The sequence below is a fragment of the Telopea speciosissima genome, chromosome 3, assembly GCF_018873765.1.
Source record: "Telopea speciosissima isolate NSW1024214 ecotype Mountain lineage chromosome 3, Tspe_v1, whole genome shotgun sequence".
NCBI lineage: Eukaryota > Viridiplantae > Streptophyta > Magnoliopsida > Proteales > Proteaceae > Telopea > Telopea speciosissima.
In genome coordinates this window covers 64,660,754-64,804,932 of record NC_057918.1, presented here as the reverse complement: position 1 = coordinate 64,804,932, position 144,179 = coordinate 64,660,754, and the positions used below count along the sequence as shown (strand labels likewise).

The window sequence follows — 144,179 nt, the reverse complement described above, 5'->3', positions numbered from 1 at the left end:
AAAAACTTTCCATCTAATTTCCGTAAGTGTCTCTGAAATTTTACAGATTATATCTGTGCTTGTAGTTCCCACAAAGCTAGTACATGAATCTGTTGGTTCTGTAAATCCGTTATATTTTAAGAAAACAAACAGTAAGAAACCATTGTTTGCAAAGATAAAATACGTGATAAACTTGTTGGTTAGTTCACAACTTTGCAGGCACTTGGCTATTTCAAGTGGAGCTGTTATTTCATTAAGGGGTGCTGTTCTCTGTGCCGAAGCGCCCAGGCACAGGGGGTGGGCGCAATGATCACCCTGCCCCCTGCATAGGCTGCGCCACGACATAGAGAACTTTCTCCCTTTCATGAATGCGCAATCAACCTCTCTTCCACTTTAACAACCACAACTTGATCTATAGCTAACATTTAATCTCTTGTATAGTGTATTTAGTAATTCAAAATTCCTACGATATTCCCTTGGATATGGCAGGAATTTGAATGTCCTGGACAAAACCTTGCATCTACACACCGACATAGAATGGAGCAATTTACGATTAAGCATTTTTTTTTGTGGAAAGCGTGCAACTGATATTAAAAATTAAGGAGAAGATTTTTCTTCACCATTGGTAAAGAAAACATGCACGAATCCAGGGTCATTATTACCCCCTATTTGTTGGAGCTCTAAAATGCATTCCATTATCATTGGACACCCCCATCCAAGGCCAATGATGACCATGGTTAAGTAAGAATTCCTTCACCATGGGTGAAAGAAAACTTCGTCCAAAAATTAATCCCAGCACTTCCTAGTATCAAGTTCTCTCTATCTATTATTCTTATTCTCTTATTACTTGAAGGGTAAAAGAATGCTCCCTGGTCGCTTGGTTTTTGCGTCAAAACGCACAAAATTACTATCCCACCCACATAAAATGAAAAAATTCTATTCGTGTTAATTCCTCTACATTTGCTCATTTACCCCCACACTTGTGCAGGGGCAACACAACCAAACAATGATCTTTTGTCCTTTCTCAAAATAGGAAACCAACAAATCTATTGAGATAGTTTCATGAGATTTTTTTTAGGTGGTAAAAATACAGTGAGGAGACAACCTGCTATAAACTTAAGAAAACATGGATCACCCTATCCATGACGTAATGATATATACAAAATAACCTAAGAGGTGATGTTCTCTACCTAAGAGCGCACAAGGGCACAAACTGCGACTAGTCACATGGGGCGGGACATGATAGCTATTTCGGTCATTCAGGGGGCAGGCCGGTCATTTCAACCACCCCCATGTGTCTGATGCACTCCCACCGCAGAGAACATTCTCCCATAACCTAAATAGAATTTGTTCATATCATTTTATGGGAAAAGGTTTTCTCTGCTAGCAGGGTAGGATGGAATCTCTCACGCCCCCATGCCTTTATCTTACTGATTGTCAGATCCACCACTCAGCATCTCAAACGGTCAATCATCACTGTCGATGCACCCTCTCTCTCTCTCTCGCTTACTGCTACAACCCATTGCCGGTGTGCATCTCTCTCTCTGTAATAAGGCCATGAACAACTTCATCAATGACGTCTTCACAATGTTAAAAAGGAAGAACGCGCCCCGATAGATGTTTTAGTTGGCATTTGGATTTTGCCGGCCCCTACTCAAGGTGGGTTCGATTTTCAACTGGGATTAACTATCTCTCGCCTCGATATGCAACCGTTTGATCCGCTTTTGTAGTTATCAGAGATGCTTTGCTGAAATCCCAAGCTCTCAGGTATCTCTGCATTGGAGGTTTGTTCTTCCAATCTGTTCAATCCATCTTTGTTGCTGCTGGGTCATGATCACAGTGTTTTGACTGGTCTGGCTTCTCTAAACTTTTTCCCTCTTAACTTGAAATCTACGGTTTGAAGGGCTGACGAGGCAATTCTGCAGTTACCCAGTTCCCTTTCATCAAAGCTTGAATTTCTTAACTTGAAATCTTCGGTTTGAAGGTCTTACGAGGCAATTCTGCAGTTACCCGGTTGCCTTTCAGTAGAGCTTTAATTTCTGGCAAGGGAGAAGTTCAGTAAAACCCTAGAACACACTTTCCATTTGCCAATGTTAATGGCCGTCCATTCCATTTTTCGTTTTATATCGATGTCATACGGTTTTAGAAACCCAGCATATATTATTACTCAGAAGCGCATGCTTGGGAGTACTTCTGCTGCTGATAACTACTGGAATCTCTTGCAGAAAAATGATTCTGGATCAAGTTTAGAGCGAAATCTAGGAAAAACTAATGGAAAATTGGATGCTTTGTGTGTCGAAGATGTTCTGCGGAGGTGCTCCTCTGATCGAGCAATACTGGGTCTGAGGTTTTTCATCTGGGCGGGCCTTCAATCATATTATAGACATAGCAGTTTGATGTATAACAAAGCTTGTCTATTATTTGAGATTGATCGTAAGCCACAATTGCTGAATGATGTTTTAGAAGTGTATAGAATTTGTGGTTCTTTGGTTACTGTGAAAGTGTTTAAAGTGATTTTAAATCTCTCTAGAGAGGCAAAGCTCGCAGAAGAGGCTTTAGGAGTATTGAGGAAAATGGGAGAGTTCAATTGCCGACCTGATACTTCTTCCTACAATGTTGTTATACGGCTCTTCAGTGAGAAGGGTGATATGGATGTAGCATTGGGACTAATGAAAGAGATGGCTTTGATTGATCTTTACCCTGACATGCTAACTTATATCGAGATGATCAAGGGCTTCTGTAATGTGGGTAGGTTCGAGGAAGCTTGTGGGCTTTTCAAGGTTATGCACAGTCATGGTTGCGTTCCAAGTGTTGTGGCTTGGTCTGCGTTGCTTGATGGATTTTGTAGGGCTGGTAATCTGGAGAGAGCACTGGAGTTATTGGGGGAGATGGAGAAAGTGGGTAGTGATTGTTCACCAAATACAGTTACATACACATCTGTGATACAGAGTTTTTGTGAGAAGAGGAGGCCGACAGAGGCACTAGGGTTTTTGGATCGAATGGTAGCTCATGGATGTCGTCCAAATCGAGTTACAATTAGTACTTTGATTAAGGGTCTTTGTGTGGAAGGTTGTATAGAGGAAGCTTATAACCTTGTTGATAAAGTAGTTGTATATGGGAGTGTTTCAAGTGCCACATGCTATAGTTCTCTTGTAGTTTGCTTGCTGCGGATCAAAAACATAGAGGAGGCTGAGAAAGTCTTTAGAAGGATGTTAAATAATGGAGTGCAGCCTGATGGGTTGGCTTGTAACTGTGTGATGAAAGAGATTTGTTTGGAGGGACGGGCCTTGGATGGATTTGGTTTGTACTGTGAAATGGAGAAGAAGTTCAATTCTCTAGATTCTGTTGACTCTGATTTTTACTCAGTTCTTTTAGCTGGACTTTTTCAAGAAAGTCATCTGGTGCAAGTTGCAGAGGTTGTTAATGCAATGATCAAGAAGGGGTTTCGACTGAAAACTCCTCATCTTGATGTTATGGTTGAATGCCTGGAGAAATCTGGTCAAAAGGAACTTGCTGTGCATCTTGCAACTGTTGGAACATAGGGGTGGGGGGAAGAACAAGATTTTTAAGGTTCGCTCTCTCATTGTCCTTATACCTGTCTTCCAAACTTGTTCTGTTATTTTATATAACTGTTTCTTTTCTTTTGTATGTATATTAGGTGTTTGTTACCTCTTTGTCCTTTTTTGGATTGTACTGTTATTTCTTTTCTGTTAATATTTACTTCAATATGAATTATACTATTATATTGTTCCGGGGGGGGGGGTCATGGTGGACAGCCTTTTCTGCCAGGCTTAGTGGTAGCCATTCCTTCATAGGAAGGCCACAATGTCTGTTTGTGCACTATAGTGTCACCCTGAGCATACTCCTATATATGGCAATGTAAAACATTAAAAATAGCCCAAAAGGTGGCAGAATGGACATTTTGCCTGGTTTGTCAGAAATTCTCTACTGCTTTGGGCCATGTGGATGATGATATGGCAACTTTCAATCTTACAGGTAGGTATGGGCCATGCTAGATTAGCCAAATGTTGAAATTTGTGGTTTAACTCAATAATATGGCCAGCTTGTATTAAAATATTCCTGTGTATTTTGGACGGCAGTCACGGCACATGATTTTGGCTTTTATTTTTGACTTTTGAACCATATTTTAGCCTGTTTTTCTCCATGTATAAAAACTCAGAATTGAGCTGAAATTTTATAGGCAGATAGGGGTTTCTGGGCATACTTGTGCACCAAATTTTGAGATATACAGCCAAACAGAAGATATAAGTGGGTCATTTTGCTGCCAGGCTCCCTTTCCTGTTTGAAAAGTCAATGTTTCGAGGAACAGTCCAATTCCCGAAGATTCAAGGGGAAAGCTCTGTGCTATACGGCTGTGATGGCTGATCAAATTTGACATGCGATTAATAAAGAGGGAACTATAGTTATTAACAGTTTGAATTGGCCATATTAGCCTACACATGGCTGAAAACAGGCTTCCCTTGCTGCCAAGGTTTGTGATGCGGATCAATGGTATTCTAGGAAATACCAAAGGAGAAAAAAATCAACTCAGAAAGTCAACTCACCGGGTCAACTCAGTGACTCAGCTCAGTTGACTCAGTTCTGTACTCAGTGGCTCAGCAGTGGACCAGCTCAACCCACCCCCAATTGTGGGATATTTGTTTGGTATCAATTTGTTGTTTTACGTTGGTTAATTCATAGTCATAGTTGAGTTAGAGTTCCACCTAATTAGAACACTATCTACTTAAGTGTTTTAATTAGTTGAGACACCTTTGTTTTAAGTTATTGGAACCATGGTTCAAGATTTCGTGAAATATCGCCGATATATCGGGATATGTTGGAAATCTCGATAGTACCGAGACGAAATGGCAAGGCGAAATGGAAAAAGTTCATATTTCGGTGATATTTCGTGATATTTCGGGATATTTCGTGATATTTCGGGATATTTCGTGATATTTCTTGTGAGTTGTGAACTTGTGACTTTGTGTATTGACTATTGACTATTATAGAGTTTGAGTTATTTTTGTTTCATTACTTTGTTTAAATTTCTAATATTTCTTTTAGTACCTAATCAATGTATATTTAACTATTTATACATCAGGGTCGGTGACCGTATACTGTCAATCAAGTGTGCAAACCCAAAACACCACTTTGAGTTCATTTTTTTTGTAATATGAAGGTTTAAATGTGTTTATTTAACTTAAATAAGGATGTACATGAAGTATTAAGCCTTAATATGGCCAAAAATCCACCGAGATGGAGTGCCGAAATATGGCAGAAAAAATACCACATTTCGGCGATATTTCGGTATATTTCGCCCGATATACCGAGATATCGCGAGATTTTAAACTATGATTGGAACTCTATTTTTAAGAGTTTTCAGTAATTAGAATCATTGCATAGGACTGCCGACCAAGTGGAGCTGTCCCCATTTTATAAATAAAGAAGCTGCTGAGCATAGCCCACGATTTACTGTTATTGAAGCTATATGCTCTTAAGTCTGTGGCGATGCAGTGCTGTGCTATTGTGGTGATCCTAACCTAGGCTATTGGGTGGTGAAGCCCTTAGTTATATCCCTCCTCTTCTATTATTCTGTTAATTCCTGCTATCTGTTTGAGTCAATACTGTGATTATAATCTGAATTTGTTGGGGGGGGGGGGTATATTTAGGTCTCAGTTTCTGGTTGTCATTGCCTATTAAACTGATCAATTGTTTCTGCTGAATGCTAAATCAAATCTTAGCTTCTGAAACTTATACTCTTATTTGCTAACTCTTTCTTTGGTATGTACTTAGGAAATTCCTGCAGCACTTGGTGTAAGCTCCGCCAAACAATATCATGTTAATTCTCTTGCTGTTCCCCGCAAAGCAAAAGAAGCTATCCCGGGACCAGGCTTACTCATGGTGATGGTACTTTTTGTCTGATAATGTTCTGTTTATGGTCATCTTTATCACTTTCTGATTTTCAGTAACCTTGGTAACAATTTGGCAAATAATTGTCAAGTGAATCTGGTGTGAGTCTTTGTCTCTTACTTTATACATCTCTTGCTCTTTATAAATCCTTTTGTGATCCAGACTTGTGCTTATTTTCCTGATGAATGGGAAATGTACACACTTCTAGGGACTGAACAGTGAATGGATTTCAATGAAGAAAATTTTGAACTTGATCTTGTCGGCTGCACTATGTAATCTGTCAAAGACTTGATTTCTCTTGGTGTTTTGCTATAGGATTGCAACAGCTTTTGCTGCTTGTTCAGGGATATATCATCTGATGATATGCATATTCTGCAATTTGTGAGAGCAGATCAATCGTCCATTTTCCTAATTGCTGTATTCTCAATGTTTCTTATGTGTCTATAGAATGTGAAAACTTCCTTTCTTAACTAGTAGTTTTTGTTGAATGCTGTAGATGTCAGGTTATTCCCTTTTAAGTTCTTTAAAAACAGAATGTTCTTGCCTTGATTGCATAGACTAATGACAAATAGTTATTATGTCTATGAGAGCGTGACTTTAGAAGAAAGTAAACTCAGGACAGCCACAGGTTCTCTCTCTGAGAACATGCCTGTACGTCATCTTCATCAGTTTGATAATATTTTATCTCCATGAGATCATGGTTGTATGGTCCCTGGATCAGTTAAAACTATATGGTTCCTTTTAAAAATTTCCTCTTGACTCTGTTTACATGTGAAATCAGCTATAATTAAATACATATATTGTTCATGTCATATGCCATGTGGACCACAAATTCATACTTCCGGTCATAGGTACTTATTTGCACGTAAACTGATTTCAGGGAGGACGATGGTGATCAATGTGGAGTACAATCAGCTTGATCCTCTACTTAGGGCAACTGGCTATGCTGATGAAGATGTGAATTGTGAACGGGTTATTCTCCTTTCCCTGGAAATATTAACCAGGTACAGTTTCTGATGCAAATAAAACAGCACATTGTTTCAAGTACTTGTGCTCTCTTAGTTTTCTATCCATAATTGTTTGGGAGGGACATGCTTTACCTTCCAATTTTTGGTTATTCATCCTTAAGCTAGTGAAGCATAACTAGTTTCATAATAATTTTCAAAGTCAAAGTTGATATTGGATAAGATGTGTCAATGCACATGAGATTCCTTGGTCATAAATGTCTACTAGCTCTAAAAGGACAGTTTGGTCCTTTCTACTTAAGAGGTTTTTCTCTATGAAGGTTGTCATATTAAGGTCTCATCAAAATAAGGATTTAAGTAACGGTATCAGGTATCGTATGGTCAATAAATCACAAATCAATCCTCAGATTCATGCAAATAAACAAGTTTGATCTATGAATAATGCAGTTTTCCCTCGATCTATTATTCATAGCAAAAAAACACAGTTAAATGCAAGATTTGAGCAACAAACGGTAAGGTTTTGAACTACCTCACTTGCGCAAGTTAAATACTTCAGTCCGAGATTTGTGGAGGTTTAATAGTTGAAACACTATGCAAATTTTTTTTTTTTTAATATGTAAGAATGAATTCCCAACTCAATCAAAGCAAAAAGTTGGACTGGATGGTTTTCAAAGAGTCTTGTTTTTCTTCTCTACTGGGCATAGTTGTCAAGGCATCGCCTAAGCGTCTAGGCAACCAAGTGCCTTGGCCACCTTGGTCGGGTGCCTGGACTTCTTGTTGGTGTCACCTTGCGTCTAAGCCCTTCCAACACCTTGGATCACCTAGACGCCGTGACTGCTATGCTACCGTGGATCGCTTTTTCTTCAGGTTTTAAGGTAAGCATCGATAAGTATCGAGCCGTATCGATTAGTGTCGAGCTGTATCAATCTCTATCAGGTTGTTTTGACCAATACAATGCATTTTGTTTATTAAATAAGTATCGTATTCGGATAAGTATCGTATCGGTATCTAAAGATACGATACATATTGATTACTGTCGGATGATACTTAAAACCTTGCATTGAAAGCTGCAATCAACTTGTTTGATGGCTCTGACATTCCATTTGGCAACAACACATAAACTCGTAATTTATGGGGTTCTTGTTTCCCTCTACATAATTGAACCTACTAATTTCTTGGTTGATGCTTAACTTTTATTGTCTTAAGGAGCGAGAGTTACCACAAAGTGAATGCTTTAGATACCTGGGATCAACCATTAACAAAGAGGGTGATATAGAGGATGATGTCTCCCACAGAATTAAAGTAGGATGACTGAAATGGATAGGTGCTTCAGGAGTGCTATGTGACAAACATATGCCTGTTAAACTTAAGGGAAAATTCTACAGGACAGTAATAAGACCGGCCATGACTTATGGGGCGGAATGTTGGGCAGTTAAGAAGGGTAATATATATAAGATGAGTGTAGCGGAGATGAGGATGTTGAGAAGGATGTGTGGCAAGACCAGGAGAGATAGAGTAAGGAATGATTGTATTAGAACCGAACTGGGAGTTACACCAATCCAAGAGAAGCTCCGTGAGAGCCACTTGAAGTGGTATGGTCATGTACAATGGAGACCTATGGATGCACCAGTAAGGAAGAGTGACCAAATTCAAGTTGACGGAACTAAAAGAGGTAGAGGCAGGCCTACAATGACTATTGGAGAAGTGGTCAGAAAGGTTATGCATGTGGTAGGGCTCGATCCTAGTATGACAGCCAATAGATTTGTGTGGAGGACAAAGACCTGTGTAGCCGACCCCTTGTAGGTTAATGTTCTTGGGATGCTGCTTTGACTACTGCTTCAACTTCTCCCTTTACTTACTGTCTTTTTTACTTCATTTTACTCCTCTTACTCCCTTTTACTTCTCTTATTTCTATTACTGTCATAGCCTCTTTCGGATCTATGTAGCCGACCCCATTTAGTTGGGATAAGGTTATGGTTGTTGTTGTTGTATCTCATGCAGCTAATTTGGAACTAGATCCTTACATCAGAGAGCTCACAAAAACAAGAGGTGCTATTGAGGAATTTGTTAATCCCAAGTAATTCCTCTCTCTCTCAATAAATGTTGTAGTATAAGGGTAAACGAGAAGAATATAATGTTTGACTTGCACACAATACCAGTGTGACTCTACTTTGGCATGATGTAACGTGTATAGATGTTATTGACTGCAGTAGTGTGCATGTTGTAAAATCTGCAATGGAAAGCTCCTTCTTCCCCCCTCCCCGAGAATTGTCAATATTTTGACCATCATTACTAATATCTAAGCCTCATTTTCTCCTTGTTTTCTTGAGCAAGTTGGGCAATTTTATTAACATTTTGAGAATCAAACTAATCTATCTCCTTTGAATTGTGTGTTTTGGTTTTTGAGAGGTAAGTGGGTAAGTGTCCAGTTCCCTTTAATTGTTTTGCTTTGTGAATGTGTTTTCATATATATAGAGAAAGTCTAATAGCCTTGGGAAGTTTATCTACTTGTCATTTACAATTTTTTTGGATAAATGAAAAATATATTCAACGAAGCAAAAGAATCTTTCCCCCCCAAAAAAATAAAAGGAGAAAGAACAAGAAAACATGGAGAGAGCTCTAAAACAAAACCACGGACTACCCTACAGCCAAATCAAGCTAAAGGGAGGCCATCCAAAGAGCGACAAAAGGACATCAGCCCCAAACTATCAATAACCTGAATGTAAAATTGACCTTCTTCCCATTAGGGTTGTAGGGAGGAATGGGAGGAACCACCCATCTCCCACTTTGATTCTTCGAAACAGAGGAAGGACCATAAGGCGAGCCACTGTCTATTGCTTTCCAAACAGCATCAACGGGATTAACTTCAAGCACTACATGGATCTCCCCTCCTTGAGCTACAGAAACTTCATTGAAGTCTGGGGCATTGTGCTTCTCAGATTGTAAAAGACTTAAGCTTGATTTGTTGGAGACCTGCGCTTGGCTTCCAGCGAGGGTAAGAGTCCTATGTGTCCTCAGTTGAGCCTCTCCAATTGTAAAGAACTGACCTCCAGCCTGGCAGTGGGGTTCACCATGCCCGTTCATATTTGTAAATTGAAGCACCTGTGAGACTGAGGTGTTCACATTGGAAGGAGTAGGTGGGTCTGAAAAAGGGTCTTCCCTCTCTTACACAAACTGTCGGACTTGTGGATATCTGATTGGGGAGGCAAATCGATTTGCAAAGGATCTGATCCATGCGGCACTTCAGCAGTTTCAACAGCAGGGTGTTGACTGACATCCATCCACTTCTGTAGCATTAATTCTGTATCAGTCACACCCTCTTCACATGCAAGAGCTGTGAACCTATTGTGGCTATATTCGGGCATGACAGCTAGCTCTTGGTTCAAATGAGAAGGTTGTTGATCCGAAAACATGCAAGCTTGGTCCTGCAAAGATCTGCATTCTTCCCATTGGTGCAGCTCATCCACTATTCCCACCCTCTCATTCAGCATCAAATCAGACGCAAGAGCCACATCAGCATCTCCTTCAACACCTCCTGCACATTGAAACATCCCTGATTTCTCCCGCATCTAAGTTATACCTTCATCCCGCACATGTTTCTCCAAACTATCGACTTCCAATCTCTTGAAATCAGTAACCTTCCAAGTCTGCTGCCTATGGCTCACACCAGGCTTTGAGAACCCCATGTCATCAGAGGGCCGATTAGAAGATATCCCCCCTTCTCATGGCCGCTTGAGAAGCAGCAAGAGTAGATGGACCATTGCGAGAGCACTGGTTGTTCCCGTGCCCAAACACAAGACAGTGGGAGCAGCGAGACGGCCGCCAATCATAGAGCACCGATTGTGTAAAACTCCGGTCATCTTTATCGACAATGGTTATGGAGGATGGAAGATCACTAGCCGCTGAAATTTCAATACAAATCCGAGCAAATGGCAGTCTTGCTTGTGATTTGGTCCATTTATCTGAGTACAGTGGTGTTCCCAGTGTACTTCCAATGATGCTTAAGCCTTTCTCCGTCCACAAGTGGAAGAGGAGGTTAGGTAAATTTACCCAGATGGGAACAGAAGAGCAAGAAATCTGGGATAAGCAAGAATGAGGAGACTATGGTCTAAGAAATATTTGTTTCTTTTGAACAAACCAGGGACCCTCTTCCAAAGCACAAATGTGATCATCTTCCGTAGCGCATTTGAAGATATAGACACCACTCTCCAGTAAGTAGACTTCAATGGAGCCTACAGCCTTCCATTGCCTAAGAAGGACATTTCGAGTAAGCATAAACGGTGGTTCTTGGCCCAAGAAATAACCAAGGAGAGTGTTGTTCCATTGGAAAGCTCCTTCCCGTAGGATATCCTTTGGGCATATTGCTACAAGCTTCCCTTCCACCGATGTAGGAGAGACACAGTGGAGTTTAAACCCTCCTTCCACACCAGAGCTTCGAGAGAAAAAGGAGGACCAGTTGTTTCCTCCACCACCATCAATACCAGACTGAGGGGAAGAAGAGGAAGAAGAAGCCAGCCCAGCCCTGTGCGGCAACCCCTCAGCACATCCAGAAGCTTCCACCCCGGAAGCCACCTGCTGGTTTTGAAACGCATCACTAGTATCCCTCACCTCACTGTTAATTGCAAGCTCAGCTGTTAATGTCACTTACATTATATTGCAGACGCAAAGATTCTAGCAAGACTTCATTCAAATCCTCCACCCTGTTTGAGTGTATGATGCAAGATTATCCCAAAACGTTGCCTCCATCGGCAAGGGTTGGATTCACAGTATGTAAAAGCTATTGAAATGAAGTTTTTTTTCCCCCGACTTGAGATATTTAGTTATTTACATCAAGATCTCTTTGGTTCTAAATGTATTTGCAAATTACTTTTCCTTTAGTATTTATTATTTGACCCTTTAGGTGATGGATACATGGTTTGCTTATGCACCTGTGAAGAACCACCCTGAAGTTGCAGCAAAGGTAAAAATTCTCAATTAATTTTTTTCCGTGACTTACCATCTGGAATCTGCCTTTTGCTGTTTTAACTAGCTCTGGGATTGCTTTTAACAACCTTTACTTGCATAATTGGTGTAAGGAGTTTAAACATGTCATTGCCAATTTTATCTCTATATTAGATTGTTACAGTTAGTAGATGCAATGATGCTTGCATTTTGTCTTCTTAGAACCAAAATTTCATTAATACATTTTTTTTTATGTTTATCTTGTTGCTCAATGGTACTTTGTTTATTTACTTCATTAGTTTTCAAGGGTTTAGGATGGTCAATCTAACTGAATTAATAAAAATAACTCCATACTACGATTTAGAGTTGTTAGTTGTTCATTGAATAATGTGCCAAATCTTACTTCTTATCGAAACAACTTGTCCTCCAGCATGACATTTTCTCATCGAATTTTTTAATGAGTTTATTGATCTTAAGGAATTGTAGCTTTGGGATTCATCACCATGCGTGGTTAAATTTGACTTCTATCAGATATATGGATTTGCGTTACTGTTTGATTAAGAAGCTTCGTCAATAATCTTCTTGTGCATTGTTGAGGGTACCACACCTATTTGGACTGCCTATTGCTTATTATTTTCTATACTATTGCTCCATTCAGTTGCCAAAAGAATGGAGCAAATCCAGTGTGATTTTCCCTGTGCTGCGCGGCAGGACCCAGACAAATACCATTTGATAAAAGGGATCCCTTTTTTACAGTTTAAGATCGAAACGATGGGCTGTTTGGGGTAAAGAAGGACCATCCAAATGAACCAAACTCCCCTTTACAAATGGCTTTTGAGATTTGGTCAGAAACTACCGAGTCTTGAGAAGAATTTGGTGGCAGCTACATATTGTTTAGAATGTAAGTGAGTGGATCAGAATGTAGATAATAATTTTTTAGCTTGGAAATCAAGCTAAGATCAAGAATTTAGGAGTCACAGCAGAATCTGATGATAAGAACTGATAAAGTGATCAATAATAATGTTACCAGATTTATTGGTGACCAGATTTGAGAACCAAAATTATGATTTGAGTGATGAAAGTTTCATATCTATCAAATCGATATTAGGATTAGAGAGGAGAGAGAGGAGAGAGAGAAGATATAGAAGAAACAATAGTAAAAAAAAAAGACCGTACCCAGTGCACAAGGCTCCCGTGTTTAGCAGGGTCTGGGGAGGGTCAAATGTACTCAGCCTTACCCCTGTTTCCAGAGAGGCTGTTTCCAGGAAGAAACAATAGTAGAAGATAAGAAATATGATGATCAAGATAGGGAGATCAAGGAGAGATGGAACCTGGTAGTAAAAGATTGTCAGAACAAAGTAGAGGAGAAACTGTCGGCCAGATTTGGGAATCACCAGTCCACGCTGTTACTGACCCAGAGAAAGACCCAGGAGCAGAGGAAGACCAGTAGCAATTGCATTTGCACCTTGACCTAGGGATGATTTAGTTGACCCAGAAGCCATCCTGTTGTTCTTTTGATGAAGTGGAAAGCCGGTAACACAATTACCGGCTTATCACTAAACTCCCTGGGTGGTATCCCCAAACTGGCTTTTGCTTGTAAAAGCTCATAGACTCTTACAACTACACTCGATAATAAAATATTCAAAAACTAAACTAGACTCAACTACTATGCCACCAGCTATAAAAGTATCCCAATGTCGTTCAAACTCTTGTAAGTTGCTACCTAAGACACTTATCTACTGATCTCGTATATAAAGCCCACCTCACTTTATTGGCTTATACCTTAGGCCTGTTACAAAAACTAACCTCATAATCAAGTATATGAACCAAAAGCATATGAAGATTTCAATGGAAGTTTCTTCACCATATAATGAGACTTACACATTTTAGGGACATGGCAGAAGTAGATGAAAATTTGCTATGGCCAAATGTATACTCTGCCAAGGTTCTTGTGGGATCCCTTTAATTAATTCCCTTGATTAGTAAAAGAAAATCCCTTAAACCATATAGCAGTAAATAAAAGAAGGTATTCAATTGGTGACTTTGGTTGTAGAAAAACCAGATTGACAAATCAGGATTTGTGGTCCTAACCCAAACATGAATGACAGTGATTGTGATTGTTATGGCTGCACTTCTTATTGTATTCATAATCCGTGATATTTTTCTGTTTCCACTTTTAGCTTCTACCGTCTAGAACTCTTCTTTGGTGAATTTTGTTGTGCTGGTCTGAGGTTGTGAACTCAATTTCCAAAAGTTTGTAGTGTCATTTTTCACTCAACAATTTGTTCTATTTCACTTGTAGGTACCCAAGGGAAACCCATATCACAGTGCTACTTCTGGGGAAATGGCCATCTATCGGGCAAACAGCCTCATTCTTAGGAAGGTAGTCACTTTTCTGTTATTAAATCTTATGTGAAGTTTAAGATATGGTAGTTTTTCTGTTTATATCTGTTGGTATTAGAACAATAAGCCAAATTGCCCAAACTTTCTTTTGGAAGTCCATGCCCTTGAAAGATTAAAGGACTAGTTTAACTTCTATTTTTAATTCTAAAACTCTCTCTCTCTGGGCTTTTGTATAGTTGTTTTAACATATTCAGGTGACCGATCATAACCTATGTGAAAATCTTTAATATGAAACCATAGATTCCTCTGTCCTTTATAGTTCATATTTTGTGTGTTTGCTCACTCAACCCTGATTGCATTGTGTCAAATATAAAACAAAACTGCAGATTTTGACTAGTTCTGTATTTGTTTCTTTTGAAACATCTACTTTTGTGATGCTGTCAAAAGAGACCTGAAGCATAGATATTGTGTTTTTTGTTTGTCAGGCTGGTGTCCAGATAGATGATCCTGTACTTCAGGTATTCAATGGACAAGAGATAGACGTATGGCGTCGAATCATATGGAAACCAAAATGGGTGCTGAATTTTGCTGATGTGAAAAGCAAAGTCGGAGGTAGCTGTGCCATCTCTCCGAGATCCACCATGGTCCTAAAGGGGCGTAATGTGTTTATTGAGGGTCTCTCTTTTGATGGAGCTCTCATTGTCAACTCAGTTTGATCGGAACCCTGGTCATGTGTTGACCTGAGTTACCATGCTGGACAATGTGCAGGTCGGGGGTGCGCTGCAGAGAAGCGGGATCCCTTTAAAACCGGACCAAACCATACCTAAGAAGATCGAATTAGTTAGATTTTGGTTTTAAAAGAATAAATATTTTCTCAGTTCAGTTCAGTTTTGGTTTCAAGGGTGAAACCATTTGATTAGAACCAAACTGAAATTACGCTAAATTCTATTAATAGTTTAGAGTTAGGGTTTGCTGGTTGTCGCCAAAAGCACTCTGTAAACCATGATGCAGAAATGAAACATTTATGTGAAACAATCCCATTCACAGCTTGTTCGGATACGATGAAGTAAATAACCAATTGAGTTTTCAAAGACATAGGCATAAAGTATCATTAATTCACAAGCAAATTTGTTACCATTAATTGATGATTTTATTCCTTATGAATCCAAATGATTAAATATGCATCGTTAACTTCGAATTCTTTAATTCTTCCCGAAACAAGAATCATATTTAAGTCCATCTGTAATAACAGTTGGAGGCTCAATTCTATATTATTTATTGGTGAAATATCTTTGTGGGTGATAAGACTTGAACTGAATATGAAACTGAATAATGAACCAAATAAAAACCGAATCGATTCTGTTTCAGTTTTGAAAATTTGTTCTTATTTTTTGTTTGATTCGATATCTGCATTTTGTATCATGAATCGAACCAAACATCCCTAGTACTAATTAACTATGTGATTCGTGGGTGAACAGAATGGTAGGTTTGATCATTCTTTTCATTGACTATTTGTTAGTTCAGAAGGTCAAAATTGATGGCAAATTAACTAAGAGTTATTTGAGTTAATTGAATGCTTAAGGGTTTTTTCATTGGTTTGAAGCGTTGAGATACAAGACTTTGTTGAGCGAAAACGAAGCTTGGAAGCGACATGGCGACACCTGAGAAGTCACAAGTTTTAGGTCTTTCAATGAGGATCGACAAATAGCCCAAGACCAAAGAAGGTGCGATAGTGACAAAGGAAGAAAAAGACAGGAACGAAGAAGAGGTAAGAAGAGAACGGAAAATAGCATTGAAGTTGTTCATCGATTGAGAAGAGAAGACAGAGCCCGAGGGTTTGTTGTTGACTCTTTGCTTCACCATCTCACTGGAAGATCTGGAGATGAAGCACATGACAGAGTTTCTTTGTAGTAGAACGCTCTTCTCCTATGTTCTAATCGCTCTCATGAAGTAAGTATATGCGCTATGTGTTGAAGTTCCGTGCGACTGTTGAAGATAAGGTGTTCGATACTTTGTCAAGCTGAGTATATGCGCTCCTGACCTCCTGCTGCTGTTTTGCTTGTTTTGCTCTACCTTTGAATTAAAGTTTTACACAGTTTGCATCATCTGGTTTCTTGACAGAAACCCTTCTCCGCCATTTGTGCGTGTTTTTCTCCGCCGTTCGTGCGTGCCATTTCTCCGCCGTTTGTGTGTGTACTACTTCTCTTCTCCTTTTTGTTCCGTTCACCATGATCCTTGGAATCGTTGGTGACGATACCGACGATGCCGATGACGATGAAGATGAACTCACCCCTTTTTTCACGGTTCATCACCGCCCTGTTTTTTTCGTTTTCTTTGTTTGTTTGTTTGCAGGTGTTGCTGACGCAGGTGTTGGTGGCACTGAGTTTATCGTTGACTCAGAAATTCCAGTCGCTGTTCAACCTTCACCATACCTCTCTTGTCGCCGAATGAATCTCCACTCGCTGATCCAACAGATCATTGCAGATCTGTTCGAAAGTAGGCTATGGCAACGTTTTAGATGGTTTTTTAACTATCTATCGAAGCTCCACTCGTCGATCCAGTAGAACTTTGTCTCTCTAGCAAGTCTGTTTGAAAGTAGACTGTGGCAGCATAGCGGCATGCATGGGACATTTGGTGTTTTTGGTCTGTTCGGCACGTATGGGCCCCCTGCTATTGGCACGTATGTGCATGCGCTTATCTTTGGCTGTGTCTATAGCTTTTTCTCTAGGGATATGGTTGTATTCCATCCCCTACTCTGGATGATCCATTCAATGGCATGTGAGACCGGGTCAATTTCCACTCCTTGGTTTTGGATGCCGTATATCCATACTTTGTGTTTATCATGCTCTCTATCTCTCTTATGTATTTTGTTTTTCTTTGTTTGGTGTTGGGCGCGCGTGAATAAATAGCCTTCTTTTCTACCATAAAAAAAACGTTAAGATACGCTCAATAAACAATTTAGGGTATGTATGGAAATCTTTCAAAAGTAAATGGACTCTTTCCTCTTATTTTCATTTTTCTTTTTCGCACTTCTAATCTCTTATGCTTTCATTTCTTGCTTTTTCTTACTTTGATTTTTTAGGATCCATGTAGCTGATCCCATTTAAATGGGATAAGGCTTAGTTTGTTGCTGTATGGTAACCTTCCAAAAAATATTGATGTTTTTTGTTTTTGGGGCAGAAATGGAAAAGATCATGTTATTGTGTGTTTTTTGGGTAGTTATTTTTTGTTTTGATTTCCCATGATCATATTTTTTGATTATGTTTTTACTTCTAATCTCTTTGTTCTTTTGTTTTGGTTTTTTTTTTTTAATGAATAGTACAATAGAAATGGTTCTTGCACGGTTTTGAGAAACACCAAAAAGAAGTTTTGAAAAAATAAAAACACAAACTGAAATAAAAATTATGCACGATACAGACTCGATAGTCATGAATCACCACCACCGCCACCACTGCCACACCTCTACCATCACCACCAACCCCACCACCTCCATTGCTACCACCCCCACCACAAAATAGAAGAAATTCTTCTCTTAATATGCAATTCATACATGTTTCTATTTTTTTTAGTGGCAGAAACAATTTTTTTTTTTTCTTCCAATTTTATCAAACAACATTTGTTGATACAGAATTACTCCAAAATCACAAAAACACAAAAAACTATTTCTGACTTAGAAACAATATTTTGGAAAGAGCCTTAATTTCATAAATTATGGGCCATCAAACTTGTAGTTACTCAGATCTTGTGATGTGATCTGCGTGGATCAGGATCGTCTCCAGGGAGCAGGGAATGCCCAGGGCGCTGCCAGCCATTGGGCTGTATTACACACATCCCTAGGCATGTGCCGAGATGTGTGCGGCACAACTCAACCGCTGGATGCCCCCTGGCAAAACCCTGGGCGTACGCCTCCCTAGAGACGAGCTCAATTCGATCCGAGTGCATGAACTTGGAAGCTTAGCAAGCTGCCTGGTTTGTGAAATCATCATTTTCGTCATCACTTAACTACTAAACAATCCTTCAGCCTCGTAAGCAAAGATAGCATTGGGTGGTGGTTTAGGTAAGTGGGTCACCCTCATGAGGGATGACTCTTTTGTCGTTTATGTACGAAAGTAGTGATAGTGTTGTGTCATACCAATCTGGGGTAAAGCAGTAATTTTGCCTACTTTTATGTCTAGACGTAGGGGTCACATGACCAAGTAATGTTCTTATTCCCTTAGTTTATTTAATGAGATTGAGTTTCCTATCCAGCTATGTAGCTTATGCTACCACCTTCTTGTGTCTATCTCTCTTCCCACAATAAGAGACAAATATGTCATTTTATAAGAAGGAAAATAGAGATAGAAACAATAGGCGTAAGTGTATGCTACATAGCATTCTTTCTCCCTTATTTAATATATGGGAAAAAAAACGCTGCCCATCAATGCCCCCTACGCCCTCTCACACGAGATAGTAAAATAGCCACCCCGTCCTTCCCCTAGGATGCCTGTGTGCATTCCCATTGACCTTTGCATCGACACAGGGGCCGTGCAACCTGGCAATAAACCCCTTCCCTTAATATATTTTGGGTTTGGTTTTTAAACATGATCGTGTATGTTAATGGCCTATCTTTCATATTGTAAAGGGGAAATGTGGGCTGCGTTTGGTGCGCATTCTAAGTTGATTTCGCATTCCCGAATGATAAAAGTAGTTGTTTTTGTCGTTCGAGAATACGAAATCGACTTGAAATTAATGCATTCCAAGAATGCATAACTCAGCCGTGATAATTACAAGTTGTTACTTTAGTTTTATTTGACAACTGAAATTTTTTTTTTTTTTAATAGAAAACTTGACACCTGAATTAACAACTATGCATATACGGCCGCGCATATAATTTTTTATCCTATACTTTTGTAGATCATTTCATTAAATTTGGAAGTACAAGACAAATCTAAGTCTCAATTTTTACCAATGCAAGTGAAGATATTTGATTGAATTTGACTTTAAAATTTGACATATGACTAATTTAGATCATCTTCCTCTCCGTACAACGGTCCAAATAGACATATCACTTGTCCACGTGATAATAGAATAAGTGTTTTATCAGGTCTGTCTGACAATAGAAGTTAATATCTTTGGGTGGTGGGTGAGGGAGGGGGAGAGGAGAGTGTTAGGTGCCCATGGATAAATCGATACGATTATGATATAGATCAGCCTGTATCAGATGGTTTCTCTTGATTTTTTATTAAAAAAAATTTGATTTTTTTGACTGTTTTACCCTTAGTCTATATCATTCCACTGATACAAAATCAACCATGTATCAAGAACAATTTCGGCTGATACCGATACGGTTCCAATTCGGCTGATCCGATCCCAATTCTTAAAACCATATTATAATTAAGATGCCCCTCTTGGCCATAAATGGCTGACTTGCTTATATAGTGAATTAAACGTAAGCAAATGTGTGGGCCCCACCAGTGTGTGGTATCACTTGTCGTGGCCATGATATCTCCCTACCACAAAACATTTCACATCCCCATCACCATCACCATCACCAACAACCAAAGAGTGGAGAAAAAACATGCATTTTGTGTGTTTTTTCTTTTAATTTCAAGGTAGATTGCTTACGTTACAGCCGAGGGCTGCTGGATTTTTGCACCACTGAGAGACATTATTACAAACATCATTATCTATTGACAACACCGATGAAACTCACATCGGGGTGTGTGCGTGTGATGTATATCTGTTATTTTAAAATCCTATAAATCGGTTAATCTTTTGAGATTGATGTGTAATTTGTGTGATTATATTTTCATAAAATTAAAAGAATAAAAAAATCGATTAAACTAACGATCGCCATGCCTCCACGGAAAGGCAAAAATTCCTAAGATGCGACGATCATTTTGCATTGCCTTATGTATGAGCGTAAGACCATGCATTGCACATGACCAGATAGCGTCCTCCTTCCGTCTCTTGGAATCCATTTTCTATGTAAGAAGCGTCATTGTCAAGGGTCTTTTTATTAGCGGGTCACGGAAGAACAATTAACCCATGGACAGACCCGTGTATTCTACGGATCTCTCCATCCAGTGCTTCATTCCCACTTCCAAGAGCTCCAAATTTAGTTTCAGCTTTTACTGACTTCAAGACCTTTTCATGGAAATATAATATGTTAATTTTTTTTGGTGGGACTCGGACACTGTCAAAGCAATCTTATCAATTCTGATTTTTGGATCTTTATCCGTTGTTGTAATTGGAGCATTGTTGTATATGTCGTGTGGTGCAGCAACGGTCATGTATGTATAGTGGGGCTCATTGTACATACATGATCGCTGCTGTGCCGCTCGATACGTACAGCAGCGCTCCAATTACGACAGCAGATAAAAATTCATGATCTTTTTATTAAACTCTGAAAAGTCAAATCATTTGGAGTCCCACAGCAAATGGTTAATTCTCAGTGGCTTCAACTTATCGGTTATCACTACACAGGTCAAATTCATCAATCAAGCCATTATGGCAACATGTATGTGATGTCTCTACTGTCCCTAAAGCGAGAATAGTCTTGTGGAAGCTCTTGTTGGATAGAATCTCTCATCTTTTATCTTTTGATGTATATTAGGAATCGTATTGTCGTAGTGTATATTTTCGTGAGTCGGGATCTTCTCCAATAAGTTGGAGAACCCAATGAGCCATCCGACGGCTCGACTGGTTGTGTGCACACATTGGGATGTCTGCAGGCAAACATCCTAACACATGCCCAATCAACCCAATTGTTGGATGCTCATTGGGCACGTGCCTCATTGGAGAGGATCTTGACTCATCTTCTCGTTCTATTAATTAAGGTTCAAAGTTTATCAAATTAGAGAAAATAAGTAAAGAGATCAGCTATTAATGGCATTAAATAAACACATTTCAATTAAAAATAAATACTTCTCAAGGTGCAGACTTACTAAAGCCGCACCCTGCTACCAATGTTGTATCTTAAAAAACTTAGCTTCTTTTTTCGATGAAGGTCTCAACAAACTAAGTTGATCTCCTTACCCTGAAAACAATCTCAAAAGTTAAAACTGAACGCGTGCTTATTCACAACTATTTGGTCCATCAAAATTTTTTTTTTTAACGTAAGTACCCACTATGTGTCTAGCAACAGCTTTTAAGGCTTATTCGGCTGCTAAAAAATGTTATAGAGTTTACATGTAGTAAGATTAAACAACAGAAAAATAGGCAACCAAGACACCACTCCAGTTCTGCCACTACAACACCATTCAGGATTGCGTCTAGTTTCTAAGAATCAACCGGGTCAAAAGGTCAAATTAGTTCATTTGAAGAAATAGCATTATCAGGCTGGGTACAATGAGCAATATTACTATCAGGTAATAATGAGGGTGAGGTAATAATAAGGTTTGCAATCTATAGATTAATGAGTGACATTGTTCTCAGAAGGTCAGTCTTAGCTTTTTCAAGCACTATTTTGTTTCTTGAATCCTAGATAAAATAACAAGTAATAATAAAATCATAAAAAAATTATTTTAGTGGTTGTAAGTCAAGTTGATTTTGAGTGAGAAAACTGATGTAAAAATTTTCCAAAGATGGATAGGAGAGAAGTTCTATTCTCAATCCGAGAGGACCAACAACCCAGATATGTTTAGCCCACGTACATGATAAGAGGATGTGCCAGATTGATTTCAGAGAATATCCACAGAGTAAACAATCAGGGTCGATTGGGATCCATTTTGAAATGTTCTTCTAATTGGAATCCCTACAAAAAAAAAAAATTAAATTTGAGATGTATGGAGAGTTTCCAAAAGAAGTTCCACTAGGTGGCACATTTAGAATTTAAGTGATTAAGATTCCTATTAAAGGTCAGAAAAATAACAACTCGACAAGTTGAAAATCTGCCATCTTTGACAAGAGTACACCACCAAAAATCATCATTAGCCGATAAAGGAATATTATTGATTTTATAAACAAAACAACTAGGCAGGTAAGACGAAAGTAAAGAAATATTCCAACTACTAGAAGAGCAATAATGACTTACCATTTCCTATCTCTGATTTAAATTAAGAGAATGGGGGATTGAGAAATCCTTAATCGTTGGGATCCATGGATCATTCCAAAAAAAGGTGTTCAAACCATTACCTATATTCCAAAAAGTTATACCTTTTAGGACGTGAATAATATTAGCAATGCTGTTCCAAGTCCAAGATCCTCGTTTGGTCAAAATTTTGGGATGAAAGATGGAATGATTAGGGAAATATTTAGCTTTGAGGGTCTTTGCCCATAAAGCGAAGGATTGAGAAATCAATCGCCAAGCTAGTTTGAGGATTAGGGCTGGGGGTCTTTGCCCATAGAGGGATCTCTATTGAGCTCTTGTTATTCCCTATTAGCATAGCATTTTTCCTTCCTTTCTCGTAAAATCCTATCTAAAATGGTGAGACTTTGGAGAGGGGGTGGAGTGGGAGAAATAAATTACCACATAGAATTGAAAGGGATAGAAGTAGATAGAAGTTGGTCCAGCTCTTCCCATCCAATGGCACAGAGAAATAGATAGGAGTTGGTTCAGAATTCGACTATACTAGTAGAAACTTGCTTCTTGCTAGCCGTAATAGAGGCATTCAAAGAGTAGGGAATCGGTATGTGGTTGATTCGATTCATCCCCCTTGATTTAAGCATAAATAACCAAACAAGTGCCATTTTTGGTATTTTATGGAAAAATATACCATTCTTCCCCCCCCCCCCCCCCTTCCCCTTCCCCTTCCCCTTCCCCTTATTCCCACCCATTTTTTGGACAAACAAATAGGGTCATGGAAGAAAATTTAGGGGTTTCAAAACCTAGTCCGAACCGACAAAACCAAATAGAATTGAATCAAAACCGATATGAAATTATCAGATCATGTTTCAGACTGGTTTTGTGACACTAAAACCAAATTGGATTGCACTGAAACTAATAAGTCACCAAACCAAACTTAAAAAACTGGACCGAAACTGATATAATATGATAAGAAATTGATAACAACCCAAAATTTATAATAAAAAAAACAAAATTTTTTTTCTTTTATGCTTCCGAATATATATGTATATGGTAAATTGGAAACCAAACCAATAGGAAACCAATAAGAGATCGAAATCGAACCAAAACAGATGCACCTTTATTGTATAATGTTTTGGACTAACTTATTTTCATACCGAAACTAAAAACGAAACCGAAACCAATGAAACTGAACCTGAACCGAAATCGATCCAAATCGACCAATTCAAACTCTAGAAGAAATACAATAAAAGGAAGAGAGGTCCGAGAGGAGGATATTCTAGTCCTTTCAGATCCCAATTAGCGCATTTGGAGAGTACAAATAGAGGGATATAATCTGGAATCATTGGAGATGCTTTGCTATAGTGGGTCCCACGCCACCTCTACAGTCGACGCTGGAGTGACATAAGAGTTTTCGCCTGTGCGGTGTAAAGCAGAAGAAGAGAAACCATAAGACATAGAAGCTGCTCTCATGTTCTTCACTTTCTCTCGAGGTCCTTTAATAGAGGCGCAGGCTTAATCGGTGCGTAAGCAGCAAACTCAGAGATAGCTTTGATCGTCTCTTCGGTGATGCTTGGGGTATTGTGCGCACGCCCCAAGTCTTGGATCTTCACGGCACTTTCTTTAGTTCACCCGATTGTTCATCCCCGGATTTTCGCAAGCCCCATTTCCTTTGTAAGTGGTGGAGATCTTAGTCGGCGGCACAACCACTCCACGGAGTGCCGCCTCAGCAGCATAGGTGATGGAGCCGGAGCTGCATCCATATGGCACGCAATTCTCCCCTCCGGTGGTGGAGATCGTAGGAGCTTCGATCATCTTAGGTTGGGGATTCACCATGAGCAGAAAGGTGAGGGCTCTTGGAATGTAGCGTTAGATGTACGTCCTGCCAGATGGTTGCATCGCTCGGACTCTGCTTGGCTGCTCTTTGGAGTCTGCTCTTGTCTTTCGTCGTCTTCGGATTGTTGCGGAGGGAATTTCGGGGTGGGCGTTGAGGAGAGTGTCTGTGTTGGTGATACAGATGAAATAAGGTTGGAATCGAATGAGAAGTGCTCTGTTGATTCTGATGGTTACAAGGTCACAGGTGCATTTCTTCGACTTCTTATTCGTTGTTTGCTCTTTTCAAGTTTCTTATTGGATTTGTGGAGATTAATTTGAATTCTATAAATAGGTCGTTGGTGATTGCAGGTTTTTTCATTGTTTGGGAGATTGAATTTCTGTTATCCTGCCTTGTTTATCGATGGAGAATTCTTATCATTTAGTTTTGTGTTTTCCGAGTTAATTTTTTGATTTGGATATAGCGAAGCCCTTTACTCAGTCTTCTTCTATGATAATTTAACAATCACAATTACTAATTGGTTACCCTACCCCGAGAAAAATAAATTATTTTTGAGTTTTATTGAATATAGTGGAGATATGATCTCTTAATTACTTACTATTTAGTCTCTTTCCCTTTATTAATGCAAAAAATGTGGGCTTTTTCTTGATTAGAGTTCCAATCTACTATGAAGAATCTATTTATATTGGTTAGTCTCTTTTCCCTTTTTTTAATGCAAAAAATGTGGGGCTTTTGATTAGAGTCCGAAGCTACTATGAAGAATCTATTTAAATTGGTTAGTCTCTTTTTTCCTTTATTAAGGAAAAAAATTCAAAAAATTTATGTGGGGGGTTTGTTTGATTAGAGTTCTAAGCAACTATGAAGAAGCTATTTAAATTGGTGTCAAATTTCTGCAACTCCACAAGTTCTCTTACAGGAAATCTTGATATCTCACCAACTTTATTATGTTTGTTTTACTTGCTTGATTTTGTGTTGGAAATTAATGCTGTTAATAATAGCACAATCATGAGATGTTCAGTTTTTCCATCACTGGGTCATAAATTGTTGAGAACAAAACAACCTTCTTTAATTTCATCTGTGAAGTCTAAAATAGAAAATTCTGATATTTAGTTGGTAATTTCTTCTTCTCATGCGTGTGCCCAATAGTGATTTACTGCACTTCATGATTTAAGAGGCTTGCTGAATATTATGGATGAAACAATTGTGTAGAACTAAAATAAATAATATTTGGGACATTCAGGGGTGCACGCTGATGGTCGATGCCTGTTTAGAGCTATATCTCATGGAGCTTGCTTGAGAAGTGGGGAAGAAGCTCCTGATGAAACACGTCAGAAAGAACTCGCTGATGACTTAAGAGCTCGAGTGAGTACCACACCTAACCTACTATGTTTTCTTTCCATTTAAAGGCTTTAATCCTCCTGCAGAGGCAAGAAGTATGTTTCTTTTATCTGAGATTACAATATAATTGTATTGTAGGTTGCAGATGAGCTGTTGAAGAGGCGAGAAGAAACTGAATGGTGAGCTTTTAGTTTAGTGGATTGCTGATATCTTTCCAATTGGTGATGCAAGACAGATTTAATTTACACTCCCTTTGGTCGTTCAGGTTCATTGAAGAAGATTTTGATTTGTATGTAAAAGGTATCCAGCAGCCAAATGCATGGGGGGGTGAACCTGAGTTGTTGATGGCTTCACATGTACTTAGGTGGGTTCCAAATGAATTTTTTTTCTTCCTAAAAACAATTTTATTTGAAACAAATTATAGCTCTTTGCCATGGTTACAACATGAACTGACTATTTACCTTTACTCCCCTGCTTATTTGCTACTTCTATATTCAAAATTGAGAATAATTAACTTCTGTTTTCTTAAACAATCTATTGGTGCAGGATACCAATATCTGTCTTTATGAGGGATAAGAGCTCAGGTCGTTTGATTAGCATTGCCAACTATGGTCAGGAATATGGGAAAGATTACCAGAGCCCTGTGAAGGTGTTGTTTCATCGCTATGGTCATTATGATCTGTTGGAGACTTTCTAAGATGGTAAATATCAGAAAATAGAAATGTAGAGGATCGTTATGGGAAAGTAAAGAAGGTTTTGTTAGATTAGATAACTCAGTTTTAGTAGAATGATTTTGACTGATGAGAGGTTCAATTCGGCCAATCAAGAATTTTAAATAAACTCAATTTGTTGTACTGTCTTATATACAAGCAAAGGCTGGTGCTCTGTTTCTAAGAGACTGGATTTCTGGTTTACTCTTGTCAATTTCAATCAATACAATAGGAATTTTTTCCTCTTTTGAGCTTGATGAGTGGTAATGGAGCATAATGATAATTCAACACTTCAAAAACTGTTTTTTGCGAATTCACATCTGTTAGTCAATTTGTTGGGAGGTAAGGTTTCTGATCTTCCCTTCCCTTCCCTGGGGTCCTCTTTCATTTTCCTTTTTTGGATTTTCGTTTTCTTTGCTCCCCTGCTTGATATGGATCTGGATCAGTATTGCAAATGTGAGTTTTAGAGCAAGGACACAGATAGTGGATAGATTGCAAATCCAGATCCCTTTCTGATGAGGAGTTAAGCATGCTGTACTAATTAATTTTTATTGTGTTTTGAAATTTTAATGGAACACTATTGGATAGAACTTCTGAATAAATGTCCAGATCCCTTTCTGATGAAGGACAGCATTTAATCAAGTCATCTGCCCTAATTGTTGTAGATTAACAAATCTTAAATACCTCAAAAGAGGATGGTGGGTTCCAGACAAATAGTTTAGGGGGTTGTAATTGTGTAATTGTGTAATTGTATTGAGGGAAAATGTTCTCTGCACTGGAGGAGCATCACATGAGGGTGGGCAAAATGACCGCCCCGCCCCCTTGAATGGCTGAAATGATTGTCCCCTCCTGCCTCACCTGTCTGGGCACAGCCTGTGCCCCCGTGTGCTCCCTGTCAGAGAACATCGCCCCTTGTTTTGACATTAAATTCCATTAGCAAAGCAAGGGGTTATAAGACCAGAATCTGCTCTGCTTTGGGGACTTTTTTTCTTTGTGAGTAGGTAGAGTCCATAGTTGCTTTGGGTTGGGGTTGAGGGGTTGGTTCTTCTAAGGAGGGCTGGTTATTTTGTTGTTTTAATTATTTGTAGTTTCTATTAGGGATGTAAATGAATACTCGAAATCCGTTTTCGTATCCGTTTAGCATTATCCGAATCCGACCGAAAGTTAAACGGATACGGATATGGATAGGCTATAGCTATCTGAGAAGTTATATTTACATGTAAACAAATAAAATATTCGATTCGTATTTGTGTCCAGATCCATTTAGCACTATCTGAATCCGTCCAAAAGCTAATCAGATGCAGATGCGGATATAGCACTATCCGAGCCGAATCTGATCTATTTACATCCCTAGTTTCTATCCTTATGCAATAGGAGAGCAACTTCCAACATCCAATGGGTATCGGGCAATTGGATCGTTCTCCTGTATGCGACATATATCATACAAGATTTAACGGGGGAAGAAAATAGGTTACCTTTAAACCGTAAATGTAGTTTCTTCACACGATCTTATTTCTTCCACGGACGTAGATTTTATTCCATCAAAATTCATAAATCACAAACTCAAATATTTAATTGTGTGCATGTGAATTACATATATTTTATGGGAGAGGTTTCCAAGAGGGGGAGGGGTGATTTGCATGCCAAATTGATTAAGAACCCCATGTGAGGGTGAAACGATTTTTCAGCCTCGTGACAATATTTTATGGGAAAATGTGGGAGCCTGGATCCTGCCCTCATGAAAGGTAAAAATTTCGTTCTTTATTGATATTTTTTTGTGTGTTTCCATTGGACCCATGTTGACGTAGGGGCCACGCTCTCGAATTGAAAACTGTTCTTCATATTTTATTTACAAAAATGTTATGTGCGAGATCTGTGCCGTTTGTTTATGTTTCTCAAATAACTTTTTTGTTATGATAATATCTTAGAAAGAAGCGTAAAAGATTCTCTTTTCCAAAGAAGAAATATGATCCAAGGCGTCAAGCTCAGAGAGTATCGATATATTTCGCAGTCTACAAGCTTCCAATCATCTTCGAAGGCCTCTCTACTTGGCGGAGTCATCAGGAATGGAAGCCAAAAACAACCCAAGGTTTCACAAAGTTACAATCTTCAAGCTTCTTGAAAATGCATCTTTCGGAAGATAAACTTTCGTGTTGATTTACGTTTGCAGGTATGCAGTGGTCACCGGTGCAAACAAGGGCATAGGCTTTGAGATCTCTCGACAGTTAGCCCGTGAAGGTGTTACTGTCATTTTAACCGCTAGGGATGAGAAGAGGGGAATGGAGGCCACAGCATCACTAATCAACTCTGGATTGCCAAATGTGGTTTTCCACCAGCTAGATGTTCGAGATAATGCCAGTGTGAATTCTTTAGCCGAATTTGTGCGAACCCAATTTGGGAGGCTTGATATCTTGGTAAGATTATAGAGTAAATATGAAATCAGATTCATTGTCGTCTTCCCCCCTTCTCCATTAATTAAATTCTTAGGCCATTTCTTAGTTCAATGATATCTTCTTCCGCAGGTAAATAATGCTGCTGCAAATGGAGTCATTGCTGATGTGGAAGGTCTGAAAGCTTTAAAAATTGATACTGAAACCTGGGTAAGTAATCTTGGAAAATGAGGGATTCGATTTATTTCTGATATTAATTACATTCTTGCTCTTGATATCATGTATTAATTTAGGGAAAATTACATTGCCATCTCTTGAGGTTTGTATTAAATACAGAGTGACCCCCTATATTTTTAAATTATACAGCCACACCTCCTGAGTGGACGGTGTTAAATAATACATTTTAAATACTAATTTTGCCCTCTTCTAAGATTATAAACCAAAAACCCTTTTTACCGTTGTCCTCATCCCCAAATTTGAAGTTCTCTCCATGGCTGACCTGCAACTCCACCACATAGAAATTCAATTATACATCTCTTTCTTCTCTCCCTCAACTCTTCTCCCTCTATTCTCCCTCGGATTCTTTTCCCTTGCTCTCATTGAAATGCCACTAGATAGGAAATATAAGCGTGAAACACTTTCCATGGAAGATTGTTGAAATGGGTGATTTATTGGGGTTTGTGTCTTCTACTCCCACAAAAGACACAAATCTTCTTGAATCACCAACAACACTTCCTCTCTAAATGCCTAAATGGTGCAAGTCCTTGAATTATGGCCATGTTCCGACAATGTGAGCATTTCCTGCACATTTTCATCCAGACACAACTTCAAAAACCAACCACCGCATCCACACATATACTGCAACTGAGAATCTTATAGAATTTAGCAAAAAGAAGTATTAAATTTAGGTATCTTCGAGGATAACGTCAGATTTTTATTCGTAATTATTACAAACCATATCTATGGTTTCCAGGGGATCGTTCTACACTATAGTTGTCCTATTATTCATGATGTACTCGTATACTTTATCAATGTAACCTCCACAGCAAGCCCAAATGACTATCTGGCGACCAGCCTTATGTTGCTATGAAAGGTTCAATAGCTCTTCAGTCATGACTTTGTTGATACCATCAACGGCTGCAAGAAACCCAGAGAGAAATGAAGAGGAAAATCGCACCACCACATAAAACCCCCAAATAGATTTAACAGAAATGGGAGACTAACCAGATCCGGCCCAAATCCATGTCGTTAACAGAAATTGGAGACAAATCCGGTGAGGAAGCAATTCGACAACAGTAATCAGAGATTCAGTGAGAGAGAGAGAGAGAGAACAGGGAAGAGACGTACCTACAGGAAGTTCTACGATGTAGTTCAGATCCACCCGTCCAGCGACGCAGAGGATTAAGCATGAAACTTGCAATATAGGAAAAATCAGAACCGGCGTCACTGTGAGAAAAAGAGAGAGAGAGAGAGAGAGGGAGGGTGGGGGAAGTGCAAAAAGAAAACCAAGAAGAAGAAGGAGAAGGTCGTCGCAGGTCGTCGCCGTTCGTCGCAGATCTCGGTGATGGTCTCAGTAGATGTCGCCGGTACGGTCATCGCACTTCTCGGTTGGTGTAGTAGGCAGGGGGTGGCGTTGAACACTGCCTCAGAAGATCGCCATCTTCAGAACCATAAACCCTTGAAGTTGCAGAGGAAGAAGATCGCCATCTTCAGATTCGAGTAACATGGCAGGGGAAGGGGTGGTAAGTTCAAACCCCAAATAGGGGTATATTAGTCATTTTAAGTCATGCATTACCAACACCGTGCCATTGCACGGGAATGATATAAAGGAGTGGGGCTCTGGAACAACTAACCAAACCTCAAGGAGTGTGATTGTATAATTTAAAAATATAAGGAATCGATCTGTATTTAATACAAACCTCAGGAGATGGCAGTTTAATTTTCCCATTAATTTAAGAAGAAAAGCTAAACAAGTTAAAGAAAGAACATTACTGAATACCATTGTGATGATCACTGCAGCTCTCTGGCATGGCAGCCTACTTGGTGGGAGGAGTAATTCAACAAACTTACGAAAAGGCAGAAGAATGCTTAGACACTAATTATTACGGCTGCAAAAGAGTCACAGAATCACTTGTCCCGCTTCTTAATCTTTCAATATCAGGAGCAAGGATTGTTAATGTGTCTTCCCTTAGGGGAGAGCTAAAGGTATTCACTGCTTTAAGCACATCTCTTTGGTTATGTTTTAGGACTCAAATGTTTCTCTACACCTTGATCTCCACACCCCAGATCAACATTGCATGGGAAGAGTGTCAAAATTAGGAAAGGCATTTCGACCTTCAACTAGTATGGGGAGTAATAATGGGATTGGGCTCTTCTCCTGCATGGCACAGTGTTCAATGCACATCGTGCGGCTGGGGAGGCCTCGAACCACATGCCAGCACATCAGGATATGTGTTAGTGTGTGGATCAGAGCTCCCCAGCCACATAGGCACAAGTGCGCTGGAGGAGCCGAATCCGTAATAATGACCCTAGGATCATAGTTCGAAAACTGGGTTTTGACTGGGACGAGGCGCCCAAGTCGAGTCAAAATTTTAGAAAACCTGGTCAAGTCAGTGTAGACTAAGTCAAGGTAAAAAATGACGAGACTGGGTCATAAATCGTCGGAGTCAAATAAGACTCGGTATTTTTACCTGAGTCATGACAAACTCGACGAGTTTAGTCACTTTTAAAAAAAACATAAAGCCAATTCACTTAACTGAGAAAATAGTAAGAAACCCTCAACTCTTCGACTCCCTTCTCTTGTTCAACGGTATAAACTAAAAATGCATTGATCTGATTTCTTATTTTATCTGATCTTTCCCATATTTTTTCTGATTTTTTTTTACTAATTTATACATATTTATTGTATTAAAAAATTAAAAAAGCGTGACTCTTCTTGACCGGGTTTGACAAGGCCAAATCACCAGGTTTTCCTGAAAGACGAGTCGAGTCAGAAAACCTGGTTTTCCAACAATGCCATAGTTGGAAAACCAGGTTTTGACTCGGACGAATCACCCGGGTCGAGTCAAAAAATAACAAAACCTGGTCAAACATCATGTCATTCAACCTGGTTAAAAAATGACTAGACTAGGTCCGAGTTTGTCCGAGTAAAAAATGACTTTGTGTTTATGCTCGAGTCAAATAAAACTAGTCGAGTTGGGTCAAAATTTTGAAAACCTCACTCTAAGAGAAAATTGATATTCAAAATTCAAATTATAAATAACTTTAATGTTCAATTTGTCAAAACTGAATTCGTAGTTCCAGATGTATAAAATAATGATAGGTTATTAAAGCATGACTTGTACCTATTGAGAGTGTTGATAGTTGAGACGTGAGTCTTTTTCTTCCTACACATCTCTCAACACATGATATCATAACCATGGTTCAAAATTTTGCGATATATCGTCGATATTTTGGTATATTTTGGACATCTTGACACTGTCGAGACGAGATAACCATACGAAATGAAAAAAAATCCAAATTTTGGTATATTTCATAAAATTTTGATATATTTCGTGAAATTTCGACATATTTCGTGAAATTTTGTTGAAATTTCAGTATATTACTTAAACAATGTGTATTTAACTATTTATATATTAGGGTCCGACTGTATACTGTCAATCAAGGGCGCAAACCCAAAACACCACTTTGAGTTTATTTTTTTGCAATATGAAGGTTTAAATATGTTTATTTAGCTTAAATAAGGGTGTACATGAAGTATCAGGCCTTATATATGGTCAAAAACCCACCGAGATGGACTGTCGAAATATGGCAGAAAAAATACCATATTTTGGCAAAATTTCGATAGATTTCGGATATTTCGAAAATCTCGACTTGCCCAAAATGACGAGACGAGACGAGATCTTGAACTATGATCATAACGCACCCAACTTCAAGTTGTTAGTTTCCTTGAGAAAGGACACACTTTTAATTCTTTTATGGGTATTATAGTCATATTAATAATTTTGTTTTTAATTCATGTCATTGTATTATATTTCAAGTGTTATTATTTATATATTTAAAATTTTAAAAAATACACGACTCACTCTGACCAGGTTTGACTCGCTTGACTCACCATGTTTTGAAAGAACAAAAAAAAAGAGTCTGAGTAAAAAAATCTGGTTTTCCAACTATGGTCCATGTTTTAAAGTGTTCAAATTCAATTTTCATATTATTACAAAAAGGAACTTATTTTTAATATGGAAATGCTGCTACATTTTGTGTAGAGAATTTCGAGTGAATGGATAAGAAATGAGCTAGGGAACATTGACACACTAACAGAAGAGAAATTGGATGAATTACTACAAAGATTCTTACAGGATTTTAAGCAATGTGCAATTGAGGCTAATGGATGGTCCATTATGTTGCCTGCTTATAGCATCTCAAAAGCTACAATTAATGCATACACAAGGATTCTTGCTCAGAAGTACCAAAAAATGTGCATAAATTGTGTCCATCCAGGCTATGTCAACACCGATTTGAATTGGAATACAGGACCAATGACTCTGGAAGAGGGAGCTAAAGGTCCAGTCATGTTAGCTTTGCTACCAAATGGAGGCCCTTCAGGTTTCTATTTTGATCAGACAGAAATGTCAGAGTTCTGATGATTATGATAAGAGTTGGAACTTCTTCATTCTATCTTGTTTGATGCACATTTAGGGGAAATATGTTCCTGGAAGTTTTTCCATTATATTTGTATTTTAATTTCTACTATTTGGATTGATGATTTGGTTGAGTGATTGTTTGATTGAATTCCAACTCTCTTTGATTTGCCACCTGTCAATTTAATATTATATCTTCTTGAAAGGCGTGTTGGGCTGTGCCTATTTCATATTTGTATCTTTCATCTTCTATTTTTTATTTATTTATTATTTTTTTAAGAACTATGTTTTCCCTATTTTGTTCTGTTTGGATCCCCAGATAGCCGACCTCATTAAGGTGGGGATAAGACTGAGTTTACTGTTATTGTTGTTGATGTTGTAGTATATTTTTTAAAGGGTAGAGTGAAGAAGTTATTTACTTCACTATTTTTTTTATTTAACCTCTTAAATCATTTTGGTGGATTGAAGTAGATAGGTAGAATTTGAAAATTCACCTGTGAGTCTCTGACAGCATCTTTACAGGGAGAACACTATCTCTCTCCCCTCTAGCCTCTCTTTCTCACTATCTCTAAAAAATTATTTCTGGTGTTTTTGTATTTTTTTTTAGTTGTTTTAGAATAGAACATATACTTGATGTCCGGTCTGTTTTTTTTTTTGTTTTTTTAAATGAACCGGATTAAAAGAAAAACACTTTTCTTGATCATTTGAGAAACATATTTGAAGACTCTTTACAAAGAAAAACAGAAACAAAAGTTAGTAACAAAAAAGGCTCGGTAAAACAAAGGGACTCTCGACTATCAACTCGAAAATCTGAACGAAATTTTGCTGCTACACTTGTTTTCCTGCTACAATGCTGGCAGCCAAGGAAATGGGATCTTAAAAGGGTTTTTATTTTAGAAAATACTAAAACCTAGGAGGGTATTTATGAACCCAAAGGGGAAGTGAATTATTCCATTTCCTTGGCTGCTAGCAAAAATTTTTCCTGAAAATCCTACTACTGACCCAACCATTCTTCCCAATTCCATCTCCCCCAGCCACGATCCTAGCCTTCCCGAACAATCCGACCTCACTGGCTGCCCTCTCGATGTTCCCAACGAGCTCATCCACGCTTGCGGTGCTTCTAAGGTCAATGACAAAAATGCCAGTAGGGCTGGTCCGGGCTCGGAAAAACCCTGCCAGGGCCAGGCTGCGTTGAGGGTATGCTTGGCCTAACAAGGTTGGGCTGGGCTTGAGTTTAGGTTAAGGCTACCAAGGTTGGACTAGGGTAAAGGCCAATCCTGGCCCATCCCGGCCCATTGACACCCCCTACCTCTATAAATAAGAGTGCCTAGTTTGCATCCAATTTCGTATTTTCTCTCTCTCTATGCTCCATCTCTCTCATTGATTTTTGTGCCTACTGTATTGCATTGCCTTAAAAGCTATTTTTTATTTTTGGAATTTGAGCACAATTTAAGGGCTTTCTGACGGGGCCTAGTCAGTAAGTACACATGGACTAGAGGGCCAACATGGTTTGTTTTTATCTTGTGAGACTAGTTCACACCAACCTGGTTGCACCAATAAGGGATAACTAGGGTCTTAGGGAGAGTGACCGGTGGCACAACTCAATCCCAATATTTTTCTCCTAACTTATTTGGTTCAGTGCTTACAGTGGTGGATGCAATACATACAACATTGAAGGTGCTTCATCAACTTTGTATTACAATGTAGTGAATGTAATATTTACAATAGTGAAGGACAAGGACAAGATAGTGCTTCATTAACTTTGTGTTACGTTTCTACCAACAAAACAAAAAAAACTGCGTTACGTTGATAGTCATCATCAACAAATAAGAGAAATCCAAACCATAGTCGTTTTCAGAAAATGGCAGACTCGTGGTCGGAAATATGAGATTGAAGCTTCACGGTTGTTAGCCATCGGGAGTTTCATTGTTCTCAGCAAACTAACAAAATAAAATATCAAATAGGGGGACTTCAGGGTTTTTACTTTTTTACTCATCTTGGATTAAGCGAATCTCATTTGACTTGGATGAGTTATGGTAGATTCTTGTCATATTTTAACCCCAGCCAAGTGTATATGACTGTCGACTAGGTTTTAAAAAATTTTAAATCGACTCATGCAACTCACCCTACTCATCAAAACTTGGTTTTCAACTATAGAATAAAGAGGATAAAATGGTCTCAGCCACTATAGACATTAGGATGTAAAAACAAAACCAAAATCGTTTATCAAAACTAGTAAATCCTTTATTAAACTGTTCAATTTTTTGTTTACAAATTGAAACCATTTATTTAAACGGTGAGAATAAATAAACCATTTAAAACCGGCTAATATAAGACTCTCGAGTCTTAGGGAATTGTCATCTGGTAATATCATAATACAAAACTATATAATAAAATAAAAAAGCATTAATAATATAAAGATAATGACATAGAATTGAAATTCCTCATCATATAATATATTGCAACCAAAAGAGATAAGACAAGATGGACGGAAGGTAGGGAGGAGGATAATCCTAGAGACTGGACTCGGAAAATAAATATTATGGTCTACCTCATCTTGGACCGTAGTAACCTACTGATGAGGCATAAAACACCCCACCTATCAGAGGCTGCCACATTGTCGACCTGACCTCAGTCCGAGAACCAAATTGGGCCGAGCAGGGAACCGGGCCGACCCCATCTCCGATAAGTCACCTGACAGAGCCAGACTTGCACAAGCTAGCCGGTGGCTGAGGCCGAGCTCTGAGCCAAGCTCATACAGGTCAGGCATACACTCCCGGCCGAGCTTACTGCCGAGACCAACCTCTTGGGCCGACCTCCCAGGCCGAGGTGACGGCCAAGGCCGACCTACCATGCCGCCCTCCTAAGCCGACCTCCGAGGCCGAGCCCTCCTTCACTGAAGCTGCCATAGCACCCCACCGGGGATCTCCGGGCCACGTCGGCGCATCCCGAGAATCACGGGATAGGGATCGAGCCACGATCCCAGCGCAACATGGAATCACACTCTATATGGACTCTTACCTTAATAAGAGCCCGACCCCGAAAATAGCTCCCCACTCTGCTCTACGCGAGAGAACCTTCCGAAAGAAGGACTCCTACCATACTAGGACTCTCCCAACCGCCTCATCTCATCCTCACTCTATAAATACCCGGTATGGAGCACCATTCCGATCCGGCTTTTGACTACGCGATTCTGTTGTTACCTGGTGATCTAACTTTAGCATCGGAGAGTCCTAGGCGAGCCACACCGGCTCTCTTGTGCTCATCACTTGTTCTTTGCGAGGCTCATCCGTGGGCGAACCAAGCATCGGAGATTTCCACACGCAATGATTTGGCGCCGTCTGTGGGAACGACATTAGCGAGCCATCGTCATTTCTACCAACTTCAAGAGCAACAATAATGGTGCACACGAGATCAGGGCAGCATGGCTCGACTTCCCGCATGGACGAGCCACAACCCGTTGGGCAGACGAGGCGATCACAGCCCCCCGAAGCCTCTCGGTAGGGGATAAACAGAAGACCCCCTCGGGCAGGGGGTGCACAGCCCATCACGGGCACCATGATCAGTCCCATTCCCCCACCGAAGGGTGGGAATGGGGGAGGTGTGCTAGCCACGGCCGCGGCTGACCGGGTACAGGCCGAGCCAAGCTTGGATGGGCTGGGCCTACCAGCGCCGCCGCCCTTGCCGGAGAGTTTGGACCCCGAAGCCCCGACAAATAATCGACAAGTTATGGACTTGCAGTTGCAGATGCCCCACACCAACGAGATGCTGCGCACCTTCATAAACCAGATGGCCCGAGGCGGGCTGAAGGGCCAACCACTAGTCGCGCCCCCTCCAGCCCCGGTCCGCGCAGAGAGAAACTTATAGCAAAATGGTGGCCAGCGTAGGGCCGAGCCTAGCCGAGTCGCGTCCTCACACCCGTCTCGTCAGAAGACTCCACCTTCGTGCCCTAGTAGAGGTGCTCGGCGGGATGAGCAAGAGCATCGCCGAAGCCCGGGAACAGGGCAGGAAATCAAACCAGTCGGCTCGGTAACGAGGAGGTCGGTATTTTCTGGACGGCTCGGAGATGACAGACAGCCGAGGAGAGTCTGAGAACAAGGGAAAGAGCCGAATGAAAGGCGCGCTGTGAGACAAGGAGAAGGATCTCGTCGTACCCCCCGACGTCAAAGCTCGCCTCCACGAGAAGAACAACAGGGGAGCCCCCGTGGGTCCAACTTCCAGGAGGAAAGAAGAACAAGGAAGGATGGTGTAGACCGGGCTGACCAGAATGGCCGACCACAACGGGACGACCGAGCCTACTGACCTCGGGCTGAGGAGCCAAATGGTTGACCTAGGCCGAGCGAGCAAAACAATTTGTACCGGGTGGATGAGCCGGTTGGCCGAGCACCTGAAATCGAGCTGGAGAGGCAGCTACGTGACTTGGCGGAGCAAGTGGAGCGGTTGAAAAAACAAGCTCCCCGGACGCCTATTCGTTGGTCGGGCGTCACCCATATCCTCCTGAGATCATGACCGCGCCGCTACCGACCGGGTTCAAACCTACCCTGTTCGACCGATATGACGGGACGACCGACCCGACGGATCACATCAACTACTTTAATGCGATGAAGACCATGTACGGGGGAACCGAGATCGTTTCTTGTCGAGCCTTCCCTGCATCCCTCAAGGGCGCGGCGACCTCATGGTTCTCCTGGTTGCCGTCGAACTCCATAACAAGCTTCGCTCAACTCTGTCGAGCCTTTGTCACGCACTTCCAGAGTAGTATGAAACACAAGAAGACAACGGTCAACCTCCTCAGCGTGAAGCAAAGGCCCGACGAGTCGATCCGAGCTTTCGTCTCCCGCTTCAACAAGGAATCATTAGACATCAAGGATTTGGATGAGGCCACGGCCCATATGGCTATGAGCAATGGGCTTGCCGACATGGACCTCATCAAGGACTTGGCCCGGAAGCCGACCAGAAACCTGGCCGAGCTCTTGGAGAGATGCAGTGAATTTACAAATATGGTCGAGGTCCTCCAGGCCCGGAAGGGAAACGAAGGCCGCCCGACAAGAAAAGGCCGACAACAGACGACCGTAGGGAAGACAAACGGCCCAGGACGGATCGCCGAGCCGACAAGTCGAATCGAGCTCGGAGCCCCGATTACACCCCTCTGAATACCTCACGTAAGGAGATTTTGATGCAAATACAGGACGGTGGGTACATCCGCCGACCCCCAACCGATGCAAGCGGGGTCATCTCGGAATCCCAACAAATATTGTCAGTTCCACCAGGACACCGGTCACGACACCGAGGATTGTTATCAGCTGAAAAGAGAGATCGAAGAGCTGATAAAAGCGGGCCATTTGAAGCGATATGTCAAAGGAGGTCGTGAAGAGCGTGGGGGTCGGCGGCCTGAAGAGCGGGATCAAAGAAGAGCCGAGCCGAGCCCAGGCCTGAAAATAGGCGAGTCGAATGAGATGAAGATAAAGTCCGAGCTGAGAAGAAAGAGGACGGGTCCGGGCCGAGCAGTGACAAGGGAGCTCCCATATACACTATCCTCGGAGGGCCCGGGCAAGAGACTACTCGAAAGGCTAAGGCAAACGCACGGTTCATCGGAGTTGCCGAGATGCCCACCAAGAACCTCAAGCCAGCGGCGACGATCTCCTTCACCGAGGCCGACCTTGAAGGTATAAGTTTACCTCATGATGATGCTTTAGTGGGGCAGGTAGAAATCGCGAAGAGACCCGTCCACCGTGTATTGGTCGATACCGGCGCATCCGTGGACCTTATGTCGCTAGACGCGTACCGATAATTTGGCTTCGGCGACGAAGCGCTCAAGCCGGAAGGCACCTCATTTCACGGGTTCTCAGGAGCTACCGCGACCATCAAGGGCTCAATCGACCTGCTGGTCATGATTGGACAAGCTCCATGCCAGGCGACGATCCAAGTTAAATTCATGGTAGTACGGTCGGTAGTGGCTTTCAACGCCATACTCGTCCGTCCTTCATTGACCGCTCTCCAAGCCATCATCTCCCTGACGCACTTGAAGATGAAGTTCCCCACCGAGAACGATGTCGGCGAGCTCCGAGGCGATCAGAATAAGGCGCAGGAGTGCTATACTACTTTTGTCAAGCAAAACAAAGGCAATGTTCGAGGAATGGCAATGTGCGTCGAACACCTCCCCGAGGATCAGCGGGATGAGCTTATCTAGAGGAGAGGACGACCAATGGAAGACCTGACCCCATTTCATCTCTGAAGATGACCCAAGAAAGGTGGTCGGCTCGAGATCATTATTGAATGAAGATCAAAGGAATCAGCTCGGAGCTTTCTTAAGGGCGAACGCCGATGTCTTTGCCTGGTCGGCTGTCGACATGATGGGCATACCCAGGCATATAGCTGAACACCGGCTCCACGTAGATCCAGGTCGAAAACCAATTCGGCAGAAGAGAAGGAACTACGCACTTGATCAACAAATCATGATCAAAGAAGAGGTGGAGAAGCTTCGTCAATCAGGGTTCATCCGAGAAGAAAAATTCCCGACCTGGTTGGCTAACGTCGTCATGGTCCCCAAACCAAACGGGAAGTGGAGAATGTGTGTCGACTACATCGACCTCAACAAGGCTTGTCCAAAAGATGAGTACCCACTACCTCGAATCAACCTCTTGATCTACGCCACAGCAGGTCACGAGATGTTGAGTTTCATGGACGCGTATTCCGGCTACAACCAAATCATGATGCATGAGGAGGACGAGTCATACACGGCATTCCAAATTGACCAAGAAAATTTTTGCTACAAGGTCATGCCGTTCGGATTGAAAAACACCGGAGCGACATACCAGCGGCTCGTGAACTATATATTCCGCGAGCAGATTGGAAGAAACATGGAAGTCTACGTGGACGACATGTTAGTGAAGAGTTTGAAGGCCGAACACCACTTGGCCGACCTGGAAGAAGCCTTTGGCGTATTGAGGAAGAATCAAATGAAGCTGAACCCCGCCAAGTGTGCATTCGGCGTGACCTCGGGAAAGTTCCTCGGCTTCATGGTCTCTGTCAGAGGCATCGAAGCCAATCCAAAAAAAATCAGGGCCATCCAAGAGATGAGCCCTCCAAGGACGATCCGAGAAGTACAGAGGCTAAACGGATGAGTGGCGGCGTTGGCACGATTCATGTCGAGATCGGGCGATAAGAGCCTACCGTTCTTTAAGGCCCTCAAGAATATCCGGAACCCGAAGGACTTTATCTGGTCGGACGAATGCCAGGAAGCTTTTGAAGAGCTGAAGAAATATTTGGAGAACCCGCCTCTTCTCAGCCGACCAGAGCCAAAAGAGGAGATTCAAGTTTACTTAGCCGCTACCCCCGTAGCGGTTAGCGCGGTGTTGATTAGGGAAGAAAGTCAAACTCAAAGACCCATATACTACATCAGCCACGTTCTTGTCGACGCCGAGACAAGATACTCCAGGTTCGAGAAAGTAGCATTCGCTCTTGTTACGGTCGTAAGGAAACTAAGGCCATACTTCCAAGCTCATCCAATCGCGGTACTGACCGACCAGCCACTCAAGAAGATACTGCACAAACCCGACGTTTTGGGACGACTGATCACCTGGGCGGTTGAGCTGAGTGAATACGATATAAGCTATCGTCCGAGGACGGCGATAAAAGGACAAGCCCTTGCCGACTTCATCGTCGATTGCACAGGGCCCGACCTTGAAGTCGGGGAAGAAAAGACAGTAGAAGAGGTCGGGGCTACAGCCGACCCGACTTGGACCATGAATGTCGACGGCTCAAGCAACTCCGGAGGACGCGGGGCCGGCCTGATCCTAGTGAGCCCCAAAGGGTTTTTTATCCAATATGCCCTGAGATTCAAGTTTCCCGCCTCGAACAACGAGGCCAAGTATGAAGCCCTCCTAGCCGGATTTTGAGTCAGCAAAGCAATGGGCGTAAAGCGATTGAAGGTGCGAGGAGACTCCCAACTCGTGGTCAACCAGGTCAATGGAGACTATGAGGTGAAAGACGAAAGGATGATATCTTACCTGAGCCAAGCACGAGATCTGATTTCTGAACTCGAGCACTTTCAGATGACTTGAATACCGAGAAAAGAGAATGTCGTGGCTGACTCCTTGTCAAGGTTGGCCGAGGCCGACCTCCAATATCTGAGCCGATCAGTATACATAGAAATCTTGGAGAAGCCCTCCTTACAAGAAAGCGTAAAGCACATTGAAGAGGACGGGCCGACCTGGTTGGACCCCATTGTCAACTACTTGGAGAATGACCTGCTCCCGGAGAACCGAGACGAAGCAAGAAAGGTCAAGATCCGAGCTGCCAAGTACACCATGATCGACGAAGTGCTCTACAAAAGAGCAATCTCGGCCCCTCTTCTCCGATGCCTCAGACCGAAGGGAGCCGAGTATGCCTTGGCCGAGGTGCATGAGGGAATATGCGGGAGTCACATGGATGGCCGAGCTCTTGTATACAAGATACTTCGGCAAGGATTCTATTAGCCAAGGATGCAAGAAGAGGCCATGAGGTATGTGAAGACATGCGAGAAGTGTCAACTGTTTGCACCAATCCCGGGTCGACCAGCAACAAAGCTGACCCCAATGCTGAGCCCAATCCCTTTCGTTATGTGGGGAATGGATATTCTCGGAGATTTCACCCCGGCATCGGGAAACAACAAGTACGTGGTAGTGGCGATCGATTACTTCACCAAGTGGGTCGAGGCCGAGCCCCTTGCAACCATCACCGAGAAGAACATGGAGAAATTCTTCCAAGATAAGGTCATCTACCGGTTTGGGCTACCAAAAGTGCTCATCACAGATAATGGCACGTAATTCAATAACCCGGCCTTCTAAGAGTTCTGCGAACACTTCTACAGTGACTTTCGACCCGTCTCAGTAGCTCATCCGCAAGCAAATGGACAAGTAGAAGTGTCCAACCGAATATTACTCGCCAGCATTAAGAGAAGGTTAGATGAGGCCAAAGGAAGATGGGTGGAAGAGCTCCCAAGTGTCCTATGGGCATATAGGACGACAGTAAGAACTCCAACCGGGGAGAGTCCTTTTTGCCTCGCTTATGGGACCGAAGCCCTCGCCCCAGTCAAAATTATGGCATCGCCGTACCGAGTGCTCAACTTCGATGAGAAGACCTATGAAGATGGACTGAGAGCCAACCTTGACTTCCTCGATGAAGTTCGAAAAAATACCCTACTCCGGAACACGGCATACCAACAGAGGACGGCAAAGTACTATGACTCAAGAGTAAAAGAGCGGCACTTCCGTCAAGGGGACCTTGTCCTCAGAAAGCTTAACGCATCCCAGCCAAGGCAGCAAGGAAAGTTAACACCAAACTGGGAAGGCCCGTACATAGTCTCCAAGCAAATTTGCCCCGGGACATATCGCTTGCAAACTCCCGGGGGCAAGAAGGTACCAAGACCTTGGAACTCTGGAAATTTGAAGAAAATCTTCCAATAACTGAGCATGCTTGTATTCGGCTTCAGCCCCATCGTGTGATTCAATTAAATAAAGTCTTTCTCCACCACTTAACGTATTTGCAAGCTCCTAAATCAAAGTCGTAAGATCGGTCCTCATAGACCTGGCCGACCCCGAAGATCGACCCCCATAGGTCGGCAACAAAGTCGTAAGATCGGTCCTCATAGACCTGGCCGACCTCAAAGACCAGCCCTCATAGGTCGAGAATCAAAGTCGTAAGATCGGTCCTCATAGACCTGGCCGACCCCGAAGACCGACCCCCATAGGTCGGTAGCAAAGTCGTAAGATCGATCCTCATAGACCTGGCCGACCTCAAAGATCGGCCCTCATAGGTCGGCAACCAAGTCGTAAGACCGGTCCTCATAGACCTGGCCGACCTCAAAGACCGGCCCTCATAGGTCGACAACCAAGTCGTAAGACCGGTCCTCATACCGACCTCGAAGACCGACCCTCATAGGTCGACAACCAAGTCGTAAGACCGGTCCTCATACCGACCTCGAAGACCGACCCTCATAGGTCGACAACCAAGTCGTAAGACCGGTCCTCATAGACCTGGCCGACCTCAAAGACCGACCCTCATAGGTCGGCAATCAAGTCGTAAGACTGGTCCTCATAGACCTGGCCGACCTCTCAAGAGCAAACTCCCCCCTTGGCCGAGCCTAACAAAGTTTGAAACTAAGCTAAGGCATTACGCTCGGCCAGGAAGGATGCTCGGCCATGCGTCCGCTTATATGATAGCCTGTCCAATCGGACCGATGGGAATGACGAATTAACTAACCAAAATGAAAATCACATTGACCTCGGGCATGGCATGGCATGGCCGAGCCGCCGACCACGTGAAGCATGGGTAAAAAATAGACAAGTCCCTAAGCTCGGCTAGCGGAACGACTCGGCAGTTTGGCCACAACCTCAAATGGAACAACGTACACAAGAAAGAGAAGGTTAAGAGTGCTGAGCTAAAACACTTGGACAAATTCTGACAAAAATAGATTTTTTTCATTCATTATAAGCCGACTGCTTGGCATGGTTACAAGGTGGGCAGTTCGGCCCAAAAAAATAAATAAATAAAATTTACATCTCAATCTCCTCGGCGTTGGACTTGGAGGCAGAGCCTGTGTAGGTTCCTCAAGGGGCAGAGCCTGGGCGACCTTGGCTCCCTCCTCATCTCCCAACTCCCCGGCAAAGGTAGTCGCATAGTCATCAAAACGTGAGAGATTGAGCTTGGGATAAACCGCCTTAATCTCGGCCAAGAGATCAGCCCAGCCTGCCTCGAAGCCTTCGGCGAAGGGAGGCTTCCTGATCTCGTGGCACACATCAGCGTACTCCTTCGATTGGAGATAGTCGCTGATCGCCTCGTCCCGAGCCATGGCCAGGTCCTCCTTGGCCTTCTCCCTCGCCTCGACAAGCTGAGCCTGCAGAGCCCGGACCTTCTCTTTCTGCCTGATCACCTCGGCCTGAGAGCTCTCCACTTCAGCCTCGGTGGCAGTAAGCCTCTCTTGGGTCTCCCGACGCCACTGAACGGTATCCTGGTAGGCCTTCTTGCACTGGACGCCCAAGGAATGGTTCTCGGTCAGGAGCCACTCAAAGCGAAGCATGGTCTCCACTGCCTTGGCGAAGCCCTGCAAAAAGGCATGAGAACAAAAGTCAGGACAGACTACACAGGTCAGACCTAATCATAAGAGTCGACCAGGAAACTCACCATGTTGAAATCTTGAAACAGCGTGGAGAGGAGCTCAGGGTCAGACAATGCCTCAAGCTTCTCCCTGTCAACCGGCAGCCGACCTGCGTCCAACCATTCCTTGGCATATGCAGTCGATGTCAACGCCGAGTCCCTTGGGAAGAGGCGCCAGGTCGGCCTCACAGGAACGTTGCTAGCCGAGGCCCTCCCCAAGACATATCGGGAGATGTTGGGGGGTGAAGCCACGGGCGAAAGGCCACCACTCGTCAGATTGACCGAGAGCTTCTGACGCTTGGTATCTTTCGTCGGGCTCCTCTCGCCTTTTCGGCCTTTCCCTTTCCTCGGAGACCCCGCTGGGCCAGTACTCTTCTTGGCCTCAAGGCCGACCACAGCGCCTGACGGGCCCGGCATCACGGCCTTGCCCTTGGGGGCCTTGGAGGACTCGCCCCGGGACTTCTTCTTTGCATTTTTCTTCCTTCGGTCCGCAAGGGTCTCGGCCCTTAGCCGAGCTGTATCCGTAGGGGGAATATGGTCGACCACTGCAAGAGAAACCAAACATCAAAAATAAATTAAAAAAGAAATGAAGACTAACTAAAGAGGTCAGCTCGGGAACGAAAATGGGCTCTGCTCGGGCTCCTACCAGGGGTCATGTGCCACCTTTGAAGAAACCCCTCGTCCTGAAGCCGAAGGACGTCAAAGGGCGGACGCTGGGGAATTAGATCAAGCGAGGTCAGCTCATTCTCGGTTAGGGGTAGTACCCTATTGACGTAGTTCAAGTTCATCTCCTTCCACTCGGTTCGGAGAGGGCTATTTAGAATGGAAGCAAAGAAAAAATGAGGCTTCCAATACTTATTGAAGGTCGGCGTGCCGACCAGAAATTTGTGGCTGCCCAGGGCCGCACTCTTCCCAGATCGGCGACTGAAGTAGTACCACCCCTTCTCGGGGGACATCTTCAAAAAGAAGAGCCGAGAGAAAAGCGTCACGCTTGCACCTCGGCCCATCTCACAAAATAGGGCGTAGAAACCGTACATGGCCAGCCAAGAGTTCGGCACCAGCTGACCAGGGGACAGGTGGAAGTGGTCCAAGATCTGGTCCACCAGGCCGAGGACGGGGAGCCTGAACGCGTACTTGAAAGGCGTCTCGTACAAAGTCACCTCGCCGGGCCTAATGAAGCAGGCCATCTCCCCGGGGTTAGGAGCTCGGAGCTGAATGTCCTCGGGGATGGCATAGGTCGTCCTCATCCGATGAGGGGTCAAGTGAGGGAGATTCGTCCAAAGTGGGGTTGGCTCGGTCAGCTCGTCCGCTGACGCCCCTGAGCTCGAAGAAGGGAGTGTCGGCACCGTTCTGAGCCCTCGGCTCGGACTCGCGCCCTCTGCCACCCCGGCGAATAGCTCTCCCATGGGACTACTACTAATTGACATACTGGGCGGAGAAGACTTACTAGTTGAAGAAGAGCTAAGGATGAGCTGAGCGCGAACGAAGTAAAGGCCGAGCTGATCACGAACCAGAAAGCACCGAGCGCTACAGAGCTGAAGAGTCTGAGCTTGCCGAGAAGTCAATAACTTAAAGCGATGAAGAATGAATAGTTAGGGGTCGCCTATTTATAATTCTTGGGTTGAACTAATCCAACAGCCGAGCAGAGCTCAGCATAATTCAACGACCTAGATCAAAGGACGTTTCGAATTCCTGAGCCTGCCATAATGACTCTGCTGACGTGGCACTGACACCCAACCGTCAGACCGTGCAACGTCAAATCCACGATAAAAAATAAGCTCGACTCGACCGTAAAAATCTTCCAGACAAGCAGACCTGGAAACTTCACTCATCAGTGCCGAGCCGACCCCTGATGAGTGGGGGGGCCTGTGGTGAGGCATAAAACACCTCACCTATCAGAGGCTGCCACATTGCCGACCTGACCTCAGTCCGAGAACCAAATTGGGCCGAGCAGGGAACCTGGCCGACCCCATCTCCGATAAGTCACCTGACAGAGCCAGACTCACACAAGCTAACCGGTGGCTGAGGCCGAGCTCATATAGGTCAGGCATACACTCCCGGCCGAGCTTACTGCCGAGACCAACCTCTCGGGCCGACCTCCCAGGCCGAGGTGACGGCCAAGGCTGACCTACCATGCCGCCCTCCTAAGCAGACCTCCGAGGCCGAGCCCTCCTCCACTGAAGCTGCCATAGCGCCCCACCGGGGATCTCCGAGCCACGTCGGCGCATCCCGAGAATCACGAGATAGGGATCGAGCCACGATCCCAGCGCAACACGGAATCACACTCTACATGGACTCTTACCTTAATAAGAGTCCGACCCCGAAAATAGCTCTCCACTCCGCTCTACGCGAGAGAACCTTCCGAAAGAATGACTCCTACCATACTAGGACTCTCCCAACCGCCTCATCTCATCCTCACTCTATAAATACCCAGGTATGGAGCACCATTCCTGATCTGGCTTTTGACTACGCAGTTACGCTGTTGCACTGGTGATCTAACTTTAGCATCGGAGAGTCCTAGGCCGGAGCCACAGCGGCTCTCTTGTGCTCATCACTTGGTCTTTGCAGGCTCATCTGTGGGCTAACCAAGCATCGGAGATTTCCACACGCAACACCTACCATGACTGAATGTTGGGAATACTCTAAGGCTTTCTTAGAGTCTCCCACTTCTTAAAGTCTATTTTTTTCTTTAATTTTTCTCTCAAATCTTGCATTCTCAATGGGACGAAACAAGTGTTTAAATAGAAAGAGGGACTTAAGAGTTTACTGATGAGCACATTTATGTGTGAAATCTTAGGGCATAAAGCATACATTTTACCACATTGGACAGAGTTACTCGGTGCTTTCTTGTGCTTTTCAGGTTTTAGGTGAATTCTTGTGAAAATGGAGGAGATGATGCTAAGGAAATGTTTTTAAGCTGTTTAAAGGTGTTAATGGCTTGGATACGTAGCCCATCGAGTCAGCTTCGTAACAGCTCAAACGGCACTTGATTCCGAGTTGAAACGAAGAAGTTACGGCCGTTTCCATAACGAAGTGCGAAAATGGTCTATAGGAGTTTATTTATAATTATTGACAGTCGGACAAGGACAAAATGAAGCAAAAGTTCAGATGCCAGGGGTCTTAACACAATAACCAGAAGTTATATTTCTTGTACCCAAAAGATTCCATTTGGAGGGCTCTGGACAGTCCAACTTCAACTTGAGATATCTTGGGCTCCCGAACTCCAAATTGGACGAAATTTGGGTCTATTTTGGGTGATTTTTCGCAAGGAACACAATGGTGAGGCCTATATAAGCACCCCATGCTCCACGTTTTCTGAAGGACAGAATGGGTATTTTATTTATTCTTGAAGGAATCCTAGTCATCACCCTTACTCTCTCTCTCCTCCAACTTCTCAAGGGCACTTTTGGAATTCTACTTGGGATAGATTTATTTTGAAAGATATTCTCTCACCTATGGAAAGTTGAAAAATCAAAGATGCTTTGATTTTATTGCTTGGAGAAGATATCTACAACGAAAAGAAGCACTTGTTAGAATTGAAAGTTTACTTTTCTGAAATAGAAGGTCTATGTAAATAATCTTCTTCTTCTTCTTCTTTCTATTTTTTTTTTTTCTTAGGATTCAAGGCATTGTAAAAGAGGAAGGAGAAGATAATATTCTCTTTTCTTAGGGAATATTTCTCCTACACTTCCCTCTTCTCTCTTCTCCTCTCTTCCCCTTATAAATACCCCTTGCCCTCTGGGTTGTAAGGAGTGAGTTTTAGTTCAGTTTTTAGTTAGTTTCTAGTTCAATTTTAATTCAGTTTTTTAGTGTAATTTTTATTTCATTCACTTAGTGAGATTTTCTCTTCTTTTTCTATTTTTGGCTTAAGTTCTTAGTTTTGATTTCAAGTTCTTAGTTTTGATTTCATAAGTCTAGTTTAATGATTGTAATAGTTTTAGTTTAAAGCTTCCTAGTCTAAGTTCCTATGTTGATGACAAGACATGGAGATTTAGAAGAGGAAGCCATGGTGAGTTTATTCAAGTATTCAAGCACATCAAGGTATCTCATTCTCTAAACCCTTAATCTCATTCTCTATGTGGATGCACTTTTATTCCCTTATTTCTTTTTATGTAATTATGAAGTGTGGCTGCGCTTTTGTTATTCCTTTCAATTCGCTTTAGTTTGATAGGTTAGATGCTCATGTGTTAGAACGCCAATTTAATCCCTTAATTTTGTTAGATGCTTATGAGTTAGGATGCATTAATTTTTATTAGTTTAATTAGTTTAATTTAACACTTTAATTTGGTTCACTTTGCATTACTTTTAAGTTAATTAAATAGAGTGGCGTATATCTCCTCGTGTTCGACCCGTAGCTACGATTGACCCGTACGCTTGCGGTATTATTTTAACTCAAACATTTACCTCATATGTAACACCTCCAACTCCTCCCATTAAGGATGATGAAGTTGTTACATGACTTCATTACTAGTCTAATTAAAACATTAAGTAGAAGTTTACATGACTTCATTGTTTGCTTAATAAAAACATTAAGTAAGTGAAAGTTTAAATGACTTCATTGCTTGCTTAATGAAAACATTAAGATGATGATTAATTATGCCAATATGACAATCATATGCCACATCAACCAACACAGAAGACATACCTAAACTGCACAATTTCGCCGGTGGGTGAAGCCGACCTACGAAGAATAACAGAGAAATTGTTTAGGTACGTACCGTTTAATAAACAGTTCGATTTTAGTTTTATAATGGATGTGTTTAATAAATGATTCAATTTTGGTTTCTACTTGTGACACCGTGAATCATACATGAATCCATCCAAAAAAATAAAAATAGCATAAGTTGTTCTTGCCCACGTCGAAGACATCTTTATCTGAGGAGGAGGCTTCGTTGTCTAACTCAAATTATATTAGGACCGGCCGGTTTATCCTCCAAATCTGAAAATAAAACAAAGACCGAACCGCTTAGCCAAAACCACGGTTTAACACCCTTATCTAGACATCTGCTATATAATGATTAAAACGTGGGATTGTATGAATATATGTTAACATTTTTTTCAAAAATTAGAATTGTATGTTCATTTTTTTTAAGAATTAATTAACAATAGTTATAATTTTTTTAATTATTAGAGGTTATTATTTTTAAGTCTAATGGAATGAATTTGAGGTTCCTTCGGGAGTTATTTATTATTGTAGATTAATATTTTGTTACTAGGGGTGTCAATCGGTCTGGTTTCAGTTGGGTTGAATTGATTTCGATATTGTATTAAGTCAACTCAAACTGACAAAGTTCGACTCTCTTAATAATGATTTTCAGATTTTATCGATTGTTTATCAGGTTTTTCAATTTTTGGTTCGTTTTTTATTTTGGTCAATTTGGTCTAGTTCAGTTTTCTAAAGATTTCATGAAAGTCAATTTTGAAATAAAATGATGAGAGCTGGTTCAGTTTGGTCTAGTTTGTCAATCGAATTTATTCGGAGCTAGAAATTGACACCTCTGCATTTCTAGTTGAGGGTGAATCGGTACAACCAGAGTCAAACGAGTACAGATGAAGAAAACGGGTTATGTATGGTTTTAAAAATCAAGAATCGGATCATGGAATTGACCGATCTCAATTTCAATCGATCCGACACAGCTGATTCACATTTAAAATTTTAGAAATTTTCCTGTTTTTGGATATGAGGACCGATTATAAGGTTCTTGAGATCCAATTCCATATCCGATTCCGCATTTTAAAACCTCGGCTCAGTGGAAGTCAAAAACGCAGGAGGGTGTCAGACTTCCTGATCATGGACTGGAATGTTCTAGATATTTGTTATTAAAATAGTTCAAAAACATTCATTTATCATGTCGGCATTATTATAATTCATTAACCTTATCTTTCTCTCTTTTATTCTCCACTAAAATCATTAAGATAGGGAGAGAAGCACCAACCATTCCTCCTCCCATGGTTGGCATTACTATAACATATTAACACAAACTTATGTATACCTTTGCCTCATGATTTCATCATCAATCAATGCCGCCTTTATTTAAAGAAAATAAAGAATTGCGACATGAGCGTTACAGTTATTTATAATTGTATTAGTAGGTGGGTGTTGTGTAGACGTGTAGTATTATCTTAATAGAAGTGGTAGCTGTTAAACAAATTGGTCGATGATCCAAATAGATACAGTTCGGATCTTACCTGAACGAATATGGAAAGGCAGCGGAAGAGATCAAGAACTAATTTTTATTACAAGCACCACTGATACGAATAATTTTTGTACGGCTTCTCTATGGAGAATTTCACACAATTAATCTTTAGAAAAAGATGGAATCCCACAGAAAACATAAAGATTTGGAGAGCAAGAGTGAGAGAAGAGAAAATAGATTTCAGTAGTGTGTGATCTTAGGGTTTTAATTAGGAGGGTATATCTATATAACCTCACCCTAGACCCCCCCCCCCCACCTTAACAGAGTCATACTTAGAGTGGGAAGGAAAGGGTAGGGGCGGGCGGTGGCTGCCTCGGGTGGGCGCCGGCATGAACCAGGTCTGTGAACCGTTCTAATTAACAGTAGCGAATTAAATCCCTAATTTATCTCTTGAGAGATGAGATACGCTAGCTACCTCCCAACAAGACTGACGTCCGGCTTCATCTGTAAAACCAAAACCCTATCATATTTTCTCTCCCTATTATTTTTCAATTCTTCATATTTTATTTTTAGATTATTCTTACACATAATAGACATGAGCAATGAGCTTAATTACAATTTGGATCCTCTGCTGTCGAGCTGCCTGATAGGACCGTGCTGCCAAGACACGGTGAGACGTGCAATGTTCGCCTTACCCCCACTCAGGCAAGGCGCTCGGACAGGGGTAAAGCGAACATTACACGCCTCACCATGTCTTGGCAGCACTGTCCTGCCAGGCAGCTTGGCAGTAGAGGATCTGAATCCGCTTAATTATTCTTTGGAAATGTCATAATTAACTGAGTGATTAAATTCATCCAAAAAAAAACTGAGTGATTAGGGATCCAAATGATCACATAAAGGGATCAATCTCACAAGGGAACCCTTGGATTTGAAGTCTTTGGATTATGTAGATCAAGCTTACAATACAAAACGTAGGAAAAGATTAAAATCGAAAAAAAATAAAGAGTGCCCTGTTGTATATATGGTTCTAGTTCTTCTGTCTCTGTCAGTTGAACATAATCTTTCCCACCCCCGAGAAAACCAAAACATAGAAGATATAAAAAAATACCCAGTGTCATCATCTAGCCACTGAATAAGACAAAACCCATTAACTAAAACTATTCTGAATGATAAATGAAAAATCCACAAGACAAGTCTCAAAGTTGAAAAAATCGTGATGGACATAGGCATGCTCTTCGAGGTGGTCGTGTGGGTTTTAATTTGACAACTCCAATTATTGATAGAACTGACGTATAAGGATTGCAAATCTTGGTGTTAAGGGGGTGGACGTGGCACTAGAAAAACATTTGATTGAAAAGGAGTTAGGAGTTGGGTTGCAAAAAATTTCATCTCCTTTTTTGCCAGAAGATGTTCTTTTGGCCCGTGTGGCTCTTGATCAGCCTGGTGTATATGTTCAGATCTCCCGACGATCGAATAGGATAAGGACCCCTTCGGTGCACCTCACAGATCCCCCGTAACCTTATTTTATTATTTCTCTTGGGTGAGCGAGTGGCTTGTTGCTCTCGCCAATATATTTTAGGACTCAGTCCCCCCTTTTTAAGCTTTAACTTTCTTTGCTTTTAGTTTCTCTTTAGGTTTGTTTGCCTCATTTTAATTTTTAATAAATTATTTATTTAAAAAAAAAAAAGTCTCAAAATCGAAGTATTTACACATCAAACCTAAGAGACTTAGAATCCACTGTTATGTACCTAATGGTGTTTGATTTAATGTATAGACGTTAGATTGGGCCAGCTTAATATATGAGATAGGTTAAAATGTTTAATTTAACATGTTCCATAAGCTTTAGAGCTTTTGGCGTATTGGTTAAATACCTAACATTGGGTATAATACGTCAGACTTGAGAGACTTAGAACCTACTGCTTCCACAACCTCCATTCGACTTAAACTGTTGTCACGGTGATAGCCCGTAGCAGGTTGAATGGACCCGGATCAACGACTGAGATTTAGGGTAGTGAATATAATTTCTCAGCACTTTTGCTACCGCTCACCAAATATCATGTGACAAAAATTAGAATCAAGAAGCTTTCCCTAAACTGACAATACAATAGAAAAGCAACACCGAAAAACAGAATTTTTTTGGTTCTTGGGTCTATCATATTTAATTGCACAACGGGATTTTAACTAAAGCTACAAAATATTTTATTTGAACTTATCTCACCATCCATGGGGTATGGATCTGCATGCTAGAGTTGGGTCTTACACCCAATAGACGATAAAATCTAAGGACAATTTCTTAGATCTACTATATAAGATTGAAAATTAAAAGATAAGTAGTTTTGTTTTTTTTTTACATCCACAAATTTTTATTTTGAGAAGATTTACTCAATCCCCAAAGTTGGTTAATACTCATGGTACGCAAGAATAAAATAAAAACAAACTTTCAAACTTACCACCAAAAAAAAATAAGAGGAAAGGGGTGCGTAACTTACCTTTTTTTTTTTTTTTTTGACCGAGTTTCCTTCCACCCAAGAGGACAGGAATCGGTATTGGGAAGATATTGTGCAACATACTAAAAGCCTAGGAATGATTTGTGAACCTAGGATGGTGAGTGAACCATCTTTTTGTGTGTTTTTTTTTTAATACGTTTCTATTATTTTCTATTCCAACAATTGTAGTGCACTTCCCTTTAGACTCGATGCTATAGGTTTGTTTTCAATTTTTTATTTCTACTCCTACAATTACAATTAAAGTGTACTTTTATTAGATTTCACTGTTTTTAAAGCAATTAAATGAGATTGGGGTTATTTTGAAAGATTGCTTTTATTTTATTCCTGCATTGCATAAGTACTAACATACTTTGAGGATTAAGTAAATCTTTTTAAAATAGAAAGTAATAGATAAAAATCAAATTTGAAACCTATCTAAGGTTGGAGGAAGGGGTGTCTCGTAAGATAAATGTGAAACAAGAAAATCGACGTTATCCCCTCCAATTCGTTGCCCTTTTCAATTTCTCCAATTCCTTACATGGAGTGAAAATGACCACCCTACCTCTGGTCGAAAACATTGCCCAAGGTGAAGGGACCAGGATCCTCTGTAGTACCGACGGAGCGACAGTGCACATCTGACGGCACAGCAGGGATCAGGTGGCACACATGGCCTCTGTTGTGCCATTGAATATGCACTGTCGCCTCACCGATACTGCCGAGGATTTTTATCTCAAGGTGAAGTCCCGTTCTCCTATTAGTGAAATTGGAGGTGATAATTATTCCCTCGGACACTGCAAAATAAAATTTGGGTCGAAATGCAGAAGTTGATGCCCTCGGTAATTTATCTAACGAACCAACTTTGGGACGAGAGCCTTAGCCGGTGTCAGTAACTGTATTCAAATAATTATTGATGTCAGCTCTCTACAGGTCTTGGCTTTGTCACTTTGTCTTCTCTGGCCTAACACCACACCAACCTCCATAAAATCCATCTCCCCCAGCATAAGCCTCCACCACCACCACCAGCAATAAATGCTGCAGAAGAAGCTCATCTATAGAGAGAAACTTCTCTCTTCGCTCTTTCTTAAACCTGCAACCCTCACCTTATTCCCTTTGTCTCTACATCTCTATAATTCTGGTTATGATCTCTGTGAACAACGAGAAATCTGAGAGCCTAAGCTCCTCCCCAGCTCTCGGCTTCCCCCGCGCTAGGTTCTACCGTTACCGCCGTTTGAGGTGATCGATTCCTTAGTTTGATATCCAATACATAGACACAGAATAGAAGAGAAAAAAAAAAAAATGCCGAGCCCTTCCAAGAGTGGTCACCGAAGAGGGAATGAAGAGAATGGGAGAGGAAAGAAATTGGGGAACAGGGCAGCATCGTTTCACGGGCGAGCCCATCTGACTGAGGTTGAGATTCGCCGGCCAAAGACTGTCCCGAATCTTCTTTCTGCTGGAAAATTGCAGGAAATTTCAAGAGAGATGCCGAGCAGGCTGACGAAGTTGCTGCTGAATGTAACGATACAGAGGAGCTTCGGAGCTGTACAGGTGGTGATGTCACCAGAATTGATGGTTGGAGATCTGATTGTAGCGGCGGTGAGGTTGTATGCCAAAGAAGGGAGAAGGCCTTTGCTACCCACGACGGACCCATCAGATTTCGACCTCCATTATTCTCAGTTTAGCTTAGAAAGTAAGAAATTTGAAATTAGATAACACTCTCTTTCTTTCTTTTTCTTTAGTTTTCATGGATTGAGATTTGGGGGAAAAAAAATGAATTAGGAATGCTGACTGATACACTTATATTGATTGAAACAGGTCTGAATCGGGAGGAAAAGCTGAAAGAACTGGGGTCAAGGAATTTTTTCCTGTGCCCCAAGAAGCCAAACGAAGCTGCGGCGGTACTGGATGCGTCTTGTTCGAATCAAGCTCAGAAGGTTTCGAAAATCTCTATTCCCTGGCTTAGGTTCATGGATTTCCTGCTGTAGTGTCTTGATTAGAGATAGAGAGAGAGAGAGAGAACTTATTATATATTTCAATCGAAGCCTATTAATTATTATGGCTCGATTATCTGTAAATTAGTAGGAAATCAAACTACAATAAGGGGATTTTGTAAATTTCCATCTACAATATCATTATTTTCGGAGTTGTTTTATATGTTTTTCCTGTTCTTCGAAGAAATCCTCAGTTGTCCGTTGGTCCTGTTATAAATTTGTTTGTTTGGCTTGTAGAGAGAGAGAGAGAGGCTCTCTTTGTTGTTTTCTTCTTGATACAATAAACTCTGCAAGAGTTTTGAATTCAGACTTCTTCATCGGCTGCAATTCTTATGGATCACATTGAAGTTTGAACCGTAAACTTTGTTGCCAACTTTAGGAAGCTTCCTCGCTCTTTCCTGCATGGGAGAGTATGAGCGACACCTCTAAAAGTGCCTTTAAAAGTTGACACCACCTTTTAAGTCTCTTTCTTATCCTCTAAATTTGAAAATAATTTGAAAATAACAGATATTATTATTTGTTATGGGTCAGTGTGTGTGGGGATAGTCCTTGCATGTGTGGGGCCAATGAGAGCACGTGCATTAGCATTATAGAGAAGGGATTTTCATCTTTCATGACGATAGGTAGGTGGTCATTTTATCTCCTTTTTGTTTGAGTATGACGGTACATACATTCTCATGCAGAGAATTTTTTTTTTCTATTATAATACACTTTTTTCGTGTACAAATATAAAATGATAATATTACCTTCACAAATAGAAAAAGTAAAATTACATATTATCCGACAACTAATTGAGGGGTGTTAGTAAGAAAATCTCTTCTTGTATCTTGCATTAAAAACATTATGGAAGAGGTTCTCTAAGCAAGCGGAGTAGAGGAGCGATGAGGGATGTTGCGCAAAATGTTAGCATAAATTGGAGAGTAGCAAGGTTATTATTTCATGTGAGCATAAAAGAAATAGACACAAAGGTGCAAGTATACACTTTTCTCAACAAGAATCTTCTAAACATTATATATTATGGGAAATGGGAAAATTATAAAAAAAAACCTATAATTTGAATAAATTACACTGATGTAGGCATAATTTTGAGGGGGATCAGTGTAATTTTTTAAAACTACATAGGTGATAAACGTAATTTTCCCAAAAGAATTTTTAAGCCTTAAGATACATGTCATCTCACATATCTTATAATAGTAATTCTTTAAAGGTGAGAGAAACAATGATTAAAAATAAATAAATGTGAGAGGGTGTAGAATACTTTGCTTGCAAAGCCCATGTATTATATGAGGGAAGGATCTAGGTGTTGCGGCATATATGGGCATCTCCCACGCCAAGCCAATGGGTATAGCAAAGAGAGTGCATCACTAGTCTGTGTATGGGGGACCACATGGTCAAGGAGGAGAAAGTGTGTCAAAGAGTATTAGAGAGGAGAGAATGTGAGATGGCGTGTATTGAATGTTTGAAGTTGAGCCATGTAGGGTCCAACCCCATGTGGAGTCAAGTGTCTCATGTAATGGCCAACCATCTTTTCTTTGGTGGGTTGTAGAAAAAGAAGATACACTTTGGAAGAGTATATGGTAGAGTTACTGAAAAAGAGAAAAGATAAGAGATTTTAGGATAGGAAGAAACAAGCTTGTTGGAAAAGAAAAAATATGAGTTTTGAAGGTCTTATAGAAAAAGGAGATCAGATTTTTTGCAAGAGTTTCTTACATTTGGGCCACCCTTGAAGCCATTTTGTGCTCTCACACTCTTGATCAAGTCTAGTAATTGAAATTAATGCTTGTGTTTTTGGTTGGTTCTTCAAGTTATTTGAGAAATATATTTGGGGCTTTTAGAGGTGGAATATTGTCATCTTATTGATGTTTATGAGGTAATCTTGTATGTTTTTCAACTATTATTGTTCTTCTCTAATTCTTGTTACATATCTCAAGTTTTGCGCATAAACTTGAGAAGAGAAATATAATAATCCTCATTTGATTTTTAGTGGATTCCTCTCGGAATTGCCTTGTGATTTTTCACTTCATATTATGGTGTTTTCTATATTAAATTTGATGTTGTGTTGGTGTATGGTTGCGTGTTTTATTTTCTATGCTCTCAGTAGTTGCATATACGTACATTTTTGTATATCGTATGCACTTTTGTGTATTATACATTTTATGCAAACTGTTGTATCTTTGATTCACACATTTGGGAAGCCCTATTCGCTTCCCAACATTGAAGGGGTCCTTCAAGCGACCAATCTCAAAAAGATCTTAACTATATGTATTTTTTTGTTAAAGATCTTAAATATATGTCATGTGGCAATTCAGATGGGGCCTAAATTTTGTATAAAAATTTACCTCAAGGTCCCCTTACTCATAAGTTTCACTCTAGTCAAAATTTACCAAGTAGCAATATATAGCTTTAAAAATCAAAGACTGAGAAAATACACATTAGAGGTCATAACAATCATAGACATATATACATGGATATTCATAGTGATACATGACGTCGATCAATACACGGAAGGGTATTCATATTTCATTGAATTATACTTTAAAATTTGACATAGACTAATTCACAATTCCATATCATTCTCTAAATATCAACTGTTAGAATTGCCAAATCATTCTTCCATATAGGAAAAATGAAAATGAAGCATCAGCCAAGAGATAACTTGTCAATAAGGCTCTTTTTTGTTAAGTTTTCCTTATATATAATACAATAGTTACAAAACCAGGTTTTTTTACTCAACTCTTCATTTTCAAAACCTAATGACTCGGGTGAGTCAAACATGGTCAGTGCGAGTCATTCCTTCTTCTCCTTCTCTGAGTGAGGAGGGACTGAGGCTATTGTTGTTTCAAAGTGAAAAGAAAAATGGGGCAAATTAAATGAAGACAACAAGCAAATATCTATAGTATTTGGCCCAATTAAAAAAACCATTAGACTCAAAGAATTTCACACGACTCAAGTAAAAACACTGAATCAATGAAAACTTAGACTAACTCAGAAATTGTCTAATCATTTCTTATATGTAGGGGAGTCTTCATGACTCTTGATCAAATTTCATATTTTTTCTATTCAGCTCAAGAGGTTCGTTCGAGTCAAAACCTGATTTTTCAACTTTGTACAACACATCTTGTAGACAATATCGGATATAGTCTGTGAGTAACGGTGTCAATTTGGGTCCAAAACCGAGAAACATCCCGCTAAAATTAGGAACTGTCCCGTCCCATTACTAAATGGGATGGTTTTGGGAACTTGTTTTGGGACTGATTATTAAATGAGACAGGATGGTTATGGGAAGGGTTTTCCAATGGGTCCAGAACCGAAAAGCCCAATAAGGAATCGGCTAGAACCTAAACCACCAGGGCATATTTAATGTGCCTAAATTACTTATTTAGGTTTAGTTAATACTTAATAATTATAACTTATATAAGATAAAAGTTATATTGTAATTGCAAAGAAAACCTAAGGCTTATCAATTATTTTGAGGCTTAATTGAGTGTTTGTATTCTTAACAATTGATGTCTGATTATATTATGCTTACGAATATATTCAATTATTTGTATCCTTTGAAAATTTATTGTATACTTGGGAATTTGTACATATTTGATTGTTTAAGACTTTGAGTGATTAGAACTATCAAGGAATTGAAATCATATCGTCCCATTATTTAAAGGGATCGGATCTTGTCCCATTAATAAACAAGATGTTGGTTGATGTGGTCCAAAGTGCCACATTGCTAAAAGGTAGTTAGTGTATTTTCCTTGTCCATGGGGGAAACTACCTGATGGTGGTAGTTACAACTGATAAGGATTTTGAGAGTTCTAGTCTTACGTTTGGGAGATTACTCTTTATCATCAAGGAGTGTGTTTTTTGTGAGAGACGAAAAGATTAGACAACAACCTTCTCTGTCATTGAAGGAATTTTATTGGATAAAGAGAATACATTGGTAAACAAGAAATTCATCAGAGTTGATCGGAGATAATTGCGTCAGACGACTCGAATATTTTCTTGGGACCGTCAAGAGGTAGAGTGCATTACCTCTGTTTAATTTTGACCCTGTTTGTGTAATGGATATTTCTTAGACAGAATAGTTCTAAGAGACCCTTGAGAAACTGAAAATGGGACAAGTGGCCAACCAATGGTCCATATCTAGTAGACTGCGAGGGAAAGAGTCGTGGAGAATATGCTGCCTACCTCCATTATTTGCAATTTGTGATTCAGATTTGACCCTCTTATTTTTTGCCCCCTGAACAAGGGACAAGTGGCCATGCTATGGTCCCAACTCCCAAGGCTCAAGCCCATGTAAGGGAAGGTTTTTTGTTTTTGTTGTTTTTTTTCCTAATTTTTTGGGTGGAAAACGAGTGGATATTATTATGCTAGTTTGGTTGCAAAAGGCCAAAAAAATAAGAGTGGGTATTATGGGTTTAATTAATTAATAAAGGAAAAAGAAGTGCACGTTCCTCTGTGCCACACAAGGGTACGTTAAATGACCATCGCATCCATTGTAAATTTCATTTTTCTAGGGGTGCAGTAGTCATTATTCGCTCCCTTCTATCTGACCGCATGGATGACATGCGATGCGTAACCGAGTGGCATTCTTTCTCCCAATTAATAAATACAAACTTTAGAAAATTAAAACAACCAAGAAGGATGAGCTTTGATGAATCTAGATCCTTCTTGGCTTCCTTGGCCGATTGGGACAATACTAATATTTTATTAGAAGAGCTATGCTAAACACACAAGATTTTATTATCATAAGAACTAAGTTTGCTTTAAAATGTGTGTCGCTCTGCTATGGTCTTTGTGTTGGAATTGCCCTAAGATGACTAATCCGGATTATGTCACGTGATGATAAAGAGACGTCCAATCATATGAGTAAATAGGGTCCATAGGTAGGGGTGTAAAAGAATAGTCGAAATCCGTTTCCGTATCCTTGTCCGTATCCGTTTAGCACAATCCGAATCCGTCCGAAAGCTAAACGGATGCGGATACAGATAGGCTATAGCTATCCAAAAAAGCTATATTTACATGTAAACGGATAAAATATCCGATCCGTATCCGTTTAGCACTATCCGAATCCGTCCGCGGATGCGGATGCGGATGCGGATATAGCACTATCCGAGCCGAATCCGATCCGTTTACAGCCCTATCCATAGGGTCCTTTCTGAATTAATCATGTGTCTAATTTGGGATCCATTTTGAATTAATCATATGTCCATTTTGTGAAAGTGATTAGTTTTTTGGTAAGTTAAATGTTGGTGATCTAACTCAATCATATGGTTCATTTGTACTAAACCATTTTATATGTATTTTAACTAACATTTTCATTAGTTTCAAAATTTATTTATGTTTTTTATTTGGGGAGAAGTTAGCCCTCTTCATTTCCACATGCAAAATTAGATTCAAGCTGAAATTCTATAGGTAGATAAATGACAATTAGGTCTGTTTGTGCATCAAAACCAGGTAAATTGTCATATGATGGTTATGAGTGGACCATTTGAGCTACCACCTTCCATTTCGTCTTTTGTTTTTCCCAGTAAGAACCATTTTGGTATAACTTTCAAGGTTTTCTTTTCTTCTGTTTTTTTGGGGGAAGGGGGGATTATTTGTAAGGGTGAATTACATATTTTTTTTTAACTGATATTTCCACTAAAAGTAAGGAGGGACATCGTTATCAAGCTACGTGGCTCCTACACCAACTAAGGGCTAATGAGAGCATGCATGGGGGCATCGAATAAGGTGGAAATTTTCATTTCATGGACGGGGGCTGTGTTTGAGTGTAAACGCCTTGCAGCTTGGCAGATCTTTATCACCTCCAGTTGGCTGCCCGGCCCAGTTCCCCAGTTCCTCTAACAAAGGGAGGCTGAAATGACCTCTCCACCCATGCCCAAACACTCTGCCCGGGTGGGGTCCACCATCCCCCTATTAGAGGAACTAGGAACTGGGCCGGTCAACAAACTGGAGGTGATAATTTTCCCAGCTTGGCACCCTTCTTTTTCACTTTAAATTAATAAGAATGCAAGTCAGATCCAAAATGGACCAATGGAGCTCTCCCCTTCATCCCCATCCATCTCTCTCTCTCTTGAAACACCACTCCAATTCATTAGCTCCTAAATGGTTTTTTTTTTTTTTTGAGGGGGGTGGGGGGTGGGGGGGTTGGAGGAGGGGGTGGGATTGTTTAGTTGAAGTCTTGGTCCTTTTAGTAATCATATTAAGCCCTCTTCATTTCCACATGCAAAATTAGTTTTAGACTGAAATTTTATAGGTAGATACATGATAATTAGGTCTATGTGTGCATCAAAATCAAGTGAATTGTCACACGGCACATATGAGTGGGCCATTTGAGGTACCATCTTCCTTTTTGGCTTTAATTTTTTCCCATTGTCTTGGTAAAACCATTTGGATATATTTTTCAATATTTTCCTTCTTACTACCCAAAAAAAAAAAGGTTTTTCTCTTCTTTTTTTTGGGGGGGAGGGATTAATTATGATGAGTTGAGTTTTATTTTTTTTGTAATTGATATCTCTATTAAAAAGGGAAAATTAAAAGTATAAACATAGGGAGGGGGATCATTGCCAGGTTGTATGACCTTTGCACCAACGCAGTTGCTAATGAGAGCACGCGCGGGGGCATCCAACAAGGATGAAATTTTTCATTTTACGGGGGCAGGGTGGTCATTTCACTCTTCCTATATTTCAGTCATTTCAATGATAATGGAGTGTATTTATGTCATTTTTGGCTGACTTAATGTGTTTTGTTCATTTTGAGAAAACTAGATTATTTTGTTCATTTCTTACCTAAATTTAAGTAAGAAAATATGAAAATAAAAATTTGGATTAAGTTTTGTTGGACAATGAATTCAATTATGAATCAGATTCTGATTCCTACTAGGAAAGCCTAGAGATGATTTGGTAATTACCCCATTACTTTCCATAAGGGTTTTGTATTATATAAGGATATGTTGTGAAAACCATGATATGTGGCTCATAATTGTTCAACACAATAGTTGAAGTTTTCCATTTTCTTCCGTGAATCATTTCTCTCTCCTTCTCTGCAACAACTAGTTTGTGATTAGGGTTTGATAAAAACCTAATTGATTGTGGAAGAGCTTGCATTTAAGGGAACGCAAAGTTGTACATGTACGTGAGACTCATTGTGAAAGGGCTAAGATTGCATAGAAGCTTTACGATTGTGAAGTTTTAGGTAATTATCGAAACTCTTAGTTTCGTTATGAGATTGAATAGTTTCTCTCATCGGTTGCGACGATTTGAATTCGCTTTTGTTGAATCGTACCTGCAATTCTAACAGTGTTGTCAGAGCCTCACTTCTGTATGGGAAAACCTTCAATACTTTCTCCCATTTTGTGCATAATCCTTTCCTTTTAAGTTTTTTTTTAAAAAAAAATATTTTGGTCGGTGAAGCATTGTCGCAAGGCTACTGGCCGCTCATGCTTCGATGTGCACGTCCCTCGGCCATGTGGGGATATTGTGCATAGCCACTGGCCACGAGCTTGCAAATGAAGTGCGCGACTACTGGTTGCATGCAACACAGGCTTGCGCAGCCTCTGGCCACTGCTGCTACCGTCATGTGCCTCTCTTCCTTGCATGCATTGTGAGGACAATGGGTATGGCAAGAGATCGTCATGTGTCCTCCACCTCATCCCTCTTTAAGGGTAAGAGAGAGATGAATTGAATATTGGAGTCATCACCTAGATTATGGTCTAGGACCCACAAAAGATAAGTTAACTCCATGGTAGCCCATTGAGGACTGATCAGTCCATTGGTTTGGGAACAAGTCAAGTTATAGTCCGGAGAAGGTATTAGGCATCCAGTCCGTCCAATTAAGTTGGTTTTTCTATTACTTAACTAGGCTTGGATGTAACATGTTTTTTGGTAAGAAATAAAGTACAAAAAGGGGAGTAAATTTTCTTCAGCTATTATTGTTCTTCTCTAATTCTTGTTACATATCTCAATTTTTGGGCATAAACTTGAGAAGAGAAGTATTATAATCCTCATTTGATTTTAGTGGATTCTTCATGGAGTTGCCCCATGGTTTTTCACTGCATATTATAGCATTTTTCTATATTAAATATGATGTTGTGTTGGTGTGTGGTTGCTTGTTTTATTTTTTGTGCTCTCAGTAGTTGAATATATATTTTTGTATATCGTATGCACTTTTGTGTATTGTACAATTTGTGCAAACTGTTGTATCTTTTATTCACACATTTAGGAAGTCATATTGGCTTCCAAACACTAAAGGAGTTCTTCAAGTAGCCCATCTTAAAAAGAATCTCTAGGTAGATCTTAAATATATGTTGTCTTTTTTTCTTTTTTTTTTGTTAAAGCTCTTAATATGTCATGTGGCAATTCTAGTGAGGCCTGAATTTGTACAAAAATAGACCCCAAGGTCCCTTTGCTCATAAGTTGCACCTTAGCCAAAATTTATCAAATAGCAATATAGAGCTTTAAAAATCAAATACTAGAAAATACACATTAGAGCTAGGTTGTAATAACCATAGACATACATGGATATACATAGTGATACATGTCAATACATGGGAGGATATTTGTATTTTATTGAATCATATTTTGAAATTTGACATACACTAATCCACAATTCCACACCTTTCTCTAAATATCAAATAGTCAGAATTGTCAAATCATTCTTCCATATGAGAAAATTAAAATGAAGCATCAACCAAGAGATACCTTGCCAGTAAGACTCTTTTGGTTAAGTTTTCCTTATATATAATACAATAGTTACAAAATCATATTTTTTTACTCAACTTGCCATTTTCAAAACCCGGTGACTTGGGTGAGTCAAACCTGGTCAATGCGAGTCATATATATTTATTTTTTTGTGTGTTATTTTATTAATATTTTCCTTCTTCTCCTTCTCTAAGTGAGGATTGACTAAGGCTATGGTTGTTTCAAAGATGAGAAGAAAAGAAAAAAGCAAATTAAATGATAACGAACAAAACATCTCGATTTGTTTAGTTGTAGATCAAACTTATGATCTATGAATAATATTTGGCTCAATATTAAAAATAAAAATAAAAAATCAAACTCGAAGAGTTTCACATGAATTAGGTAATACAACGAATCAAAGAAAACTTACTCAAAATTTGTCTAATCATTTACTAAACATAGGCGAATCTATATGACTCCTGGTCAAATTTCATGTTTTCTTTATCTTTGATTCAAAGAGACTCGTCCAAGTCAAAACCTGATTTTCCAACTTGGTATAATCCATCTAGTAGGCAATAGCGGATATAGTTTGCGAGTTATAACAAGATAGAGCACCATGTATAGTAGGATTAGTAGACAATAAGAGGGGAAAAACAAGTCTATCCAGGAGTGTGGCCTACGCCAACACTCCCATAATTCCATATCTCACCTTATATGAAAGGACACCTATTTCCCTTGTTTTGAGGAGGAGAGAGATAGACACATGGAAGTGTTGGTGTAGGCCACACTCTCAGACAGAAAACTGCTTCCCTGCTAAGAGATACAATTTGATTACCCGAGCCCCAACATTGGTGTCAGATGTGAACTGGCACCGAAAATGGGACAAGTGGCCAAGTTGTGGCTAAGCAATGATCCATCTAAGAAGACAATATCGCTAAAGGGAAATAGTCATGGTCCTCATGGAGGATCTGCTGCCTTCCTCCATTATTTGCAATTTGTGAGCTAGATTTGACACTCTTTACAAGTGGCCAAGCTATGGTCCCAAGCCCATGCAAGGGATGGTTTTTTCCATTTTTTTTTTTTTAAATGGAAAAATAATGGGTATTATTATGCTAGTTTGGTTACAAAAGACAAATAAAAAGACAGTTTGGTCTGGGTAATGGGTTTAATTAATTAATACTAATTTAAGGAAATTAATACAATCCACAAGCAAGGAGGTCCCTTCGGAGTTTCATCGTATCACTCGGGAGGACAAAACAGGTTTACTTGTGTTTAGATTGTATTTCTTTTGACTTTGATTGTAAGGTTCAGGTTTGGAGACCAGAGAGTGTTTATCTTCTATTGGGTTAGGGTAAGCAGGTTAGGTTCCTCCCTCCCCCCCCCCCCCCCCTTGTATTGTTTTTTCCAAAATTATTAAGGGGTTTCCTCAAGTCCAAGATAATATTCCGGTGAAAAAAAACAATGGAATTTGGTTTCTCTCCTATGAGCCCAACGCCCAAAGAGTGCCCAGTGAAGCATCCAACGGCACTGGATTGTTGGGCACGCTAATCCCCTACAAGCACACATCCCTACACGTCCAACAGCCCAGCGCCACTGGATGAGGAGCCTATTGGCTTTGATTCATAAGACTTCTCTAATGAATTTGGATCCTTCTTGGCAGAGCTACAAACAAAGAATTAGAAGAGCTATTATTACACACATGTTTTTATTATCATAAGAAGAAAGTTTACTTTAAAATGTGTGTTGCGAGGGTCTTTGTGTTGGAATTGCTATAACACGTCCACACATATCAGCCCTCTTAATTTCCGCATGCACAATTAAGTTTAGGTTTATAGGTAGATACACGACAATTAGGTCTATTTGTGCATCAAAATCAGGTAAATTGTGACACGGTAGATATGAGTGGGTCATTTGAACTATCATCTAGGGCTCTAAATGAATAATCAAAAATTCGAATTCGATCCGCATCTGTTTCTGTTTAGGGACATATATATATTTGATAAGAAAGAGATGTGTTGCAGAAATTCTGCTGTATTATGTGTATATTATTATGATGGTATATGGAATATATACATAAAAGAATGTAGAATACAAGGAATGAGTGAAGAAATTAAGGCTATGGATATTCTTACAATCAATCAAGATAAGCTGTGATTGATATTATTGCTGCTAATTAGGAAAGGTAAAATAGGAAAGATATGATTGGATTTTGATGAAGAATCGCATATCATAATACTCCCCCTCAAGTTGGAGCGTGGAGGTTGCAAACGCCCAACTTGGATTTCAAATATTGGAATTGTTCCCGCCCGAGTGATTTTGTGAACAAATCTACTATTTGCTCTATGGATGCTATTTTTGTCGGCCGTATGATCCCTTGTTGCTGTTTTTCACGAACCACATGACAATCGATTTCAATATGTTTAGTGCATTCATGAAAAACCGGATTTAAAGCAATATGTAGAGCAGCTTGATTGTCACAGTGTAGAGGTATGGGCTGGTGAATTGGCATACCGAGATCCTTGAATAAAAGGATAACCAAGTGAGTTCGCAGGTGGCAGTTGCCATGGCTCGATATTCTGCTTCGGCCGAGGACCTGGAGACCGTAGCCTGTTTCTTAGTCTTCCAAGAGATTGGACAAGATCCCATAAAAATGCAATATCCAGTGGTGGAGAGTCTGGTAGTAGGGCATGAGGCTCAGTCAGAGTCGCAATAGGCTTGAAGCTAGAGGGAAGATGTAGTTGAAAAAAATAGGCCTTGTCCTGAACTTGCCTTTAGATATCGTAGTAGCTTATGTGCGGCATCCAAATTTGGTTGTCGGGGTTGATGCATGAATTGGCTGAGGATATTGACACTGTGAACAATATCCGGCCTTGTGACAGTCAAATAAATCAAACAACCAATGAGGAGACAGTAAGAGGATGGATCGGCCAATACATCACCAGTTGAATCGCTCAATTTGACGTTTTGTTCCATCGGGATATCCGAGGGACGAGTGCCAGTGAAACCACAATCTGCCAAAATGTCAAGGACATACTTTCGTTGACTAAGATAAAGCCCTTTGTTGGAACGGGCCACCTCGATGCCGAGGAAGTATTTCAAAGGTCCAAGATCCTTGATGTGAAATTGGCAATTGCAAAACTTCTGCTGCATTGTGTGTATATTATTATGATGGAATATGGAATATTTACATAAAAGAATGTAGAATACAAGGAATGAGTGAAGAAATTAAGGCTAAGGATATTCTTACAATCAATCAAGATAAGCTGTGATTGATATTATTGCTACTAATTAGGAAAGGTAAAATAGGAAAGATATGATTGGATTTTGATGAAGAATCGCATATCATAATAGTATCAATACCAGTGGACCAATACCAATTCATGTATCAGTACCAGTGGACCCATACCAATTCATGGCCGATCTCGTATCGATGGATCGATACGGACAAGGGTCAAAAAGTTTTTAAAAAAAAAAATAATCCATTTTTTTTGAAGAAAACAAAGGTTTATGGTAAACCTGACTGATACCGATACTGATTACTAAAAACCTGCTCTCCGCAATCCCATTCCCTCTCCAATTTATTAGTTCCTTTTTTTCTGAGGATTGTTTAGTTCAAGTCTTGGTCATTTTAGTAATCATATTTAGCCCTCTTCATTTTCACATGTACAATTAGGTTTTGGCTAAAATTTCATAGGTAGAGAAGATAATTAGGTCCAATTGTGAATCAAAATCAGGTGAATTGTCACATGACAGATATGAGTGGATCATTTAAGGTACCATCTTCCTCCTTGACTTTTGTGATTGGTTGAAAAAGCAAAGGAGAACGGAATTGAATTTGAGTTCCCTCTCTTGATTTAAAAGTAAGGATCGAATTTCCCTCCATCCACAGATTTTCTTTTACCAAAGGACTGGAGAGGGTGAGAATTGGTATCAAGAGAGTATTTTGGAACATACTAAAACCCTAAGAAAGATTTGTGAACCCTAAGATGGTGGGTGCACAGTCTTCTATGGGCGGAAGAAAACTTGACCCTAAAAGTACTACTTTTTTTTTTTTTATGGTTCTTAATATTGCATCCTTTTGCTATCATTTTCCTTTCATTTTATTCACTAACTAATGTTGAGATCCCAAAATGCTGAAAGATGCATGCTGGGCGGAAGATATTTTTTGATCTTTCCAAATATAGGCCACATTCTCATATTCTTGAGGTTTCTACCATTCCGTGTTTTTGGGGTCTCATGGCAAGTTTGGTGACAATTAAATGTCACCATCGGTTATCTTCTAGGTTGTGAGGCACCTGGGGACTTCTAATGCGTCCATTGCTTTCACCTTGGAAATGCATATGGGCCATTACGGTACTCAACATATGTTCATGTTTGACTCACCTGTTGGATTCATTTTATCTTGGATTGGATATGAAATTAAGATGGATCTAAGCTCAAATCTGAAGTGTGCTGAGCCACGCATTGAGATCTAGACAGTGATCTATTTTAAGGAGGGTTTGAGAGAGACATACTGAGGTTAGATAGGGAACCATTTAACCACCAGCGCAGCTAGTGTGGTGGTACTTGGTAGTCGACCCCCCAATGCAACTCCCAGCAGTGACCTTCCTCGCTACTCACGATGATCTCTCCTCCCACATGGAAGTTAGAGGTCTCCAATAAAAGTCATTATTGGAAGGGATAACAGTCGGTACCCTGTACCCACCATCCCTAACACCAGTAAATATTAAAAACAATATTCATCCTATTCATCTACAAATCATTAGAATCATCAATCTCAGATTCGCAAGGAAGCAATTCAAGTATATCATAGGCAGTCGTTAACAAGTCAAAGCAGAGAGAGGCATTGCCTGGTTCCTTTTTAAGGGTTGGTGTGAGGGGCCATTGTTGACCATGACTTGCCGCAAAATTCCAGATCAAAAACCAAGTTTAGATGAAACTAGAAATTAAACAAATCCAATAAAACTGAGGAACAATTATCCCTTCTAATATAATAAACACTCCCACACGGTTCAATGTAAACTCCATAGCGTTTAACGACATCAACCAGCATGTACGAAACTCAAAAGTATTAGCTGAAATTGTCTGATAGGGTAAACGAAATAATAGCTCGCTCCTTCCTGATCCAGAAAGAGTAACCTGCAGTTTGATAGGGATGGGGTGTAGGGTTTGAAAGGAAAACCTCACCTGCGCACATCTCTTTAGACATCTGAGAGAGCGTCTGCAACAATTCTTCCACCATTATATCTGTTATATTCTGCCAAGTCACTCCGCTGATAATGCAACCAACCTGTACAGAAATTTCATGGTAAGCTGCCATATAAAAGAGGCCCGATCCATGAGCAGGGATACCTGAACCTGCAAAACTCATAAAGCAGGTAAGACCACCACTACTCTGGGAAAAGAAGAATAGATATTATTCAAAAGCCCAAATACAGAAGAAACATGGGAGAATTAATGGGTCCCCTTTACGAATGCGGTGGTCATAGAATGGTTTCATTGAAACATGCATGCACACACAACAACAACAAAAAAACGTAAGCCATTTATCTTCCCTAAATAGTTACAGCAAACCACTCAAATTATTCCAGGCTCCCAAGGAAAATTTTTTAAAATTTTAATTGCGTAGAAATCCGGTAGTGAACAGAAAATGTTCAAATAAAAACACTTGGAAAATTCATTCTGCTATGGAAAGGGAACTGAGAATATGAAGAGATGAAAAATCGAACGATGCGAAACTTGGAGTACTCTCAGGCACACCATGCATGCAAGCACACAGTCAGGAATTATCATGGAAGATCTCAGAAAGGAGAGATGAGGGGCCCAAAAATAAAAATTAAGTTCTACATTCCATATCACAGAACTGTGAACCTGCACACCACCTGCACAGTGGAAAATGGGCTGTAAGCTTTATTTAGTAAATTGGTGATTTCTGAAAAAATGCAACCCCTTCTCCTATGGAACAAGAGAGAGAGAGAGATGATATAGAGTATGGTACAAACCACAAATTTCAATTGTCAGTAGCCATATCCTCCTTGCTGCGGTGGCTGTTGCTGCTGCTGATCATTGTATAGGCCTCCATTTTCATTATACCCATTGCTCTCATTATCGTTGGGATCAACATTGCTGTTATTTTTATTACTAGATTGAGCCTGTTCCCTCTCCCTGTTCCACTGCTCAATTTTAGCCCTTCTTTCAGCACTACCTTCCCGAACAGGACTCCTATTCCTCCTTCCTCCAGGGCTCGGGCTTCTTCCCCTCCTCCGTCCTGGGCTTCGGCTCCTGGGCCTCCTGCCTCGCTCATCAAAGTAATGGGGATCCCGGTCATCATGTCGTCTACCAAAACCACGACCACGACCACGGCCACCAAAACCACCGCCACCACCACCACCACCACCACCACCATGTGGACGATCCTCATAATTGCGATTCCTGAATGGACTTCGGCTCCTGCTTCGACTGCGGCTGCGCCTTCGCCGATACCTCCCAAATAGTTGCCGCCTCAATTCCCTGGCAATAACAAACCAACCATTGAATAATAAGTATTAATGGACATGTTGAGTGCATATAAAATTGAAAGCTAAAAAAGTAAAATAATAGTATCACCTGCTAATCTTTTTCAGATGCATAAAGTTGCAATAGCCACCTCGATTGCACGTGTTCTCCTCATATTGCCTACATGTGGCTTCACGGAAATCCGTCACAGGAGAAAAGTCGGCCATAATTGGACGTCCTGGATTATTGATTTAATCTCAGTTACCAGCTTAAGAATAACACCAACTTCTGTAATAACAACACTAAAACACCTAACCTGCATAGAATCTTCCATTAAGGTTCTTCACGGCATTTGCAGCATGGTCTTCCTCTCTAAACTGAACATATACATTACCCACCTGCCCATCAAAGATTAAGTGAGTTTGGCATAAATAAATAATTAAAAAAAAAGAATAATTCAAGAGAACAGTACACCATGATTTTACAGTTCCTGGTTAGTTACCATGTGATCAGCCAGATTGTCACAAATATTCAAGCTTTCAATCTCTCCATATTTGTTCAACTCCTCAAATAGATCTTCATAAAAATTCTGCAGCTCCAATAGAATGACAGGTTTCCCATGTTGCATGTTGAAAGAGCATGAACATCAGCAATACAACAAACATAAGGCATAATGAGCCAATAATTCACTACATCATAGTGTCTACGACTGTATGAATCATCGACTAGACACAAACAAAAACAGATAGGACTATCAACCAAACAGAAAGAAAACATATACATTAAAAATCTTGTATCAGAGCACATAATAAAAGGAGAAAAATGATAGGGAGTGAGGGGTTTCACAAAAGGGGAATAACGACACCTCTGGTCTACATCCAAAGAAAATCAAGTGTTTCCATCTCGGATCAATCATCCTTTTCATATATCACAGCATATAATGAAGTCTACATTATCGCACAAGGCTCCCGCCACTGCGGGGTCTGGGGAAGGTCATAATGTACGCAGCCTTACCCCCACTTCATGAAGAGGCTGTTTCCAGAGACTCGAAACCACCCAGAAATGGAGCAACCTTAGTGTTGCACCAAGGTCCACCCCCTCAACATAATGAAATCTATCAAGGTTAAAAGAGGGAGGGAGGATATAATGAAAGAACTAGTTGAGAAGTTCCAAGAACTAATAACCATATCCAACAAAACAAGTCGACGAAAGACAGAAAGTGGGAGAAAAGCAGCAATACTCAAGCTTGAATTAGGCGGAGTAACCTAAAAAACCTATAACCCGGCAAGAAGTTCCAACCCTAAGAATACGATAGATGGATAAAAGAAACGGAAGAGGAAAAAAAAAAATGGGGAAAGAGAGAGTATCTAGTAACAAGCTTCGTATTCAATAAAAAAACGTTCAACCAAAACCATCTTCTTTACATCCATAGTAAAACCCTAAAAACAAGATCCTACAATGAAATTAAAACATCGACCATCAATAACAACACATCCAGGTTGATAATCGGAGAAAGATAAAAAAAAAACAAAATTTGGCTTTATCAGGAAACAAAATACTGAAGAATGAAGAGAACAGACATGAGAGGGATAGAAAATGGATACCTCAAAATGTTCCTGGACTTTGTGAGGATCGATGGCTTGACCCTGAGGATCAATTCCAGGAGTGATCATATCAGGTCTCTGATACATATTGGCAATAAGCAATGTTGGACTGATGCTCGGCTTCGTGTGGAGCCTAGAACACCTATCACCATGTCTGCAAGCCCCGATCTTGAAGTAAAAAGGGCAATTAACCCGATCCTTCTCTGTACCAAATATAGATGCCAAGTGCTCCGCCATTAAATCGATCAGTTCTCAGCGTCACTTCCAGTCTCCCTTCTTCTCAATATGACCTTCGCTCTCTGATCTAGGGTTTCCTTTCGGCAACACCGACGAAAACCACAGTGGGCGAAACGAAGAAAGAAAATCAAGAAGCGTAATAAACTATAAATTGGACGACGTGTTATTATTGGGGTGAGTTGTCTGGATTTGTACGATGGGAATCCGAATCCTAATTGACAAATTAAAATTGCTATTGTTCGTGCGATTGGAATTAGTGCACTGATATGTAGGTCCGGATCTCGAAATCAATCCAACGGTTCAATATCACATATATCATGTGAACGACAATTTTCGAATAGGATTCGATTTTATATTTGATTAAATATAATAAAAGTAGGTTGTCTATCAACTTGCTGGTTTGCCCGAGAGGTTAAGGGGGAAGACTTAAGATCTTCTGCACATAAGTGCGCGTGGGTTCGAACCCCACAGCCAGCATTTTTTTTGTCTTTTTTTAATCAATTAGGGTTAACTTGTTTATGATAAAAAAGAAAAAATTACTACAGCAAATAGTAATTCTATCTCATATTTGCGTGGAATTCAATCTCAAAAAAAAAAAAAAAAAAAAGCTTCTAATGAGTCATAAGCACAAAAAAAAAAAAAAAAGCTTCTACTCATTTGAACCTTTTTTCCTTTACTTGGAACAAATTTAGCATAACAATCCAAGCCTTTGGTGCCAACTGCTAACACAATCCACATAAATCCACAGCTCAAAGTAGCATAGTGAAATTTAAAGTTAAAAAGAACAACTAAAGCCCAACTACTACAATCAGATATAGAATTCGTATAACCATCATATATAATTATTGGTCTATCCCAGATGGTACCGTAGTAAAAGGAACAAGATACAATATTATTATCAATATGAAGAGGAGAAGTATGATCAAGCTTAAACACAAATGCAGAACTGTAATGGTAAATGATATCAAGCAGAAAAGAATGAATAAGCAACTCATGTTAAAAAAAAAAAACACTTATTTTGACACAACCATATATAATACGTAGTATAGCTAAAATAGACATAATACAAGCAAGATCGTTTTGGTAGAAAGAATGGGAATAAGCAAGAGATTTTTAATACTCCAAAAGAGATGGGACTCGAAGGAACTCTATGTTAGGATTTCCCCGAAATGTGACGAGTGTGAGCTCAATTAATTATCGGGTCGATCATTGATGGGGATCAAGAAATACAAGGACTGACGTGACTGCTACTATTTTATTGAGATGGACCAGACCGACCTGACCCATTGTGGAAGTGGGTTAGGGTTTGGTGAGTATTATAAATACTACTGATGAGGGGTCCCTGCAGTCACTATTATCTTTTCTCCACAAGAAAGGGAGCTGTGGAAGAGTTTAGGAGACGGCAGAAGATCCCTATCGCGGATTGCGTTCATTCTCTGACAGATCAATGCTGCTATGAATGGAGGCGTTCTTATGTGTTCTTCATCAACATACGTGGGTGCTAGGTACACTTTGCTTTCCCTATTTATTTTGATTCAATCGTGTTCTAGGGATCTGTATGAGGACGGATTCGGGTTTGACAAAACCCTTGAATGTTCTAACACTCTATGCCTAGTCCAAGGGATCCAATTGCCCAAATATGTTTAGAGATGGAACATGAGAAGAATAAATACGAAGGTATCTCAATATTGGCCAAACATAGAGGGAAAGAATCATCAATATTAAAAAACTTAAGAAGTTTGTTCTTAGTTGATAAACCATCAACAAGAATTCTCCAAAAGAAACGGTGCAAATGCAACTTCCACACAAACCTCCATATTTTCCTTTTGTAACCAGAATGAAGATTCCCTAACTCGCAACGCAACAGATGCTTGACAACCAAGCTAATTAATGGAGTCTAACTGGGGACACACAATCATAGGAAAAGAAAAGGTAGACATCCAATAAGTGGATATAAAGTAAGTGCGAACTTAAAACAGACCTTCCAACATGTGACAACAGAAGAGCTTTCCACATACCAAGTTTATTTTGAATACAGGCAATGATTACCTTATTCCAAATAAATGATTTCCTTTTTATAGGCACTAAAGGGGTTCCAAAGTAAGATGACACATCAACCATAGGGGAAACACCAACCATTCTAACAGTAATCGTAAATTTTTATTAGCACAATTGATTAACTATGGATACCTTAGAAAAGCTATTAAGATAAACTGACGGTTGCACAATTTGTTCTCTACGTGTTGTGGCTCCTCTCCAACTTAAGCGGTCTTTGTTGGCAAACTAACCGGATATTCAAAACCACAATATCTTCGGTAATGGTAGTGAAAAATAAACACATTAGAAGGTACTTTCATATCTCATTTTCATACCATACCATACCTCGTTCCAGTTTCACAGACGCGCCATCCCTCCATTTTAGGGTTTCCAGATATAGAATGTGTACTCAAGTTCAATCCAGTAACTTTTGAGAATCCATAATCAATGAAATGGATTCTAAAAAAAATTAGTTATTTGATTGCAAAGGCTATAGTAGACATAAATTGGAATCGATTCTGGAGGGCTGACTTCATATACTAAAAAATCAAGCAAGAGCATACCCAATGAGAGGACGAAATCATCGTCAAGAGACGAATGGCAAGACAATGTGATGTGGTTCACCTCACCTTCGTCAAGTAGTGTAGATAATAAATGTAACAAATGAAAGTTTGGAATTTTCGATTATGTCTTGGGTGCCGAGATTGTGATGGAAAATAGACATCAGTTTGTTTAGTTCATTATACAAAATTGGTGTAGGAACAAAGAGTATGATGTATCAGTCTATGAGTGTGGGGATTTTTGTGTAAGTTTCACCGAGAATAAAGATGTTGAAGAAGTGATGTCAAATTCCCCCTGGTGGTAGAAATTCAAACAAATACTTACCTAGAATAGGGTTGGACAACCACTTCACATTAGGAAGTATGCGAAAATAATACACTTGTGGATTCGATTAATAAGAATCCCTCTAGGTATTGAAGACAGACATTCCATAGAGGTGGTTGTTAACCATGCTGATAAAGTTACCATTTTCGAAGAAGATTGAGAGGTTGGTTTGCAGTCTACAAGATCTGTGCGTGTACGAATAGAGGTGTCATACAAAAAAACCTATTCAAACTGTTGTTCCTTTCATCAAAGGGGGTCAAATAGTAGAGTTAAACAAAGTAAAGTACAAACTATTCGAGGGATGCACATGGTGCAGAAGCATCATCCATGTGATGAAGAAATGTGAGGGAAAGAAGATGCCCTTCATACAGTCTACAACCTATGATGATCTCAAATTTATGTGGAAGTTGAGTTATGGTCCTAAATACATCTCATCGTTCATCCCTCCACTATTGCAACCCACCACTTCTACGCTCAGGCATGGATCTCCCACAGGTAATATTAATTCTTGTACAACGAGTCTAATCGAACTTGAATCTAAGTGTGATTCTGTCACACCCCTATCCTGACAAGGGATAGAATACAATATCAGGGTATGATTGGGGTGACACGCGTCATCCCACCTCACCGCCAGGATCTCGATGCAGTGGCCAACTCACAGTCATAAACCAATATTAAAATACAATAATATCAGAGTACGAAAGACAAAGGAATATTACATTCCCAGACAGGTCAGAGTTTGCGAAAGCGTAAATGAAATGATTATAAGATGTTCATTGGCTAATGATAATAAGTAACATAGTTATAAAATTCCTATGACCATCAAGTAGCTACCAAAAAGGTAAAACATAAAAGTTTATACAAAGCACAATGCTCTAAAATAATAATAAAGCGGGAACGATCCCAAGTAACAGTACAACCCGTAGGCACAACCATCATGGGCAACCATCGCCATGATCCTCAGTCACGGTCTCTGGCTCCACAGTAATCATCTGCATCCAAATCTAAAAAGAATGTGTACACGGGGGTTAGCTCCACCGAGCTAGTGAGAGAGAAAAGGGGATGCACAATCACACAATCACACAATCACAAATAGTCCATGGTGCATGCTATTATTAATTCATTTACCACCTAACACACAATGCTAAGTCAATGGGTATATGCTACTGCAATAACTCGGGAAGACATTGTGGATCCTTTCATTCTCACCACAATGCAACCTCAATTATTACTATGGAGCCCGCGCCGGTCGTAGTCATCACCACCCGGGCGGACCCGATAACCATTACTACCCCTGGCCTGGCCTCTCTAACTCTCCACAGCGGCGGTGCTCGGCTACCCAACACCTAAACCCCGTTGGTAAGGGTCGTAGCATAGGGAACTGAGCCATTTACCACCTAACACACAATGCTAAGTCAATGGGTATATGCTACTGCAATAACTCGGGAAGACATTGTGGATCCTTCCATTCTCACCACAATGCAACCTCAATTATTACTATGGAGCCCGCGCCGGTCGTAGTCATCACCACCCAGAGCGGACCCGATAACCATTACTACCCCCGGCCTGGCCTCTCTAACTCTCCACAGGCGCGGGTGCTCGCTACCCAACACCTAAACCCCTGTTGGTAAGGGTCGTAGCATAGGGAACCGAGCCTAACCACGGATATACTACATGAATCCTATCGTGTTGAGAGGTACATCCGGGTGTGTCAACGTCCCATTCCATCTAACACCGGTACCAAGACAACACGGCGCATACTGAACAAGAATGAGATGCAATATACAATTCCACGTAATTCAAGGGTTCCGGTGCGATTTTTCGACCGTAACCCAACACAAATCCATATCATCCAAATCATCATCATCGAATAAGAATAAATGCAAATATGCAATCATGCTTGAATGATAATGTCACAATATAATTCATAAATGTATGAATAAGCAATAGTAAACAAGCTCAAACAGTCACCCAAACCCACTCACCAATTACTTCAAATGGAGTTTGTATAAGCGCAACGATTCCCGCTCAAAATCACCCCATTGCACATATGTTGGCGCCTATGGAAGTGAATAAGAGTGTGAGAGAGTGTAGGGGAGGCCTCATAGAGAAACCCCACCGTTTACATAAGTTATAAGCCTTAAAAGCGCATCGGAGGCAACGTCGGACTCGGCAGGCCTGCCTCCGACCTTGCCTCCGACCTTCCCTGCAGCTCGGGACACATCGGAGGCAAACATCGGACTCACGCAGTCTTGCCTCCGATGCAACCCAAGTGTGATTTCAAGGTCTTTAAAAGCCCAGGGTTGTCCCATTTGGTTCTCTAAGCCTCAAGGGACTAGGGAGGGGTGTCTTGGAGTCTATTTGGGTCTTAGAAACACCCAACATTCAAAGATTTAAGGGGGTTTAAAGGATCAAAAGCTCAAAAATCCAGATTTGGGGTTTTCTTTGGTGGTTGAAGCTTTAGAATCAAATAGATTCAGCAAGAGGTCAAAATAGAGGTCTTTATAGGATTGTAATGAAAATGGGATAGCATCCTACAAGGGGAAACTACACATGGCTCGAGCTAACCCTTTGGGTTTCCAAAAAGAAATCCCCATCTTGGGGCTGCAACCAACGAACCACCCAAGCTCAAACGAGCAAGGGGGAAGAGAGAAAAATGGGGGAAAAGGGCACTTGGCTTACCTGGTTTGAGGTACACACGATGTACCCTCTTTAAAGCTCCAAACCCAGCAGCCGTTTCCTTCTTCTTCTTCCCTTCCTTCTCCTCCTTCTCCTCCTTGCCGCCTCCTCTCTTCGAAGCTCTCCTCTCCTTTCACGATTAGGTTAGGAAAGAGAAAGAAAAAAGAAAGACTAAGGAATAGTCTTACCCCTCTCTCTCATATAGACTTCACATTTATTGGCCTATTTGGATAAGGCCTCATAAGTGTAACCTAGGGTCTATTTGGGTAGGGTCAAACATGGCAGGGCACCAATAGCACCTTAGCCACAGGGTCTCACCCACAAGGGTCCTTGTTAGCAGCATTGGATGCAGGGTCGGAGGCAGCCAGTAACCTTGCCTCCGATGCGAGTAGGAAGGTGGTTCCCACCATAAGAGGTCAGGGCCTTTGGACCACACTTCGAGGGCTTTGAGAGGGCAGTAAGCACACAACAAAATTTGGTCAACTACTTACCCCTGACACGTCAAGGTGCAACCTCCGTGGTCCCGACTAGTTTCCACAGGCAACCTCGTACTATGGTCAATATAGCTGGGTTTGACCACCAGTGAGAACAACTCACCGGCATACGTGGCAGTGATAACTACACGTCACAGGGAAGAATTAATAATTAATTATACTCCCGGGGTGCGGGTATAACAGATTCAATGATCTGGCTTTCATTAGACCTCGTTTAATCTCCAGGAGTTCCACTCGTAAGAAATTGTCATCCTATGTCGTGCTTGCAATCGCAAATATCGATTACCTAGTAGCATCACAAGCAATAGCACCATAACCCCCAACACACCCCTGAATTGATCGGTCACAATTGATAGCCACCCAAGCAGGTGGAGGTTGAGGCCATATATGTGGAATCGATCCAGGATGAAAGAAAGAGACCTTAATCTTCCATCGATGAAAAAATCCATGTTGGAGTTGGAGTGAGGAATGCGGACATCCATTCATGTGAAAGGAATTATCAATTCCCGTATGATGCGATGAAGGACACAACTTGAATTGCTCTCTTGTTGTCGAAAGACTCTGTTGTTGTACTCTAACTAGATCTAATACACCATCGAGACCATACGGAGCCTTCTAATATGATTAATGAATAACTCTCCTTTAAAATGTTGGGTCATCCATATAATTTCCTCCTTCAAGTTTTCTTGTCATTCCAATCAATCACTTTACACTTAACATATAATTATCATCTCTTTTCATACTGAGTTTATATACTCATGTTCTATCATGCATTCTTTACATAATTTATAGCTAACATAATGCATGACATTCATTCATTCTATAAATATTAATCATACATACATAGTTTAATAGCTACATGCTCCAACATAATTGAGTTTCATTACTTACAGTTCAATGCTTCCAATACTATCAACTTTTTAACCGATCTTCGGGTGGCTCTAAGGATCATCAAAATATCTCATTTATGTCATTTTCGGTGTTCCAAGACTGACCAATTTATAGAACAAAGCCATGCCATTATTTTTAAGAAATAAAAAATTCACCCTTTTTCCAAACTTTGGGGGTTTCTTCTCCTAGCTCCCAAACATGAAATACCCTATTGAAACCCCTCAAATTAATGCTTTAAAATCCCTTTGAGATATCAAATAATTCCTAAATCACTCAATTTAAGAATATAAAGAAATACCTTCTTTTTCATGGAAAACTCCTAACTTCAAGTGTTCTTCCTTCAATCCTCTTCTCAAATCAAGGGATTCCTTCAACAACATAGATATACCTTCCTTACAACCTAAACAAAAGATTTAAACAATCCATTTCATAGATCTATACTTTTAAATTCAAAGACTAAATCTATATCAAGTTTACTTACTTTTAGATTCCAAGTAGGAGATTGCTCCTTCAAACCAAAGCTTAAATGCTTCAATTACATCCCTAAACTTGCTTCAATCATTTTTAATTTCACCAAAAGACTTTCAAATCTTCAATCCAAAGCAAAATCTCATTCTTCTCTATTTTCCTCTCATTCTCTTCTTTAGCTAAATGAATAGAACTAAAATAAAATAAGAACCATGGGATTCTTTAGCAAAATCTCCATAAGGATTATTTATAATCCATGACACTTTGATAAATAACAAGTTTTCATTTAGAAATACCCAAAAAGTCATGTCAAAAATCTAAGTTCTAATCTTAACATCCAATAGTGCTTAAGGATAAAAATATCTAGCTAAAGTCTTTTACTTAAATTCCCTTAGTTCCATTGCTAAGTTAAAATTAATTCAACCCAAATTCACTTAAATTAAATTCACTTAAATTAACTCAAGTCAAATTCACTTAAATTAAATCCACTTAAATTAACTCAAATTAAATTCACTTAAATTAATTCAAGTCAAATTCACTCAAATTAAATTTATTTAAATTAATTCAAGTCAAATTCACTTAAATTCACTCAAGTTAAATTCAATTAAATTAACTCAAGTCAAATTCATTTAAATTAACTCAAATTTATAAATGAAATTAAATCAAACCAAATGAACCTAAATGAACTCAAATTCACAAATGGGCCCAAAATCTAATACATTACATACTAGACCCATAAATAAAATAAGAACCATGGGCTTTAAAAGAAAATCCCATAAAGTCCATACCTAGCGATTAATAAAAAATAAGCCCATGAACCATTTTAACACAAATAAAAATCATAATTTCAAGAAAATTCTTAATATCAATCAATATCATACAGTCGAATCGGTCTCCTTCCATCCAGTCCAGTCACTCTATAAAATAAACAATAAACTAATATTAAAAGACAGTACTTGGGTCAGGGTATTACACAAGCAGTCTATATCCTACAATGATCTCAAACTTATGTGGAAGTGGCCGGAGTTATGGTCCTGAATACATCTCATTGTTAATCTCTCCACTGTTGCAACCCACCACTTATACGCGCAGGCATGGATCTCCCACAGGTTGAATTAATTCTTCTATAATATTAATGTTAACATCTATTGAGTACAAACTTGAACGAAGATGAGTTCTCCATAAAAATCAAGTTGAATTTTTCCCTTCTTTAAAGAGTTGGGTTTTCATTTAGTTTTGAAGAGTTGTACCCCTTTCAACCTAGAAGAGTTAAAATCATCACCCAAAGATTCAACTTTGAAGTATTGAAACTTGAAGCCAATTTCAAACCCTTCCCAAATTTGGACCTGTGCAAGAGCAGTCCCTTGAAGGCCCAGTTGGAGCCTTATCCATCTAGAATCTGCGAAAATTTAAAGAACAAAAATTATATCTCATTCTATTACCTTAAATCTCCAACTTGAATAACCCCAAACCGATTTGTAAGGAATTAGAATAAACTATTCCATATTATTGGTTCCACATGAAGTGTCAGATACAGGTATAGCACATTTGAAGTGTTTATGTAACTTTATGAACCACAAAATGATTAAGCGGGATTTTAAATTTTGAATTTAGGACACGTGTCGAGACTTGGCCTTCAGCTATCTGAATCCTCTTTATAACAGTGCTCGCTCTCTCTCTTGGACAGTTATTCTCTACTTTCCTTCTCTTTCTCAAACTGTTCTTTAATATCTCTCTTACGTCCCTCTCCTCGTATCTCTCCCGTTTACGAGGAACGGAGCTGATAAAAAATGGCGGACGTGTTCTCTATTTTTAAGAAACTTTACTCTCTCGTACATGCGAACATCCATTCATGTGAAAGGAGTTATCAGTTCTCGTATGATGCGATGAAGGACACAACTTGAACTGCTCTCTTGTTGTCGAAAGGCTTTGTTGTTGCACTCTAACCAGATCCGATACACCATCAAGATCATACTGAGCCTTCTAATATGATTAATGAATAAGTCTCATTTAAAATGTTGGGTCATCCATTCAATTTTCTCCTTCCAAGAGACCATAGCATTTCTAATATAACCTCAAAGCTGAAGAATGTTTTTCCATATTGCCGTAAGGAATGGGCATTGAAAAAATAAGTGGTCTATTGTTTCTAAAGAACCTTTGCACAAAAAACATGTTGTATCATTTGTGATACCCCAAGAAGCCATCCATCCTACTCCATGTGGTGAGTCTTTGTTGGAATGCCAGCCCCGTTATAATAGAGAACCTAGGTTGTGTAGTGGAGAACCAGTTAAGATTGTGCCATGTTACTTTATCTCCATGATCCCACACTGCCTCCCAGACAGGTCTGAGAGTAAATTTTTCTGTAGGGGTAGGTGTCTAGACCACTAAATCCTCATGTAATCTTCTATGTGTTCTGGCGTTAGAAATCTCATCCCATATTCCAAGAATGGTCGGGTCTATAATTGTTGCATCCCATTCATCGTCTTCAGTGCGTAGCACATCAATATGATCAAAAATACATCGCCCGATTTCCTCGATCATAAGAACATCAATGTTATAAATTGATCCACTACGTAACCACGGGTGATGCAGGCCTGGACCAAGGCTACTTGGACCACCAAATAATTATAAAAAGATTGGCCTATATACAAGCTCAAAAGCTCAAGTCCAACCTAAGGCCTAGCACTAAGGCTTGACCCATAATGCAAAGCAAACCCATGACTAACATTTCTTAGTCTTTATTATGCAATGTAAGGGTTTAATCTTAGCCATAGAAGCTCAATTGAAATTAACGGTTGAGATATTGTAGGAGCTTTTAAGGTTTGACATATGGGAAGTAATTTTTCAGCTTCTCAGTGGATCCTGATGTAGAAGCCAGCCATGATAAACAACAAGAGTCCTCTCTTAGTGGGTAATGATGTGAAGAATCCCAATTGTATATTCTGTCAACTACCATAGTGGAAAGATATTATAAAAGCAAAGAAGATAATGTGAACTCTTCACATCCTTAGTTCTTGATGATGTGGCAACCCTTCTCCTAAAGATTCATTTGGTCAAACTCTTTCAACTACATTCTCTTGATCAATTCAATTCTTTTCTTTGGAACAAGTATCAACACCTTAGGGCAAGTTTCTATGTATTGGAATTATTAAGTTATTTATGTTTTTTCTTCTATTTTCTTTATGTGCCATCTCAACCCTAGAATTATAGGGGATGATTGAGATCATTTTGATATTTTCAAAGATTGTAAGGCCTATAAATAGTGTCCAATTATCATGAAATGAATATTGAAGTGAAATTTTTATGAATGAAAATAATTGTTGCTCCATTGAGTGCAAACTTGAACCAAGAGTGCAAACTTGAACCAAGATGAGTTCTCCACAGATACCAAGTTAAGTTTCTCCCTTCCTTGAAGAGTGGGACTTTCGTTCAACCTTGAAGTGTTGAACCACTCTCAACATAGAAGAGTTGAAGTCATCGCCTCAAAGATTCAACCTTGAAGTGTTGAAACTTGAAGCCAATTTCAAACCCTTCTCAAATTCGAACATGTGCAGGAGCAGTCCCTTGACAACCAATTTTGAGCCTCATCCATCCAGAATCTGTGAAAACTTAAAGAACAAAAATTGCAGCTCCTTCTATTATTTTGAATCTCCAACTTAAATCACCCAAACTGAGCTGTAAGTACAAAGATATCGCCATTTGACTGATAGGGTGTGAATTTGTCATATTTGGCCTCATTGTAGTCGAGTTGTGCTCACTCTCCGGATCCTTTGTCCAAGTAGCCTAGGTGAGGCTGCATAAACGGGTCACACCACAACAAGGTATTTGCGCCCTTATTTAAGAAGGTATCAGATTCATTTCGAAGTAATGACGCGAGTCTTCAAGATGGATTTAAATGTAGAAGAACATTGCACTGGCATAGAGATGGGCCAGAATGAATGTTTGCTTAATCACTTGTGCTTTACAAATAGCACCTAACAATTGGATGAATTGAAAGCAATATTACATATTTATCTCATCAAAGCAGTTATGTTCCAATCATCTAAATACCGTAAGCCCAGTCTACCTTCATTCTTTGATTTGCATAAGAATTTCCAAGCCACTTTGTATGCACCAATCTCTGTGCAGCCCCACCAAAGTTGTTTCTATTTAACATGTATGGAAACACATGCATGACTGTTGATTTATCTTAACAGCCTTTCTATGATAGTCATAGTTCATCAACCAAACAAAGTTTCGATGAAAGTACAAAGTTATTTGCCTCCAACACTATTTCTCACCTCGTAATTAAGTTCTCTAATGTCTATCCCATCGCGAGCTTGGACTATGAGTGATCTTTTACTTAGATCTCCATTATTTTTTTAGTTTTGTGAATTTGATTATTAATTCTTTGACTTGTAGGTTGATTAAGATTAATTTATTCAAGCAGGTTTGGAGGAGTCATAAGAAGATCTAGATTTTTCAGTCTATGAATGTGGGGGTTTTTGTTTAAATTTTATTGAGAAGGAAGATGTTAAAGAAGTGATATCAAATTCCTCCTGGTGGTGAAAATTCAAACAAATACTTACCTGGAATAGGGTTGGACAACCACTTCAGATTAGGAAGTTTACAAAAATAATATACTTTTGGATTCGATTAACAGGAATCCCTCTAGGTGTTGAAGACAAGCATTCCATAGAGATGGCTGCTAACCATGCTAGTAAAGTTACCATTTTCGAAGAAGGTTGGGAGGTTAGATTGCAGCCTACAAGATCTGTGCGTATACGGGTAGAGGTGCCATACAAAAAACATGTCAAGACTATTGTTCTTTTTATCAAAAGAGGATCAAATAGTAAAGTGAATTGAAGTGAATTACGAACTATTTGAGGAAAGCACGTAGAGCGGAAGCATCATCCATGTGAGGAAGAACTGTGAGGGAAAGAAGATGTCTCTCAAGCAGTCTACATCCTGCAATGATCTCAAACTTATGTAGAAGTGGCCGGAGTTTTGATCCTAAATACATCTCATTGTTAATCACTCCACTATTGTAACCCACCACTTATACGCGCAGGCATGGATCTCCCACAGGTTGAATTAATTCTTCTACAATATTAATGTCAACATCCATTGAGTACAAACTTGAACGAATATGAGTTTTCCATAGAAACCAAGTTGAATTTCTCCCTTCCTTGAAGAGTTGGGTTTTCATTCAACTTTGAAGATTTGTACCCCTTTCAACCTAGAAGAGTTGAAGTCATCGCCTCAAATATTCAACTTTGAAGTATTGAAGCTTGAAGCCAATTTCAAACCCTTCCCAAATTCGAACATGTGCAAGAGTAGTCCCATGATGGCCCATTTGGAGCCTTAACCATCTCGAATCTATGAAAACCTAAAGAACAAAAATTGTATCTCATTCTACTATTTTGAATCTCCAACTTGAATAACCCCAAACCGATTTGTAAGTACAAAGTTATCGCCATTTTACTGACAGGGTGCGAATCTGTCATATTTAGCCTCTTTGTAGTTGAGTTGTGCTCATTCTCCCAATCTTTTGTTCAAGTAGCCTAGGTGAAGCTGCATAAATGAGTCACACCACACAAAGTATTTGTGCCCTTATTTAAGAAGGTATCAAATGCATTTCCAAGCAACGACATGAGTTTTGAAGATGGATTTAAATGTAGAAGAGCATTGCACATGCATACAAATGGATCACAATGAATGTTTACTTAACCACTTGTGCTTTACGAATAACACCTAACAATTGGATGAATTAGAAGCAATATTACATGCTTATCTCATCAAAACAGTTCTGTTCCACTTATCTAAATGCCGTAAGCCCAACCCATATTCATTCTTTCATTTGCATAAGAATTTCCAAGCAATTTGTATGCACCAGTGTTTGAGCAACCCCACCAAAGTCCCTTCTATTTAACACATATGGAAACACTTGCATGACCGCCGATTTATCTTAATAGTCTTTCTGCGATAGTCATAGTTCATCAACCAAACAGAGTTCCGATGACAATACAAAGTTATTCGCCTCCAACACTATTTCTCACCTCGCAATTGTGATCTTTAGTGTTTGCCCCATCCCAAGCTTGGACTGTGAATGGTCTTTTACTTAAATCTCCATTATTTTTTAGTTTTGTGAATTTGATTATTCATTCTTTGACTGGTGGGTTGATTGAGAATGATTTATTCAATCAAGATTGGAAGGGTCACAAGAAGATCTAGATTTTTCAATACATAATCATGAAATGGATACTTTTTTTTCTTATCAGCATTTTTATTGGCCTCGTCGAATTCTTCAACAACCATACCTTCGGGAATTTGCCAAAATAAAATTTGTCATCACATCGAATATGATATTGGAGCATAGTGTAGTCAGTATTGAATCAAACAACTGATGTTTTGCAAAGGAAAGTAAATAAAAAACAACACTCTCTTATATGAGAAGAACCAGATACAAAATGGGTTTACATATTACAGCAGAAGGAAAAGGGTAGTTTAGTGCTGCACCTAGAACTGTATACTCCATTACTCTTACATCCATCTTACTACCAGGAGCTCATTATGAACAAACACCAAGAGAAACTCAAAAAAACAGCTGTCTGTTTTCCTCATTCAAACCAACAACTTATTTTTTCTTCTATGATTACAATTAACTTATTAATTGCAAGCAAAAGCTGCACAAATCTACGTAGTGCCGCATACACAATCGTCTCTCTCTCTCCCAAAATCTAGTAGGGCTCAACAGGCTTGCGGAAGTTGGCTCCAGCATAAATTGCTTCTGAACCAAGCTCCTCCTCAATCCGCAGGAGCTGCACATACAGAAGAACAATGTAAATAAACAGTTTTACCTTTACCGCAGCTGTAACCTATGACTAAAGGTTACATAACCAATTAAGTATACCCATCTCATTAAAGAAACTAAGACCAAACAAGTATGAAATAAGAAAACTACCTGATTGTACTTTGCTAAAGAAACTAAGACCAAACAAGTATGAAATAAGAAAACTACCTGATTGTACTTTGCAAGACGCTCTGACCTGCAAGGAGCTCCGGTCTTAATCTGACCCTGATTTGAAGAAGAAAATTTTTGGAAAGAGTCAGTTTGTGAATGAAGCAATGGCTTCAGTTACATGATGGGTTTTTCCCAGTAAATTTATATGAAATCAACTAAAATTACCGTGGCCAAACCCACAGAGAGATCTGCAATGAAAGTGTCCTCTGTCTCTCCACTACAACAATAAATAAAACACATGTCATAATGTTCAAATAGGAATAGCGAAACAAATAGTCCCATATAACTATACAAAGCATAAAAAGTTTGAGTTTAAGACCTGCGGTGGCTGGCCATGACGCCCCAACCAGCATGCTTGGACATTTTCACAGCTTCAATACTCTCAGTAACAGACCCAATTTGGTTAACCTGTCCCAAACCATGAACACAGAGATTGATGCATTATTGTTTCTGATTCTAACACAGAATCAAAAGAAAGAAGAAGAAGAAACTGAAGATGCAACATTGAAACTCAGCTCCGCAATGCAAAATGCAAACATCAGTACCTTGAGAAGAAGGGCATTGCATGATTTCTCGTTGATTGCCTTCTCAACCCTCTGTAAATATGAATTGAACATGAAGAAAGATTAGAAATTGCAAATAAATATCTTTTTTAAATGTGTTATATATTTGCTTTCATGCATGAATTCCCTAGCTCTTGTCAAGGACACTAGCACAGAGACATATCTACACGATTAGGAAAAGCACCAAATTCTTTACACTGACCTTTGGGTTAGTGACCAAGAGATCATCTCCCACAATCTGTACATTCCCTCCAACTTCACTGGTTAGCTTAGAGTAGTGTTCCCAGTCATCTTGGTCAAATGGATCTTCAATAGATACTATTGGGTAATCAGCCACAAATGACTTGTAAACATCTTTAAGGGCATCTCCTGAGATCTTTTGTGACCCATCGTTGCCCTGCACCAACTTGAATAGTTAAACCAATTCGATACCCAAAAACACTCATTCAAACATTAATACCCTAGGCCCATCCATAGAGAAAAGGAAGTGGGTAAGGTGGGAAGAGAGAGAGAGAGAGAGAGAGAGACCTCTTCTTTGAAATTTAGATCATATGTTTTGTCTGTTCCATAAAACTCAGAAGCAGCAACATCCATTCCAATAACCACCTGAGGAGAAAGATGAAACTTTTTTAGTCTGCACTTCTCAGAAAATCAGCAGGGAACTTTGGAAATGTGACTAAAAATGGAATTCGGTTACCAGAATGAAAGGACTTACTTTTTCAGTGTAACCAGCTTTAGCAATGGCTGTCTTGAGCAACTCAAGCCCCTCCTTGTTCTCCTGAACTCACAGAAAGCAAGAGAATCAAGCTAAAAACAAATGTGCTAGCAGATGAGATAAGTTTAAATGCAGGGTAAGACAACACTATTAACTAACTAGAACAAAACAAAGACATGTCATCATTCAGACATGGCTGACCTGAATGTTGGGGGCAAAGCCACCTTCATCACCAACATTTGTTGCGTCTTGGCCATATTTCTTCTTTATCACAGCCTGTAAAATATGGTGCAATTAGCATACAAATACAGGGCACTCTTAAACCAGTATGTATCCAATACAGAGAGAAAATGTGAGATCCAAGTAATAGGTGTTTTTTAGAAATATCAAAAAATCTGCTGTTCGACTCAGATGTTACAGGGGTACAAGGGGAATATATGAGATGAATTCTGCATCCAGTGGATGTCATATTAGCGAATGGTTATCTTCCATTCATGTCTACCTATCGAATTTATTCACCGCATGGCAGGAATATTGAAGGCATTAAATAGCACCCACAATTCTGACACCACATAAACCAAATGTAGATGAACCCTCCCCCACCCCACCCCCCTCCCCCTAACAAAGGCTGGAGTGGGTTCCACTTAGGGGTTGTGCAAACTAGGCTCTCAGCTATGGTGTCAGCAAATTTGCTTACCACCATACACGAATCTGAGTATCAGGAATACACAATTTGTTTTACTTTGAAGGATGGAAAGAAGACAACCTACTATATATATTAAAGTATCTTCCCTACTAGCACTTGACAGTTTAAATTGAGAAGTATGACAAATGGTTCAAAGGGAAGTCAACTGCTTGTACTATTAGGAAATAGGAACCCCTCATCAAGATACATTTCGTCCTTATCATAAAAAAAAAGGATACATTTCATCCTATTTATCTTCTCAATGACACTCATCAGATGGTGGATCCAGACCCATATAGCTGTATGAAAAATGTACAGCAATGATGAATTCCAAGTTCCCTATTTCCAACATGGTATGTGTATTCATCCACAGTATGCTGTAATGCATGCTTTGAATATTCTTGAAAAAACCTTTCCAATTTCTGCCAACAAAGTAACCATATACTTTGTTTGCAATTGGAAATTTCATATAGGAGGGTGAGCTGGGAAGCTTATGATGTACAAAGAGCAACTGGTAAATTATATTGAACGGAATATGCAACAATCCATACCGAGTAACAAACAGATGAAGCAGATGATATGTGAGATGCATACCTTCAAATGGTGGTATACTTCTACTCCCATCTTCATGGCCTCTTTGAAAGAGGAAGCTCCCACAGGTAGGATCATGAACTCCTGCAATCACATGCCAAGCAGAAATTCAAAACCAAGTCGGAGCATCTTGTGTTAGATGTATGATAAATAGATATACAGAAGCATTGCCTGCATTGCAAGTTTGTTTCCTGCATGTGATCCACCATTAATGACATTGAAAGCAGGAACCGGTAGCACCAAGGTCTTGTTACCAGCGAGGTTGGCGATATGCTGCATCACAAAGAGACAGCAACATTAGTCCATATTCTCATATAAGTAGAAATATCCAATTGCCAACAAATATCATTTCCTTTTTTGTACCAAAACAAAACCATTTCCCTTCTTAAGTTGGAGGAAGGGGTAGGTAACAAGGGGTATTGAAAACAGGCCACTACCATTTCGCTACATGAATGGTGTAGCTACAGGGCTCTCACATGCTTCAAATCTTCATATGGAAGTTTAAACAATCTTAACTTCTAACAATCTTACCTTACCATAAAGGCTGATAAACCCAGCAACATACCACCTAAATAGTAACAACATAATTAATAGGGGGGGGCGGGGGACCTCTTTTATTGGGCCAATCCTGGCCAATTCCGATCCGATCCAGATCGAAATCAGCTGGGACCAATCCGGATATCAATTCCAGTTTAAACCCTGCTTTTACTGGGACTTATATAAGATTTTTGAATTCAACACTATTGTTACTGCAAAAGAGTAATTCTGCAGGGCTAAAAGTGTACTGAGGCAACTTGCATAAGCCAAAGCTGAGGTCCAACCATCAGTTGGTTTGAATTGGCTATGTAATGTCTTCAAAAGGGAAGGGATGATTTTATGAAGGAATCTGAGGGGTGGACGGAACATATTTGGCATTGAGACTAAAGTCTCATCCCAATTGACTAATGTATATGAGGGCCAGATAATTGGGGACTCCTTGTAAATCCCAGAACCACCTAACAAAACCAAAAAGTACGAATAGAAAATCAAATGATTCTACATGAAATGATTTTTATGTATTATACCTTGTAAAGTGGTATCTTCTTAACACTAGCCCCTGCTTTGCAGACTGCAAGAGAAACTGCCAATATTGCATTTGCTCCAAGCTGAAATAAGATTTAATAAAAATTGAATGAAACTGCATCGTGCACAGAAGTATACGCAAGTAATAATGGACCATGTCAAGCACCTTCTGTTTGCACCAACCCCATTCATTAACTGTTCCATCAAGCTGTTGTACCATGTAGTTGTCAAGACTAGTTTGTTCAGTTGGGTCCTGTTTAAAGAAACTACATAAGAATATAGTGGCTCCGATACAGCAGAGAGAGAAAAAAAAATTAATAAATGTGTGCTTCTACAAATTGTTTAAAATTAATAGTACAACAATGTTCAAAATTATGTTTATGAGTTAGAAACTGTGAGTTATAACCCAGATTGGTTGAGCTCCAAGTAACAAATCAAAATTGAACTAATACCATCAGACAATTTTGTTATGTCTTCAAGCCTGAGATTTTTAACGAGATTGATGATCACACTAATCCTTTGAAGAAGATGATTGAATGGAACAAACCTTGCCAACCAATGCTGGACCAATAATATCATTGACATTCTCAACAGCCTACATTTGCAGATAAACAAGCAAGTCAGTAAACAGGCTTTCATTGATGGAGATATTTCTGACAAACAAGTATGATCCAAAGATGCTCACGAATTATTTAAATAAAATAAAACATCAAGCTTAGCAACTCCATACTACCAGCAATCCAAGGAAAATAGGTAGAATAAATACAATTCCATATTTCTATTGAACTAGCATATACCAGCAAAAGAAGATAACAGATCCATTTATCATCAAACTTCTCATGCGTTCTCTGTGTAGCCAAGAGGAAAAAAGAGGAGGAAAAGACACACCTTCAAAACACCTTTTCCCAGGTAATCTGACCCTCCATCTCGTAGTTCAAGTGCTTCATAAATCCCTGGAAGAAAGGGAGAAAAAAAATAATGAAATGACAGTGTTGCATGCTAACCAAATGCAAACAAGGTTCCATGCAGTCCTTAAACGTAAAGAAGGATGTGAATCAAAAACTAAACATTCAAAAGTGGAACTTAAAAACCAATCTGCGTAAGATGATAAATTTCCAATCTCAAAGATACTGTTTTTCAATAGAAGGAAATCTTTGGCCCTTTTTGAGACAGCTTTCCTTCTCACTTGAAAATCACTTTGATGCTTTTAATAGCTTAACAAAACCTTGAAGGACATTAACACACAAGGTCTCATCATTTTCCTAACCAACTCATTAAACATGATTTACAATTACCTGTTAATATACGAAAACAGAAACAAAGATGAAGGGTTCATTCTCTCCATCAAAATATAACGTTGCGGATCTTAATGCTTAAACAACAGAAAATTAAAACGCTGAACAGAACTGATAAACTCACCAGTGGATGCACCACTAGGAACTGCGGCTCTGGCGAGGGTACCATCTGTTAGTAGAACATCCACCTACAAATCCATGTCCGTCGTTGATTAAAGAAAATATACGAAGGAAAAGAAAGAAAAAAAAGTATGCAATTTATTTATGATTCGATGTCCGTCGTTGATTAAAGAAAATATACGAAGGAGAAGAAAAAAAAAAAAAGTATGCAATTTATTTATGATTCGATTACAGAATCATCGGATGATGTCTATGACTTTGAATCAAAGAGTAAAACCCGATTATTTCCCATACAAAACAGATCTTGTGATCAGGAAAGATAAAATTTCAGTTTCTATTACTTTTTTTGAGAAAATCAATAAAAATGGATTGACAGAGAAGAGAAGGAGGGAAGAACTAATCGAACCTCAACCGTTGGATTGCCACGGCTGTCGAAGATTTGTCTAGCTTTGACGAGCTTGATCGTCGCCATATAGGAATTTCAGAGAGATCTGGTTTGGAACTTGAGAAAGGAACACAGGAGAAATGAATTCTCAGAAGAGTGACACACCTGAGCATCTGAACCCTTTCTGTCTCTATATGTAGTGGGAAAAGCCGAAAAGGTAGCTTGCAGCCGTTGGATTTGGCTTTGGAACTGTCACTGGCATTTTACCCAAAAAAAAAAGGACTGTCGCTGGCCGTTGGAAAGTCATTGGCCGGCTGTTTACGATTTCAAACTTTTTGGCATGTCCACGACTCACTCTTACTGGTTGCCATGTGATTTTACTTTTAATTATTATTTTTTTGGGTAATAATTATCTCTATCCTACACTTAGCCTATATTTATTAAAATTACTTTACCTTAAATTTTTTTTCTGAAACTTCCCAGCTTTTAAATGTTTACATCTCCTTCAACTTCATATTTTTAAATATCCAGATTACCCTTCCTTTTCATCTATAGTAACCTGCTAATCTATTTAACTTACTATTTTTTTTCCATTTTTACTATTTTTGTCATTAAAATAGTAAAAAATGAAAACGCCCACTCGCTTCTTCTCTCTCCCTTTTTTATTCCATTCATTTTTTTTTTGTTTTTTCTTCAATTTTTCTATTTAATTAACTTTTTATTCAACATTTCATCCTCATCGTTCTTCTTCAAACAGATCATGGTTCTAAGTATCAGTATCGTATCGCCCGTATACGTATCGATTTTGCTAGTCACCAATATCGTGTCGATACCGTATCGATAACACGGTATGGACAAGGGGTAAAATGATCAGAAAACTCATTTTTTAAGGAGATTCAAGGGTAATTTTATCCAATACAAGCATACAACCGATCCAGGTTGATACTGTGCACTAAAACTATGGAACAGATCATCTCTCTTCAAAGCACCCTACTTCTTCTCTCTCTTCCTCTTTTTATTCAATTTACCTTTCCATGTTTTTTATTTTTTATTAGCCTACAGTGTGATTCTCGAGTCGTCACTTTTCTATTCGAAGAACAACGATGAGAATGAAATGTTGAATAAAAAATTAATTAAATAGAAAGATTGAAGAAAAAAAAATCGAATGAAATCAAAAAACGAGAGAGAGAAAAAACGGGTGGGTGCTTTCATTTTTTATTATTTTAATAATAAAAATAATAAAAAAATAGAAGAAGAATGGTAGGTTAAATAGATTAGTAATTACTAGGTGAAAAGGAAGGATAATCTAGGTATTTAAAAATATAATAGTAGAAAGAGATGTAAAAGTTTAAAAGCAGGGTAGTTTCAAAAAAGAAGTTTAAGATAGGATAATTTTAGTAGATATAGGTTAAATGTAGGATAGTGATAGTAATTGCCCTTTATTTTTTTGGTAAAAAGGTTTTTGCATTTTACACTTTTACCATCCATAGAATTATCGGAAACGGTGGGCCCAGCAAAGTGTCGGACTCAAGCAGCCCATAGATGTTGAAGTCCAAAACAATGGATTCTATTTACATCAAAGTTTATATTTTTTCTATTTTGTGGACAGCTGGAAAGCCTGGAATGGCCTACCGTGGTAGGCGCTAAGGCCTTGAGGTCTTCGAACCTCAGTTTAGTTTTAGTGCAAGGTATCGGATCGGGATATGTCATAGGCAATTCGGCATAGAACAATCGTATCGGACAAGTTTATTCTAGTTTTGCTTAAAAATAAGTTTTTTGAATATTTTACTATTTATCGATACCGTTTCACAATATAGTATCTACCAAGTATCAAAATCGATAACCTTCAAAACTATTAGGGGTGTAAATGAATAGCTGAAATCCACTTTCGTATTCAAGTTCGTATCCGTTTAGCACTATTCGAATCCGTCCTAAAGCTAAATGGATGCGGATACGGATAGGCTATAGCTATCCAAAAAGCTATATTTACACGTAAACGGATAAAATATTCGACTCGCATCCGTGTCCGTATCTATTCAGCACTATCTGAACATGTCCGAAAGCTAATCGGATGCAAATGCGGATATAGCACTATCCGAATCAAATCCGATCCGTTTACATCCCTAAAAACCATGCAGTATCGGTCATATTGGGCAATCCAACACCGATACCTCAAACCATGAATTCATACTTAGTATTGCCTTATCCCCTCTCGATCCCTTTGTAAACAACGAAACCAAAATAAGAAAATAATCCTCTCCAATTCTTAAAAGCGTGTAGTACGACAGTGCTAGGTGGAGATGTCGACACCTGGCAGCTAGGACATTCAACGATGGATGTAAATGAGCTTGGACCATTGGATGTCCGAGTTGCCAGGTGTTGATATCTCCACCAAGCACTGCCGCACTGCATGCTTTAGGAGTTGGAGGGGATTAAAATCCAACCATAATAAGCTTAGTTCTCCAACCCACTAAAATAGATGGATCTGCCTCCTCTCTAGGGAGGTTAAGCGCCCTGGGAGACATCCGACGGTTGGGAGGGTTAGACGCACTTCGAGATGTGCATAAGCGTGCATCCCAATGCACACCCAACAGTTGGATGCTCCCTAGGCGATGCCCTCCCTAGAGAAGGGCCGGATCCAAAAAAGATGGCTACCTATTATTGTATAGGGAGTGTTTTTTGTGTTGTCATGGTAGCCCATGCCCCCTTTCAGATTTTTTTTATTGGAAAAATGTTCTTTGTGTTAGGGGCGCAGGCTGCGCCTAGACACATGGGGGTGGGCGAAATGAACAATCCGTCCCCTAAATGACGGAAATACTGCCCACATGTGTGTTGTGGCACAAAGAATATTGATCCTTTTTATTACTTTTTTTTTCTTTTCTTAAAAACCAATAAATAAATAAAAAATGTCTGCGAGGAAGCATGGACTATGCCAAGGGTTAAGAGAAACTCTTTTCCTATTATATATTAGCTATTAAATTTTACGGGGGTAAACGATTTGCACGATGGCCGCTTAATTTGAAAGTTGCATGTGGACACCTCTCATAAGACTCAGTTTACTGTAGCACCAGCCCTATAAAATGTCTCATATACCCTCCTATTTATAATGTTTTCATATAATACCCTTCCTCCAAAGCATGAAAATACACATAATCCATGTAGCAAACCCTCTCCCAAATTTTAATTTCAACAAAAAAAAAAAAAAAAAAACAGTTTTCTGTCCGGGAGTGTGGCCCATGCCAACACTCCCATGTGTCTATATCTCTCCTCCTCAAAACATGGGGAGCAAAGGTGTCCTGTCATATGGGGAAGAGAAAGATAGACTGATGGGAGTGCTAGCGTAGGCCACATTCCTAGACACAGTTCTTTTTCCAAAAAAAACAAGAAACTCTCCCAAATTTTAATTTCAAAAGCAATGCTCAAATCTCAATGGAAGTTAAAGATATGGGGAAAAAATTAAAAAAAACATACACATTAGAGTACAGACTTCATAATGAGTCATGGGGTTCACACTGATATTTTCTTTCCTATCCCGACCATGTGGACTCCTTATAAATGATATCATTTTCCAAACCTTCGTTGGTGTGAGTTACAGATTCCTTTTTACACTCAACTTATGGGAAACCTCTCCCTAAAATTATATGCTTACAACATTTAAAAGGATTGCACATGCCATTCTAAGGTCAAGTTACAACCTCACTCTACAGTTTATTTTAGTTCATTAGTATTATTAGGGTATATGTATACAAAATATACCAATTCCTTGACATGTCACTACTACAGGCGTTTGGACTAACAGCCAATATATAGTGGACCTGATGGATCAAAGCATGGGAAGTTGTTATTATCAAAAATAAAAAATAAAAAGATGGACAGTTGGCAATGGAAATTATTTTGATTATTTTATTTTCTACCCAAAAATAGGTAGATAGAATTAGCTTGTCTGTAGTGAATGATGTAACTCCTTGTTTTTTCTTCTTAGTGTTTGATTATTTTATTTTCTACCCAAAAAATGAAACCACCGTGACACCTCTATGATGTTGAAGGAGAAATGGGATTAATATTAGCTGTTCTTTACTATGGATGACATATTGTGTAGCTTCCCGTGCTCATTAGCGTCATGAAAAGTTGACTTTACTAGTAGAGGAAACTATTTCTTGACATATGATTGACTTATTTCATCAATCATATACCATTAATAATAGGATTAAATTTCCCTCCATTAGGGCTACAATAGGGTTGGGTTGGGTCAGGCTTTATAGAACCCTAGTCCAACCCTAAGTCCCCTTAACTGGGTCTAGGCTTGACCCGACCCGACCCTGACTCAAGGTCAAAAAAATCCAACCCTAACATGCCCTCAGGATTGGGCCGGGTTGACCCTGATTGGCTCTGACCATGGGGAGGGGAAGGAAATGCATGGACTGGAATGAACCGGGGAGAAAATGATCAATTTTACGTAAAATAACATTATAATAAAATGTATTGTATCACTTATTGTTTTCATATATAATATATTATATAACAAAATGTGGGTGACGTTTAAAGTTTATAATATATATATGATATCAATATATATTTTATAATATAACTTAAAATAGGATTGGGCCGGGCAGGGTCAGGCTTAGTCCAAGGCCTCAACCCTAGCCCGACCTGACCCTAACTCATGATTAGAAATTTCCAGCCCTGACCCATCCTTAGGGTCAAATATCTTAGTCCAGGCCTTGTTCGGACTCAAAGCGGGTCAGGGCTGATTCGGGCCGACAAGAAGACAAGTGAATTATTGTGCAATCTTTTAGTCTTATCCAGGTCTACTTGGGGTCTCAATCTGGTTTCGTAGAATTGAGTAACTTGGGATGTATTCGGGCAGCTAAGGGCCGGTGCCCAATGAATGCATAGCATGGTTGCCTTATCTTTGTATATATTCCTCAATTGGTGGAGATCGTATATATGTTTAGTTCTACTCTATGACACATAGGCATTGAGTTCAAATATTTATGCATGGGTTTGTAATTTGAACCATGTCACATTTGAGATTTATTTTTATTTATTTATTTATTTATTTTTTTGAGGCTGTTCCAATGTCTCATTCAAAGAGTATGTTTTTTTTTTCAAATATGTTGTACTGGTGGTTTTTTTTTTTTTTTGGATGGACATGTTCTATTAGTTGTTGACAAATCTTTTCATTTTGTATTGTGCATATGTTGTAGAGTTATAATCTATGGTGAAATAATTATTAGTTATGAATGTCTACCCAATTTTTTTATTATGTTAAACAAATTGTTGGCGAATATTTATATTTAGATTGAAAAGACATAAAATTTCTCTTAATTATGCGTTTTTGGTAGTGGAAAATGAAATATTTGAGGTTTTTATATATCAAAAAAAATTTGGTAGAATATTATCAAAATTTTGACAACAATGGTTTAAAAGCATTTGATTCATCATTGTGAAATATAAAAATTAACCTTAAGGTGCTAGCCTTTAAATGCAAATTCTTTTATGGGGGAGGACTTATTAAGCAAACTGCATAAAGAAGCGCTCCAATGAAATGTGACAGAATAATTTCATATGAGAGTAGAGGTCATTTCAAGTGGTAAGCATAAATATAGAGAGAGAACGAACCTTTTCCTCCCTTCTTTTATTTATGAAGGAATACTTGTAATCTTTTTTCTTTTTTTTTTTTATGTAAAAACGAATACTTGTAATCTAATATCAACATTAGATATTAATATTCGCACACAAAAAAAACTTTAGATATTAATATGAAATATTGGAATTAACTACTTTTGTCATTTTAGAGAAATCCATTTTGTCCCTCCTAAGATTGGAGGTTTTCGATGATGATTCTAATCCCATATGTGTCCTATTGCTGACCCTAATACCCCATTAATAACCCTTGCCCAAATCATGAAACCCTTAGATTGGGATCTTCTGTACTGAATTGAGCTATAAGTAAGGTTTTATAAAACTCACAATCAGGTATGGGATCAGTCTCCATTGATTTCAAGTCGAATGGCCTCAAGTTCTATCAGAATCGATTGGGAATCTGTCGGATCAATTGGGCCAATATGTGTATAATTAGGTTTAACCATAATTGGTCTTGATCAATTGCGAGTCAAAATGTTTAATATAACCTAAGGGTGTCCTTTACTTTAGGAATGAGGGATATAAATGTATCATCCAAAACAGGATTCATCAAAGGGGACTTTACACTATTAGGTTTGGTAGAAATGGCCCCAGAATCTCTCATATGTTTTTTGGTGATTATAGTTATTTCTTCATGAAGGCCACCCCTAGAGATGCCTAGGAGATTAGTGAAATCAGTTCTCTCTATAGTGGTGTTTCTGATCAAATGGTCAGTCACCAAAATCTGAGATCTTATTCAGCAAAAAAACCCCTGAGCATATTAAAGTTACTATTTCAGGCATTGTCAAGATGAAATGTGTTTCCTCACCTGATACTTATCTTAGTCTCCCTTCTGATATTAGTCAATCTAAATCCAAAACTTTCTCTTACATTATTGATAAGATTAGAGATAAAGTGTAACGTTGGAAACAAAGACTTCTTTCTTATGTGGGAAGAGAGATCCTTCTCAAATCGATGGTTTCTGCTATTCCTAGTCACTATGTCTTGTTTCGTCTAGCCTAAAGGCATCACAAACAAGATTAACCGCATCCAAGGACAATATTGGTGGGGTCAAGTCAAAGATGAGAAAAAAATTTGTTGGGTCAGTTGGGACTTCATGAGTAAAAGTGAGGGTGGATTAGGCTTTAGAGATCTTCGCTATTTTAACTTGGCCCTTCTATCCAAGCAAACTTGGAGATTATTAGTTAATCCCTCTTCATTGTGGGCCAAATGCATGAAAGCCCGTTACTTTCCCAACTCCTCTTTTTTGCATGTTCAACTTTCAAATAATGCATCCTTAGGATGGAGGAGTGTCAGTGGCAGGGAGGGATGTTCTCCTTAAGGGCATCAGGAAAATTATTGGGAGTGGCACTTTGACTAATATTTAGTTGGACCCTTGGGTTCCCTTTACTCAAGACTCAAGAGTTCCGTATCCTAAGCCTATTGATTGCAATCTTGAGTATGACTGACCTTATTGATTCTAACACTAGAGAATGGAAAAATGATCTCTTATCTTCTATCTTCCCATATGACTTCGCTCTTGAAGTGGCAAAAATTCCGTTGAGCTCCACTATCGTTGATGACTGTTGGATTTGGTCTTTTGATAAGAAATGTGTCTTTTCAGTCAAGTCGGCCTACTATGTTTCCAAATCATCTTCTCCTCTTCTTCTCGCTCAACTAGACCTAACTCGCTCCCTTCCTTTACATGGAAATCAATTTGGAATCTCGATCTCCCCTCGAAAATTAAATCATTTGTTTGGAGAGCATGTCATGATGCTTTGGCTATTAAATCCAACTTAGTTGAAGGAATCAAATCTCTTACCCTTATTGCCCATGTTGAAATGAACCAATAGAAACTATTGCTCATGACCTTTTGTCATGCAACCATGCTAAGTTAGCCTGGTTTGGATCTCCATATTGCCTTCGACCTTTAGTGTCCTACTTCACATTTGCAGAGTGGGTTAAGTCTTGGTTTGAGGTTCCTGGTTTTTGTAAGAGAGATTGTAGAAAACTAGCCCAATTTTATGCTATTCTCTCTTGGGAAATATGGCACATAAGAAATAGAAAAACTTTCAATAATACTGCTACTAACCCACAAGAAACTTTATTCTTGGCCAATAGAATAAAACAACCACCTTCATTGACAAACCTCCATCTATGATCAATCCCTCACAGGGAATTACTCATTAGACACCTCCTATACAAGGATATGCCAAGCTAAATTTTGATGGTGCCTTCATTAAAGGAACAACTTCTGGTTATAGTGCTCTCATTCGAGATGATAAAGGTTTTTTCTTGGCAAGTGTTGCTGTTACGGCGTAGAAAAAAAAAATGACCTGAACCCTAACGCAAATCCGAATATAGATCCGGAACCCAAAGTCGTGGCATTATGTGTTCTACGGAGTATTGATTTGATGTTTGAACGGGTAGAAGATAAAGAAGGAATCTCAGTGGTAACCCGTCACTTGTCGGCAAAATGACAGATACCTCCCCCGTGCAGTTGTGAAATCCACACGCAGATGTACAACTTGTGGTAAGGGATTCTAATATCGTATTAGGTGTTATAGTATTTTAACTATGTCTGTGTGGGTTCGCTTGCAGAACTAATCGACTTTTAGATGTTCCGACATGAAGAAAACAAAAACAGAATTCTCAGGTTGATGTACTAGCTGATTGTTGCATCAACCAGAGAATCGTACCATCGCGGATTTTGCTCTTAGAAGTGCGGGGCCCAGTGTTTTGAGTCGGGGATCTCACCGTCGCACCCCGAATACTGGATTGGAATGTTTTCTTCAACATTGTGGGACCCATGGGACCCACAAAATCCAATTATCCGTGTAGGGATCGGCTTAAGACATTAACTGACAAAATTCTAAAAGACAAAAAAAGACAAAAGACAAAAGCTAGAAAGTGGTATTGGGTGGATTATAAAATAAGTAAAAGTATTAAATCCTAAGTATTTAGTAAACTGACACCTAACCAAAATAAGTAAAAGTATTATATCTTAAGTCTCTAGTAAACTGACACCTAACCAAAATAAATAAAAGTATTACATCTTAAGTATTTAGTAAACTGACACCTAACTAGCTTATTATTCAAATACTTAAACCGACTCATGTTACTTTTAAATATAAATTAAAACCTATCTAACTCATTGGTTATTTTGGGATATAAAATAAACCAATCCTATCTAAACTCAACCGACCCATGTTACGTTTAATTAATAATTTAAAGCTTATCTATTCAATCCTCTTTTCTACTCTAATTGACTGCCAAACAAAGAGAAGAAAAAAAAAGAAGGAGAAGAAAAAAAGGAAGAGAGGCCGATTGAGAGAGGAGAGAAAATAAAAGAAAAGAAGGAGAAGGAGAAGAAGAAGAAAGGAAGAAGAAGGGATTGTAATAGCTTCACCCCCTCATCTTCTCTTCAACCTAATTATGTTAGATTCTATGAAACCAATCTTCCTTCTTCATCAAATTGTTTCCCCTAAACCCGTCTCTTGCCTAATCTTCTCCTAAATCTATGGATTCTTTTAATTTCTTTCTTGAGAGGGAATTGAGTAAACCCATCTCTTGATTTCAACTTCAAGGTAAGCCTGACCTTGGCTTTAGATGGTCCCGTTCATAATAATGATCACGCAATAACATCTATGATCAATTGAATGTGGATTCGGCCCAAAATGCCCCATTACAAATTCTGTTTTCTGCATTTTTGGGACTGCTGTGCATCTCTGGTCGATGTCCTAGTCGATTGGATCATCAACTAGAGAATGCAAATTTGGTTTTTAGAACACTATCATCTCAGGTTGGTGTCCCAATTGATTGGTTCATCAACTAGAAAATAATTATTTTAATTTTTAGAACACTGCCATCTCAGGTCGATGTCCCGGTTGACTGCCTCATCAACCTGAGATGTTGTTTCATTTGTAAACACACCCTAGACCATGTCCAACTTTACTGCGGGGTAACCCTAGGACTCCACACGAGTTCTTGACGCTTTCTAACACCGGATGTGGTTAAACATTCGTAGGACGTTACCGTTCACTTGTCAAGTCGCGTTGACCACCGACACCGAACAAAATCCAACATCACTATCTCGATCATAACAAGGTAAGTGGGGATAGGCTTCGATTGTTTTTAAGAACGTTTAATTATATTTTTAGATACAATTGCCAGTAATCATATGCATGTGTTATTCCTGTTTTATTTACGATATTTATTGATTTCATTGTCTATAATTTATGATTGTGAATGATATGATGTGGAATGGTTGGCAATGTGAATGCTTGTGATAGATTAGATGCCGTAGTCGGCTTGAAAACGAGAGGTATGGTGTGCCATAGTATGGGATGCGCGAGCACTATATACCTCGTACTATGCCATTTAGACTGCATATGGCTAGGAATGTCATTCCTTAGTGCTACAACCCTTACCATCAGGGGTTCAGGTGTTGGGTGATCATAGCTCCCTGTCATTGAGGAGTGTGAAGGACGTCGGGATGAGGGCCTGGCTATGATTATCGGGGTCTACCCATGGGAAGGTATAAAATACCAACGACCACTGTGGGCTCCATACAATAGTTGAGGTTACATCTCGGGACAGTTAAGAAGGAACCAAGAACGTTTCCCGAGTTGTTGTCATAGCATAGGCCTAACTTAGGCATTTGTTTGTTAGGTGGATTTAATATTAAAATTGAACCCATGCATTTAGGATGCATGCTTGTGTGTGTGGTCTATCCTTTACTTGCTGGGCTCAGTGGAGCTCACCCCTGTGGAATTTTCTCTTTTTAGATGATCCTACAGGTGAATGCGTTTGTGGCAGAAAGGACTACTTGGAGAACATGAATTGATGATGTGGCATTATCTTCTTATTTTTTTTATTTAGTGCTATCCTTTTTGATGGATGAATTTTCACTGTTTATATTTTAGAATAGTGGTGTATTGGCTTGATGGTCGTGAACTTGGGAACATCGAGCTGTTGGAACTTTCAATGTAAATAATATGTATAAAACCTACAGCACTTTACTTTCCCTGCACTCTGATCAATGTAACACGTGTTATCTTGAAATTGCGTTGTGCTTGTGACGTGTATTTACTGCATCTGGATTCTGGTGGTCTCCAAATACGTCGGGTATTCGGGTCAGCCGTTGAATCCTCCCAGGGGGTGGTTTCGGGGTGTGACAGTTGCTCTCAAAGATATTCCAAGATCTACCCTTTATTTTGAATGTGCATCTATGAGACTAGGCTTGTTGCTTGCTTTGGAGTTGGAGATCCATGATTTGGTGGTGGAATCAGATTGTGCAGATTTAATTAATACGTGAGACATCTTTCTAATCCACCATGGGAAATTTTACCATTTATGCAAGACATTTGGAGCTTTCTTTCACACTTTCATTCTGTTATTATTATGCATGTTGTGTGATCTGCAAACTCTTCAACGCATCTCTTAGCTGCTTTTGGAATTTCATTTTATGATTCATCACTTTGTAAATTGGTGGGTATGCCCCCGTACTTTCTTTGGAATGTACTTGAACTTGATCATGGGTATATTTCTAATGCATAACTTTCCATGTGACCCAAAAAAATAAACCTAAGGGTGTAAAAGAGGAAGCACTAATACAGAGGAATCCGACAACGGCCTTGGGGAAAATGAGCTGCCAAGATTAGAGACCCTAGAAAGGGGTCTGTGTCTGGCTAGGAACCTTCAACACTGCTGAAGAAGCTGCAAGAACTTATGATGTTGAAGCTCGGAGGATCTGAGGCAATAAAGCTAAGGTGAATTTCCAAGAAGAGACATCCTCCACAACTTACAAACGCACTACGAGTGCTAGAACCCTAAACCCTCTTTCTGATTTGAGTAACAAGGGAAGGGGGTGTGAAGTTAGGGATGCCCTATGGGCAAAATGGTATGTTCACACCCCATTAGGGATATATTAGTCATTTGAAGGCAAACTTAATTAACACCGTAACACCTAACTAACAGAGTGGGGCTGACTGTAACAACTAACCTAAACTCAGGAGGTGCGGCTGTATAATTTAGAAACACAAGGGTTTGCTCTGTATTTATATATATATAATTAGATTACTAAGAGAACAACATGCCTACTTGCCTAAGGGTTACATCACCATTTAGACTGAACCTTATTTTGCTGCACTAGTTATGATAAGTCAAAATCGAAGGGAATACTTGAAACCTAGCATTTGGATCGATTTTCTTAGTGACTTCAACACATGTGATAAGTGATAAAAAAACGGGACTACTCAAAATTTTTTCCTAAAAAACCCTTTTATTTTCTGTGATAATAGAGGAGGCATTGTAGGAATCATTCTAGTCGGGCATTTAGATAGCTCCCCCTTCTCGATTACTCGACGAATGTGACACTAGTCATGACAAGTCAAAATTAGAGAGAATACTTGAAACCTAGCATTTGGATCGATTTTCCTTGTGACTTTAACACATGTGACAAGTAATATAAAAAACCAAACTATTCAAAAATTTCCCTAAAAAAGCCATTGCTGCTTTTTATATTTTTGAGGAAGGGGGAAGTAATGGTCGTTGATATCAAAGTTAGCACGGGGCAAATACAATGGAACCGATAACAACCAAACGACGAGACTTCGGTATCTTGCTCTTGTTTCGGACCTTCTGTGATAATAGAGGAGGCATTGTAGGATCCACTCTAATCGAACATTTAGATAAGTCCCCCTTGTTGATAACTCAACGAATGTGACAAGTGGAAAAAAAAAATCCATGAACACAAATTACAACCTAGAATCCCCAATATTTGCTGCAAACTCATTAATCCCCTTCATCCACAATTTGAAGAATCAAATTTAGATCGGTCGATTCTGTTCGATCTAGAACAGGTTTGTGTAGACTAGATCACACAATCTGATATGAATCATATGATATATTTAATCCGAACATTACATGATGTGAAAACATATTGCACTTGAAGAAAACCAAAACAAAGGCTTTCAGAATAATCGAGAAGGAGAGGGCAGAGGGGGTGTTGCCCGTGTCAATGGAGAGAGAGAGATTTGGATCCTCTGTGGCTTGGGGTTGAGCGGTCATCATGCTGCTCTCAACTCATAGGCCGTCACGTGGATTTGATGCAAATGCAATGACGAGACTTCAGTATCTTGCTCTGGTTTCAGACCTTCTGTGTTAATAGAGGAGGCATTGTTTGATCCACTCTAATCGAACATTTAGATAGGTCCCCCTTGCTGATAACTCAACGAATGTGACAAGTGGAAAAAAAATCCTTGAACACAAAGTACAACCTAGAATTCCCAATATTTGTTGCAAACTCATTAATCCCCTTCATCCACAATTTGATGAATCAAATTTAGATCGGTCGATTCTGTTCGATCTAGAACGGGTTTGTGTAGACTAGATCACACAATCTGATCTGAATCATATGATATATTTAATCCGAACATTGCATGATGTGGAAACATATTGCACTTGAAGAAAACCAAAACAAAGGCTTTCAGAATAATCGAAAAGGAGAGGGCAGAGGGGGTGTTGCTCGTGTCAGTGGAGAGAGATAGAGAGATTTGGATCCTCTGCGGCCTAGGGTTGAGTGGTCATTGTGCTGCGCTCAACTCACAGGCCGTTACGTGGATTTGATGCAAATCCAATGGTTGGTAGATGAGTTCAATTCAAAATTACCACTCAAAATTCAAAAAATGCTAGACCACCGTCTACTTACCATTGAATTTGCATCAAATCCACATGACAACCTATGAGTTGAGCGCAGCACGATGGCCGCTCAACCCCAAGCCAAAGAGGATCCAAATCTAAAAGAGAGAGAGAGAACAATGCATGGTTGAAGGGAAAAGTTATTTGAACTTGACGCTTTTCCTATGCATACACGCATCAATATGTTTTGGGAAAAATGGTGCTTGGTTGCTTGGCCCCTACACCAGCGCGGGCCCAACGAAGGGACGCATAAGGGCATTGACTAGGGGATTTACATTTTGTAGAGGGTGGGCCGATCATTTTATGGGTCCAGAGTGTTTTTTATTTTTTATTTTTTTTTAATATGAAAAAACGAAAATTTCAGAGTTGCCATTTTGTGAAAATTCGTAACCATTTTCCAGGTGGAAGCTGTGGATTGTGTCCACCACTCCTTCGTCTCTGCCGCTTCACCCAAAAATACCAACAACCTCCGACTTTTACTTTCTGATATCACGACACACCATTCGTCCTCTTTCCTTCTACTGAAGAAGCAATGGCGGTCTCAGCTTCTCTAACCATGGCGAGACTCTTATCGTCTCCCATAGCCACGTCTCTCTCAGCCACAGCCCGTCTTGCACCCAAGACCCTCTCTTCAAATTTCTTCTTCGCAGCTCCTCTCCGCCTCAGGCTCCGCCACCCACCTCTCAGGTCCGCCACCACTTCCGCAACCAAAAACTCCATCTCCGCCACTATTTCCGTCGGCGACAAACTCCCCGATTCCACCTTCTCCTACTTCGACTCCGCCGGAGAACTCCAAACCGTCACAGTCTCAGACCTCACCAAGGGCAAGAAAGCAGTCTTGTTCGCAGTTCCCGGAGCTTTCACACCGACTTGTTCTCAGAAACACCTTCCTGGGTTCGTTGAGAAGTCCGGTGAATTGAAGGCCAAGGGGGTTGATACCATTGCTTGCATTTCGGTGAATGACGCCTTTGTGATGAAAGCTTGGAAGGAGAATTTGAAGATTGAGGATGAAGTCATGTTGCTCTCGGATGGGAATGGAGATTTCACGAGGGCTATTGGGGTTGAGCTTGACTTGAGTGATAAGCCCATTGGGTTGGGAGTACGGTCGAGGAGGTATGCTATTCTTGCGGAAGATGGGGTTGTTAAGGTTTTGAATTTGGAGGAGGGCGGTGCATTTACGACGAGCAGCGCTGAAGATATGCTGAAGGCTCTCTGATTTGGTCAGGTTGTGTTCCTTTAGTAGTTTCTTTGCTTTTTTCCTTATCTCTTTCCCCCTTTAAGTGTTCTGTACGTTGGGTATTCTCTATTATCCGAGTCAAATTTGAATGGCCCTTGAATTGAGTTCCGATGCCATTCTCTTCAATGTCGGGCTTTCTTCTTGTTTCTGTTAAACCTTTGGTTTCTGAATTCATTTCAGGAAATGTCTTGTTAATATGAGTTTTCTCTATGAAATGGCGAATTTATTACTACGACCTTGGTTATGGGTCACATTGGTTGTGGATGAATTTCATCACTGCATTTCATTTTGACAAGGGCTCTTGAGAATTTGTTTGTGAGCTGTTGTTGAGAATATATATCTATTTTTTTTGTTAAAGTTGTTGAGAGTATACTAATTTAGGAATTTTTGAAATTTCAATTCTGTTTTGGGGGCTAGTGTCAGTGTTCTGATTATTTGATATTGATTTCTAGCTACCTCCTTTTAAGAGTATTTCAGGAGTTCTGGGTACTCATGACCTCTGATGAAACAATTTGCTCAATCGTTATTTGAATCATCTCGACATGGTTAATTTTCAGAATGTAATTCAGTTTTCTATATTGAATATTCCCCTTTAAGGAGTCTCTGAGGCATCACAAATTGTCAAATTTTCCTTTCCTGGTAGAGAAAATAAGGGAAATTCTTGCATAACCCCCCTCCTCCCCCCCCCCCCCCTCCCCCAAAAAAGAAAAAGAAAAAGGGAGGGGGCTATACAGAGGATCCACACTGTACATGGAAGAGCTTATACATGCACTATAAAACTATTGCCTTCACACTGCGGAAATGAAAGAAAAACTTGCCATCTTGAGAGAGAAATCTAAAACAGAAACCGCCCATAGAACCTCCCAACCTTAATATTAACCCTTCCTCATAACAGAATAAACCTCAATGCAAATCAAAAGATCCTCTTATTGATCGCTACTTTCTTTCATTAAAGATGCTTTTTGAAAAATTCTCTCCCCCCAAAGGCCAAAATGGTGATGCCAACCATTTTACTCACCCTTGGAGCATTTTCTGATTCGTCTTCATTCTTCAACACTTGTTCTAGTTGCATGCCTTTGTGTTCTTTACAATCCTCTTCTAGGTTCTTTGGCTTTTCAAGATTTGCTCCTTGACACCACTTCCACTTCCTTCGCTTTCCTAGTCTTCTCAACCTTCCCAAGTCCACACTTTAGAAAAAACTCTTGATGATCATCCTCTTGTTGGCCTCCTTGTCAAATCGCCATAGGAGAGATTTCTAAAGGGCACAGTATGGTATTGGCACTGCACATTTTTCTTCTCTCCCTACATACGTCTCTGTCTCCTCCTTTTCTGTTAACAGCCCTATGAACTGAATGCTTGAATGATTAAAATCGATCACCCATGCCCTTTATTTATATTGAATTGAATTACAACTAATCAAAGTAAAAATAGGAATGCTGCCTCAGTCCTAATCCTATTAGGAATTCCTAATACCACTAGGAATACCAAAATAGGACTCGGCTGAGGGAAAAACAATAAAAAAGAGAAAAACAAAAGAAAGAGAAACATAATCTGACTAGGACTAATTACCCCAATCGGGTAAGTAGCCTATTTCAACACTCCCCTTCAAGTTGGAGCAAAGATGTCGATCATGCCCAACTTGACTAGATTGGGATGAAACAATTTCCCAGACAATCCCTTAGTGAAGATATCAGCAAGTTGATCAGCAAATGTCACAAAGGGAATACAAATCAACCCATCTTCTAACCTTTCTTTGATGAAATGCCTATCCACCTCAACATGCTTGGTACGATCATGCTGTACTGGGTTGTGTGCTATGCTGATCGTAGCCTTATTGTTGCAGTACAACATCATAGGAAGGTGAATAGGAACACCAAGATCTTGTAGCAAACCTTTAAACCAGAGTAACTCACAAATACCTTGTGCCATAGCCCGAAACTCAGCCTCAGCACTAGAACGAGCAACCACATTTTGCTTCTTGCTACGCCATGTAACAAGATTTCCACCTACAAAGGAGCAATACCCAGAAATAGACTTACGATCCGCAGAACAAGCCCAATTAGCATCCGTGTATGCTTCTATCCATAGGTGACCTGTGCAGACAGAAGAATTCCTTTTCCAGGAGCGGACTTCAAATAGTGTAAGATACGAAGGACAACCTCCATATGAGAAGCGTAGGGATCATGCATAAACTGGCTCACAGTACTCACAGCAATAGCAATGTCAGGACGAGTATGTGAGAGATAAATCAGCCTCCCTACAAGTCTTTGGTACCGGCCTTTATCAACAGGCTCACCCTCTTTTTCCTTGAGTCAAACAGTAGGGTCCATAGGAGTATCTGAAGGATGGCAGCCTAACAACCCTGTTTCAGCCAATAAGTCTAGGACATACTTCCTTTGGGAGAGAAAAATGCCTTTAGCAGATCTGGCCACTTCAATCCCAAGAAAGTACCGTAGTTTCCCTAGATCTTTAATCTCAAATTCTTGTCCAAGGAAGGTCTTCAACCGTCTGATCTTATCACCATCATTGCCAGTAACCACTATGTCATCAACGTAGACTATAAGAACAGTGAGTTTTTCACCAGTCCTCTTTATAAAGAGTGTGTGATCAGCATTACTCTGCTTATAACCCACAGAAATCATGACCTTGTGGAACCGGCCAAATCATGCTCGCGGTGACTGCTTTAGCCCATATAGTGCATGCCTCAGCCTATACACTTTTCCTTGGTTTTTATCGCAATAGAACCCTGGTGGAATGTCCATATACACCTCCTCATCCAGTGCTCCATTTAGGAAGGCATTTTTTACATCTAGCTGTTGCAAATCCCATCCAAGGTTGACTGCACAAGATAATAACACACGAACAGTATTTAACTTTGCAACAGGTGCAAAAGTTTCTTGGTAATCAATGCCGTATGTCTGAGTGAACCCCTTGGCCACGAGTCGTGCCTTATACCTATCCACAGTGCCATCCACCTTCTGTTTTACCACAAACACCCATTTACATCCAACGGTTTTCTTCCTAGGTGGAAGAACCACAAGCTCCCATGTGTTATTTTTCTTCAAGACTTTCATTTCTTCCATCATAACTGCTTTCCACTTTCCATCTGATAGAGCTTCCTGCCAATTGTTAGGAATACGAACAGAAGAAAGAGAGGAAACAAACGCACGAAAGGATGGGGAAAGGGAGTCATAAGAAACAACATGAGATATAGGATGCTGAGTGCAAGTCCTGACACCTTTGCGAAGAGCAATAGGTAATTCAGGAGAAGGAACATTACCAGATGGAGAGGCAGGTTCTAGATCCGGGTTTGGCAATTGGATGGGTACTGGAGCAACAGTTGATTGAACCTGCTTATGTTTCCTTGCATGGGTCTTCACAGTATTGTCATCAATCCTCCGCTGAAATTCACTAATAGTCCTTTGGATAGGAGTTTGGACCGGGGTAGATTGCTCCCCCTGAATAGAGATAGTCTCCCCCCGTATAGGAACCTCTCCCCCTGACTCAGGGGGAGTATTAGGGGCAGGCCGAACTGGTTCAGACTCGTGGTAAGCAGACTGTAGTGGAGGTGGAGAGTCAATAGTCAGCACATCTTCACTAACACTCTCCCTCTGAAGAGGTGGGGACACATAATATGGAACACTTTCATGAAAGACAGCATCCATGCTGACAAATGTCCGACGGGATGGAGGGTAATAACATTTGTACCCTTTCTGTGTAGCAGAGTAACCCAAGAAAATGCAGCGGAGACTACGGGATTCAAGTTTATCAGGGGACCTTGTATCCCTGGCATAACAAAAGCAGCCAAATACCTTAGGTGGGACTATAAAGGAAGAAGAGCCAAGTAATAGCTCAATAAGAGCTTTAAAATTAAGAGCCCAACTGGGCAGCCTATTAATTAAATAGGCGGTAATAAGGACAGCATCTCCCCAATATAGGGAAGGGACATTGCGAGCAAATAGAAGAGCTCTAGCCACCTCCAAGAGGTGGCGGTTTTTTCTCTCAGCCACACCATTTTGGGCTGGAGTGACGACATAGCTGGTCTGATGAAGGATTCCATGGGTAGCAAGGTATTTTTTGAACTGACCTTCCATATACTCTGTCCCATTGTCACTCCTCAAAATTTGAAGAGTGGCATTAAATTGGGTCTTAACCAACTGATGAAAGTGCTGAAAACATGAAAAAACTTCATTTTTTGTGTGCATAAGGTAGACCCAAGTGAACCTAGAATAGCAGTCAATAAAAGTGACATACCACTGATGTTCAAAAAGGGAAGCTTTCCTACTAGGACCCCATACATCAGTATGAATAACATGAAATAAGGAAGTGGATCTTTTATTAGAAATAGGGTAAGTTGAGCGTGTCTATTTAGCCAAGACACAAGGCTCACAAAAAAAGTCTTCCTTGGTACAATCTTTAACTAATGCTGGAAATAAAGTTGATAAAGTACCTAAAGGGGGATGGCCTAGCCTAGAGTGCCATTTGTGTAATTCAGAAGAGAAAGATGCAGAAGGTAAAGCCTGGGTAGGTGTAGGATCTCCATCAAGCAGGTATAATCCACCATGCATTTTACCCGATCCAATCGTCTTCCCCGATTCCAGTTCCTGAAAAACACAGTGAGTGGGAAAAAAGTCACTTTACAATTCAGAGATTTGGTGATACTGCTAATGGAAAGGAGGTTAGTTGTAAATTTCGGAATATGCAACACAGATGATAGTGTTAGGGAAGGAGAACAACCAATGGATCCTTTCCCTGAGATAGAGGAGAGGGACCCATCAACAACTTTGACTTTATCCTTACCAGAAGCAGGAGAATATGTATTAAAAAGGCTGGAAGAACTTGTCATGTGATCAGTAGCCCCGGAGTTTATGATCCATGGAGTGGAAACTATTGATGCACAATGACCAGCAAAGGAAATACCTGTACGGGCAAAGAAGGAACCTAAATTGGCAGTAGACGTAGTAGAGGCAGCGGATGTGTTCAACATACGACGTAGAGCTTGGAGTTCTTCCTGGGAGAAACCGATGTCAGCAGTGGGAATTGGAGCTATACTTTCAGTGTGATTGGCTTTGTTTTTAGACTTAGCACGACCACGTTTGGCCTCAAAATCAGCAGGCTTCCCATGTAATTTCCAACACTGAGCCGTAGTGTGATATGGTTTGTGACAATGCTCACACTTCACAGGCTCTTTGGTAGTAGTAGTAGTAGCAACACTGTCAGAAGAAGTAATAGGAGTGGAGCCAGCAGTTTGTAAGGCTGATCTCTCAACTTTGGGAGTAATCATCATGGCAGCCCTTCGTGTCTCTTCACTGTGAACATAAGAAAAAGTCTCCTCTAGAGTGGGAAAAGGAACCCTACCAAGGACTTGCACCCAAATAGGGTCATAATCATCATTGAGGCCAGCCAGGAAATCATAGACCCGAAACTGATCAACATAAGAATGATAAGCAGTAATGTCAGTAGTAGTAGTAGGTTGAAATCGAGCATAATGATCCAATTGCCGCCATAAACACTTGAGAGCAGCATAGTATTTAGTAATAGACATCTCCTTCTGAGTAGTATTTTGGAGTGTCTTCCTTATTTCATAAACCTGAGCACCACTTCCTGATTGACCATAAGTTCCCTTGACAGTAGTCCATATCTGAGTAGCAGTGTCAAGGAGGAGATATTGACTGGAAAGGTCAGTGGTCATAGAATTCAAAACAAACGACATCACCATAGCATTATTGGCAGCCCAATTAGTACGGGCAGCACCATATTCAGTAGGTTGTTTGGTGCATAGTTATCATGGCGTCCTAGCGCTGGAGAGGGTTGCATGGCGACCTACGCCATGGCGTCCCTCTTTGATTTCTTCTTCCTGTCTTCGATTTCTTCTTCCCTCTTCGATTTCTTCTTTCCCTCTTCAATTTCTTTCGATTTCTTCTTTCCCTCTTCGATTTCTTCTTCGATTTCTTCTTCCTGTCTTCTTTCCCTCTTCGATTTCTTCTTCCTGTCTTCTTTCCCTCTTCAATTTCTTTCGATTTCTTCTTTCTCTCTTCGATTTCTGAATTTTCTTCTTAAAACTTGAGAAACAATAGAGAAAAAATAAAACATGGCTTGAGTATACATCTATTAACACATTAAAAATAGAGAAAATAAAAAATAAAACATGGTCGTTGCCATGGCGAGCGACATGTCCATATATCGACGTGACACCCCTCCACCGACTTGGATCGCCGTGACGCCGTGACAACTATGGTTTGGTGGTGCCAGTAAGATGGCCAGCAAGTCCCCTACCAGCCACGGTCAAGGATAATGATCTGGCCCAAATTAAGTAATTCGTACCATCAAGTTTAATGGCAGCAGCATAGGGAAGAAAGTCATTCCTAGTATGACCATCTCCTCCAGAAGTAGCTGTAGTCATCTCTGAGTCACCCATAATTCAGCTAGGCAGAAAAAAATCGGTTCTTTAAAAAACTTGAATCGAGTGTGAAAGATGGCTTTTGAGATTGCAGAATTTTCAACCGTCAGAATGGGCTGAAACTTAGGTCAAGTTTCCCTCTAATAGTAGGGAAGATATCCTCCAAAAATTAGCTCCTTCTGATGAGCCAATAAAAAGCCCTAAATTTGTCAAAATTTAGGAAAAAAACTGATTGCAGAAAAATCGCAGGTTTGAATCAGAATTTGGTTTTGATCCAGATTTGTAGTCTTCATACAGGGAATGGTGTAGATCAATAAGAGCAGGAACCAATCTCCACAAAAGCAGAAATCAAACTTCTGTTGAAAGGATAGCTCGATCTCCAAGGATGGAGGAAACCTGCCGGCAGATTTAGGTCACACCACTGTTCTTCGATCTTCAATGAGGTGACATTGAGGGCAGCAGCTAAACTTGCATTAGATCACCTCATAGTTGCTGCCCTGATGGAGAGAAAGAGGCCGAGAGTGGTGGAGAAGAAAAAAAACTGAAACCGAGAGAGGGAAGAACCAGAAAACCAGAAAACCGGAGAAAAGAGAGAGGGGGAAGAACCAGAAAACCAGAAAACTGAGAAAGGCTGCTCGTAGATCAGAGTTGGCTCTGATACCATGTTAACAGCCCTATGAACTGAATGCTTGAATGATCAAAATCGATCACCCAGGCCCTTTATTTGTATTGAATTGAATTACAACTAATCAAAGTAAAAATAGGAATGCTGCCTCAGTCCTAATCCTATTAGGAATTCCTAATGCAACTAGGAATACCAAAATAGGACTCGGCTGAGGGAAAAACAATAAAAAAGAGAAAAACAAAAGAAAGAGAAACATAATCTGACTAGGACTAATTACCCCAATCGGGTAGTAGCCTATTTCAACACTTTCTTTTGCAGGTGCTGATTTAGCTGTTACTTGACCCTTCTTTGTTTCTTCGCTTTAGCTCCCTTTCACTGGGGATGTTGGAGTGCTATTGGAAGCCCCATCCGTGGAGGCCACTTGAAGCTCTATAGATGCTGCCATCTTGTTACCTTCTGCCCCCAGCTTAGCCTCTGAAATCATTATGCAATTGCTCCTCGACATCTATTACAGACTCAGTGACTGAGGCTTTTTCCCCTTCTTGCTCTCATTCTGCAACTCACTCCGACTCGTTTCATCGTCATCTCAGGCCAGAGATGGATAATGATTAATGAGCACAGCTCCTAGTGGTTTGTCCTTCTACCTCTGCCTGTATTCTTTTCAACTGAAGGTTTCTGTCTCCAGAAGGGGATCAAAATGGTTTGATGTATCCATAGCATAGTTGTCAAGGTGTTGCTTTCACGTCCAGGTGCCCTTTGGTGGAAGGGCGCCTTGCTCCCCTAGGCAATGTCTTGTTGGTGTCCCCTTGATTTCTTCCCTCCTCCGACGCCTAAATAGCCTGGACGCTGTGACAACTATGATCCATAGAATCAAATACATCGCCCAAAAGAGTTATGATTCTTTTGCAATCACTCTAAATTTCTTAGTTCTAGAGATAGCTGCATCACCCTAGTTTGGTCTAAGATTTATAGATTGACAGCTTGGACTTCATGTTTTACTTCTATATTAAGTATTTGTTTTTAGGAAAAAGGTTGGGCACACCGCCGGTGTACCGTAAGCTAACACCCATTATGTCTATCTCTCTCTTCCTCCCCTACCCCTCCTGTATAATGCCTTGTTCTGCACCCCCATTGGTGCCGCCTGCTAGCTTACCGCACGTGGGCAGTGTGCATATCCCTCTCCCTTTTTTTTAACATGTGATATTTTAGGACAGTTAAGACCTCTTGATCTTTGTATTACACATTAGTTTTTTTGTTGGTTGACTCTATGGGCTCTTACATACAAATTGGTCCAAGAAGTTTCCTTTTTTAACCTTGTGTCCTTAGAAATGCTTTGATTTAAGATTTGTGTGTTAAAAAGGTGATTCCTGTATTTTCAGCTATCTGTTCATCATGAATTTCATGAAGCATTTCAATGATATTTTCCAATTATGTGCTTATGACATGCATAATTATGTAGCACTGATTCTGTATCTTTGGGATCAGAACACATTGGGCCCAGGGCTATGGGACCCCTTGGTTTTTGGGCTCCAATAATTTGCTTGTGTCTTCTCTTTAGAGGATTAGAGCCAATAGATCTATTCTGTTTGGAGGAGTAGGACTGTCAACATGATGTGTTCCTCTTTTTTTTCTGTGATTACCTGGAAGATTTGCACACAAAAAAGAAATAAGCATGCTCAGAGAGTTGGAAATAAAGCAAGGATCGATTCAAGAGAAGAAGCAAGAAGGTAAGAGCTGAGGAGAGAAGGAGAAGAGAAGAAGAGAAAAGAAGAAACAAAATAGAAGAAGAGAAGAAGAGAGAAGAAGAAACAAAAAAGAAGAAGAAGAGATATGCAACTGTATGGGAGAGAGAATCGATTTCTCCCATGGTTTTAGTGCACGGTATCGGCCGTATCGGGTTGGTATCAGCCAAAATGCTGAGTCACATACCTTTTTGGTATCGGCTGAAAAAAGTTCAAAAAAATTAAAATTATAAAAATTGCTAAATTTTTTCAAAAATTCCTATAAATAATATAAAAAATATTGGCCAAAAAACTATAAAATCAATCAATTTTATATGACCTATGAAACAAAATGTATGAAAATATTTTTTATGTCAAATATTACATGAAATGTATGATGTGGGGAAATTTTAAATTCGCAAAAAAATAGTTTTGTTCCATTATGATCGTAGGTTTTATGTAGTATTTAATCCATTTAGTAGATATCGTAAACTCTGGGAAAAACGTTAACAGAAATACAGAATAGGACATAGCTATTTTTTAGCATTAACAAATTGCAACTTTCACGGAAAAAAGGGTAGGTATCGTGAAATAAGGGAACAACAGATTTTTAGGTAGGTATACAAATTCATAAGGCGTGAAATCAGGTATATATAAGTGGATTTTTAGGTGGGTATCCGAGGAACAAGCGGGTTTTTAGGTGGGTATCGGTGGAACGGACGAGACTACGTTACAAAACTGATATTAGATCCGATCCGTGCAACTGCACCAGTATCGGTCAGGTAGATCGGGGTTAGGCAAAAACGATATGGATTGCCCGGGCGATCCGATACCGATACCTCAAACCATGATTTCTCCCCTCTTTATTCTTTACTAACATAAAGATGGAATTACATACACCTCCCTAGGGAGGTAAAAGGTAAAAATGTTAGAAGCCCTGTAGAACTGAATGCTTGAGTGATCAATATGGATCACCAAGCCCCTTTATTTATATTGAAAGAGTTACAATAATCCTACTAGGAATAGGAAAACTACCCTTGCCAATTCAGACTAGGAATACCTAAATAAGAATCAGCTAAGGGAGAATAAACATAAACATAAAAAAGGACAAGTATACCCCTATCGGGTAGAACTAATTATTCTAACACTCCCCCCCCCCCCCCAAGTTGGAGCATAAATATCAAACATGCCCAACTTGACAAGAATAGGATGAAAAACTTTTCCACGTAATCCTTTAGTGAACACATCAGCTAATTGGTCAGCAGATTGCACAAAAGGAACACAGATCAACCCTTCTTCCAACTTCTCTTTGATAAAGTGCTTATCAACCTCCACATGCTTTGTACGATCATGCTGGATAGGATTGTGAACAATACTAATGGCAACCTTGTTGTTACAATACAACATCATGGGAAGACGAACAGGAACACCAAGATCTTGCAATAAGCCTCTGAGCCATAGCAATTCATAAATACCCTGTGCCATAGCACGAAATTCTGCCTCGGCACTAGACCTTGCCACTACGTTTTGCTTTTTACTACGCCATGTAACAAGGTTTCCACCAACTAACGAGCAATAGCCAGAGATGGACTTCCTATCAGAGGATTCAGCCCAATCAGCATCAGTATATGCTTCGATACGAAAATGGCCATTCGGAGATAGAAGAATTCCCTTTCCTGGGGCTAACTTCAAGTAACGGAGAATTCGAAGAACAACATCCATGTGAGAAGAATGAGGATCATGCATGAACTGACTTACCATACTCACAACGACGGCTATATCTGGTCATGTATGAGATAGATAAATAAGCTTGCCGACCAATCTCTGATAAGGACCTTTGTCAACAGGTTCACCCTTCTTTTCTTTAAGCTGTGTAATAGCTTCCATAGGTGTATCAGAAGGATGACACCCTAGCATTCCAGTCTCGGTCAGCAAATCTAGGATGTACTTCCTTTGAGAAAGAACGATGCCCTTACCAGATCGAGCAACTTCTATCCCTAGAAAGTACTTAAGGTTTCCCAGATCTTTTATATCAAATTCTTGGCCAAGGAAAGTCTTCAATTTACTGATCTCATTATTATTATTCCTGGTGACCACAATGTCATACACATAGACTATGAGAATGGTTATTTTTTCACCATTCCTTTTTATAAACAGGGTATGATCAGCATTACTCTGCTTATAACCCACAGAAACCATAGCCTTGTGAAGTCGTCCAAACCATGCACGGGGTGACTGCTTCAGCCCTTATAAAGCACGCTTCAATTTACACACTTTGCCGCTGGTTTTATCACATGAGAAACCCGGTGCAATATCCATATACAGTTCCTCCTCAAGCTCTCCATGGAGAAAGGCATTCTTCACATCTAACTGTTGCAATTCCCATCCTAGATTTACTGCACAAGATAGTAATACTCTGACAGTGTTCAGCTTTGCAACTGGTGCAAAGGTCTCTTGATAGTCGATCCCATAAGTCTGAGTAAATCCCTTTTCCACCAATCGTGCTTTGTATCGATCCACAATGCCATCTACCTTCTGTTTCACCACAAACACCCACTTACATCCAACTGGTTTCTTTCTTGGAGGAAGAACCACAAGCTCCCATGTATCATTCTTTTGTAAGGCTTTCATTTCTTCCATCATTGCTGCCTTCCACTTTCCATCTGTAAAAGCTTCCTGCCAATTTTGGGGAATACGAACAGAAGAAAGAGAAGAGACAAACGTACGGAAGGATGGAGAAAGGGAATCATAAGAGACTACATGAGAAATAGGATGCCGAGTACAAGCCCGAATACCTTTGCGATGAGCAATAGGTAAGTCAGGAGAAGAAGGAGAAGAGATGTTTTTTTTGGGTGAATTTGGAGAAGAGATGTTACCTGGAGAACGATCTGGTTCCAGGGCCGGCAACTGGATTGGTACTGGTGCTGCAGTGGATGGTAGCTGCGTGTTTTTGGAATGTCCCCTGTAGTAGGTTTTGAGATTAGAATCATTAATTTTCTTCTGAATTCCCTAATGGTTTGTTGGACTGGAGTCAACTCCCCCTGAAGGGGATTTTCAGCATCATCTAAGTTCTCCCCCTGGGGAAAATCCTCTCTGTCTTCAGTAGGAGGGAGGGGAGGAGTAGAAGGCTGAAAAGGGGTGGGGTAAATATTCAGTTGGTTCTGTACAGGAAGCTCAACCAGCACATCTTCCCTGAAATTCTCCCCCTGAAGAGGTGTAGATGGATAATAGGAGAGAGATTCATAAAGATAACATCCAAACTGACTAAGGTACAATGGGTGGGGGGTGGGGGGTGGGGGGTGGTGGTAACATTTATAACCCTTTTGGGATGGAGAATATCCCAAGAAAATACAACGGACGCCACGGGGTTCAAGTTTGCCTAGGGATCTGGTATCCCTAGCATAATAGACACGACAAAAAACCTTAGGTGGAACGACAAAGGAGGAATATCCCTGTAATAAAATAGCAGGGGTTTGTGAGTCAAGGACTCAGGTAGGCAGCCTATTAATGAGATAGGTTGCAGTAAAGACAACATCTCCCCAATATTGGGAAGGAACAGAATGGGTAAACATAATAGCCCGAGACACCTCAAGAGGTGACAGTTTTTCCTTTCAGCCTCACCATTTTAGGTTGGGGTATCGACACAACTGGTTTGATGGAGGATTCCATGGGCAGCAAGATAATGTTGGAACCGACCATCCATATATTCTTTGCGATTGTCACTCCGCAATATCTTGAGAGTGGCATTGTATTGGGTCTGAACCATCTTATGAAAATTTGGAAAACAGGAGAAGACATCACTTTTGTTATGCATTAAATAAACCCATGTACTCTTAGAATAACAATCAATAAAATAAATAAACCAACGATGGCCTTTGAGGGAAGGTTTTCGGCTAGGTCCCTAAACATCAGAATGAACAAGATTAAAAGGAGAAGAATTTCTTTTATTAGAAATAGAATAAGTGGAACGAAGTTGTTTGGCCAAAACACAGGCCTCACAAAAAAATTGTTCCTTATTACACTCTTTAACTAAAGCTGGAAATAAAAAAGACAATGTGCCTTAAGGGGGATGACCTAGTCTTTTATGACATTGTTGAAGTTCAGAAGAGGCTAATGAGCTTTGATGAAGAGGAGAAGGAAGTGGTGGTGGTGAAGTAGGACTCCCATTATCAAGCAGGCACAATCCACCATGCATCTTACCACATCCAATCGTCGCCCCCGTTGCTAGATCCTGAAAAACACAATGTGAAGGGAAAAAAGTTACTTTGCAATTTAAATCACGGGTAAGACTACTGATGGAAAGAAGGTTAGTGGTAAATTTAGGGATATGTAAAACAGATGATAAATTTAGAGAAGGAGAGCAACTGATAGATCCTTTCCTAGAGACAGAAGAGAGAGAACCATCAGCCACTCAGACTTTATCTTTACCAAAAGTAGGAGAATAACGATGAAATAGGTTGGAGGATCCAATCATATGATCAGTGGCACCGGAGTCTATGATCCAGGGAGAAGAGACTACCGATGCACAATGACCAGGAAAAGAAATACCTGAGTGGGCTAAATTTGAACCTGGAGGGTTGGAAGAATTGGCAAGAGTCGATGTAGTAGAAGTAGCGGAAGCCTGTAACATACGACGGAAAGACTGAAGTTCATCCTTGGATTGTCCAGTGTCAATAGGAGTAGTAGTTGTGACAGCCTCAGTATGATTAGCTTTGTTTTTCAATTTCTGGGCAGCAACTTAGCTTCAAAGTCGGTTGGTTTTCCATGTATCTTCCAACATGTGGCCTTAGTGTGCCACAACTTACCGCAATGATCACATTTGACTGCTGTCTTTTCAGACTTAGAATTTCCAGCAATAGGAGGAATAGAACCAGTCCTAGTGTGTAGAGCTGATCGATCCGGAGGTGTAGTATTAAGCATAGCTGTACGTCGTCGATCTTCAATATGAACCAATGCATAGGACTGTTCCAGTGTAGGGAAGGGATCCTTGCTGAGAATCTGAACCCTAATTGGATCGTATTCAACATTAAGGCCAGCCAAAAAATCATAAACCCTAATTTTATCGACATGCTTCCTGTACGCAGCAATGTCATTGGCAGTAGTGGGCTGATAATTAGAGTAATGATCAAGTTCTTGCCAGCACTTGCGAAGATCAGCATAGTATGAGAGATAGTCAACTCATTTTGTTTGGTGTCATGAATTTTTTTTCTTAACTCATATAACTGAGCATCATTCCCAACCTCGGAATAGGTATCCTTTGCGGCCTTCCATATCTGGGCAGCAGTGTCAAGGAGAAGATAACCGGGTGCAATGGAAGAATGCATAGAATGTATAAGATAGGACATTGCCATAGAGTCATTAGATAACCATCGAGTCAGGGCAGGTCCTTCTTCAACAGGTTTGGGAAGGCTGTCTGTAAGGTGTCCTGTATAGCCACAGCCAGCAATAGTAAGGTAGGTAGACCTTGACCACATCAAATAATTAGTTCTATCTAGTTTAGTGGGAGAAGCAAAAGGAAGGTACTCTGGACGAGCAGATCCATCTGAGTCAGCTGAAGTAAGATCAGACATGATGTTGAAAGTGTAGAAGACACGGGTTTTGAAATTCCCACAAATTGAACCGTCAGAATAGGCTCAAACTTGGGTCGAATTCTCTGCAAGTAGTATGGAATAAGTCCTCAAAAAATCAGCAACTTCTGATGAGTAAATAAAAAACCCTAGCAGCGCAGTTGTCAGAATCGAGCAGAGAACTGGGTTTTGAATTTCCAGAAATTCCAGCCGTCAGACTAGGCTGAAACTGAGGTCGAGATTCCCTCTTGTAGTAGAGAACAAGTCCTCAAAATATGAGCAGATTCTGATGAGCCAATAAGAAGCCCTAATTTCAGCAAATTGGCCCAAAAAACTGTTTGGAGAGAAATCGCAGAGCTGAATCTGTCTTTGACTTGATCCAATGCTGCAGTCTTCAAACAGGAAGGGATGTGTACCAGGAATAGCAGAAACCAATCTCCAGGAAAAAACAGAAATCGATCTTCAGCTTTTGGGGGAAGAACACGATCTCCAATGGTGGAGGGAATCTGCCGGCAGTAGGTCACACCTGTAATCTTCAGTCTTCAATGAGGTGAAGTTGAGGGCAGCATCTAAATCTCCATTAGATCACCTCATAGGTGCTGCCCTGAGTGAAGGAGAGGAGAATGGTGGAGAAGCAAGAAACCAGAAACCGTGGGAGGGGGGAAGAAGAAAAAAAACAAAAACTTTGAGAACTCCTTCCTAGATCAGATTTTGCTCTGATACCATGTTAGAAGCCCTGTAGAACTGAATGCTTGAGTGATCAATATGGGTCACCAAGCCCCTTTATTTATATTCAAAGAGTTACAATAATCCTACTAGGAACAGGAAATCCTACTAGGAAAAGGAAAGCTTTTCTAATCCTACTAGGAATAGGAAAACTACCCTTGCCAATTCAGACTAGGAATACCTAAATAAGAATCAGCTAAGGGAGAAGAAACATAAACATAAAAAAAGACAAGTATACCCCTATCAGGTAGAACTAATTATTCTAACAAAAAAAGATAAAGAAGAGAAAATACAACTTAAGGTGACAGACAATACAATAAACCAGTGACCAAAGTACCCTTATTACATAAACTCCACCACACAGATTATTTTGAACCTGTTTTTATTTATGTTTTATTTTGCTATGACATATGGACTCGAGGGCCTGATTAACTTGTCCTTCCATCAAATCCCACCCTGGAAAAAGACTTGATTCCTGATGGAAATGTGAATTCTGGCACAAGATTTGGAGATTGAAATCCCACAATGCCCAGCTTTAATTTTGAACCTGTTCTTATTTATGTATTACTTTGCTATGACACATGGACTAGAGGGCCTGATTAACTTGACCTTCCCTTCGTCTTTCCTCCTGTCTCTACTGTCTCTCTGAGTCGTTCCAGTTTTATGGGCAACGCTTTCTTCTCTCATATCTTTCTGCTCTTGCTGTCTGATGCTCTCATCTTTTCTACTGTTTATGATGTCAACATCCTATGTATTTGCGATTCTTCATTTTCTTTTACTTTATTTGGTCATATGACAGTATGTTTGAGCTTAAATTTGATAGCATGATAGTGAATCAGTAACAATGGAAAAAAAAAAAAAAAAAAACCTCAAATAAAGGGAAACTATACATTGAAACTGGTGACTATGATTAGCACCAAAAAAGAAAAAAGAAAAAAAAAGAAGCCTGCTGATTATGATTATACTGCTATCAAATTAGATTCCCATCTTAGTGACGAAGTTCCACCTCTATATGGAAATCAAACCCCACTCTGTAAAGTGACTCAATTCCTGATAGAAATGTGAATTACAGCTCTTTGGATTCATTTTTTTTTCCGCTAAAAATCAGCAGAGAAATTATTTGAAAAAGGAAAAAAAAGGAGTATACCCAGACAGGATACAAGTACAATACAATTAATATATTCCTCAGCTATGGCATTGCCATCAGCAATAAAATTTATTTAACACACAAGAGAATAGCAACAATTCACTAGTCAAAATGAAAGCTAGATTTGCCAAATACATCCCACATAATATTGTTATGAACAAAATCTGGATGGTGATCCATCAGAAAAGACAAGCTGGAGCGAGCTGCTTTCTTTGCAAGATAATCTGCAATCACATTGGCCTGACAAAAATTATGAGAAATCTTCTAATTGATACTTCTCAAGAAGGGCTGAAGTGCTAGCCAACAAACTCTGAAGATCCATAGAATTTTAGAAAATCTAGATGCGAAAACAATTGACGTAGCATCAGTTTTTATCCAGAGTTTCTCAACCCCTTTAATCCTAGCAAGTTCCAAGTCGAGAATTAGAGCCTCAAACTCTGCAAAATGTTTGTTTGGACTCCAAGAGATCTAGAGAAACATCATAGAGGTATCTCATTAGAATTTCTAAAAATGCCACCTTCTCTAGCACCAAAACACCTCAAGAATCTTGGGGGTGTTTGGGAGAGTAGCTGAAACTCCAAAGAACTGAAGAGATTGAATGAGTGATTTGAGGATCCATAGGAAGAGCAGCCACATGTGCATCTTCCACGATTGAAAAGGTAACTACTCAAACAGGTTTAGAAGCAACCTCATAGCACCTAGAGTTTCTTTCAGTCCAAATAGTGTATGAGACCAAAAGCCCACCACCCGCATCTGTGTAATATTGGAAGACTTCAATTTAGATTTCCATCAAGCTAAAGCGCCTGGTACAGAAGAAAACCTGGGCCAACACAAACTGAAAGCTCCACAAAACCAAGAAGAAGAACACAGGGACCATCATGAGGCCAAAATAATCCCTCTGTGTATAATAATGTGATCAGTTGGAATTCTGCAATGTGCGAGTTCCCCTCTGAAGACTGAAATAATGACAAACCAATTAACTTTCAGAGACTTGTCTCGAATAGGATCCCATGAAGATATAACCGAGAAAAGCCCACTAGCACTCCCTTAGCTAAACACACTAGTCTGGATTATCATTCGAAGATAATGGAATCTGCTTGATTCTAACAAAAATGGATTGCATCGTTATACAATTGACAATGGGAAGTGACGAAGAATCATCATATATGAAGTTAGAGAGACTATCTGAATGATGGAGAAACATGAAGATTGAAGACCCATGAGCTAGCTCCATAATAGACTGATCCTCCAACCATCTATCACGCTAGAAATCGATATTTCTACCATTTCCCACTCTTTCAACTCTGAATCTCTGATGAAACCCAACTTCATTCTAGACTTTTTTATATCAGGCCAAATGGATTTTGAAATATAAGAGCTTTTCAAAGAACCGTTCTTATGCAGATACTTGGCTCTCATAAATTTACCAAATGTACAATTGTCAGTTTTAATGGACCTACACAGCTTATATTGCATGGCATTGTTGATACTTGATACCTTTATATGCTTGACACAGACCGCCCTCTATGAATTCTTATGATCCAAACAGAGCTTTATGTTTTTTTATTCTTTATTAAGTTGATTCTGGCATAATATGAGGGGCTTTGGTTCTTGTGTCCCTAGTTAAGTTGGGTGGCCGTTGATAGTGTCATAGGGGGTCGAAACCTATTCCGAATCGATGAAACCAAACCGAACCGATCAGAGCTTATTGAATCATGTTTCGTACTGGGGTTTTGTGACACCAAAACCAAACTGGACCGCATCGAAATGGATAGGACATCAAATTGAACTTAAAAGAACTGGACCAAAACAGAACCCAAACCGATACCAGCCGAAATTCATAAAAAAGGCATATTTTTATTACTTCTGAATATATTTACATAGTAAACTGAAACCAAACCAATAGTAAACCGATAAATGAAACCGAAATCAAACCGGATCCAAACCAAAACCAGTGCACCCTTATTGGATCATGTTTTGGACTCATTCGTCCTCACACCGAAACCGATGAAACCAAACCAAAACCAGTCCAAATCTACACACCTAGATACTGATATCAGTGGCACAGCATGGTATAGCTGGGTAATTAGAATGACAACCAAGTGAAAGTGACGCCTTTGGAAAGATACCCAAACAGATAAGTGTCATTAAGCACAGCAGATTGAATCTAGTTCCGGTGTGAGTTTTCATGATATAGTTACGCCACAAAAGGGAAGAAGACCGTCCACTCATGTCTGTGGGTCCATGCATTGATTTTGTTTTCTTCCCCTTGGTGGTAAGAGAGTGTCCTATCATCTATGTTTGGAGCTTATTGCATCCAAAGGGACAAAGCCTTTTCCATCACGGGGGCCCCTCAAGCCCTTGCCAGCCCTATCTATAATCAATGATGAAGCCAATCTAAAACCAATGATTAAGGCTTACCTCTCTCCTTTACCCCAATTCATCTCCAAAGTCTTCTTTGATGCAAAGGATTGAAAGCGTTGAAGCTCCTGTTCAACCAGATGATTTATATTTGATCATATCGTTGACACAGTGATATCCATTTGCACTTGTACCTATCACCTCGGAGATAATTTTGGAATGAACAGCTGGAAACGGCTGCTAATATCCCGTAGGCTGAGGAGCAAAAGGAGGAATCCACCCAAGGAGGGACTCGCGACTGATTAGCTAGTTGGTGAAGCAATAGTTTACCGAGGCGATGATTAGTAGTTGGTCCGAACGGATGATCAGCCACACTGGGATTGAGACACGGCCTAGATTCCAACTGGAGGCAGCAGTGGGGAATTTTTGGCCCTGAGTTAGGGCCGGGCTAGGGTTGAGGCCTCGGGCTGAGCCCAGTATGGCTGGGCCCAACCCGACCCTGTCTTGTTCTTTCCGTTCTTTCTTCTTTCTTTTTGTTCTTCCTCTTCTTTCTTTCTTATTCTTCTTCCTATAAAGCCACCTCAATTCGGGATGTCAGAACACCAATCGGATCAGATATTTCTACCAGCCCATGTATCTCCCTTCCCCCCTGATTGGGCAGGGCCAATTAGGGTCAGCCCGACCCTGAGGGTGGGTCAGGTTGGATTTTTCTGGTCTTGAGTTAGGGCCGGGCCGGGCCTGGCCTCTGCTAAGGGGACTCAGGGTTGGGGCAGTATAAGGCCCGGTCCAACCCGACCCTGTTGCAGCTCTAGTTCTATGTTATGATGACATAATGAACACGGTCATATTATCATGTAGCAATAAAGATCATATTTTATACCATAAATAGTTTATTGATGGGCAAAGTTTGTAAAGTGAATTAACTGTAGGGTTGATTAGCCAAAAATAAAAAGAACTAACTGAAGGGTTCATCTGTTTGTAACAAGCAGAATTTGTAGATTTCTAAGGATCCTCATCCCTCACCAAAATCACCCTTGATGGCGGTGGGGAATGTTCGATAGAAATTTTGCATCTCCACCTGAGGTTTGTGCAATACAAATTTGAACAAATACACACAATCGGGTTTTAGGGTTACCTTAAAACCTACAAATGTAGGTTCTCCAAAGGGTTGCTACAATTGAACTTGTTACTATGCACAGGCAACAAAGTTCAACGCAACGTAGGATTTTCCTTGAATGAAGATTTCACAAACACTAGCTCTCAAACTAGAGGTTACCATGATTTTTGGGATTCTAAAACCCTAAAATCGTTGGCTATTAGCTAAATGCGTGTCTCTCCCTACCAAGTTACGTATTTATTGAATGCCATCTAATAGACTCTCAAGTTGAGTGTGACAATCAAGTGGTGTGAGGGTGGTCCCATTGAGGTTGTACAAAGCGAGTCTAACTCATCTATAATAATTAGTATTAGGTGGAGAGTTCTGTCCGGGAACATGGCTCCTGTGAATGAAAGTGCGCATGGAAGCATTAATAGGGGTGAGATTTCAGCCTTTCATGGGAAGCGCAACAGTCATTTCATGGGGGCTTGTGTTTGGGTATAGGAGCCATACTCCTAGACAGACTTTTTTTTTTACTTTAATATTATTTACCCAATAAATAACACTAATTAACAACAAGTGTAACAACAGTTGGAAATAACGTGTAAACCCCCCAAGTAATAGAAAGCATTACATTTAAGTCCTTCCACCATCCTAGACTGTCGTAATTCCATATACAGTGAATCTGTACCGTTGATTGGACCATAAAAATTATTTCAAAGTTAATTAGCAAATAAATTCAACAACTCAGCCTTATCCCAACAAAACAGGGTCAGCTACATGGATCCTTACTTCCAATCAGCTTAATTCAAAAAACTTTGTAAATTATTTACAAAACTTGGTACTAGATCCGGATTTCATCTTATCATTTTACAAATACTCTCTCTGATATTCTCTATTGTGGGAAGTGGATTCCATGTTGAGCATCCCCTTCGTACATAGCTCAACACTATAAATCTAGCACTGATATATAGTTCGAGAAACATCGACCATTGGTACACCAAAAACCATAATGTCTAGCGATTGTGACAAAGAGCTCTCAAGTTAGGGGACCAATCATAAACTACCTATGAGAATCTTATTGCTTAAACATCCAACATTATTCCATTTAAGGTTCTCAAGTGATCCAGTATAATGTACGTATATGCACTCACACTTGTGTCTTGGAATCATCATTCCAAAGAACACACAACATGACAACCGTATGAATAGAATACCTAATTCTATTTCTAGTCGTGAACACTTTTAGGTGAAAACTTACGGACAACTATAGCCCGTAATATCATAAAATAATTTAATTATAAGATTTGATGGACACACTTGCAACATGATGTCAACCTGTAACTACAATACCAGGACAAATGGCCCAACAGCATTGTTTAGTACGAATGGTGGGTCCAGAACAGATATATTCCACCTTTGAGATGGACTTATTGATGAGCTGAGGCCATCCCATGTTTCCCATTTCAAACAAATCATTAGATACAGATGTTCATGTATCATAAAGTTTTAGCTTTCTTGATTGTATAATCAGGTGAGTTTAGTGATTAGGGTCTTTCGTAATGGGGCCATTCATTCATGATTGGGTTTAAAATTAAGGTAGTATCACTAATTTAGTTTATAAGAGGGTAATAGTGAGTGGTGAGTTAATATAATTTTTTTTTTGCTTGCACCCACAGAAAAAAAATAAAATAAAATGACTTTTGGGGTTTTGGATCTTTGTTGAGATGGCACTTAGAAGAAGACATGTAATTCTGTTGAGTTCCATGTTCCAATAAAAGTAAAGGGAAGAAACAGAAGTAACAGGACCAGAGATTGGAAAAAGAAGATAATGTGAGCTACAAATTTGCCATCTCTGCCACAAGCTTATTGTCTCACAAACAAAATCCAATACAAGGGAAACCATAATTTTATGGAAAATAAAGTTAAAAAAAATCCCACAATTATAAACATTGCAAAGATGTTTACACCATCTACTTGGGGTCAACAAACCCCTTATGCTGCTTCTGCTAGCTTGTTTTTTTCTTCTTTCTTTCTTCTCCTCTCCTTTGTATAATGCTTTCACATAATAAGAACATTTTTGTTTTGTAAGTTCCTGCTGCTTCTTAGAGTATTCACAATAGAATTTTCCAAGACACGTATCAAGTGTTTCTTCTGAGCACAAAAGAATGTCGTGCCTTTCTTCTTATGAGCTAAAACAATAACAAATGTGTAAAAAAATGCTGCCAAGAAACTCCATACAGATGATGTTGCAGAGGCATGGCATGAATCGCAACTACCAACAGGAATTGAATGTGGCAAATGCATCCATCTCACTATCCAATCCTTCTATGAGTTGGGGACAAATGTGCCTATACAAGCAAAACCCATGATGAAGAATGTGAGAGACTGGAGGTACAGGTATATGAAGTAGTGGTTTTTCCCAAATGATACATCATAGCAGGCACAGAAGAAGAGGAAGACTCCAAATCCAAGCTCCAGTAGATGAACTCTGCACATGGAAGAAAAAGGAAGTAAGAAAAATAAAGGAAACCCATGCAGGGATTGATATGGAACTTGCTGTAAAATCCCATTTTAGATTAGAGGCTTCATTACAGATTCATTTCCTTTCCAATGGCCAACTTCAGTAACTGAATGTGTAAGGGAGGAAATGGGTATTAACTTGCCGTCCTAAGCTTATGCCAATTAGTAGGAGAATGTGAGAGAGAAATGTGCATTATAGAAAGAAACAAAGGTTTGAATGTGAGTTTGTGATGTATGTCTCTGTAGGTTCTTTTGATTTCCCAGGTCATTCGAGAATTGGATGTTCAAAATGGACAACTTAGTTGGTCAGTAAAAATATATTTTGTTTTTGTTCTCTTCTTATGATGCCAAGGCACGTGAGAATTTGAAGGAAAAATACCTCTCTCCGAATTTGAATCGAGGCAGCTTCTTAGCTGCTTTAGGAGCTGCTGCTTTTGTCTTGAGAGCGTCTCCCAATTTCTCAGTGACAATCCATTCATTTACTCTCCCTGCTTCTAGCAGACCAATAAAGGTTGCTTTGGTCCGGTGCATAGACATACCATTCTCGAAAAGGATCCAGAAGAACAGCAAGTGAAGTGATCTGCAGGATTAGATGAGAAAGAAGGTAAACAAAACAACAGAGTGTTCTGTAACTCATGAAACAAAGAAAGAAAGTAAGTAAGAAGAGATTTCAGGGATACCAACCTTGGAGTTCCAACTGCATTAAGAAAGGTAATAATGGAAGGGATATAAACAGCTCCCCATTTTGGAACTTCAACTTCAGGAACCAGAACAGTCATTGGCAATACAACACAGTAAAAAGCGAAGGTGACGATATGGGCTATGATCTTGCGAACGAAGAAGAAACTGTAGATCACATGTACTTTTTTCCACAATGATACTTTCTGCAGTTGCCAATGCTAAACATAATGAACAAGAGAAAGGGATATCTATATCCATATATAGATATCAACCAAAATTTCATTTGGTAGGAAAATGAGTATAAAGTGAAACATGAAACATACCTTGTTCCTTAAAATCTCCATTACCATTTTCCTAAACAGATTAGCAGGTCCACAAGACCATCGGTGCTGCTGAAAGCGGTAGGCTTTGAAAGTACTCGGCAATTCATTTTTCACCTATCAGAAAAAGAGATGTAAGGTCCATATGTAATTAAGCATTACTTGGCCATTCACAAATGCGTTGGGCTCCTCTTTAGCACGACAGGGAGTGTATTGCACATCCAAGGACCCACAGTGCTTGGGCACACAACCCAACACCCCGTCTGTGTGTTGGGCTGTGTGCCTGAGCACTGCTGGCCGTCGGATGATGCGGTACAAACCTTGTCGCGCTACAAAGGACCCAAATCCTTTACAAACACATTGAACTGTAAAGCCTTCCACAAAATCAGATTAAAAATATGAAACATAACGAAAAGTCAATGAATGATTACAAGGGCACTAATTCTTTGTTAAATACAAAGGAAAAAAAAAGTACCCAATGCACGAGGCTCCTGCCACTGCGGGGCTTGGGGAGGGTCATAATGTATGCAACATTACCCTTGCTTTCGCAGAGAGACCGTTTCCATACTCCAACCCATGACCACTTTGTTAAATACAAAGAACTGGATAAAAACACGAGGCTCCCACCACTATGGGGTTTGGGGAGGATCATAATGTACGCAGCCCTACCCTTGCTTTCACAGAGAGGGTGTTTCCAGACTCGAACCCGTGACCACTTCTTTGAATACAAAGGATTGGATAAAAAAAATTTAGGCAAAACAGTTGCATTTCCAAATAAATGACTATCTACTGAGTTATGTCTTTCATTCAAAACTGTTACCTGGGCTATGAACCCAACACTACCTCACAATCCAGCACTTTGGACTAGTAAAAAGAAATGGCCTTGTAGAACTTCATTTTTAATCTACCAACTGGTCTGGGCCATGGTTGGACTGCAAGATTGCCAAGAACAAGTATTGGCCCATCTTTTCTTAGGCTATGCTTTGAAATCAAGAAAAGAAGAAAATATTTTCAAAAAAAATAATTTGAAATTGAAGAGAGAGAGAGACATAAATCAATTATTAAATGGATCAAACTGCTTCAATTGCCTAACAATACACATGAAAATAATACATGCAGAAGTAGAAGACTAAAAGTAGAAGACTAAAACCAATGAATAATTAATTAATCACTTACCTTAATATCACCTAGGTATAAGAATTTCCAGCCCTTAAGACTTGCTCGGACCGCCAAATCCATGTCCTCGACCGTGGTCCGGTCCTTCCACCCACCGGCCTCATTGATGGCCGAGATCCTCCACACACCTGCTGTTCCTGTTTTTTTTTTTTTTTTTTTTCAAAATTTTTTTAATTAATTAATTTTTATTTTCAATTTAAAATAACAATAAAACGTTTAGGGGCTGAAGGAGGACAATTTCTACCATTGAAACCGAAGAAGGCATAGGTGGAGGAGCCCACTTCCTGCTCAACCTTGAAATGGTAATTCAGTGACATTTCTTGCAGTCTCGTCATCATACATTCGTCCGAGTTTACTGCATGTAAGCAAGGAACTAATCAAACACTGCCATTTCTTGCTTTCTTTCTTTATATGTTTTGTTTTGGCTTTGTTTGTTTCGTTGTAAATTTTTTCGTGTAAATGATATTTTACATGAAAATTTTTCTTTGTAAATTTTTAAATGAGTGATGTTTTTTATCTAGGAGGCATAGGGGGCATAGGCTACGTCCAACCACATGGGGCGGGATGCAGTGGTCATTTTGACCACCACGGGTGGGGTGATCATTTTGTTTTGCTCATCCCATGTGCCTAGGTGTATCCTGTGCTCCTTAACCATTGGATGGGAAAAATAACAAAACCACTCCCTATTTTTTTACATTTTATTTAAAAAATAAATAATGAAAAATAGAAAAAAATGGAAACATGGAAAACGATTGGTGTCGGTGGTGTGCTGTACCGCTGTGAGCGAAGGAGTGCAGGGTTGGCTTACAATAAAGTAGTCCCATCGCACGTGCATCCACCAGCGACAGCCAGGAATGCGAGAGTAAATTGACAAATGCACCCTTAGTATTTTTTCTTATTACAAAATCTGCCCTTATTACAAAGGTCAACTTAGGACAAAGATTGTAATGCTACAACTAGAGGGAATACCCCCCGGTTGCTCAAGGAATGTAGCAGTCACGGCGTCACAGTTCCACGTCTAGCAGCTTAGGACTTTTATCAAAGAAGATTGGGGCCATTTACGTCATTTTAAGCCAACCCACAAAAGTGCTGGAATAACCATACCACATGTGCAAACAATCGCTAGCTCGGTTGGTTGGAGGCATTGCAAGTTGGTGCATGCCCCCCAAGAGGTCAAGGATTCGACTCTCCTGGATTGCATCTGTGCCAAAAAAATGCACCTTTCTCCCCTCCCCTCCTCCCCCCCCCCTTTTTAGTTGTAGATTGGCTTATCTTAGCCTTCCCCTTAGCTTGGAGTTGGCCTATAGGTCCTTGAATAGGATAGACCAGCAAAAAAAAAAAAAACAAAACCATACCAATGATACCATAGGTTATGATTTTCCTTTTCTTGGGAAACCTCGTCAGACACAAACAAATGGAAATTCCAACATTCTTAAGGAAACATTTTTTCCCCCCCTTGACTATGATTGGTTGAGAAGAATTTTTTTTTTTGAATTTAATAAATCAATCATTATAATTTTTGTCTTTTTTATTTTTGTTTTGTTTCATTTCTTGACAACCAAACATAGCTTAAAATCTCAGACAAGGTTGTTTGGATGGCTGGTCGTGTTAGGCCACATGATTGATAGAGTCCATACTCCAAACCAAGCTAGTTAAAATGAGAAGGTAAAATAATTGTATAAAGTATATCTCCTATTTAAAATTGTCTAAAATTCAAATGGATAGTAAAAATACGATCAAACGGAGGCCTTGGAATGCATTAGTTCAGAAGAGTGATTTGATTCAGGTTGAAAGGAATAAAAGAACTAGAAACATACTTAAATTGACCATAAGAGAAGATACAATTAAAACACTAGACAAATGATTTGATGGTGAAGGAAAGACCCCATCCGTGCATCTGAGGTCCTCACCATGTGTGTGTGGGACATGCCAAGTCCTTATTCTTTATGTTTTATCCCATCAATCAATAATAAATCTTGCCATGAGGGATGATATGGGAAAATTAAAAGTCATAGAAAGTGAGAAAGGGAGAGGTAGAGACTGAAGAAAACGGAAGAAGCCGAGGCTAGTCAAGAAAATATAAAAAGGGAAGCAGTTTTTGTTAAATATATTGTAATAAGATGAGAGATTAAATAAATATTTTGTTATTTGGGTAAAGTGCTTTGGTCCTACATCGAAAAACTACAAGAGTTATAAATGGTATTTATTATATTACCTTCTTTATCTCATGAGTTAAATCGACAAAAAGAGATATTCTACGGTTTATATGTGAGAAAGTCATCCGCACACACACACGCGTGGCGTGGACAATGGATTGTAGAGGCGTTAGCGGTGTACGCACGCACATAGCGCTTTGCAGATCTGATACGTTGATTTTTTTGAAATGATCAGATCCGTCGGGTTAAAAGATCCTACGATCACATTTGATAGGATATGACTATTGTGAACAAGTTCATCTCTGATTTAATCTGGACGGTTAGATCGAATGGCAATTGATCTAATGATCTTAATACAAAATGAATAAATATGAATAGATATGTTTATTCAGAAGAGGTGTCACACTTCTATAAAATAGAAGTGTTGTGTTCAAACAAAATATCGATAAAAAGTTTTTTGTTTTTTATTTTTATTGCTTTGTTGAGTTCTGAAGGTGAATTTGTCGTATGAGACAAATATCTCCTTTAAGATAGCGAGATTGCGTTCAAAGCAGTTTGAAGTTTTCTTCTCTAAACAGAATTTTTCTAATAATTTTCTATCCGGAAGTATGGCCTATGCCGATACACCCATGTGTCTCTATCTCTCTCCTCCTTCAAACAAGGGGGAAGAGTTGTTTTTTCATTTGGGGAGGAGAGAGATAGACTCATGGAAGTGATGGCGTAGGCCACACTCCCTGACAGAGTTCATTTTCCCATAAAAAAAAGAAATTGAATTTAAGAAGAAAGACAAATAAATCGTCATTGTGCCATCATAATTTGTCTTATTATGTTTTTTGATTTTTTTTATTTAACATCCAAACAGCCTAAAAGGGTGAGAAAACAAATAAGTGAATGACAATAGTCATAGCACCGACACTTCTGAGATCTTTATTTGAAGAAAAAAAAAATTCCAATTAAGCTGTAATTAACGTCCCACTAATTAAATTTAGGCATTAATTTAAATCCAAGTAACGACGATTTTAGCTTACCAAATTTCCAGCGAGCTTGAACAAGACCGATCTCTGGGTTAAAGACAAGGAAAGGGACCGTTCGCCACAAGAAATCCGACTCTGGTTGGAAATCTGCATCGAATATGGCAACGTAATCGCAGTTCTTCACATAGCTTCTCTTCATTCCTTCCTTTAAAGCTCCAGCTTTATAACCATTTCTGTTGTCTCTCACCTCATATTTGATATTAATTCCCTTGCTTGCCCATCTCTGGCATTCAATCTGCACCAACTCCTGCATTTTTTTTTCTCAAAAAGGTCAAATCGCAAATCGATAGGAACTGGGGAAGGAAAGGAAAAAGGTGTTCTGGGTTTTAACTTTTCTGTTTGAATTCTCCTAAAACAAGACTAAAAAAGCAAAAATTCCCTCCATTTCTCTGTTTCAAAGTTGCTTCTAATTCATGGGTTTGATTAAAGTGAAAACCTTGATGGTTGGGTCTGTGGAATCATCGAGGACTTGGATTATAATTCGATCTGTCGGCCATGAGAGACCACAAGCAGCTCCAATGGAGAGCTGATAAACCTGCATCAACACATACAAGTAAGCTGCAATGCTGAAACAGAGACACATCAATAGTAAGAAAACAATGGAGGAGACAGATAGAAAAAATACCTCTCTTTCGTTGTACATTGGAATTTGAACGAGAACCATGGGATAAACTGAATTACCCAGCTCCAGATCGTCTTTGATCGGTTCCAATTTGTATCTTTTCTCAGGTTTTCTCCCAAACAGCTTTAAGAGAACGATCACAATGCCCATGTAAACTCTCTCGATGAAGAGCATCACCGACATGGTCAAACACAGTACAACCGCAAGTCTCAGCATCGGAACAATTAATGGTGCTTTGATTTGATCCCATATGAATCCAAATTGCTGAGTAATGTCATCTCTCGTTCCCTGAAACGCGTCCATTTCGTAGTTATCGAAGAACAGAGCAGGATCAGATGAGAACCCAGAAGCTTGAAACTCAGAGACAGAGAACACAATGTTCAGAGGAAACACCACTAGATCTGCATGGATTTAAAAGGACTCTCTTTGCAGAAAAGAGCTTGAATCTTCCACTCTTCTCTGCAAATTTTGCTTCTGAATTACGCAAGGGAATGTGGCAGAGCTGGACTGTCAGTCACTTCCCTCCACACGGTTAAAGACCCGAACCCACCAGATACCAAAACTACTTCAATGTGAGAAGAAGAAGAAGAAGAACCCAGTTCAGATCTTACTCTCTTAAGCCCCAAATCCCTGCAAATCAAAACAAGCTCCTTCTCTAACTTCCCTTTCCACTCTTCTGTGTTTATAATGGTTTGGTTTGTCGTTCTAAAACTCTATAAACAAAGTTTAGAACTCCAAACTCTTACGACCACAAGTATGTGGATTGTGGCCTTTATATAAGAAAAATTAACAGTAAATAATGCAATTGACAGAGGCTTTACTAGATAATTGAATACCCATTGCCAATTATCAATTACCAATTACAAGTACAAGTAAGAGGACTTAAAGACAAATAGTGGGTCTACTGTAAGGATGTAAACGGATCGAATTCAAATCAAATATGATATAATCCGTATTCACATTCAATTAGATTTTGAACGGATTCGAATAGTTTTTAAAAAATCTATTTTTCGATAATGGATTTTGCTAATCGCATATGATTATGAATCGAATACAAATTTCCGATTATCCATTTATATCCTTAGTAAAGTCTAGAGAGTGGAGTCGTACATTCAGAGAGAGAACGACGTTGTAGTCTCACTGTTTGTGTTGAGCGGTAGAAAACTAGAGAAGACTAAAATTTGAAAAGACGCAAAGGTGAGGAGTTGAATTCACTATCTCACTAGGGTTGATCTTGAAGTGTCACGTTTGCGATCACATTGATATCCTCGTGATTTTTTTCTTTATTTAATGTCTTATTTAATTACTTATAGGGAAAGAGAACGCTAGCTAGTTGCATGCGGTGCGCAACCCCTATGCCCAGATACAGTGTCGCGTGAAAAGATCGTTGCGTCCCTAGGGATTTCTACCTTTCCATGGGGGGTGCGGCGGTCATTTTGCGCAATCTTGTGTCTGGGTGCAAAGGCTGCATGCCACATGTTACAAGGTAGCGCTCATTCTCCTTTACTTATAACATACCGTAAATTTATAGTGTATAAGTATTATGGGAGAGGTTCCCTACACTTTTTGAGTGCATTTTTGGATGAATATGAACTCTCTTTGGAATCTGACAAGAGGGACATGGACTTTTATGATATATCACCCCCTCACAGAATAGTGATACGTGAGAAGATGTGCAATTTCATTTTTCAACTGGCGTTGTAGAAAATCTTTTTCCTATTATTATAAAAGCAATTAAACATGTTTGTTAAAATACAAGCTTCGGGGCACACACTAAAGCAATTAAACATGATTGGTGTTCAAATATTTCTTTGCATGAAAGGGCTACATTAGATTACCGGGAAAAACAATAAAAAAAAAAGGCTACATAAGAACTACATTTAAGCTTATAGTACTAGGAAACTAATTTTGGAAACGTGTACGTATTGGCTAATAAATGTTAATTAATTTGAATAAGAAGCAACATGCTTTGTTGGTAAAGGTAATGACTATGAGCAGTGAGTGATAAGGTGTGACATTGATGTTGATGGTGATCATGAAGATGATAATGAGAAAAGCTCATAATGAAAAAGGGGTGCAACACGAGGATTTCCCAGGAGGTCACCCATCCTAACCATAGAATCAATATATTTAAATGTATTTCCCCCTCACCGAGAACTACTTGACACCAAACTGTATTTCCTCACACCTAAACTATTAGAAAACCACTAAACACCAAATAGTAATACTTTCATAAACATCATGACAACTGTCTCTAATTATAGAATTAATTGAGATTCCTTTATTACATCCTTTGAGTATCAAAATTTGAAGTAATCTTTGATTTGTATTCCTTTTGAGGAAAGAGAACCTAAATTTGTATAAATATTTGGCTCGTGGTAGATTTGATAGCCTAAAAAATTTGTCTACAAACAAATAATATATTTTCTGCTCATATGTCAAATTCTAATCTCAAATGAGTTTGTCAAATGGCAAAATAAATCGTTGAAAAGTTTACGATTTGTAATAGAGTGCAAGGACATACATGAGAGGGTTTAAATAAGTTTGAAATTCCATATGTGATCGATACATACTATTTCCTAGAAATCCATACAGTTGAAAATTGACATATTATCCTTCCACATGACAAAAACTTGGTGCCGGACTTGTAACACCTTAACAAGTTACTAGTCCATGATACATTTTGTCATTTCATGTGTATATTTATGTAGGCCAAATGTTCTGTGTGTCGGAGGCGCAGGCTGTGCCCAGACACATGGGAGTGGGTAAAATGACCATCCTACCCCCTAAATGACAGGAATACCCAACCCATGTGTACGTCTGGGTACAAGCTGCACTGCGCTACAAAAGAACGTCAGCCCATTTATGTAATTGTTTAAAGAAGTACTAAAGAGTCAAGCTTTTGAGATTTACGCATTAAAAAAGAAACTTGTGAGACTTATGCTCATATGATAGTTACTCTCAAGATACTTAAAAAAGTTGTACATAACTCAATTGTCATGGTTTTGCATTGGTCATGGAAAAAGTTTTGTTTTTCACCACGAAGAAGAGAATCAGGAGATCTCTCCCATAATACATGAATTCCGACACTATCTGCTACGTGCACGCCTAGAAATGTGCGGATGTGCCTTTGTAGTGGAAGTGAGTGTGAGGTAGCTATGTGAAATTAGGGGTCTAAGTAACTATCTGAAGTTAGTTAGGAGTCTATATGTGTATGTAGTAGTTAATTAGTAGTTGCAGGTACGTGGGAATAGTTATAGTATGCGGGAATGGTGGATGTTGTGTAGTTATCTAACTCTAATACTCTTTTTAAATAGCATTATACGTAATAGTGTGATTTCGTCCATTATGGAATCTAATAGGTTTCGAAAAGATTGAAAATGACTTGCCACCCTTACTCTCTCTTCCTCTCCCCAACCCCAACTCCAACTCCAACTCCAACCCCTTTATTGTTTGGAATTCATAGAAGAAATCATTACAAATATAGCATCTCTAGTTGAAGTATAATTAATCTTGCTTCCAATTATAATGGAAATCATTAATTATTAGACTCATCAAAAGATTAGACCATAAGAGAGAGAAAGAGAGAGAGAGAGAGAGAGCTGAATATTTTTTTTATTTTTTTATTTTTTATTTTTTTTTTGAACTATCCTACTCAAGGGCCCATAGGCCAACTACAAGGTAAGTGGAAGGCTAAGACAAGCCCACAATCTACAACTAGGGGGGAGAGGGAGAAATGTGCCTTTTTTTGGCACAATATGCAATCCAGGAGAATCGATCCCTTGACTCCTGGGGAGCATGCACCAACTTGCAATGCCACCAACCAACTGAGATAGCAGATGTTTGCGAGAGAGCTGAATTAGAAGTATGTTTAATTATAGGTGAAAGCAGAAAGCTACGCGAATATCTCATTCATTGAACTCTCTCTCCCACTTTTATTTAGGCATTAGGAGAAGCAAAGGTTGATGTAACATCATTTCCATGTTTTGCTTTGGCTTGGAGGCTTTGACCCTTTGACCCACCCTACCGACGGAGACAGAGTAGCAAAACAAAGCTTTTTTTGTTTTATAACTCTATATACAAAATGAAGAAAAAGAATGGGCCTTAGTGGGCCTTCCACTCTCCACAACAGGCATATAATAGGATTAAGACCCACAAATGTCAGACCAAACCCAAACCCTACCCTTAATCATATTTGGTTTCTTATAATAATTTTAACATAACTAAACAAAGGAGAAAAGTTTTCTGTGGGGGAGTGTACCTCCCATGGTTCGTGATCTTGGTATCAGCTGGATTGGATCGGATCGGGATCGGGATCGCCCAAACTCGGACAAATATGACACTTTTTTCCCTGTTTTCTTATAATAAAAAAAACAACTTTTGTTTTTTTATTTTTTTATTTTTTTTACATTTACCCTTATCCGTACAGCTAGATCGGATCGGTATCGAGATCGGTCTCGACCGATACCGATTGATTCAGCCAAAATCGGTTAATCCTATCCGATACCTCAAACCATGGTACTACCACCATGCCCAGACACAATGGGTGGGGGGAGGGAGGGGAATAACTGCCTTGCCCCCTATGAAAGGCAGAAACCCACCCCCATGATGCTTCCACACATGCTCTCATTGGCCCTCGCATGTTCACAGGGGCCATGCTTCTGCATAAACAAAACCTTCCCTTTGCCTTTAATGAAGAACAGCCCAAAACATGAATTTTATTACAGAAAAACATGAATCTAAGATGACGTAGAAAAGAATGGAAATTACAAACAATCAAACAATACACAAAAGGAATTATGTGGTTTAGTAAGATTGCCTAAATTCACGGTGAAATGAGATCTACTTCTCTATCAATGGAGAATAGGATTACAGTCGCTAGTTCTCACACCTTTCTTAGATTAATTATAAAGAAAGAACCCTTGCTACAAATATATAACGAAACCCTGTACAGATAATTTAATAAAATACCTATATAACCTTAAAATAAATTTCTTGAGAACGGTCACCCCCTGAACCCCCTTCATGGACCCGTCAATTTGTCAGAACCCCAATAATAAAGATAAACGCACAAAGTGGGCCGATTCTTCAGGGCCTTCAACACTTTAGAGGCCCACTAATGTAATTACTGAACACTATACAGATTTGCTCCAAAATAAAAAAAAATAAAAAAAAGATTATGACGCGTGAAATTGTAGCCTTTTAAGAACATCCATCATTTTCCGAAAACAATAATTAAAATCAATCTTTCCCATTTAATTTAATTTGTTCTTAAAACCTTGTTTAAGAGGACACCCATCACTTTCTTCACCACTGGAAAAGCATCTCTTGTCTTCCTGTTCTCCTCTACTCTTTTCAAGTTCTACTTTTTAAGAAGTAGGTAGGATTGGGATTCTTGCTAGCGAGCCCATCTCCGATCGAGTGCCCAGTGAGCATCCAACGGCTGGGCTGGTTAGATGCATGCTGGGATGTGTGCCAATGCGCATCCAACCAATCCAGCTGTTGGATGGACCCATTGGAGAGGAGCCCGATCCAAGTGAATAACAATGAATAGATGGGGCTCCTCTGTAGGAATCTGGATCAGGGGATGGGTGGAGACAGATCTAACACCTCCATGGAACGTTCAGATCTGTCCCCACCCATCCCCATGTGGGTAGCAGATCTAAACTCCCTCTGTAGCATCGTGGATGAGAGTACTTTGAGGTGCGTATCCGGGTGCTCCCAACCGTCCAATATGTGCTTCACGCTGTGCCACGCTACAAATGAACCGATGGATGGGAGCACTTTGGGGTGCGTACCCTTGATGTGATGTACCTTCACTTAGCATTTCTATTTTAATTCCCCATACTAAGGGCAATTTTATTTTTTATTTTTGGTTTTATGGCACATTTTCCTTAATCAAAATTAAAAACAAATAAAAAGGACACCTACCGAATACCGATGCTGACGGTCCCATCTGTGAGAATGGCGAAGCTTCAATTCTTCATAGCATAAGCACCAAACCAATAATGGCGAGTTAGAGGGTCAATCGAAGTATCTTGAATTAAAAATGTGTACTTTTTTTAGGTGACAAATTGGGTCGGTGGCCCGTGTGCAGTTAAACTTGTCTGGTTCGGATGATTTATCTAATTATGTATTTGTCACATGGAAGATGGGGAAATTCCAACCATTGAACGGCATGAGAATGATCTGGATATATTCACATCCTCTACTTTCGCCTGCCCCTATTTTCATGTGCGCCCTACACACAACGGGATGCGTAAAGATTGCCTTATCCCCGCTCAGGTAAGGCGCTTGGGTAGGGGTAAGGTGGTCTTTGCACACCCCATTGTGTGTAGGGCACACATGAAAGTACGGGCAGGTGGAAATAGAGGATCCAGACTCGGATCTGGATTGGTTATGTATTATTAGGGGCGTTGTTCTTTGTGACGCAGCGCAGGCTATGCCCAGGCACATGGGGTGGGTGCAATGACTATCCTACCCCTCTGAGTGACAGGTCCATGTGTCCAAGCTCAGCCTGTGCTACGGCATAGAGAACATTCTCCCATATTATTATTATTATTCTATTCAATAATGGGAAAGGATTTTTTAAACAAATGACATAGAGAACGCACCAATAAGGAGTGATAAAACGATGCCATACATATGATATAGAGAGGTCATTTCATTTGAGAGAGAGAGTGAGTGAGTGAGTGTGTGTGTGTGTGTTAGTGTACCCATTGCGATCGGTTCAATAAACCTTTTTCTCTTCAATCAGTTATGCTCTCATGTAATGGCAAGACCCTCTCATGTCCGTATTTACACAAGGCCTACTTATTTAATTAACGATATCAACACTAATATCAGTCACTAACGATACCGATATTGATATTGATATGTATTGAGCCGTGTCAATCCTTTATAGGAACAAAACACCATTTTCTTCATCAAAAAATCATATTGATACCATATTGATTGATACATATCGGTATTAGTCATGATCGATCCAATAGCGATACCTCAAAATAACCCCCATTTTTGTCCATTCAGGAACCTTACGCCTACCTAGCTACCCATCTAATATACCATGTGACATAAATAGGTGAGCCATTTTATTTTTTGGAAGAAATAGGTGAGCCATTCAGTCAAGCTTAATTGAGTGGCCACTCAACCAATATTCACCCTAATTCTTTTGGGAGAAAGAACGCCACCTAGGCGTGCCAGATACGTTGCCTCTACGCTTTAACTTAGGGCATGCAAAATGACTGCCGTATCCTTGGTCATTTTTGAGAATCCAAGGGGATGTGACGGTCATTTTGTATAACAAAAAATCTGTGGTGCAAAAATGCAAATTATGAAAAAGTTTGGGACTTAATTGTTATAATATTTTTGAGAGATTGTTTTCTGTGCCATAGCGCAGGCTACACCAGGCACATGGGTCTACCACTCAGGGGGGCAGGGCGATCATTGCACCCACCCCCATGTGCCTGGGAGCAGCCTAGGTTGCGGCACGGAGAACAGCATCCCAATATTTTTTATGAAGAAAATTACCTAACATGACATAACAGACATTCCAACGGTATTCCGAAAATCAGAGGAGGATGGAACGTAACGGGTGAGAGGTCTGTTTAAACATCTGACATATAATGTATTGATCTTGATTAATTATTATCTTTTAGGTTAATGAGTTAATTCCCTTAATCATCAATAATAACGATTGTTTATGACCATGTTCAAGGTTCCCGTAATATGACACAAAAGAGAGGGTAGGGAGGAAGAGGGATTTTAGTGTATGGTATCAGATCGGGTATCGGTCACTTGCATGGATCGGTCATATTAGATAAATTTGCCCCTGATTGATTATTTTACTCCTTATCCATATTGTGTCACCGATAATACCTATAATATTGGTAACACCAAACAAAAATATCATGTGAATATCTAATGGTATGGATTGGTGACATGCAAAGTTTTAAACTTAGATATAATCATTTACCTTCACTCTCTTACACGTTCAGCCGTCCATTCTGTTTTAAAAATTTTTTATTTTTCAATTGGATTTTCAAAACCTTATTTTATCATTACGCTAATTTTATTAGTTAAAACTTGATTTTTTATTTTTTTTTGGTAAAAGGGGAATTTATTTCCAAGGGGATTTGTTTCATGCCGAGGTTTCATCTTGACAAAGATCATAGAGTCAATGAATGGAATGATGTCAAATTATCCTTACTCGAATTTGAATAGACATGCCTTTCTTGACTTAGAGTGTCGGCAATGCCATTAATAATATCTCTAGGAACATGCAAGAAATAGCACTTAATAGGGTAGGGGAGGGGGTCAATAGGGTAGGGGAGGGGAGGGGAGGGGGGAAGATAATATCAGCAATAATTGGGGAGATATCAAGAGGGTGGAGGGGGATTCCTGGAGCAATGAATTTTTGGTTCTTTTCAACTGTCAAATCACAAAAAAATTGTATTAAATAATTTTCTTTTGAAAAAGTGCTTCTTATGGGGAGTATGATTTATGCATGTGCATGAGGAGCCTGTGGGAGTGCACGTGGAAACATCAAGCGGGTACTTATTTATACCTTTCATGGGGTGGGTGGGGTGGTCATTTCGTTCCCTCTCCTATGTCTAGGAATGGATGGTACACTTCCCCAAAGAAAATATATATATATATATATTTTTTAACACTAAAATCTTAAATATTATATAAAATAACTTTTAAGAATAAAATAATAAACACTTAAAAGAAGGTTATAACTTCTTAATTCACCAATTTGATGACAACAAATTGTTATTATTTGATTTCGTATGGACGGATTTAGAACAGCTTAGGTAGCGGATATCTTGTCTGGATTTTTATCCAAAAAACAAAAAGATATCTTGTCTGGATTCTCATAACTGGCCCTGGGAGCTTTATCATGTACTGTAAGATATTAAGAATTCCATTACATATTTTTAGTCTAGTTATTTTTAAACAACCAAGAAGACAGTTGATTCTGCTGGCCCACAATCTAGCTCAGCACGCTAGGGGATAAACCAAATAGCTTTGGATTGTATGGATGTTAATCTATACAAGCGACTGCGCCAATGGGTGAGCACGCCTTGGTATGAGACATCATCTCACGATGCCTTATGAGAGGGCGTAGAAAACACCACCAAATACAGATCTTTTTCCCTTCGTGTCCAGGAGGGAAGAGCCATCGACGATTCATTAAATAAGAGCGAGGGGTGGTGTTTTTTTGTTGTAAGAAGGGAGGGGTGGTGTTTTTTTGTTGTAAGAAGGGAGGGGTGGTTTTGATTTACAGAAAAACTTACAGGAACGATTCTCGTTGATTTACCAGAGACGAAGAAGAAGAAGGAACACTGGGGCTGGGGGCTGGGGGCAGGGGCTCAACTCGAGGTATTTAAATCAATATTCAAGAACTTTAATCGCCAACCGCCACTAAAATTATTTGGGAACAATCTGAATGAAGCCGGAGAAGAAGGGGGCTAGGCCGCTAGGGTTCCAACTTCCAACCAACCCCAGTGCTCGTTGGTTTCGTATTCTGAAAGACGAGGGTTAGGTGAAGAGTTTCAATCGCCTGCCACCACTGATTTCATCGGTGAATGGCGAACGGAGCCGAAGACGAAGGGGGCGACCACTGCTAGGGTTCCACGGTGGTGTATTGAGTAACTTCTAAATGGTGACAGTTAGGGATTTAAGGGTTAGGGGATCGAGAATTTAAAGATTGAATGATCAATTATTATTTTTTATTAAAAAAAATACACATATTTAACGTATTAAATGCATT

At 39.8% G+C, this 144,179-nt stretch overlaps 9 protein-coding genes, 1 long non-coding RNA gene and 1 other non-coding gene across 14 annotated transcripts; 8 read left to right on the top strand and 3 right to left on the bottom strand.

Annotated features, from left to right (window-relative positions):
* Positions 1–2,053: 2,053 nt before the first annotated feature.
* LOC122657031 (pentatricopeptide repeat-containing protein At5g47360-like) lies at positions 2,054–3,655 on the top strand. The gene has a single exon (XM_043851777.1). It carries the CDS (start codon positions 2,070–2,072, stop codon positions 3,519–3,521), a length of 1,452 nt encoding a protein of 483 aa, XP_043707712.1. The 5' UTR covers positions 2,054–2,069; the 3' UTR covers positions 3,522–3,655.
* A 5,172-nt stretch (positions 3,656–8,827) lies between these two features.
* On the top strand, positions 8,828–16,702 carry LOC122655413 (UDP-sugar pyrophosphorylase-like). The gene is made up of 6 exons (XM_043849608.1): positions 8,828–8,931; positions 11,515–11,620; positions 11,755–11,814; positions 14,098–14,178; positions 14,624–14,848; positions 16,235–16,702. Exons 1-6 carry the CDS (start codon positions 8,828–8,830, stop codon positions 16,700–16,702), a joined length of 1,044 nt encoding a protein of 347 aa, XP_043705543.1.
* A 6,957-nt stretch (positions 16,703–23,659) lies between these two features.
* Positions 23,660–26,268, top strand: LOC122653496. Its single transcript, XM_043847346.1, has 5 exons — positions 23,660–24,223; positions 25,218–25,339; positions 25,454–25,494; positions 25,581–25,679; positions 25,862–26,268. The coding sequence occupies exons 1-5, from the start codon at positions 23,713–23,715 to the stop codon at positions 26,010–26,012; spliced, it is 924 nt and encodes a 307-aa protein (XP_043703281.1). The 5' UTR covers positions 23,660–23,712; the 3' UTR covers positions 26,013–26,268.
* A 1,891-nt stretch (positions 26,269–28,159) lies between these two features.
* On the top strand, positions 28,160–33,081 carry LOC122653497 ((+)-neomenthol dehydrogenase-like). Its single transcript, XM_043847347.1, has 4 exons — positions 28,160–28,439; positions 28,548–28,625; positions 30,435–30,620; positions 32,681–33,081. The coding sequence occupies exons 1-4, from the start codon at positions 28,305–28,307 to the stop codon at positions 33,056–33,058; spliced, it is 777 nt and encodes a 258-aa protein (XP_043703282.1). The 5' UTR covers positions 28,160–28,304; the 3' UTR covers positions 33,059–33,081.
* Positions 33,082–53,857: 20,776 nt separating this feature from the next.
* Positions 53,858–69,466, top strand: LOC122653617 (uncharacterized protein At4g22758-like). Of its 2 annotated transcripts, XM_043847521.1 has the most exons (5): positions 53,858–54,066; positions 54,104–54,501; positions 54,627–54,795; positions 55,032–55,053; positions 69,445–69,466. In XM_043847521.1, coding segments are annotated over exons 2-4 (561 nt in total). In that variant the 5' UTR covers positions 53,858–54,066; positions 54,104–54,110; the 3' UTR covers positions 55,033–55,053; positions 69,445–69,466. The 2 variants fall into 2 exon arrangements, with proteins under 2 accessions (XP_043703456.1, XP_043703457.1); XM_043847522.1 differs by lacking the exons at positions 55,032–55,053; positions 69,445–69,466 and having other exon boundaries at positions 54,627–54,804.
* Positions 68,427–71,951, bottom strand: LOC122653616 (splicing factor U2af small subunit B-like). 3 transcript variants are annotated; one of them, XM_043847520.1, is made up of 7 exons: positions 71,577–71,951; positions 70,475–70,561; positions 70,289–70,370; positions 70,084–70,210; positions 69,878–69,987; positions 69,480–69,829; positions 68,427–68,767 (listed from the first exon to the last, which is right to left on the bottom strand). In XM_043847520.1, the coding sequence occupies exons 1-6, from the start codon at positions 71,811–71,813 to the stop codon at positions 69,495–69,497; spliced, it is 978 nt and encodes a 325-aa protein (XP_043703455.1). In that variant the 5' UTR covers positions 71,814–71,951; the 3' UTR covers positions 68,427–68,767; positions 69,480–69,494. The 3 variants fall into 3 exon arrangements, with proteins under 3 accessions (XP_043703455.1, XP_043703453.1, XP_043703454.1); XM_043847518.1 differs by having other exon boundaries at positions 69,480–69,987; XM_043847519.1 differs by lacking the exon at positions 68,427–68,767 and adding an exon at positions 69,216–69,359 and having other exon boundaries at positions 69,480–69,987.
* Positions 71,952–72,207: 256 nt separating this feature from the next.
* TRNAL-UAA lies at positions 72,208–72,290 on the top strand. The gene has a single exon. It is a non-coding gene; the product is annotated as a tRNA-Leu (tRNA).
* A 13,380-nt stretch (positions 72,291–85,670) lies between these two features.
* On the bottom strand, positions 85,671–91,849 carry LOC122653615 (enolase-like). The gene is made up of 17 exons (XM_043847517.1): positions 91,708–91,849; positions 91,306–91,369; positions 90,775–90,839; positions 90,434–90,481; positions 90,053–90,139; positions 89,889–89,969; positions 88,996–89,097; positions 88,828–88,908; positions 87,750–87,824; positions 87,549–87,611; positions 87,362–87,439; positions 87,036–87,230; positions 86,816–86,866; positions 86,590–86,678; positions 86,436–86,487; positions 86,268–86,324; positions 85,671–86,067 (listed from the first exon to the last, which is right to left on the bottom strand). Exons 1-17 carry the CDS (start codon positions 91,771–91,773, stop codon positions 85,987–85,989), a joined length of 1,335 nt encoding a protein of 444 aa, XP_043703452.1. The 5' UTR covers positions 91,774–91,849; the 3' UTR covers positions 85,671–85,986.
* Positions 91,850–102,903: 11,054 nt separating this feature from the next.
* Positions 102,904–120,974, top strand: LOC122656351. The gene is made up of 4 exons (XR_006332091.1): positions 102,904–103,131; positions 117,710–117,717; positions 119,691–119,695; positions 120,965–120,974. It is a non-coding gene; the product is annotated as an uncharacterized LOC122656351 (long non-coding RNA).
* LOC122656350 (peroxiredoxin-2E-2, chloroplastic-like) lies at positions 105,502–106,440 on the top strand. Its single transcript, XM_043850828.1, has one exon. It carries the CDS (start codon positions 105,545–105,547, stop codon positions 106,226–106,228), a length of 684 nt encoding a protein of 227 aa, XP_043706763.1. The 5' UTR covers positions 105,502–105,544; the 3' UTR covers positions 106,229–106,440.
* A 6,996-nt stretch (positions 120,975–127,970) lies between the features above and the next one.
* Positions 127,971–134,717, bottom strand: LOC122656920 (glucomannan 4-beta-mannosyltransferase 9-like). The gene is made up of 9 exons (XM_043851617.1): positions 134,408–134,717; positions 134,219–134,317; positions 133,777–134,029; positions 130,837–130,947; positions 130,593–130,729; positions 129,420–129,533; positions 129,100–129,299; positions 128,795–128,995; positions 127,971–128,383 (listed from the first exon to the last, which is right to left on the bottom strand). Exons 1-9 carry the CDS (start codon positions 134,705–134,707, stop codon positions 128,221–128,223), a joined length of 1,578 nt encoding a protein of 525 aa, XP_043707552.1. The 5' UTR covers positions 134,708–134,717; the 3' UTR covers positions 127,971–128,220.
* Between the last annotated feature and the right edge of the window lie 9,462 nt (positions 134,718–144,179).

Coding starts and splice junctions, on each gene's coding strand:
- LOC122653497 (XM_043847347.1), top strand. CDS start 28,305: ATGGAGGCCACAGCATCACTAATCAACTCTGGATTGCCAAATGTGGTT. Junction 28,440..28,547: donor TTGGGAGGCTTGATATCTTG/GTAAGATTATAG, acceptor CTTCTTCCGCAG/GTAAATAATGCTGCTGCAAA. Junction 30,621..32,680: donor CCCTTAGGGGAGAGCTAAAG/GTATTCACTGCT, acceptor CATTTTGTGTAG/AGAATTTCGAGTGAATGGAT.
- LOC122653496 (XM_043847346.1), top strand. CDS start 23,713: ATGCTTGGGGTATTGTGCGCACGCCCCAAGTCTTGGATCTTCACGGCA. Junction 24,224..25,217: donor TGATGGTTACAAGGTCACAG/GTGCATTTCTTC, acceptor TGGGACATTCAG/GGGTGCACGCTGATGGTCGA. Junction 25,495..25,580: donor AGGCGAGAAGAAACTGAATG/GTGAGCTTTTAG, acceptor TTGGTCGTTCAG/GTTCATTGAAGAAGATTTTG.
- LOC122653616 (XM_043847518.1), bottom strand. CDS start 71,813: ATGGCGGAGCACTTGGCATCTATATTTGGTACAGAGAAGGATCGGGTT. Junction 70,211..70,288: donor TAATGGAAGATTCTATGCAG/GTTAGGTGTTTT, acceptor TCAATAATCCAG/GACGTCCAATTATGGCCGAC. Junction 69,988..70,083: donor CATCTGAAAAAGATTAGCAG/GTGATACTATTA, acceptor TGTTATTGCCAG/GGAATTGAGGCGGCAACTAT.
- LOC122656350 (XM_043850828.1), top strand. CDS start 105,545: ATGGCGGTCTCAGCTTCTCTAACCATGGCGAGACTCTTATCGTCTCCC.
- LOC122655413 (XM_043849608.1), top strand. CDS start 8,828: ATGGTTGTTGTTGTTGTATCTCATGCAGCTAATTTGGAACTAGATCCT. Junction 11,815..14,097: donor ACCCTGAAGTTGCAGCAAAG/GTAAAAATTCTC, acceptor TTTCACTTGTAG/GTACCCAAGGGAAACCCATA. Junction 14,179..14,623: donor ACAGCCTCATTCTTAGGAAG/GTAGTCACTTTT, acceptor TTTGTTTGTCAG/GCTGGTGTCCAGATAGATGA.
- LOC122657031 (XM_043851777.1), top strand. CDS start 2,070: ATGTTAATGGCCGTCCATTCCATTTTTCGTTTTATATCGATGTCATAC.
- LOC122656920 (XM_043851617.1), bottom strand. CDS start 134,707: ATGGACGCGTTTCAGGGAACGAGAGATGACATTACTCAGCAATTTGGA. Junction 134,030..134,218: donor CCACAGACCCAACCATCAAG/GTTTTCACTTTA, acceptor AAAAAAATGCAG/GAGTTGGTGCAGATTGAATG. Junction 130,730..130,836: donor TGCCTTCTTCGGTTTCAATG/GTAGAAATTGTC, acceptor AAAAAAAAACAG/GAACAGCAGGTGTGTGGAGG.
- LOC122653617 (XM_043847521.1), top strand. CDS start 54,111: ATGCCGAGCCCTTCCAAGAGTGGTCACCGAAGAGGGAATGAAGAGAAT. Junction 54,502..54,626: donor TTCTCAGTTTAGCTTAGAAA/GTAAGAAATTTG, acceptor TGATTGAAACAG/GTCTGAATCGGGAGGAAAAG.
- LOC122653615 (XM_043847517.1), bottom strand. CDS start 91,773: ATGGCGACGATCAAGCTCGTCAAAGCTAGACAAATCTTCGACAGCCGT. Junction 89,098..89,888: donor AGAAGATACCACTTTACAAG/GTATAATACATA, acceptor TTTGTGATGCAG/CATATCGCCAACCTCGCTGG. Junction 86,068..86,267: donor GTCTTGCAAAGTACAATCAG/GTAGTTTTCTTA, acceptor CTGTATGTGCAG/CTCCTGCGGATTGAGGAGGA.